The sequence below is a fragment of the Taudactylus pleione genome, unplaced genomic scaffold, assembly GCF_031769625.1.
Source record: "Taudactylus pleione unplaced genomic scaffold, aTauple2 ptg001431l, whole genome shotgun sequence".
NCBI classification, from domain to species: Eukaryota; Metazoa; Chordata; class Amphibia; order Anura; family Myobatrachidae; genus Taudactylus; species Taudactylus pleione.
This window is the reverse complement of record NW_028285830.1, coordinates 1,297,523-1,441,701: the sequence shown is the minus strand read 5'-3', so window position 1 is coordinate 1,441,701 and position 144,179 is coordinate 1,297,523. Positions and strand designations below refer to the sequence as shown.

Below are 144,179 nucleotides of genomic sequence, written 5' to 3'. Positions count from 1 at the left end.
ACACTGTACATGAGCAGTATCTCATCCCCTACACTACTCACTAATAGCACATGAGTCTCCTATACACTGTATACCAGCAGTATCTCATACCCTACACTACTCACTAATAGCACATGAGTCTCCTATACGCTGTATACCAGCCGTATCTCATCCCCTACACTACTCACTAATAGCACATGAGTCTCCTATACACTGTACACCAGCAGTATCTCATCCCCTACACTACTCACTAATAGCACATGAGTCTCCTATACACTGTATACCAGCAGTATCTCATCCCCTACACTACTCACTAATAGCACATGAGTCTCCTATACACTGTATACCAGCAGTATCTCCTGCCCTACACTACTCACTAATAGCACGTGTCTCCTGTACACTGAATACCAGCAGTATCTCATCCCCTACACTACTCACTAATAGCACATGAGTCTCCTATACACTGTATGTGAGCAGTATCTCATCTCCTACACTACTCACTAATAGCACATGAGTCTCCTATACACTGTATACCAGCAGTATCTCATCCCCTACACTACTCACTAATAGCACATGAGTCTCCTATACACTGTATACCAGCAGTATCTCCTGCCCTACACTACTCACTAATAGCACATGAGTCTCCTATACACTGTATACCAGCAGTATCTCATCACCTACACTGCTCACTAATAGCACATGAGTCTCCTATACACTGTAAACCAGCAGTATCTCCTGCCCTACACTACTCACTAATAGCACATGAGTCTCCTATACACTGTATACCAGCAGTATCTCCTGCCCTACACTACTCACTAATAGCATATGAGTCTCCTATACACTGTATACCAGCAGTATCTCATCCCCTACACTACTCACTAATAGCACATGAGTCTCCTATACACTGTATACCAGCAGTATCTCATCACCTACACTACTCACTAATAGCACATGAGTCTCCTATACACTGTATATGAGCAGTATCTCATCTCCTACACTACTCACTAATAGCACATGAGTCTCCTATACACTGTATACCAGCAGTATCTCATCCCCTACACTACTCACTAATAGCACATGAGTCTCCTATACACTGTATACCAGCAGTATCTCCTGCCCTACACTACTCACTAATAGCACGAGTCTCCTATACACTGTATACCAGCAGTATCTCACACCTACACTACTCACTAATAGCACATGAGTCTCCTACACACTGTATACCAGCAGTATCTCATCCCCTACACTACTCACTAATAGCACATGTGTCTCCTGTACACTGTATACCAGCAGTATCTCATCCCCTACACTACTCACTAATAGCACATGAGTCTCCTATACACTGTATATGAGCAGTATCTCATCTCCTACACTACTCACTAATAGCACATGAGTCTCCTATACACTGTATACCAGCAGTATCTCATCCCCTACACTATTCACTAATAGCACATGAGTCTCCTATACACTGTATACCAGCAGTATCTCCTGCCCTACACTACTCACTAATAGCACATGAGTCTCCTATACACTGTATACCAGCAGTATCTCATCCCCTACACTACTCACTAATAGCACATGAGTCTATTATACACTGTATACCAGCAGTATCTCATCCCCTACACTGCTCACTAATAGCACATGAGTCTCCTATACACTGTATACCAGCAGTATCTCATCACCTACACTACTCACTAATAGCACATTAGTCTCCTATACACTGTATACCAGCAGTATCTCATCACCTACACTGCTCACTAATAGCACATGAGTCTCCTATACACTGTATACCAGCAGTATCTCATCACCTACACTGCTAACTAATAGCACATGAGACTCCTATACACTGTATACCAGCAGTATCTCCTGCCCTACACTACTCACTAATAGCACATGAGTCTCCTATACACTGTATACCAGCAGTATCTCATCCCCTACACTACTCACTAATAGCACATTAGTCTCCTATACACTGTATACCAGCAGTATCTCATCACCTACACTGCTCACTAATAGCACATGAGTCTCCTATACACTGTATACCAGCAGTATCTCATCACCTACACTGCTAACTAATAGCACATGAGACTCCTATACACTGTATACCAGCAGTATCTCATCCCCTGCACTACTCACTAATAGCACATGAGTCTCCTATACACTGTATACCAGCAGTATCTCATCACCTACACTACTCACTAATAGCACATGAGTCTCCTATACACTGTATCCCAGCAGTATCTCCTGCCCTACACTACTCACTAATAGCACATGAGTCTCCTATACACTGTATACCAGCAGTATCTCATCACCTACACTGCTCACTAATAGCACATGTGTCTCCTATACACTGTATACCAGCAGTATCTCATCCACTACACTACTCACTAATAGCACATGAGTCTCCTATACACTGTATACCAGCAGTATCTCATCCCCTACACTACTCACTAATAGCACATGAGTCTCATATACACTGTATACCAGCAGTATCTCATCCCCTACACTACTCACTAATAGCACATGAGTCTCCTATACACTGTATACCAGCAGTATCTCATCCCCTACACTACTCACTAATAGCACATGAGTCTCCTATACACTGTATACCAGCAGTATCTCATCCCCTACACTACTCACTAATAGCACATGAGTCTCCTATACACTGTATACCAGCAGTATCTCATCCCCTACACTACTCACTAATAGCACATGAGTCTCCTATACACTGTATACCAGCAGTATCTCCTGCCCTACACTACTCACTAATAGCATATGAGTCTCCAATACACTGTATACCAGCAGTATCTCATCCCCTACACTACTCACTAATAGCACATGAGTCTACTATACACTGTATACCAGCAGTATCTCATACCCTACACTACTCACTAATAGCACATGAGTCTCCTATACACTGTATACCAGCAGTATCTCATACCCTACACTACTCACTAATAGCACATGAGTCTCCTATAAACTGTATACCAGCAGTATCTCATCCCCTACACTGCTCACTAATAGCACATGAGTCTCCTATACACTGTATACCAGCAGTATCTCATCCCCTACACTACTCACTAATAGCACATGAGTCTCCTATACACTGTATACCAGCAGTATCTCATCCCCTACACTACTCACTAATAGCACATGAGTCTCCTATACACTGTAAATCAGCAGTATCTCATCCCTTACACTGCTCACTAATAGCACATGAGTCTCCTATACACTGTATACCAGCAGTATCTCATCCCCTACACTGCTCACTAATAGCACATGAGTCTCCTATACACTGTATACCAGCAGTATCTCATCCCCTACACTACTCACTAATAGCACATGAGTCTCCTATACACTGTATACCAGCAGTATCTCATCCCCTACACTACTCACTAATAGCACATGAGTCTCCTATACACTGTATACCAGCAGTATCTCATCACCTACACTACTCACTAATAGCACATGAGTCTCCTATACACTGTATACCAGCAGTATCTCATCCCCTACACTACTCACTAATAGCACATGAGTCTCCTATACACTGTATACCAGCAGTATCTCATCACCTACACTACTCACTAATAGCACATGAGTCTCCTATACACTGTATACCAGCAGTATCTCATCCCCTACACTACTCACTAATAGCACATGAGTCTATTATACACTGTATACCAGCAGTATCTCATCCCCTACACAACTCACTAATAGCACATGAGTCTCCAATACACTGTATACCAGCAGTATCTCATCCCCTACACTACTCACTAATAGCACATGAGTCTCATATACACTGTATACCAGCAGTATCTCATCACCTACACTACTCACTAATAGCACATGAGTCTCCTATACACTGTATACCAGCAGTATCTCCTGCCCTACACTACTCAGTAATAGCACATGAGTCTCCTATACACTGTATACCAGCAGTATCTAATTCCCTACACTACTCACTAATAGCATATGAGTCTCCTATACACTGTATACCAGCAGTATCTCATCCCCTACACTACTCAATAATAGCACATGAGTCTCCTATACACTGTATACCAGCAGTATCTCATCCCCTACTCTACTCACTAATAGCACATGAGTCTCCTATACACTGTATACCAGCAGTATCTCATCCCCTACACTACTCACTAATAGCACATGAGTCTCCTATACACTGTATACCAGCAGTATCTCATCCCCTACAGTACTCACTTATAGCACATGAGTCTCCTATACACTGTATACCAGCAGTATGTCATTCCCTACACTACTCACTAATAGCACATGAGTCTCCTATACACTGTATACCAGCAGTATCTCATCCCCTACACTACTCACTAATAGCACATGAGTCTCCTATACACTGTATAGCAGCAGTATCTCATCCCCTACACTACTCACTAATAGCACATGAGTCTCCTATACACTGTATACCAGCAGTATCTCATCCCCTACACTACTCACTAATAGCACATGAGTCTCCTATACACTGTATACCAGCAGTATCTCATCCCCTACTCTACTCACTAATAGCACATGATTCTCCTATACACTGTATACCAGCAGTATCTCATTACCTACACTACTCACTAATAGCACATGAGTCTCCTATACACTGTATACCAGCAGTATCTCATCCCCTACACTGCTCACTAATAGCACATGAGTCTCCTATACACTGTATACCAGCAGTATCTTATCCCCTACACTGCTCACTAATAGCACATGAGTCTCCTATACACTGTATACCAGCAGTATCTAATCCCCTACACTACTCACAAATAGCACATGGGTCTCCTATACACTGTGTACCAGCAGTATCTAATTCCCTACACTACTCACTAATAGCACGAGTCTCATATACACTGTATACCAGCAGTATCTCATCCCCTACACTACTCACTAATAGCACATGAGTCTCCTGTACACTGTATACCAGCAGTATCTCATACCCTACACTACTCACTAATAGCACATGAGTCTCCTGTACACTGTATACCAGCAGTATCTCATACCCTACACAACTCACTAATAGCACATGAGTCTCCTATACACTGTATACCAGCAGTATCTCATCCCCTACACTGCTCACTAATAGCACATGAGTCTCCTATACACTGTATACCAGCAGTATCTCATCCCCTACACTACTCACTAATAGCACATTAGTCTCCTATACACTGTATACCAGCAGTATCTCATCCCCTACACTACTCACTAATAGCACATGAGTCTCCTATACACTGTATATCAGCAGTATCTCATCCCCTACACTGCTCACTAATAGCACATGAGTCTCCTATACACTGTATACCAGCAGTATCTCATCCCCTACACTGCTCACTAATAGCACATGAGTCTCCTATACACTGTATACCAGCAGTATCTCATCCCCTACACTACTCACTAATAGCACATTAGTCTCCTATACACTGTATACCAGCAGTATCTCATCCCCTACACTACTCACTAATAGCACATGAGTCTCCTATACACTGTATACCAGCAGTATCTCATCACCTACACTACTCACTAATAGCACATGAGTCTCCTATACACTGTATACCAGCAGTATCTCATCCCCTACACTACTCACTAATAGCACATGAGTCTCCTATACACTGTATACCAGCAGTATCTCATCACCTACTCTACTCACTAATAGCACATGAGTCTCCTATACACTGTATACCAGCAGTATCTCATCCCCTACACTACTCACTAATAGCACATGAGTCTCCTATACACTGTATACCAGCAGTATCTCATCCCCTACACTACTCACTAACAGCACATGAGTCTCCTATACACTGTATACCAGCAGTATCTCATCCCCTACACTACTCACTAATAGCACATGAGTCTCCTATACACTGTATACCAGCAGTATCTCATCCCCTACACTACTCACTAATAGCACATGAGTCTCCTGTACACTGTATACCAGCAGTATCTCATCCCCTACACTACTCACTAATAGCACATGAGTCTCCTATACACTGTATACCAGCAGTATCTCATCCCCTACACTGCTCACTAATAGCACATGAGTCTCCTATACACTGTATACCAGCAGTATGTCATCCCCTACACTACTCACTAATAGCACATGAGTCTCCTATACACTGTATACCAGGAGTATCTCATCCCCTACACTACTCACTAATAGCACATGAGTCTCCCATACACTGTATACCAGCAGTATCTCATCCCCTACACTACTCAATAATAGCACATGAGTCTCCTATACACTGTATACCAGCAGTATCTCATCCCCTACACTACTCACTAATAGCACATGAGTCTCCTATACACTGTATACCAGCAGTATCTCATCCCGTACACTACTCACTAATAGCACATGAGTCTCCTATACACTGTATACCAGCAGTATGTCATCCACTACACTACTCACTAATAGCACATGAGTCTCCTATGCACTGTATACCAGCAGTATCTCATCCCCGAAACTACTCACTAATAGCACATGAGTCTCCTATACACTGTATACCAGCAGTATCTCATCCCCTACACTACTCACTAATAGCACATGAGTCTCCTATACACTGTATACCAGCAGTATCTCATCCCCTACACTACTCACTAATAGCACATGAGTCTCCTATACACTGTATACCAGCAGTATCTCATCACCTACACTACTCACTAATAGCACATGAGTCTCCTATACACTGTATACCAGCAGTATCTCATCCCCTACACTATTCACTAATAGCACATGAGTCTCCTATACACTGTATACCAGCAGTATCTCATCCCCTACACTACTCTCTAATAGCACATGAGTCTATTATACACTGTATACCAGCAGTATCTCATCCCCTACACTACTCACTAATAGCACATGAGTCTCCTATACGCTGTATACCAGCAGTATCTCATCCCCTACACTACTCACTAATAGCACATGAGTCTCCTATACACAGTATACCAGCAGTATCTCATTCCCTACACTACTCACTAATAGCACATGAGTCTCCTATACGCTGTATACCAGCAGTATCTCATCACCTACACTACTCACTAATAGCACATGAGTCTCCTATACACTGTATACCAGCAGTATCTCATTCCCTACACTACTCACTAATAGCACATGAGTCTCCTATACACTGTATACCAGCAGTATCTCATCACCTACACTACTCTCTAATAGCACATGAGTCTCCTATACACTGTATACCAGCAGTATCTCATCCCCTACACTATTCACTAGTAGCACATGAGTCTCCTATACACTGTATACCAGCAGTATCTCATCCCCTACACTACTCACTAATAGCACATGAGTCTATTATACACTGTATACCAGCAGTATCTCATCCCCTACACTACTCACTAATAGCACATGAGTCTCCTATACGCTGTATACCAGCAGTATCTCATTCCCTACACTACTCACTAATAGCACATGAGTCTCCTATACACTGTATACCAGCAGTATCTCATCCCCTACACTACTCACTAATAGCACATGAGTCTCCTATACACTGTACTCCAGCAGTATCTCATCCCCTACACTGCTCACTAATAGCACATGAGTCTCCTATACACTATATACCAGCAGTATCTCATCCCCTACACTACTCACTAATAGCACATGAGTCTCCTATACACTGTATACCAGCAGTATCTCATCCCCTACACTGCTCACTAATAGCACATGAGTCACCTATACACTGTATACCAGCAGTATCTCATCCCCTACACTACTCACTAATAGCACATGAGTCTTCTATACACTGTATACCAGCAGTATCTCATCCTCTACTCTACTCACTAATAGCACATGAGTCTCCTATACACTGTATACCAGCAGTATCTCATCCCCTACTCTACTCACTAATAGCACATGAGTCTCCTATACACTGTATACCAGCAGTATCTCATCCCCTACACTGCTCACTAATAACACATGAGTCTCCTATGCACTGTATACCAGCAGTATCTCATCCCCTACACTACTCACTAATAGCACATGAGTCTCCTATACACTGTATACCAGCAGTATCTCATCCCCAACACTACTCACTAATAGCACATGAGTCTCCTATGCACTGTATACCAGCAGTATCTCATCCCCTACACTACTCACTAACAGCACATAAGTCTCCTATACACTGTATACCTGCAGTATCTCATCCCATGCAATACTCACTAATAGCACATGAGTCTCCTATACACTGTATACCAGCAGTAGGTCATCCCCTACACTGCTCACTAATAGCACATGAGTCTCCTATGCACTGTATACCAGCAGTATCTCATCCCCTACACTACTCACTAATAGCACATGAGTCTCATATACACTGTGTACCAGCAGTATCTCATCCCCTACAGTACTCACTAATAGCACGAGTCTCCTATACACTGTATACAAGCAGTATCTCATCCCCTACACTACTCACTAATAGCACATGAGTCTCCTATACACTGTATACCAGCAGTATCTCATCCCCTACACTACTCACTAATAGCACATGAGTCTCCTATACACTGTATACCAGCAGTATCTCATCCCCTACACTGCTCACTAATAGCACATGAGTCTCCTATACACTGTATACCAGCAGTATCTCATCCCGTACACTGCTCACTAATTGCACATGAGTCTCCTATACACTGTATACCAGCAGTATCTCATCCCGTACACTGCTCACTAATTGCACATGAGTCTCCTATACACTGTATACCAGCAGTATCTCATCCCCTACACTACTCACTAATAGCACATGAGTCTCCTATACACTGTATACCAGCAGTATCTCATCCCCTACACTACTCACTAATAGCACATGAGTCTCCTATACACTGTATACCAGCAGTATCTCATCCCCTACATTACTCACTAATAGCACATGAGTCTCCTATACACTGTATACCAGCAGTATCTCATCCCCAACACTACTCAATAATAGCACATGAGTCTCCTATACACTGTATACCAGCAGTATCTCATCCCCTGCACTACTCACTAATAGCACATGAGTCACCTATACACTGTATACCAGCAGTATGTCATCCCCTACAGTACTCACTAATAGCACATGAGTCTCCTATACACTGTATACCAGCAGTATCTCATCACCTACACTACTCACTAATAGCACATGAGTCTCCTATACACTGTATACCAGCAGTATCTCATCCCCTACACTTCTCACTAATAGCACATGAGTCTCCTATACACTGTATACCAGCAGTATGTCATCCCCTACAGTACTCACTAATAGCACATGAGTCTCCTATACACTGTATACCAGCAGTATCTCATCCCCTACACTACTCACTAATAGCACATGAGTCTCCTATACACTGTATACCAGCAGTATCTCATCACCTACACTACTCACTAATAGCACCTGAGTCTCCTATACACTGTATACCAGCAGTATCTCATCCCCTACACTACTCACTAATAGCACATGAGTCTCCTATACACTGTATACCAGCAGTATGTCATCCCCTACAGTACTCACTAATAGCACATGAGTCTCCTATACACTGTATACCAGCAGTATCTCATCCCCTACACTACTCACTAATAGCACATGAGTCTCCTATACACTGTATACCAGCAGTATCTCATCCCCTACACTACTCACTAATAGCACATGAGTCTCCTATACACTGTATACCAGCAGTATCTAATCCCCTACACTATTCACTAATAGCACATGAGTCTCCTATACACTGTATACCAGCAGTATCTCATCCCCTACACTACTCTCTAATAGCACATGAGTCTATTATACACTGTATACCAGCAGTATCTCATCCCCTACACTACTCACTAATAGCACATGAGTCTCCTATACGCTGTATACCAGCAGTATCTCATCCCCTACACTACTCACTAATAGCACATGAGTCTCCTATACACAGTATACCAGCAGTATCTCATCACCTACTCTACTCACTAATAGCACCTGAGACTCCTATACACTGTATACCAGCAGTATTTCATCCCCTACACTGCTCACTAATAGCACATGAGTCTCCTATACACTATATACCAGCAGTATCTCATCCCCTACACTTCTCACTAATAGCACATGAGTCTCCTATACACTGTATACCAGCAGTATCTCATCCCCTACACTGCTCACTAATAGCACATGAGTCTCCTATACACTGTATACCAGCAGTATCTCATCCCCTACACTACTCACTAATAGCACATGAGTCTCCTATACACTGTATACCAGCAGTATCTCATCCCCAACACTACTCAGTAATAGCACATGAGTCTCCTATACACTGTATACCAGCAGTATCTCATCCCCTACACTACTCACTAATAGCACATGAGTCTCCTATACACTGTATACCAGCAGTATCTCCTGCCCTACACTACTCACTAATAGCACATGAGTCTCCTATACACTGTATACCAGCAGTATCTCATCCCCTACACTACTCACTAATAGCACATGAGTCTCCTATACACTGTATACCAGCAGTATCTCCTGCCCTACACTACTCACTAATAGCACATGAGTCTCCTATACACTGTATACCAGCAGTATCTCATCCCCTACACTACTCACTAATAGCACATGAGTCTCCTATACACTGTATACCAGCAGTATCTCATCCCCAACACTACTCACTAATAGCACATGAGTCTCCTATACACTGTATACCAGCAGTATCTCATCCCCTACACTACTCACTAATAGCACATGAGTCTCCTATACACTGTATACCAGCAGTATCTCATCCCCAACACTACTCACTAATAGCACATGAGTCTCCTATACACTGTATACCAGCAGTATCTCATCCCCTACACTACTCACTAATAGCACATGAGTCTCCTATACACTGTATACCAGCAGTATCTCATCCCCTACACTACTCACTAATAGCACCTGAGTCTCCTATACACTGTATACCAGCAGTATCTCATCCCCTACACTACACACTAATAGCACATGAGTCTCCTATACACTGTATACCAGCAGTATCTTATCCCCTACACTTCTCACTAATAGCACATGAGTCTCCTATACACTGTATACCAGCAGTATCTCATCCCCTACACTACTCACTAATAGCATATGAGTCTCCTATACACTGTATACCAGCAGTATCTCATCCCCTACACTACACACTAATAGCACATGAGTCTCCTATACACTGTATACCAGCAGTATCTCATCCCCTACACTACTCACTAATAGCACATGAGTCTCCTATACACTGTATACCAGCAGTATCTCATCCCCTACACTACTCACTAATAGCACATGAGTCTCCTATACACTGTATACCAGCAGTATCTCATCCCCTACACTACTCACTAATAGCACATGAGTCTCCTATACACTGTATACCAGCAGTATCTCATCCCCTACACTACTCACTAATAGCATATGAGTCTCCTATACACTGTATACCAGCAGTATCTCATCCCCTACACTACTCACTAATAGCACATGAGTCTCCTATACACTGTATACCAGCAGTATCTCATCCCCTACACTACTCACTAATAGCACATGAGTCTCCTATACACTGTATACCAGCAGTATCTCATCCCCTACACTACTCACTAATAGCACATGAGTCTCCTATACACTGTATACCAGCAGTATCTCATCCCCTACACTACTCACTAATAGCACATGAGTCTCCTATACACTGTATACCAGCAGTATCTCATCCCCTACACTACTCACTAATAGCACCTGAGTCTCCTATACACTGTATACCAGCAGTATCTCATCACCTACACTACTCACTAATAGCACATGAGTCTCCTATATACTGTATACGAGCAGTATCTCATCCCCTACACTACTCACTAATAGCACATGAGTCTCCTATACACTGTATACCAGCAGTATCTCATCCCCTACACTGCTCACTAATAGCACATGAGTCTCCTATACACTGTATACCAGCAGTATCTCATCCCCTACACTACTCACTAATAGCACATGAGTCTCCTATACACTGTATACCAGCAGTATCTCATCCCCTACACTACTCACTAATAGCACATGAGTCTCCTATACACTGTATACCAGCAGTATCTCCTGCCCTACACTACTCACTAATAGCATATGAGTCTCCTATACACTGTATACCAGCAGTATCTCATCCCCTACACTTCTCACTAATAGCACATGAGTCTCCTATACACTGTATACCAGCAGTATCTCATCCCCTACACTACTCACTAATAGCACATGAGTCTCCTATACACTGTATACCAGCAGTATCTCATCCCCTACACTACTCACTAATAGCACATGAGTCTCCTATACACTGTATACCAGCAGTATCTCATCCCCTACAGTTCTCACTAATAGCACATGAGTCTCCTATACACTGTATACCAGCAGTATCTCATCCCCTACACTGCTCACTAATAGCACATGAGTCTCCTATACACTGTATACCAGCAGTATCTCATCCCCTACACTACTCACTAATAGCACATGAGTCTCCTATACACTGTATACCAGCAGTATCTCATCCCCTACACTTCTCACTAATAGCACATGAGTCTCCTATACACTGTATACCAGCAGTATCTCATCCCCTACACTACTCACTAATAGCACATGAGTCTCCTATACACTGTATACCAGCAGTATCTCATCCCCTACACTACTCACTTATAGCACATGAGTCTCCTATACATTGTATACCAGCAGTATCTCATCCCCTGCACTACTCACTAATAGCACATGAGTCTCCTATACACTGTATACCAGCAGTATCTCCTGCCCTACACTACTCACTAATAGCACATGAGTCTCCTATACACTGTATACCAGCAGTATCTCATCCCCTACACTACTCACTAATAGCACATGTGTCTCCTGTACACTGTATACCAGCAGTATCTCATCACCTACACTGCTCACTAATAGCACATGAGTCTCCTATACACTGTATACCAGCAGTATCTCATCCCCTACACTGCTCACTAATAGCACATGAGTCTCCTATACACTGTATACCAGCAGTATCTCATCCCCTACACTACTCACTAATAGCACATGAGTCTCCTATACACTGTATACCAGCAGTATCTCATCCCCTACACTACTCACTAATAGCACATGAGTCTCCAATACACTGTATACCAGCAGTATCTCATCCCCTGCAATACTAACTAATAGCACATGAGTCTCCTATACACTGTATACCAGCAGTATCTCATCCCCTACACTGCTCACTAATAGCACGAGTCTCCTATACACTGTATACCAGCAGTATCTCATCCCCTACACTACTCACTAGTAGCACATGAGTCTCCTGTACACTGTATACCAGCAGTATCTCATCCCCTACACTACTCACTAATAGCACATGAGTCTCCTATACACTGTATATCAGCAGTATCTCATCCCCTACACTGCTCACTAATAGCACATGAGTCTCCTATACACTGTATACCAGCAGTATCTCATCCCCTACACTGCTCACTAATAGCACATGAGTCTCCTATACACTGTATACTAGGAGTATCTCATCCCGTACACTGCTCACTAATAGCACATGAGTCTCCTATACACTGTATACCAGCAGTATCTCATCCCCTACACTGCTCACTAATAGCACATGAGTCTCCTATACACTGTATACCAGCAGTATCTCATCCCCTACACTACTCACTAATAGCACATGAGTCTCCTATACACTGTATACCAGCAGTATGTCATCCCCTACAGTACTCACTAATAGCACATGAGTCTCCTATACACTGTATACCAGCAGTATCTCATCCCCTACACTACTCACTAATAGCACATGAGTCTCCTATACACTGTATACCAGCAGTATCTCATCCCCTACACTACTCACTAATAGCACATGAGTCTCCTATACACTGTATACCAGCAGTATCTAATCCCCTACACTATTCACTAATAGCACATGAGTCTCCTATACACTGTATACCAGCAGTATCTCATCCCCTACACTACTCTCTAATAGCACATGAGTCTATTATACACTGTATACCAGCAGTATCTCATCCCCTACACTACTCACTAATAGCACATGAGTCTCCTATACGCTGTATACCAGCAGTATCTCATCCCCTACACTACTCACTAATAGCACATGAGTCTCCTATACACAGTATACCAGCAGTATCTCATCACCTACTCTACTCACTAATAGCACCTGAGACTCCTATACACTGTATACCAGCAGTATTTCATCCCCTACACTGCTCACTAATAGCACATGAGTCTCCTATACACTATATACCAGCAGTATCTCATCCCCTACACTTCTCACTAATAGCACATGAGTCTCCTATACACTGTATACCAGCAGTATCTCATCCCCTACACTGCTCACTAATAGCACATGAGTCTCCTATACACTGTATACCAGCAGTATCTCATCCCCTACACTACTCACTAATAGCACATGAGTCTCCTATACACTGTATACCAGCAGTATCTCATCCCCAACACTACTCACTAATAGCACATGAGTCTCCTATACACTGTATACCAGCAGTATCTCATCCCCTACACTACTCACTAATAGCACATGAGTCTCCTATACACTGTATACCAGCAGTATCTCATCCCCAACACTACTCACTAATAGCACATGAGTCTCCTATACACTGTATACCAGCAGTATCTCATCCCCTACACTACTCACTAATAGCACATGAGTCTCCTATACACTGTATACCAGCAGTATCTCATCCCCTACACTACTCACTAATAGCACCTGAGTCTCCTATACACTGTATACCAGCAGTATCTCATCCCCTACACTACACACTAATAGCACATGAGTCTCCTATACACTGTATACCAGCAGTATCTTATCCCCTACACTTCTCACTAATAGCACATGAGTCTCCTATACACTGTATACCAGCAGTATCTCATCCCCTACACTACTCACTAATAGCATATGAGTCTCCTATACACTGTATACCAGCAGTATCTCATCCCCTACACTACACACTAATAGCACATGAGTCTCCTATACACTGTATACCAGCAGTATCTCATCCCCTACACTACTCACTAATAGCACATGAGTCTCCTATACACTGTATACCAGCAGTATCTCATCCCCTACACTACTCACTAATAGCACATGAGTCTCCTATACACTGTATACCAGCAGTATCTCATCCCCTACACTACTCACTAATAGCACATGAGTCTCCTATACACTGTATACCAGCAGTATCTCATCCCCTACACTACTCACTAATAGCATATGAGTCTCCTATACACTGTATACCAGCAGTATCTCATCCCCTACACTACTCACTAATAGCACATGAGTCTCCTATACACTGTATACCAGGAGTATCTCATCCCCTACACTACTCACTAATAGCACATGAGTCTCCTATACACTGTATACCAGCAGTATCTCATCCCCTACACTACTCACTAATAGCACATGAGTCTCCTATACACTGTATACCAGCAGTATCTCATCCCCTACACTACTCACTAATAGCACATGAGTCTCCTATACACTGTATACCAGCAGTATCTCATCCCCTACACTACTCACTAATAGCACATGAGTCTCCTATACACTGTATACCAGCAGTATCTCATCCCCTACACTACTCACTAATAGCACCTGAGTCTCCTATACACTGTATACCAGCAGTATCTCATCACCTACACTACTCACTAATAGCACATGAGTCTCCTATATACTGTATACGAGCAGTATCTCATCCCCTACACTACTCACTAATAGCACATGAGTCTCCTATACACTGTATACCAGCAGTATCTCATCCCCTACACTGCTCACTAATAGCACATGAGTCTCCTATACACTGTATACCAGCAGTATCTCATCCCCTACACTACTCACTAATAGCACATGAGTCTCCTATACACTGTATACCAGCAGTATCTCATCCCCTACACTACTCACTAATAGCACATGAGTCTCCTATACACTGTATACCAGCAGTATCTCCTGCCCTACACTACTCACTAATAGCATATGAGTCTCCTATACACTGTATACCAGCAGTATCTCATCCCCTACACTTCTCACTAATAGCACATGAGTCTCCTATACACTGTATACCAGCAGTATCTCATCCCCTACACTACTCACTAATAGCACATGAGTCTCCTATACACTGTATACCAGCAGTATCTCATCCCCTACACTACTCACTAATAGCACATGAGTCTCCTATACACTGTATACCAGCAGTATCTCATCCCCTACAGTTCTCACTAATAGCACATGAGTCTCCTATACACTGTATACCAGCAGTATCTCATCCCCTACACTGCTCACTAATAGCACATGAGTCTCCTATACACTGTATACCAGCAGTATCTCATCCCCTACACTACTCACTAATAGCACATGAGTCTCCTATACACTGTATACCAGCAGTATCTCATCCCCTACACTTCTCACTAATAGCACATGAGTCTCCTATACACTGTATACCAGCAGTATCTCATCCCCTACACTACTCACTAATAGCACATGAGTCTCCTATACACTGTATACCAGCAGTATCTCATCCCCTACACTACTCACTTATAGCACATGAGTCTCCTATACATTGTATACCAGCAGTATCTCATCCCCTGCACTACTCACTAATAGCACATGAGTCTCCTATACACTGTATACCAGCAGTATCTCCTGCCCTACACTACTCACTAATAGCACATGAGTCTCCTATACACTGTATACCAGCAGTATCTCATCCCCTACACTACTCACTAATAGCACATGTGTCTCCTGTACACTGTATACCAGCAGTATCTCATCACCTACACTGCTCACTAATAGCACATGAGTCTCCTATACACTGTATACCAGCAGTATCTCATCCCCTACACTGCTCACTAATAGCACATGAGTCTCCTATACACTGTATACCAGCAGTATCTCATCCCCTACACTACTCACTAATAGCACATGAGTCTCCTATACACTGTATACCAGCAGTATCTCATCCCCTACACTACTCACTAATAGCACATGAGTCTCCAATACACTGTATACCAGCAGTATCTCATCCCCTGCAATACTAACTAATAGCACATGAGTCTCCTATACACTGTATACCAGCAGTATCTCATCCCCTACACTGCTCACTAATAGCACGAGTCTCCTATACACTGTATACCAGCAGTATCTCATCCCCTACACTACTCACTAGTAGCACATGAGTCTCCTGTACACTGTATACCAGCAGTATCTCATCCCCTACACTACTCACTAATAGCACATGAGTCTCCTATACACTGTATATCAGCAGTATCTCATCCCCTACACTGCTCACTAATAGCACATGAGTCTCCTATACACTGTATACCAGCAGTATCTCATCCCCTACACTGCTCACTAATAGCACATGAGTCTCCTATACACTGTATACTAGGAGTATCTCATCCCGTACACTGCTCACTAATAGCACATGAGTCTCCTATACACTGTATACCAGCAGTATCTCATCCCCTACACTGCTCACTAATAGCACATGAGTCTCCTATACACTGTATACCAGCAGTATCTCATCCCCTACACTACTCACTAATAGCACATGAGTCTCCTATACACTGTATACCAGCAGTATCTCATCCCCTACACTACTCAGTAATAGCACATGAGTCTCCTATACACTGTATACCAGCAGTATCTCATCCCCTACACTACTCACTAATAGCACATGAGTCTCCTATGCACTGTATACCAGCAGTATCTCATCCCCTACACTGCTCACTAATAGCACATGAGTCTACTATACACTGTATACCAGCAGTATCTCATCCCCTGCAATACTAACTAATAGCACATGAGTCTCCTATACACTGTATACCAGCAGTATCTCATCCCCTACACTACTCAATAATAGCACATGAGTCTCCTATACACTGTATACCAGCAGTATCTCATCCCCTACACTACTCACTAATAGCACATGAGTCTCCTATACACTGTATACCAGCAGTATCTCATCCCCTACACTACTCACTAATAGCACATGAGTCTCCTATACACTGTATACCAGCAGTATCTCATCCCCTACACTACTCACTAATAGCACATGGGTCTCCTATACACTGTGTACCAGCAGTATCTAATTCCCTACACTACTCACTAATAGCACATGAGTCTCCTATACACTGTATACCAGCAGTATCTCCTGCCCTACACTACTCACTAATAGCACATGAGTCTCCTATACACTGTATACCAGCAGTATCTCATCCCCTACACTACTCACTAATAGCTGACGAGTATCCTATACCCTGTATACCAGCAGTATCTCATCCCCAACACTACTCACTAATAGCACATGAGTCTCCTATACACTGTATATCAGCAGTATCTCATCCCCTACACTACTCACTAATAGCACATGTCTCCTATACAGTGTATACCAGCAGTATCTCATCCCCTACACTACTCACTAATAGCACATGAGTCTCCTATACACTGTATACCAGCAGTATCTCATCCCCTACACTGCTCACTAATAGCACATGAGTCTCCTATACACTGTATACCAGCAGTATCTCATCCCCTACACTACTCACTAATAGCACATGAGTCTCCTATACACTGTATACCAGCAGTATCTCATTCCCTACACTACACACTAATAGCACATGAGTCTCCTATACACTGTATACCAGCAGTATCTCATCCCCTACATTACTCACTAATAGCACATGTCTCCTATACACTGTATAACAGCAGTATCTCATCCCCTACACTACTCACTAATAGCACATGAGTCTCCTATACACTGTATACCAGCAGTATCTCATCCCCTACACTGCTCACTAATAGCACATGAGTCTCCTATACACTATATACCAGCAGTATCTCATCCCCTACACTACTCACTAATAGCACATGAGTCTCCTATACACTGTATACCAGCAGTATCTCATCCCCTACACTACTCTCTAATAGCACATGAGTCTCCTATACACTGTATACCAGCAGTATCTCATCCCCTGCAATACTCACTAATAGCACATGAGTCTCCTATACACTGTGCACTACTCAATATTAGAACATGAGTCTCCTATAGACTGTATACCAGCAGTATCTCATCCCATGCAATACTCTCTAATAGCACATGAGTCTCCTATACACTGTATACCAGCAGTATCTCATCCCCTACACTGCTCACTAATAGCACATGAGTCTCCTATACACTGTATACCAGCAGTATCTCATCCCCTACACTACTCACTAATAGCACATGAGTCTCCTATACACTGTATACCAGCAGTATCTCATCCCCTACACTACTCACTAATAGCACATGAGTCTCCTATACACTGTATACCAGCAGTATCTCATCCCCTACGCTACTCACTAATAGCACATGAGTCTCCTATACACTATATACCAGCAGTATCTCATCCCCTACACTACTCACTAATAGCACATGAGTCTCCTATACACTGTGTACCAGCAGTATCTCATCCCCTACACTACTCACTAATAGCACATGAGTCTCCTATACACTGTATACCAGCAGTATCTCATCACCTACACTACTCACTAATAGCACCTGAGTCTCCTATACACTGTATACCAGCAGTATCTCATCCCCTACACTACTCACTAATAGCACATGAGTCTCCTATACACTGTATACCAGCAGTATGTCATCCCCTACAGTACTCACTAATAGCACATGAGTCTCCTATACACTGTATACCAGCAGTATCTCATCCCCTACACTACTCACTAATAGCACATGAGTCTCCTATACACTGTATACCAGCAGTATCTCATCCCCTACACTACTCACTAATAGCACATGAGTCTCCTATACACTGTATACCAGCAGTATCTAATCCCCTACACTATTCACTAATAGCACATGAGTCTCCTATACACTGTATACCAGCAGTATCTCATCCCCTACACTACTCTCTAATAGCACATGAGTCTATTATACACTGTATACCAGCAGTATCTCATCACCTACACTACTCACTAATAGCACATGAGTCTCCTATACGCTGTATACCAGCAGTATCTCATCCCCTACACTACTCACTAATAGCACATGAGTCTCCTATACACAGTATACCAGCAGTATCTCATCACCTACTCTACTCACTAATAGCACCTGAGACTCCTATACACTGTATACCAGCAGTATTTCATCCCCTACACTGCTCACTAATAGCACATGAGTCTCCTATACACTATATACCAGCAGTATCTCATCCCCTACACTTCTCACTAATAGCACATGAGTCTCCTATACACTGTATACCAGCAGTATCTCATCCCCTACACTGCTCACTAATAGCACATGAGTCTCCTATACACTGTATACCAGCAGTATCTCATCCCCTACACTACTCACTAATAGCACATGAGTCTCCTATACACTGTATACCAGCAGTATCTCATCCCCAACACTACTCAGTAATAGCACATGAGTCTCCTATACACTGTATACCAGCAGTATCTCATCCCCTACACTACTCACTAATAGCACATGAGTCTCCTATACACTGTATACCAGCAGTATCTCCTGCCCTACACTACTCACTAATAGCACATGAGTCTCCTATACACTGTATACCAGCAGTATCTCATCCCCTACACTACTCACTAATAGCACATGAGTCTCCTATACACTGTATACCAGCAGTATCTCCTGCCCTACACTACTCACTAATAGCACATGAGTCTCCTATACACTGTATACCAGCAGTATCTCATCCCCTACACTACTCACTAATAGCACATGAGTCTCCTATACACTGTATACCAGCAGTATCTCATCCCCAACACTACTCACTAATAGCACATGAGTCTCCTATACACTGTATACCAGCAGTACCTCATCCCCTACACTACTCACTAATAGCACATGAGTCTCCTATACACTGTATACCAGCAGTATCTCATCCCCAACACTACTCACTAATAGCACATGAGTCTCCTATACACTGTATACCAGCAGTATCTCATCCCCTACACTACTCACTAATAGCACATGAGTCTCCTATACACTGTATACCAGCAGTATCTCATCCCCTACACTACTCACTAATAGCACCTGAGTCTCCTATACACTGTATACCAGCAGTATCTCATCCCCTACACTACACACTAATAGCACATGAGTCTCCTATACACTGTATACCAGCAGTATCTTATCCCCTACACTTCTCACTAATAGCACATGAGTCTCCTATACACTGTATACCAGCAGTATCTCATCCCCTACACTACTCACTAATAGCATATGAGTCTCCTATACACTGTATACCAGCAGTATCTCATCCCCTACACTACACACTAATAGCACATGAGTCTCCTATACACTGTATACCAGCAGTATCTCATCCCCTACACTACTCACTAATAGCACATGAGTCTCCTATACACTGTATACCAGCAGTATCTCATCCCCTACACTACTCACTAATAGCACATGAGTCTCCTATACACTGTATACCAGCAGTATCTCATCCCCTACACTACTCACTAATAGCACATGAGTCTCCTATACACTGTATACCAGCAGTATCTCATCCCCTACACTACTCACTAATAGCATATGAGTCTCCTATACACTGTATACCAGCAGTATCTCATCCCCTACACTACTCACTAATAGCACATGAGTCTCCTATACACTGTATACCAGGAGTATCTCATCCCCTACACTACTCACTAATAGCACATGAGTCTCCTATACACTGTATACCAGCAGTATCTCATCCCCTACACTACTCACTAATAGCACATGAGTCTCCTATACACTGTATACCAGCAGTATCTCATCCCCTACACTACTCACTAATAGCACATGAGTCTCCTATACACTGTATACCAGCAGTATCTCATCCCCTACACTACTCACTAATAGCACATGAGTCTCCTATACACTGTATACCAGCAGTATCTCATCCCCTACACTACTCACTAATAGCACCTGAGTCTCCTATACACTGTATACCAGCAGTATCTCATCACCTACACTACTCACTAATAGCACATGAGTCTCCTATATACTGTATACGAGCAGTATCTCATCCCCTACACTACTCACTAATAGCACATGAGTCTCCTATACACTGTATACCAGCAGTATCTCATCCCCTACACTGCTCACTAATAGCACATGAGTCTCCTATACACTGTATACCAGCAGTATCTCATCCCCTACACTACTCACTAATAGCACATGAGTCTCCTATACACTGTATACCAGCAGTATCTCATCCCCTACACTACTCACTAATAGCACATGAGTCTCCTATACACTGTATACCAGCAGTATCTCCTGCCCTACACTACTCACTAATAGCATATGAGTCTCCTATACACTGTATACCAGCAGTATCTCATCCCCTACACTTCTCACTAATAGCACATGAGTCTCCTATACACTGTATACCAGCAGTATCTCATCCCCTACACTACTCACTAATAGCACATGAGTCTCCTATACACTGTATACCAGCAGTATCTCATCCCCTACACTACTCACTAATAGCACATGAGTCTCCTATACACTGTATACCAGCAGTATCTCATCCCCTACAGTTCTCACTAATAGCACATGAGTCTCCTATACACTGTATACCAGCAGTATCTCATCCCCTACACTGCTCACTAATAGCACATGAGTCTCCTATACACTGTATACCAGCAGTATCTCATCCCCTACACTACTCACTAATAGCACATGAGTCTCCTATACACTGTATACCAGCAGTATCTCATCCCCTACACTTCTCACTAATAGCACATGAGTCTCCTATACACTGTATACCAGCAGTATCTCATCCCCTACACTACTCACTAATAGCACATGAGTCTCCTATACACTGTATACCAGCAGTATCTCATCCCCTACACTACTCACTTATAGCACATGAGTCTCCTATACATTGTATACCAGCAGTATCTCATCCCCTGCACTACTCACTAATAGCACATGAGTCTCCTATACACTGTATACCAGCAGTATCTCCTGCCCTACACTACTCACTAATAGCACATGAGTCTCCTATACACTGTATACCAGCAGTATCTCATCCCCTACACTACTCACTAATAGCACATGTGTCTCCTGTACACTGTATACCAGCAGTATCTCATCACCTACACTGCTCACTAATAGCACATGAGTCTCCTATACACTGTATACCAGCAGTATCTCATCCCCTACACTGCTCACTAATAGCACATGAGTCTCCTATACACTGTATACCAGCAGTATCTCATCCCCTACACTACTCACTAATAGCACATGAGTCTCCTATACACTGTATACCAGCAGTATCTCATCCCCTACACTGCTCACTAATAGCACGAGTCTCCTATACACTGTATACCAGCAGTATCTCATCCCCTACACTACTCACTAGTAGCACATGAGTCTCCTGTACACTGTATACCAGCAGTATCTCATCCCCTACACTACTCACTAATAGCACATGAGTCTCCTATACACTGTATATCAGCAGTATCTCATCCCCTACACTGCTCACTAATAGCACATGAGTCTCCTATACACTGTATACCAGCAGTATCTCATCCCCTACACTGCTCACTAATAGCACATGAGTCTCCTATACACTGTATACTAGGAGTATCTCATCCCGTACACTGCTCACTAATAGCACATGAGTCTCCTATACACTGTATACCAGCAGTATCTCATCCCCTACACTGCTCACTAATAGCACATGAGTCTCCTATACACTGTATACCAGCAGTATCTCATCCCCTACACTACTCACTAATAGCACATGAGTCTCCTATACACTGTATACCAGCAGTATCTCATCCCCTACACTACTCAGTAATAGCACATGAGTCTCCTATACACTGTATACCAGCAGTATCTCATCCCCTACACTACTCACTAATAGCACATGAGTCTCCTATGCACTGTATACCAGCAGTATCTCATCCCCTACACTGCTCACTAATAGCACATGAGTCTACTATACACTGTATACCAGCAGTATCTCATCCCCTGCAATACTAACTAATAGCACATGAGTCTCCTATACACTGTATACCAGCAGTATCTCATCCCCTACACTACTCAATAATAGCACATGAGTCTCCTATACACTGTATACCAGCAGTATCTCATCCCCTACACTACTCACTAATAGCACATGAGTCTCCTATACACTGTATACCAGCAGTATCTCATCCCCTACACTACTCACTAATAGCACATGAGTCTCCTATACACTGTATACCAGCAGTATCTCATCCCCTACACTACTCACTAATAGCACATGGGTCTCCTATACACTGTGTACCAGCAGTATCTAATTCCCTACACTACTCACTAATAGCACATGAGTCTCCTATACACTGTATACCAGCAGTATCTCCTGCCCTACACTACTCACTAATAGCACATGAGTCTCCTATACACTGTATACCAGCAGTATCTCATCCCCTACACTACTCACTAATAGCTGACGAGTATCCTATACCCTGTATACCAGCAGTATCTCATCCCCAACACTACTCACTAATAGCACATGAGTCTCCTATACACTGTATATCAGCAGTATCTCATCCCCTACACTACTCACTAATAGCACATGTCTCCTATACAGTGTATACCAGCAGTATCTCATCCCCTACACTACTCACTAATAGCACATGAGTCTCCTATACACTGTATACCAGCAGTATCTCATCCCCTACACTGCTCACTAATAGCACATGAGTCTCCTATACACTGTATACCAGCAGTATCTCATCCCCTACACTACTCACTAATAGCACATGAGTCTCCTATACACTGTATACCAGCAGTATCTCATTCCCTACACTACACACTAATAGCACATGAGTCTCCTATACACTGTATACCAGCAGTATCTCATCCCCTACATTACTCACTAATAGCACATGTCTCCTATACACTGTATAACAGCAGTATCTCATCCCCTACACTACTCACTAATAGCACATGAGTCTCCTATACACTGTATACCAGCAGTATCTCATCCCCTACACTGCTCACTAATAGCACATGAGTCTCCTATACACTGTATACCAGCAGTATCTCATCCCCTGCAATACTCACTAATAGCACATGAGTCTCCTATACACTGTGCACTACTCAATAATAGAACATGAGTCTCCTATAGACTGTATACCAGCAGTATCTCATCCCATGCAATACTCTCTAATAGCACATGAGTCTCCTATACACTGTATACCAGCAGTATCTCATCCCCTACACTGCTCACTAATAGCACATGAGTCTCCTATACACTGTATACCAGCAGTATCTCATCCCCTACACTACTCACTAATAGCACATGAGTCTCCTATACACTGTATACCAGCAGTATCTCATCCCCTACACTACTCACTAATAGCACATGAGTCTCCTATACACTGTATACCAGCAGTATCTCATCCCCTACGCTACTCACTAATAGCACATGAGTCTCCTATACACTATATACCAGCAGTATCTCATCCCCTACACTACTCACTAATAGCACATGAGTCTCCTATACACTGTGTACCAGCAGTATCTCATCCCCTACACTACTCACTAATAGCACATGAGTCTCCTATACACTGTATACCAGCAGTATCTCATCCCCTACACTACTCACTAATAGCACATGAGTCTCCTATACACTGTATACCAGCAGTATCTCATCCCCTACACTACTCACTAATAGCACATGAGTCTCCTATACACTGTATACCAGCAGTATCTCATCCCCTACACTACTCACTAATAGCACATGGGTCTACTATACATTGTATAGCAGCAGTATCTCATCCCCTACACTACTCACTAATAGCACATTAGTCTCCTATACACTGTATACCAGCAGTATCTCATCCCCTACACTACTCACTAATAGCACATGAGTCTCCTATACACTGTATACCAGCAGTATCTCATCCCCTACACTACTCACTAATAGCACATGAGTCTCCTATACACTGTATACCAGCAGTATCTCATCCCCTACACTACTCACTAATAGCACATGGGTCTACTATACATTGTATAGCAGCAGTATCTCATCCCCTACACTACTCACAAATAGCACATTATTCTCCTATACACTGTATACCAGCAGTATCTCATCCCCTACACTACTCACTAATAGCACATGAGTCTCCTATACACTGTATACCAGCAGTATCTCATCCCCTACACTACTCACTAATAGCACATGAGTCTCCTATACACTATATACCAGCAGTATCTCATCCCCTACACTACTCACTAATAGCACATGAGTCTCCTATACACTGTATACCAGCAGTATCTCATCCCCTACACTACTCACTAATAGCACATGAGTCTCCTATACACTGTATACCAGCAGTATCTCATCCCCTACACTACTCACTAATAGCACATGAGTCTCCTATACACTGTATACCAGCAGTATCTCATCCCCTACACTACTCACTAATAGCACATGAGTCTCCTATACACTGTATACCAGCAGTATCTCATCCCCTACACTACTCACTAATAGCACATGAGTCTCCTATACACTGTATACCAGCAGTATCTCATCCCCTACACTACTCACTAATAGCACATGAGTCTCCTATACACTGTATACCAGCAGTATCTCATCCCCTACACTACTCACTAATAGCACATGAGTCTCCTATACACAGTATACCAGCAGTATCTCATCCCCTACACTGCTCACTAATAGCACATGAGTCACCTATACACTGTATACCAGCAGTATCTCATCCCCTACACTGCTCACTAATAGCACCTGAGTCTCCTATACACTGTATACCAGCAGTATCTCATCCCCTACACTACTCACTAATAGCACATGAGTCTCCTATACACTGTATACCAGCAGTATCTCATCCCCTACACTACTCACTAATAGCACATGAGTCTCCTATACACTATATACCAGCAGTATCTCATACCCTACACTACTCACTAATAGCACATGAGTCTCCTATACACTGTATACCAGCAGTATCTCATCCCCTACACTACTCACTAATAGCACATGAGTCTCCTATACACTGTATACCAGCAGTATCTCATCCCCTACACTACTCACTAATAGCACATGAGTCTCCTATACACTGTATACCAGCAGTATCTCATCCCCTACACTACTCACTAATAGCACATGAGTCTCCTATACACAGTATACCAGCAGTATCTCATCCCCTACACTGCTCACTAATAGCACATGAGTCACCTATACACTGTATACCAGCAGTATCTCATCCCCTACACTGCTCACTAATAGCACCTGAGTCTCCTATACACTGTATACCAGCAGTATCTCATCCCCTACACTACTCACTAATAGCACATGAGTCTCCTATACACTGTATACCAGCAGTATCTCATCCCCTACACTACTCACTAATAGCACATGAGTCTCCTATACACTATATACCAGCAGTATCTCATACCCTACACTACTCACTAATAGCACATGAGTCTCCTATACACTGTATACCAGCAGTATCTCATCCCCTACACTACTCACTAATAGCACATGAGTCTCCTATACACTGTATACCAGCAGTATCTCATCCCCTACACTACTCACTAATAGCACATGAGTCTCCTATACACTGTATACCAGCAGTATCTCATCCCCTACACTACTCACTAATAGCACATGAGTCTCCTATACACTGTATACCAGCAGTATCTCATCCCCTACACTACTCACTAATAGCACATGAGTCTCCTATACACTGTATACCAGCAGTATCTCATCCCCTACACTGCTCACTAATAGCACATGAGTCTCATATACACTGTATACCAGCAGTATCTCATCCCCTACACTACTCACTAATAGCACATGAGTCTCCTATACACTGTATACCAGCAGTATCTCATCCCCTACACTACTCACTAATAGCACATGAGTCTCCTATACACTGTATACCAGCAGTATCTCATCACCTACACTACTCACTAATAGCACATGAGTCTCCTATACACTGTATACCAGCAGTATTTCATCACCTACACTACTCACTAATAGCACATGTGTCTCCTATACACTGTATACCAGCAGTATTTCATCACCTACACTACTCACTAATAGCACATGTGTCTCCTATACACTGTATACCAGCAGTATCTCATCCCCTACACTGCTCACTAATAGCACCTGAGTCTCCTATACACTGTATACCAGCAGTATCTCATCCCCTACACTACTCACTAATAGCACATGAGTCTTCTATACACTGTATACCAGCAGTATCTCATCCCCTGCACTACTCACTAATAGCACATGAGTCTCCTATACGCTGTATACCAGCAGTATCTCCTGCCCTACACTACTCACTAATAGCACATGAGTCTCCTATACACTGTATACCAGCAGTATCTCATCCCCTACACTACTCACTAATAGCACATGAGTCTCCTATACACTGTATACCTGCAGTATCTCATCCCCTACACTACTCACTAATAGCACATGAGTCTCCTATACACTGTATACCAGCAGTATCTCATCCCCTGCACTACTCACTAATAGCACATGAATCTCCTATACACTGTATACCAGCAGTATCTCATCCCATGCAATACTCACTAATAGCACATGAGTCTCCTATACACTGTATACCAGCAGTATCTCATCCCCTACACTGCTCACTAATAGCACATGAGTCTCCTATACACTGTATACCAGCAGTATCTCATCCCCTACACTACTCACTAATAGCACATGAGTCTCCTATACACTGTATACCAGCAGTATCTCATCCCCTACACTACTCACTAATAGCACATGAGTCTCCTATACACTGTATACCAGCAGTATGTCATTCCCTACACTACTCACTAATAGCACATGAGTCTCCTATACACTGTATACCAGCAGTATCTCATCCCCTACACTACTCACTAATAGCACATGAGTCTCCTATACACTGTATACCAGCAGTATCTCATCCCCTACACTACTCACTAATAGCACATGAGTCTCCTATACACTGTATACCAGCAGTATCTCATCCCCTACACTAATCACTAATAGCACATGAGTCTCCTATACACTGTATACCAGCAGTATCTCCTGCCCTACACTACTCACTAATAGCACATGAGTCTCCTATACACTGTATACCAGCAGTATCTCATCACCTACACTACTCACTAATAGCACATGAGTCTCCTGTACACTGTGTACCAGCAGTATCTCATCCCCTACACTACTCACTAATAGCACATGAGTCTCCTATACACTGTATACCAGCAGTATCTCATCCCCTACACTACTCACTAATAGCACATGAGTCTCCTATACACTGTATACCAGCAGTATCTCATCCCCTACACTACTCACTAATAGCACATGAGTCTCCTATACACTGTATACCAGCAGTATGTCATCCCCTACACTGCTCACTAATAGCACATGAGTCTCCTATACACTGTATACCAGCAGTATCTCATCCCCTACACTACACACTAATAGCACATGAGTCTCCTATACACTGTATACCAGCAGTATCTCATCCCCTACACTACTCACTAATAGCACATGAGTCTCCTATACACTGTATACCAGCAGTATCTCATCCCCTACACTACACACTAATAGCACATGAGTCTCCTATACACTGTATACCAGCAGTATCTCATCCCCTACACTACTCACTAATAGCACATGAGTCTCCTATACACTGTATACCAGCAGTATCTCATCCCCTACACTACTCACTAATAGCACATGAGTCTCCTATACACTGTATACCAGCAGTATCTCATCCCTTACACTACTCACTAATAGCACATGAGTCTCCTATACACTGTATACCAGCAGTATCTCATCCCCTACACTACTCACTAATAGCACATGAGTCTCCTATACACTGTATACCAGCAGTATCTCATCCCCTACACTACTCAGTAATAGCACATGAGTCTCCTATACACTGTATACCAGCAGTATCTCATCCCCTACACTACTCACTAATAGCACATGAGTCTCCTATACACTGTATACCAGCAGTATCTCATCCCCTACACTACTCACTAATAGCACATGAGTCTCCTATACACTGTATACCAGCAGTATCTCATCCCCTACACTACTCACTAATAGCACATGAGTCTCCTATGCACTGTATACCAGCAGTATCTCATCACCTACACTGCTCACTAATAGCACATGAGTCTCCTATACACTGTATACCAGCAGTATCTCATCCCCTACACTACTCACTAATAGCACATGAGTCTCCTATACACTGTATACCAGCAGTATCTCATCCCCTACTCTACTCACTAATAGCACATGAGTCTCCTATACACTGTATACCAGCAGTATCTCATCCCCTACACTACACACTAATAGCACATGAGTCTCCTACACACTGTATACCAGCAGTATCTCATCCCCTACACTACTCACTAATAGCACATGAGTCTCCTATACACTGTATACCAGCAGTATCTCATCCCCTACACTACTCACTAATAGCACATGAGTCTCCTATGCACTGTATACCAGCAGTATCTCATCACCTACACTGCTCACTAATAGCACATGAGTCTCCTATACACTGTATACCAGCAGTATCTCATCCCCTACACTACTCACTAATAGCACATGAGTCTCCTACACACTGTATACCAGCAGTATCTCATCCCCTACACTACTCACTAATAGCACATGAGTCTCCTATACACTGTATACCAGCAGTATCTCATCCCCTACTCTACTCACTAATAGCACATGAGTCTCCTATACACTGTATACCAGCAGTATCTCATCCCCTACACTACACACTAATAGCACATGAGTCTCCTACACACTGTATACCAGCAGTATCTCATCCCCTACACTACTCACTAATAGCACATGAGTCTCCTACACACTGTATACCAGCAGTATCTCATCCCCTACACTACTCACTAATAGCACATGAGTCTCCTATACACTGTATACCAGCAGTATCTCATCCCCTACACTGCTCACTAATAGCACCTGAGTCTCCTATACACTGTATACCAGCAGTATCTCATCCCCTACACTACTCACTAATAGCACATGAGTCTCCTATACACTGTATACCAGCAGTATCTCATCCCCTACACTACTCACTAATAGCACATGAGTCTCCTATACACTATATACCAGCAGTATCTCATACCCTACACTACTCACTAATAGCACATGAGTCTCCTATACACTGTATACCAGCAGTATCTCATCCCCTACACTACTCACTAATAGCACATGAGTCTCCTATACACTGTATACCAGCAGTATCTCATCCCCTACACTACTCACTAATAGCACATGAGTCTCCTATACACTGTATACCAGCAGTATCTCATCCCCTACACTACTCACTAATAGCACATGAGTCTCCTATACACTGTATACCAGCAGTATCTCATCCCCTACACTACTCACTAATAGCACATGAGTCTCCTATACACTGTATACCAGCAGTATCTCATCCCCTACACTGCTCACTAATAGCACATGAGTCTCATATACACTGTATACCAGCAGTATCTCATCCCCTACACTACTCACTAATAGCACATGAGTCTCCTATACACTGTATACCAGCAGTATCTCATCCCCTACACTACTCACTAATAGCACATGAGTCTCCTATACACTGTATACCAGCAGTATCTCATCACCTACACTACTCACTAATAGCACATGAGTCTCCTATACACTGTATACCAGCAGTATTTCATCACCTACACTACTCACTAATAGCACATGTGTCTCCTATACACTGTATACCAGCAGTATCTCATCCCCTACACTGCTCACTAATAGCACCTGAGTCTCCTATACACTGTATACCAGCAGTATCTCATCCCCTACACTACTCACTAATAGCACATGAGTCTTCTATACACTGTATACCAGCAGTATCTCATCCCCTGCACTACTCACTAATAGCACATGAGTCTCCTATACGCTGTATACCAGCAGTATCTCCTGCCCTACACTACTCACTAATAGCACATGAGTCTCCTATACACTGTATACCAGCAGTATCTCATCCCCTACACTACTCACTAATAGCACATGAGTCTCCTATACACTGTATACCTGCAGTATCTCATCCCCTACACTACTCACTAATAGCACATGAGTCTCCTATACACTGTATACCAGCAGTATCTCATCCCCTGCACTACTCACTAATAGCACATGAATCTCCTATACACTGTATACCAGCAGTATCTCATCCCATGCAATACTCACTAATAGCACATGAGTCTCCTATACACTGTATACCAGCAGTATCTCATCCCCTACACTGCTCACTAATAGCACATGAGTCTCCTATACACTGTATACCAGCAGTATCTCATCCCCTACACTACTCACTAATAGCACATGAGTCTCCTATACACTGTATACCAGCAGTATCTCATCCCCTACACTACTCACTAATAGCACATGAGTCTCCTATACACTGTATACCAGCAGTATGTCATTCCCTACACTACTCACTAATAGCACATGAGTCTCCTATACACTGTATACCAGCAGTATCTCATCCCCTACACTACTCACTAATAGCACATGAGTCTCCTATACACTGTATACCAGCAGTATCTCATCCCCTACACTACTCACTAATAGCACATGAGTCTCCTATACACTGTATACCAGCAGTATCTCATCCCCTACACTAATCACTAATAGCACATGAGTCTCCTATACACTGTATACCAGCAGTATCTCCTGCCCTACACTACTCACTAATAGCACATGAGTCTCCTATACACTGTATACCAGCAGTATCTCATCACCTACACTACTCACTAATAGCACATGAGTCTCCTGTACACTGTGTACCAGCAGTATCTCATCCCCTACACTACTCACTAATAGCACATGAGTCTCCTATACACTGTATACCAGCAGTATCTCATCCCCTACACTACTCACTAATAGCACATGAGTCTCCTATACACTGTATACCAGCAGTATCTCATCCCCTACACTACTCACTAATAGCACATGAGTCTCCTATACACTGTATACCAGCAGTATGTCATCCCCTACACTGCTCACTAATAGCACATGAGTCTCCTATACACTGTATACCAGCAGTATCTCATCCCCTACACTACACACTAATAGCACATGAGTCTCCTATACACTGTATACCAGCAGTATCTCATCCCCTACACTACTCACTAATAGCACATGAGTCTCCTATACACTGTATACCAGCAGTATCTCATCCCCTACACTACTCACTAATAGCATATGAGTCTCCTATACACTGTATACCAGCAGTATCTCATCCCCTACACTACTCACTAATAGCACATGAGTCTCCTATACACTGTATACCAGCAGTATCTCATCCCCTACACTACTCACTAATAGCACATGAGTCTCCTATACACTGTATACCAGCAGTATCTCATCCCCTACACTACTCAGTAATAGCACATGAGTCTCCTATACACTGTATACCAGCAGTATCTCATCCCCTACACTACTCACTAATAGCACATGAGTCTCCTATACACTGTATACCAGCAGTATCTCATCCCCTACACTACTCACTAATAGCACATGAGTCTCCTATACACTGTATACCAGCAGTATCTCATCCCCTACACTACTCACTAATAGCACATGAGTCTCCTATGCACTGTATACCAGCAGTATCTCATCACCTACACTGCTCACTAATAGCACATGAGTCTCCTATACACTGTATACCAGCAGTATCTCATCCCCTACACTACTCACTAATAGCACATGAGTCTCCTATACACTGTATACCAGCAGTATCTCATCCCCTACTCTACTCACTAATAGCACATGAGTCTCCTATACACTGTATACCAGCAGTATCTCATCCCCTACACTACACACTAATAGCACATGAGTCTCCTACACACTGTATACCAGCAGTATCTCATCCCCTACACTACTCACTAATAGCACATGAGTCTCCTATACACTGTATACCAGCAGTATCTCATCCCCTACACTACTCACTAATAGCACATGAGTCTCCTATGCACTGTATACCAGCAGTATCTCATCACCTACACTGCTCACTAATAGCACATGAGTCTCCTATACACTGTATACCAGCAGTATCTCATCCCCTACACTACTCACTAATAGCACATGAGTCTCCTACACACTGTATACCAGCAGTATCTCATCCCCTACACTACTCACTAATAGCACATGAGTCTCCTATACACTGTATACCAGCAGTATCTCATCCCCTACTCTACTCACTAATAGCACATGAGTCTCCTATACACTGTATACCAGCAGTATCTCATCCCCTACACTACACACTAATAGCACATGAGTCTCCTACACACTGTATACCAGCAGTATCTCATCCCCTACACTACTCACTAATAGCACATGAGTCTCCTACACACTGTATACCAGCAGTATCTCATCCCCTACACTACTCACTAATAGCACATGAGTCTCCAATACACTGTATACCAGCAGTATCTCATCCCCTACACTACTCACTAATAGCACATGAGTCTCCTATACACTGTATACCAGCAGTATCTCATCCCCTACACTACTCACTAATAGCACATGAGTCTCCTATACACTGTATACCAGCAGTATCTCATCCCCTACACTACTCACTAATAGCACATGAGTCTCCAATACACTGTATACCAGCAGTATCTCATCCCCTACACTACTCACTAATAGCACATGAGTCTCCTATACACTGTATACCAGCAGTATCTCATCCCCTACACTACTCACTAATAGCACATGAGTCTCCTATACACTGTATACCAGCAGTATCTCATCCCCTACATTACTCACTAATGAGTCTCCAACGGCTGAACTGTACTCGAACCCTTTTGTTCTGGATTATTGTCCTGTTAGACTAACCCCTTATTCTGTAACCCTCTCTCACTGACAGGTAAATCTAACAGGAGAGATCTCTCTGCACAATGTGCTCCAGGCAACATCTCGCTCCTGGGATGGAAAGAAAACTTGACCTTTTGTTATTGTGCGAGGAATTTGGTGTAATATCAGACATCTAGGTGTGAAAGAATGTGGGAGACACTAGGCGCCCTGGGGTGATCCGCAGTGCCGCAGGTAGGTGCCCATTTGTGTGGTGGGACGGTTCATGGTCAAGACGTTCACATCTAAAGTCTTACAACCAGCTCTGCACGGTGTCTATAGTCGTGGGATACACTAAATACAGCGTGGGCTAAGCGGATGTACATTTTATCGCACACTTGGGTGTTGTGTACTTAGGTTCTCAGCTGAGAATTGAGTTGGAGAGGGGAATCCTATAACCCCCCTCCCTCCCTTTTCCCTGTTGTCCTACAGGGGCTTCCCATGTCAGCCACAAATATATTTAACCTCTTCTCTCCTTACGGTACGCACACTCTCCCTTCAGGGCTGCGCTTGTAGAGATGCTATAAGGAAAATATTCCATATGTTTGTCATTGATCTGTACAGGTTTATGGAAATGAATTGTTACTCCGTCTTTTTATAAATAACGGTGCACTGATGTGCTTCCTTTGGATCAATACGGGTAGAGATCAATAAACGAGTCTTGTGAGAATTATCAGTAGCTACAGGCAGAGATAAATGCCGTATACTGTTTTGTGCTCATTACAATAGTTACAAGTAGAGATCAATATCTTCTGTTTACTATCAATAGTTTAGAGATCAACAAAACGTAATGATGAATCCATAGCTGTAGAGAATAATGATGTCTTGTGTGTTATCCTTAGTGACAGATACTGGACATGTATTCTGCTTATTATTATCAATAGTTTCATGTAGAGATCAATGACTTATATTATTGGCCCTGATTCGGAGAAGTGCACTAATGGTATAGCCGCTGCGCCTGAGATGCACTGAGACGCCCCCATGCGCCTATGCAAATCCCAGCATAAACGCCCTATCGGCAATTGACACTAGCACATTAACGTAATGCATAAATATATAAACTAGGGGTGTGCACCGGCCACTTTTCGTGTTTTGGTTTTGGATCTTTCTTCGTGTTTTGGATCTGGATTGGTTTTGCCAAAACCACCCTTCCGTGTTTTGGGTTCTGGGTTTTGTGTTTTGGATCTGTATTTTTTTTTAAAAAAGCATAAAAACAGCTAAAATCACAGAATTTGTTGGTTTCTCTGCTCCTATGCTATTATTAACCTCAATAACCTTAATTTCCACTCATTTCCAGTCTATTCTGAACACCTCACAATAGTGTTTTTATGTCCAAAAGGTTGCACCGAGGTAGCTGGATGACTATGCTAAGCGACACGAGTGGGCGGCACAAACACGTGACCCATCTAGGAGTGGCACTGCAGTGGCAGACAGGATGGCAGTTAGAAAAACTAGGCCCCAAACTGTACATAATGCAAAGAAAAAAAAGAGGTGCAAGATGGAATTGTCCTTGGGCCCTCCCACCCACCCTTATGTTGTATAAACAGGACATGCACACTTTAACAAACCAATCATTTCAGCGCCAGGGTCTGCCACACGACTGTGGCTGAAATGATTGGTTTGTTTGGGCCCCCACAAAACAAGCTGGCAATTAATCTGTCCCTGCACAAACTGGCTCTACGGAGGCAAGATGTCGTCCTCATCCTCCTCATCCACCGATTCCTCACCCTCTTCAGTGTTGTGTACATCCTCATCCTCACAGAGTATTAACTCGTCCCCACTGGAATCCACCACCACAGGTCCCTCTGTACGTTCTGGAGGCTGGTCTCCCTGGAAGAGTTGATAATTCATTTTTATGAACATCATCTTCTCCACATTTTATGGAAGCAACCTCCTACGCCTTTCGCTGACAAAGTTCTCGGCTGCACTAAACACTCTTTCGGAGTACACACTGGAGGGGGGGCAACTCAGGCAAAATAGAGCCAGTTTGTACAGGGGCCTCCAAATTGCCTCTTTTTCCTGCCAGTACAGGTACGGAATGTCTGACATGCCTACTTGGATGCTGTCACCGATGTAATCCTCCACCATTCTGTCAATGGTGACAGTATCATATGCAGTGACAGTAGACATGTCAGAAATTGTTGCCAGGTCCTTCAGTCCGGACCAGATGTCCAAACTTGGTCCTGCCTGCCCTGTATCACCGCCAGCGGGTTGCTTAGGATACCTAAGTTTTTTCCTGGCAGCCCCAGTTGCGGGAGAAAATGAAGAAGGAGCTGTTGACGTGTCACGTTCCGCTTCAGCTGACAGTGTTTTCACCAGCAGGTCTTTGCACCTCTGCAGGCTTGTGTCGGCCGGAAAGAGAGACACCACATAGGCTTTAAACCTAGGATCGATCAAAATGTAGTGGTCTGATTTCAACAGATTGACCACCCTGGAATCCTGGCAAAGCGAATGAAGGGCTTCATCCACAAGTCCCACATGCCGAGTGGAATCGCTCCATCTTAGCTCCTCCTTCTCTTTCTCCAGCTGCTTCTGCAAAAGCCTGATGAGGGGAATGACCTGACTCAAGCTGGCAGTGTCTGAACTGACTTCACGTGTGGCAAGTTCGAAGGGCTGGAGAACCTTGCACAACACGGAAATCATTCTCCACTGCGCTTGAGTCAGGTGCATACCCCCTCCTTTGCCTATGTCATAGGTGGATGTATAGGCTTGTATGGCGTTTTGCTGCTCCTCCATCCTCTGAAGCATATAGAGGGTTGAGTTCCACCGCGTCACAACCTCTTGCTTCAGGTGATGGCGGGGCAGGTTCAAGAGTGTTTGCTGGCGCTCCAGTCTTCGGCACGCAGTCATTGAATGGCGAAAGTGGCCAGAAATTTTTCGGGCCACCCAAAGCGTCTCCTGCACGCCCCTGTCGCTTTTCAGAAAATTCTGCACCACCAAGTTTATTGTGTGAGCAAAACATGGGACATGCTGGAATTTGCCCAGATGTAATGCCCGCACAGTATTGGTGGCGTTGTCAGATATCACAAATCCCCAGGAGAGTCTAAGTGGGGTAAGCCACTGGGCGATGATTTCCCTCAGTTTCTCTAAGAGGTTGTCGGCGGTGCGCCTCTTACTGAAACCGGTGATACACAGCGTAGCCTGCCTTGGAACGAGCTGGCGTTTCTGAGATGCTGCTACTGGTGACGCTGCTGCTGTTGCTGCGTAAGGTGATACATCTACCCAGTGGGCTGTCACAGTCATATAGTCCTTAGTCTGCCCTGTTCCACTTGTCCACATGTCCGTGGTTAAGTGGACATTGGGTACAATGGCATTTTTCAGGACACTGAGGACACTTTTTCTGACGTTTCTGTACAGTCTCGGTATCGCCTGCCTAGTGAAGTGGAATCTAGACGGGATTTGGAACCGGGGACACACTACCTCCATCAATTGTCTAAATCCCACTGCACTAATGGCGGATACCGGACATTGACGAGGAGGGAGTTGACGGTGTGGTTTGCAGGCGCTTGGATACAACAGAACAACGGGATTTAGGTGTCCCTGGACTGCTTACGGTCTTAGCCAAAGTTTCTGAACTTGACAGTAACTTTTTATGAACGCGCTGCAGGTGCCGTATAAGGGAGGATGTTCCTAGGTGGTTAACGTCCCTACCCCTACTTATTTCACCTTTACATATGGTACATATGGCAAGACAGTTGTTGTCCGGATTTGGATAGAAATATTGCCAGACCAAAGAGGTGAATGTTTGGTCTTCTGCCCAGGCATGACCGTGATGGGTTTTTTCATCCCACGGACAACAACTGTCTCCCCCGGAGCCTGATTTAAACAAGCGACATCACCATCAGAATCCTCCTCGCCAACTTCCTCCTCAGCGCCAGCTACACCAGTATCCTCATCCTGTTGTACTTCAACAGTGACATCTTCAATTTGCATATCAGCAAGGGGACTGTGGGTGCTCCTTTCAGCACTTGCAGGGGGCGTGCACATGGTGGAAAGAGCCACCGCTTCCCGTCCAGTGCTGGGAACGTCAGGCAACGCAACCACCACCACACTTGGACTCTCCTTGGGGATTTGTGATATCTTCTTAGAACGCACAGTTCTTCGCTGTGCTTTTGCCAGCTTAACTCGTTTGATTTCTTTAGCGGGAGGAGGGCTTCCATCGTCATGTGAAGCTGAACCACTAGTCATGAACATAGGGAAAGACCTTAGCCGTTCCTTGCCACTCCGTGTCGTAAATGGCATATTGGCAAGTTTACGTTTCTCTTCAGATGATTTAAATGTTTTTTTCAAGGTCATTTTCCTATGGGACACAGGCGCACGCTTGGCACTGCTCCTTTGTTGATGCACGTGCAGACACAGTGCACACAATTCACAAACACAGAAAATATATATTTTTTTTGTTTGGAGTGTACTTTGGGGGTTACAGCACCCTTTAACGGACAAGCCAGCCGGCCCTTTATTTATGGGACACAGGCGCACGCTTGGCACTACTTTGTTGATGCACGTGCGGCTACTGCGCACACAATTCACAAACACAGAAAATATTTTTTTATTTTGTTTGGAGTGTACTTTGGGGGTTACAGCACCCTTTAACGGTCAAGCCAGCCGGCCCTTTACTTATGACACAGGCGCACGCTTGGCACTACTTTGTTGATGCACGTGCGGCTACTGCGCACACAATTCACAAACACAGAAAATATTTTTTTATTTTGTTTGTAGTGTACTTTGGGGGTTAGAGCACCCTTTAACGGACAAGCCAGCCGGCCCTTTACTAATGGGACACAGGCGCACGCTTGGCGCTGCTCCTTTGTTGATGCACGTGCGGCTACTGCGCACACAATTCACAAACACAGAAAAAATATTATTTTTTTTTGCACTTGGGGGGAGCACCCCTGATGGATAGAGCACCCCCTGGACAACACTAAGGCACCCCTTTAGGACTGGGACACTGCACAGGACTTTGGAGTGGACACAGCCCCTATGGACAACTGACTGCACAACACAGTCCAGCCAGCCCCTATGGACTTTGAAGGAGTGGACACAGCCCCTATGGACAACAGCAGCACAGCGCAGCAAAACACTACACTGCACTACACTACACTACACTACACAGCCCAGCCAGCCCTAACTCCCACCCTCCCTCTTCACTGTCTACAGCCGAGTGAGAAAATGGCGCCGACGCGGGTACCTTATATAGGATCCAAAACCCGCGAGACCCGGAAGGCGGGATGATGACGTTTTGCCTCGATTTCAGATCCGAGTCAGGCGGGAAAAGTCGAGCCTGACTCGGATCGGCCTCGGATTGGGGGGGCTCGGGGGGGTTCGGATTTCAGAAATCCGAACCCCCCCGAGCCCCCCCGATCCGAGGCCGCTCACCCCTAATATAAACATTTCCAAACATGAACTTATTCTAATAATAATGACACGGAGACAGATGTGGCGTTTAAACTGGTCAACCTTTTTATTAATTATCAATCAATAAATAAATAACTTGGTGGCGGCCGAAAGAAACAGCAGCCATCAGAGGTCAGCGACTACCAAATCAGATGACTAGGAAACTTGCAGGTCCAATTGCCCACTCACTGAGTTCACAGGTCACTTGAGACTCCCCCAAACCTTCCAACGCAAGGTTAGACAACCAAGGCTGCTGACCCCAGCAGGGACAATCAGCCTATAGGTGATATACGGGGAGTGACCCATTAGTCAGCTCACTGACCTCCCGGCTGCAGCTCTTTCCCGCCCAACGCCAAAGACAAAAGGCGACATCAAAAATAACCAAAGAACAATTGGGAGGGAGGGGAAAAAGCTGAAAAGAGGCCGTCTCATACCTGCAGCTGCCCTTAGTAACCTGTAGCTCCTTCCACACCACGCCTTAGTAACTCTGTCATTGGCTACACACTGAAACAGATTCTATTTATCAAGCAGTGAAAAGGGTGGAGAAGTTGTCCATAGCAACCTCAGCCTTGAAGTAGTATTTATCAAGTACAGTCTATAAAATAATAGGTAGAAGCTAATTGGATGCTATGGGCAACTTCTCCCCTGCTTCATTTCTCCACACTTTTCACTGCTTGATAAATAGACCCCTAACCCTCTACTATCTATGCAGCTATGATGTACCACATGGGTGGCCTCCTACTTCATCTGTGTAAAAAGTCGCTGCATCTGCGTACACAGGGCGGGATGTACTAACCGTAGGGTGTACATCCCACCAGTCACCACACCAATACTAATCACCTATGTACTAACAACGGCGATTAGTATCGCAAAGGACAGCGCTTGTGATAAGAGCTGCCCTTTGCGGAGCTGGCGCTGGCGGGTGAGGGGATCTCCGCGGGTCTCCTCCCCCTCCTTGCTTTCTGCTGCTGACCTCTGCAGGAAGTCTCCTCCTCTTTCCTGCACCCAAAGGGAGAGGAGAAGGAGGCGGGGGACCCAGGAGGAGCATGGGCCGGCACGCAGGAGGCTGAGGTGTGGGGCATCAGTGAGAGGTGCGAGGCGGCGGGGAGCGTGATGCAGCCAGAAGCGTATAGGCTTCTATAGGGTAATGCCATGCTGATTTGTATAGCGGAAAATACACTATAAATTTGTACTGTGCCCGCCCACAATCTAAGCGCACGCCTACGTCCATATGCTGATTGGGTCGCATCTCACACTGGTACCACTGTGCAAATGGAGAGGGACCCAGTAGTCAGAGAGAGCTCAGGTACGGTACGGGCATCTTCTGATAGTCACAACCACGTAGCCGGCAGCCGTATCACCGGCGGTGCCTGAGGACACGTCCATCCATATATATATATATATATATAATATATATACATACACTGATGATAATGATGGCGGGTGTCAGCACTGGATAGCCCTCTCACAGCACTTTCCCGATAGAAGCCCGTAGGCACTTGGGGCCTCATTCAGAGGCGGTCGGAGGATGCAAGCGGTCGCTCAGAAACTGGGCGGCCACTTGCATCCTGACCGGCCGCCTCTGTTTCGGTCGTTAAGCTGTGGATTTACACCCACAGCTCTAACGACCGCTCCGGTGATGGTCGCGATGGTCAGAGACCATCGCGACCATCGGGGCTTACGACGAGACCCTAGGGTAGGGTCTCCCTTGTTGTAAGCCCCGGAGAGCTTCTGGCTCTGTCTGAGCCGGAAGCTCTCCACTGACATCACTAGTGATGTCAGTGGGGCCTCCCCCAAATGGTAGGCGTTCCCATGGGAACGCCTCTGTTTGGGCTGCCACCCCCCCGGCCCGCCTTCCAAACGGGGAGAACTGTCAATCAACATCGACAGCTCGCCCCCTTTGGATCGAGACCTGCTACGACCGGCGCTGTCGGTCGTAGCGGGTCTCACGCGTGCGCACGACGGCGCTGGCGCCGTCGTGCGCATGCTCTGTGGGGGGCCATCGACCCGGTCCGAGTGCATCGGCGCTAACGACCGTGTCTGAATGACCCCCTTGGTGCATATGACAAATGTGGTTAAACACGGATTTTGGGGGTTTGACGGCATTTCTCCCTTTGCTGCATCCCGCCCTGGGTGTTAGTAGCATACGGCTGACATTAGCCTGGTGCACGCTGTACTGGCGGAGAGGTGGACGCCCCTGGAGATGCCTCAGACTAAAGGGGATATTTACTAAAGTGAGAGTTTTTAGAAGTGGAGGTGTTGCCCATAGCAACCAATCGGATTCAACTTATAATTTATCTAGCATCTTCTAGAAGATAATAACTAGAATCTGATTGGTTGCTATGGGCAACATCACCACTTCTAAAACCCTGCACTTTGGGCTAAATATATGCTGTTTTTATGTCTCTGTAGAGTTGTATATTATTGTTTTGTTGGCTGCATACAGTATGCGTCCCACCCAGTATCACCCTGTGTGACTACTATTGTGCTTATTAGTAATAGCTCCACGTAACGATCAATGATTTCTGTGAGACCTGTCCACGGGCCGTTATTACGCCATTAGCCCGGTGCCCTTCCCCCTGTATCGTCCCCTCCGGCGGTCACTGACCTGGAACACCAGAGCCTGCTGCCTGTTCCATCCCACCACATACTGTACATCTGGATGCACTGGCGCTGACAGGGTTAAGTGAACGGGCATTGCTGTAAGGGGTCAGACCGTGGGCATCCCATCTGTGACATCACCTCTCGCACGGAGTCCAGCACTGATCCATATTTGGTAGGAGCCGCCTGTGCGTCATGTCTGGTCCTCCTGGGGGAGGTCAGTATCTCCCGTAGCATACCTCACCCCTGATGTAGTGGAATCCCTCCAGCCCGATGGCGCTACGCTTTCATTCTCCTGTTTACCTCATTTCAGAACTGTAATGAGATGGAAATAATGACATCATTCTTTTTTCCATTTCAAGTATAAGAAAAAAACACAACAGCCCATTTTTTTCCTTCATTGCAGATGGTTTCAGTATGTCTGAGGCACAGAATGATTACTCATACATTGTGCGTGCCTGTGGACACCTCTCAGCTGGGCCAAATCATCTATATAAACGCCTCTGTACATTATACGTATTGTTTGCTATACCGAAAGGAATGTGTTCATCTAAACGCGGCCCTGGGTCTCTATTCAGATCTTAGCGGCCTATATATCAAACCTTGAAAAGACTGTTTCCGCATGATTTAGGCAAAGTATTGGTGCCATTTAGCGACAGCCGCGCTTAGGAGACGATATTTTCTGCGTTTAGCTGAGTAACACTAATGGCCGCCGTTCCTTTTGTTTAGACATTTATCAAGCGATGTAAAGCGCAGCTTGTCCCCAATAGCCAACGCCATCTGAGGACGTCTTTGTCTAAAGCATCACCGGAGGCGGATCTCTGGGTCCCTCCCTATGCGCATTCACTGGATGATAGTCACAAATGCACAGCTAAGACGCCAGGCCAGTACCTGGAAATTCATTGCGCTGCGGTTAGCAAGTGGCGCAAGATGGCGCATTGTGTAACTGGCTCTGCCAGTGCAGCCGCTTAGTAGATGTGTTTTTCCGAAAATAGTTGGATGATAAATTGCTCATCTAATATCACTACGAATATCGGAGATTACACATAATAATTAACAGGCAGAAAATATTATCGGTCATTAATAGCACCACAACACTGATGTACGGGTAAAATATGCCTGGACACATTGAGTACAGACATTTTGTTATCTGAGCTCATATTCATGAGTATAGTGACAGCACTGAGCCATGAGGCACAAAGTGGCTCAGACCTCGGTGCTGTCATTAGCTCCTCATGAAACGAGAGACTGCTTTCTCATAAATGTCGGCTTAGACCACATAATGGCTGCCTCTGTTTAGGCAAAAGACACACTGTACACGGAAATGATGTGTCCCGTCCTGTGTGTCATACTTACGGTCCCTAATTTCCATTGATGGTCCCAGGCTTGTCCCTGGAAACGATCACACTTTCAATTACAGCTCTGATTATTTTCTGTGCTCAATCCAACCGTATTTAATCCCGGGGGCTTGTAAAGTGATAATTATTGAAGGCGAGTAAAATACAGAGATTCCATTCTACACTCCGGTGAGGATAATGATGGGGATTGTAGTCCGTGAGTCCTCTCCTGGGCAGACATGATGAGCTTACCTTCTCATAGGCAAGGGTTATAAATCAAGCTGCTCAGATGTCGGCTCAGGGCCTGAATACATTGATCCGGTGATTAACCTACATCTCCTGGTCACCATTCCCGGAAATGAGGCCAGGGTCTGCGTCGGTTAATTCAGATTCCTGGCCTCTTAAGTGACAAGCATCTGGTCAGGCAGCGGGAAGCTCTAACGTGCCTGACCAAAGGAGCAGCCATCACGACCATCGGTGGCGACGGTGATCCCATCCTGCGATGTCGGTCGCAGTGCTGGGATCGCAAATGCAGCAAGGAGGTGTCTGACGCCCCCTCCTGCATTTGCATCTGAGATGGACGGAATTGCACAGTCGCTAGTGTGCCGCTCTGCAAATCCGTCCATCTCTGAATCAGGCGCCAGATTTTACCCCATAAGCCTGTTTTGTGATTGGTTGCACCCGTTTATAATTATACGGGTAAGCACAGGACTTCTTAATGGGTCAAGATGGTGTTGACAGTGGGGTAAATGGTTTTGCTTCTTCTGATTGCAGGAGGCAGATCAGGGCTTCTCCTATGAATGCGGGGTATGCCTTTCTTTTCTCTCAGGGGGCCTGATTCAGTCTCTGCGAATCCTGACAGAATGCGTAGAGACGCCCGCTCAGGGGCGTTTTAAGAGAGGAGGGGGCCCGTATGCAGATTCAGTGCAGTCCCCTCCTCTCTTGTGCGGAGCCGTGGAGACGCGGTGCAGTAGATTCTATCTAGCTCAATGTCAGAATCTATTGTACATGCAAGGGTCTCCGGGAAAATGGCCGCCGCCATTTTCCCAGTGATTTTTGCGGCTATGCAGTGCCGGCCTGGTGCTGCAGAGTAGCACTCTAGTGACTACAGATGGGTAAGTATGAAACTATATGGGTGCAGGGAATGCGGTATGGGCCCCTGCTCCCACTGCTGCCTTCTCTTCTGCGAGCGCACACACAGACCAGCGTACACATCGAGAACATCGGACACTTACGGCCAGTCTGACCTCTCTCTAATTCTGTGAGTGTCTGCACATGCACAGAACTCTCCTGCTGCGGAGGTGATTGCACAGGCTAAATTATGGGTGCCCATTAAATGGCATCTAAACGGTAAGACACACATGGGGTTTTTAAGACGTACCCCAAATGCCTGCTAGCTGTCAGTCATTTCTGCGTGTCCCCTGGCTTGCGGGTGCCAACGCAATGCAATCGCATGCAAGCGCTATTAGGCATACGCGCTTGCTCCTCTCTACTAACACAGTATGTGCTTGGTGAGTGGTCTCTGCTCCTGCTCCTCTCTACTAACACAGTGTGTGCTTGGTGAGTGGTCTCTGCTCCTACGCCTCTCTACTAACACAGTGTGTGCTTGGTGAGTGGTCTCTGCTCCTACGCCTCTCTACTAACACAGTGTGTGCTTGGTGAGTGGTCTCTGCTCCTACGCCTCTCTACTAACACAGTGTGTGCTTGGTGAGTGGTCTCTGCTCCTACGCCTCTCTACTAACACAGTGTGTGCTTGGTGAGTGGTCTCTGCTCCTACTCCTCTCTACTAACACAGTGTGTGCTTGGTGAGTGGTCTCTGCTCCTACTCCTCTCTACTAACAGTGTGTGCTTGGTGAGTGGTCTCTGCTCCTACGCCTCTCTACTAACACAGTATGTGCTTGTTGAGTGGTTTCTGCTCCTACTCCTCTCTACTAACACAGTATGTGCTTGTTGAGTGGTCTCTGCTCCTACTCCTCTCTTCTACTAACACAGTATGTGCTTGTTGAGTGGTCTCTACTCCTACTCCTCTCTACTAACAGTGTGTGCTTGGTGAGTGGTCTCTGCTCCTACTCCTCTCTACTAACACAGTGTGTGCTTGGTGAGTGGTCTCTGCTCCTACTCCTCTCTACTAACACAGTGTGTGCTTGGTGAGTGGTCTCTGCTCCTACGCCTCTCTACTAACACAGTATGTGCTTGTTGAGTGGTTTCTGCTCCTACTCCTCTCTACTAACACAGTATGTGCTTGTTGAGTGGTCTCTGCTCCTACTCCTCTCTTCTACTAACACAGTGTGTGCTTGGTGAGTGGTCTCTGCTCCTACTCCTCTCTACTAACACAGTGTGTGCTTGGTGAGTGGTCTCTGCTCCTACTCCTCTCTACTAACACAGTGTGTGCTTGGTGAGTGGTCTCTGCTCCTACTCCTCTCTACTAACACAGTATGTGCTTGTTGAGTGGTTTCTGCTCCTACTCCTCTCTACTAACACAGTATGTGCTTGTTGAGTGGTCTCTGCTCCTACTCCTCTCTACTAACACAGTATGTGCTTGTTGAGTGGTCTCTACTCCTACTCCTCTCTACTAACAGTGTGTGCTTGGTGAGTGGTCTCTGCTCCTACTCCTCTCTACTAACACAGTGTGTGCTTGGTGAGTGGTCTCTGCTCCTACTCCTCTCTACTAACACAGTGTGTGCTTGGTGAGTGGTCTCTGCTCCTACTTGTCTCTACTAACACAGTGTGTGCTTGGTGAGTGGTCTCTGCTCCTAATTGTCTCTACTAACACAGTGTGTGCTTGGTGAGTGGTCTCTGCTCCTACACCTTTCTACTAATACAGTGTGTGCTTGTTGAGTGGTCTCTGCTCCTACTCCTCTCTACTAACACAGTATGTGCTTGTTGAGTGGTCTCTGCTCCTACTCCTCTCTACTAACACAGTGTGTGCTTGGTGAGTGGTCTCTGCTCCTACTCCTCTCTACTAACACAGTGTGTGCTTGGTGAGCGGTCTCTGCTCCTACTCCTCTCTACTAACACAGTGTGTGCTTGGTGAGTGGTCTCTGCTCCTACTCCTCTCTACTAACACAGTGTGTGCTTGGTGAGTGGTCTCTGCTCCTACTCCTCTCCACTAACACAGTGTGTGCTTGGTGAGTGGTCTCTGCTCCTACTCCTCTCCACTAACACAGTGTGTGCTTGGCGAGTGGTCTCTGCTCCTACTCCTCTCTACTAACACAGTGTGTGCTTGGTGAGTGGTCTCTGTTCCACCGACATGGACACACGTGTGATGCAGAATCTGCTGACACAGCGGCAATGAGCACCAGCCTGGACGCAGCACTGTCGGCAGAGTGCTCAGGTGCACCGCATGTCTGTCAGCTATTATGGCGCTTCTGCTGCTTTTATTGTGAATCTGACTTTTCCTATTACCTCCCACCTGTCCTGATGTTTGGTTGTGTTTGTACGCAGCCTGCCCTGACCTATGCACCGCGTGACCTTGTTGTGTCTCACGCTGGGCCTATGACTTATTGGGCCCTCTGGGATATTTCCACTCTACACCTCCACAAGAGCTTTTTCCATTCCAGGTGCTGCAGCGATGTGATCGGGGCAGGTGCGATGCTGCTGGGCTCTCTGCCTCCCAGATGTGCTGTGACAGCCGGCAAAGGGACAGGCGCATTATACAGGAGAACATTTCCCACCTCCACAATAAGTAACTGGAATGAAGCACAAATACATATTATGTACAAATAGTTCATGGATACTCCTAGTATCAGGTGACACTCATAGTTACAGGTGGCACTCATAGTTACAGGTGGTTGCAGTCATAGTTACAGGTGACACACATAGTTACAGGTGGTGGCACTCCTAGTATCTGGTGGCACTCATAGTTACAGGTGGCAGTCCTAGTTACAAGTGGCACTCATAGTTACAGGTGGTGGTAGTCATAATAACAGGTGGTGGTAGTCATAGTTACAGGTGACACTCATAGTTGCAGGTGGTGGCACTCCTAGTATCTGGTGGCACTCACAGTTACAGGTGGTGGCAGTCATAGTTACAGGTGGCACTCATAGTTACAGGTGGTGGTAGTCATAGTTACAGGTGACACTCATAGTTACAGGTGGTGGCACTCATAGTTACAGGTGGTGGCAGTCATAGTTACAGGTGGCACTCATAGTTACAGGTGGCAGTCATAGTTATAGGTGACACTCATATTTACAGGTGGTGGCAGTAATAGTTACAGGTGGAACTCATAGTTACAGGTAGTGGCAGCCATAGTTACAGGTGGTTGCAGTCATAGTTACAGGTGGCACTCATAGCTACAGGTGGTGGCACTCATAGTTACAGGTGGTTGCAGTCATAGTTACAGCTGGTGACACTCATAGTTACAGGTGGCACTCATAGTTACAGGTGGTGGCACTCATAGTTACAGGTGGCGGCATTCATAGTTACAGGTGGTGGCACTCATAGTTACAGGTAGTTCTCATAGTTACAGGTGGTTGCAGTCATAGTTACAGGTGGCACTCATAGTTACAGGTGGTTGCAGTCATAGCTACAGGAGGCACTCATAGTTACAGGTGGTAGCACTCACAGTTACAGGTGACACTCATAGTTACGGGTGGTTGCAGTCATAGTTACAGGTGGTTCTCATAGTACAGGTGAAACTCATAGTTACGGGTGGTGGCAGTCATAGTTACAGGTGACACTCATAGTTACGGGTGGTTGCAGTCATAGTTACAGGTGGTGGCACTCATAGTTACAGGTGGTGGCACTCATAGTTACAGGTAGTGGAAGTCATAGTTACAGGTGGTTGCAGTCATAGTTACAGGTGGCACTCATAGTTACGGGTGGTGGCACTCATAGTTACAGGTGGTTGCAGTCATAGTTACAGGTGGTGGCACTCATAGTTACAGGTGGTTGCAGTCATAGTTACAGCTGGTGACACTCATAGTTCCAGCTGGTGACACTCATAGTTACAGCTGGTGACACTCATAGTTACAGGTAGTTCTCATAGTTACAGGTGGTTGCAGTCATAGTTACAGGGTGCACTCATAGTTACGGGTGGTTGCAGTCATAGTTACAGGTGGTTGCAGTCATAGTTATAGGTGGCACTCATAGTTACAGGTGACACTCATAGTTATGGGTGGTGGCAGTCATAGTTACAGGTGGCAGTCATAGTTACGGGTGGTTGCAGTCATAGTTACGGGTGGTTGCAGTCATAGTTACAGGTGGCACTCATAGTTACAGGTGACACTCATAGTTACGGGTGGTTGCAGTCATAGTTACAGGTGGTGGCACTCATAGTTACAGGTGACACTCATAGTTACAGGTGGCACTCATAGTTACGGGTGGTGCCAGTCATAGTTACAGGTGGCAGTCATAGTTACGGGTGGTTGCAGTCATAGTTACAGGTGGTTGCACTCATGGTTACAGGTGGTGGCACTCATATTTACAGGTGGTGGCAGTCATAGTTACAGGTGACACGCATAGTTACAGGTGGCACTCATAGTTACAGGTGGTGGCACTCATAGTTACAGGTGGTACTCATAGTTACGGGTGGCACGCATAGTTACAGGTGGTGGTACTCATAGTTACAGGTGGTGGCACTCATAGTTACAGGTGGTACTCATAGTTACAGGTGGTGGCACTCATAGTTACAGGTAGTTCTCATAGTTACAGGTGGTTGCAGTCATAGTTACAGGGTGCACTCATAGTTACGGGTGGTTGCAGTCATAGTTACAGGTGGTTGCAGTCATAGTTATAGGTGGCACTCATAGTTACAGGTGACACTCATAGTTATGGGTGGTGGCAGTCATAGTTACAGGTGGCAGTCATAGTTACGGGTGGTTGCAGTCATAGTTACAGGTGGTTGCAGTCATAGTTACAGGTGGCACTCATAGTTACAGGTGACACTCATAGTTACGGGTGGTTGCAGTCATAGTTACAGGTGGTGGCACTCATAGTTACAGGTGACACTCATATTTACAGGTGGCACTCATAGTTACGGGTGGTGCCAGTCATAGTTACAGGTGGCAGTCATAGTTACGGGTGGTTGCAGTCATAGTTACAGGTGGTTGCACTCATGGTTACAGGTGGTGGCACTCATATTTACAGGTGGTGGCAGTCATAGTTACAGGTGACACGCATAGTTACAGGTGGCACTCATAGTTACAGGTGGTGGCACTCATAGTTACAGGTGGTACTCATAGTTACGGGTGGCACGCATAGTTACAGGTGGTGGTACTCATAGTTACAGGTGGTGGCACTCATAGTTACAGGTGGTACTCATAGTTACAGGTGGTGGCACTCATAGTTACAGGTGGTACTCATAGTTATGGGTGGCACGCATAGTTACAGGTGGTACTCATAGTTACAGGTGGTGGCACTCATAGCTACAGGTGGTTGCAGTCATAGTTACAGCTGGTGACACTCATAGTTACAGGTGGCACTCATAGTTACAGGTGGTTGCAGTCATAGTTACAGGTGGCACTCATAGATACAGGTGGTTGCAGTCATAGTTACAGCTGGTGACACTCATAGTTACAGGTGACACTCATAGTTACAGGTGGCACTCATAGTTACAGGTGGCACTCATAGTTACGGGTGGTGGCACTCATAGTTACAGGTGGTTGCAGTCATAGTTACAGGTGGTGGCACTCATAGTTATAGGTGGTTGCAGTCATAGTTACAGCTGGTGACACTCATAGTTACAGCTGGTGACACTCATAGTTACAGGTAGTTCTCATAGTTACAGGTGGTTGCAGTCATAGTTACAGGGTGCACTCATAGTTACGGGTGGTTGCAGTCATAGTTACAGGTGGTTGCAGTCATAGTTGTAGGTGGCACTCATAGTTACAGGAGACACTCATAGTTACGGGTGGTGGCAGTCATAGTTACGGGTGGTTGCAGTCATAGTTACAGGTGGCACTCATAGTTACAGGTGACACTCATAGCTACGGGTGGTGGCAGTCATAGTCACAGGTGGCACTCATAATTACAGGTGACACTCATAGTTACGGGTGGTTGCAGTCATAGTTACAGGTGGTGGCACTCATAGTTACAGGTGACACTCATAGTTACAGGTGGCACTCATAGTTACGGGTGGTGCCAGTCATAGTTACAGGTGGCAGTCATAGTTACGGGTGGTTGCAGTCATAGTTACAGGTGGTTGCACTCATGGTTACAGGTGGTGGCACTCATATTTACAGGTGGTGGCAGTCATAGTTACAGGTGGTGGCACTCATAGTTACAGGTGGTACTCATAGTTACAGGTGGTGACACTCATAGATACGGGTGGTACTCATAGTTATGGGTGGCACGCATAGTTACAGGTGGTACTCATAGTTACAGGTGGTGACACTCATAGTTACAGGTAGTGGCAGTCATAGTTACAGGTGGCACTCATAGTTACTGGTGGTGGCAGTCATAGTTACAGGTGACACTCATATTTACAGGTGGTGGCAGTCATAGTTACAGGTGGCACTTATATTTACAGGTGGTGGCAGTCATATTTACAGGTTGCACTCACAGTTACAGGTGGTGGCACTCATAGTTACAGGTAGTGGCAGTCATAGCTACAGGTGGCACTCATAGTTACAGGTGGCACTCATAGTTACAGGTGGTGGCAGTCATAGTTATGGGTGACACTCATAGTTACAGGTGGTGGCACTCCTAGTATCTGGTGGCACTCATAGTTACAGGTGACACTCATAGTTACAGGTGGTGGCACTCATAGTTACAGGTGGTACTCATAGTTACAGGTGGTACTCATAGTTACAGGTGGTGGCACTCATAGATACGGGTGGTACTCATAGTTATGGGTGGCACGCATAGTTACAGGTGGTACTCATAGTTACAGGTGGTGGCATTCATAGTTACAGGTGGTACTCATAGTTACAGGTGGTGACACTCATAGTTACAGGTAGTGGCAGTCATAGTAACAGGTGGCACTCATAGTTACTGGTGGTGGCAGTCATAGTTACAGGTGACACTCATATTTACAGGTGGTGGCAGTCATAGTTACAGGTGGCACTCATATTTACAGTTGGTGGCAGTCATATTTACAGGTTGCACTCATAGTTACAGGTGGTGGCACTCATAGTTACAGGTAGTGGCAGTCATAGTTACAGGTGGCACTCATAGTTACAGGTGGCACTCATAGTTACAGGTGGTGGCAGTCTTAATTATGGGTGACACTCATAGTTACAGGTGGTGGCACTCCTAGTATCTGGTGGCACTCATAGTTACAGGTGACACTCATATTTACATATGGTGACAGTAATAGTTACAGGTGACACTCATATTTACAGGTGGTGGCAGTCATAGTTACAGGTGGCACTCATAGCTACAGGTGGTGGCACTCATAGTTACAGGTGGTTGGAGTCATAGTTACAGCTGGTGACACTCATAGTTACAGGTGACACTCATAGTTACAGGTGGCACTCATAGTTACTGGTGGTGGCACTCATAGTTACAGGTGGTTGCAGTCATAGTTACAGGTGGTGGCACTCATAATTACAGGTGACACTCATAGTTACAGGTGGCACTCATAGTTACGGGTGGTGGCAGTCATAGTTACAGGTGGCACTCATAGTTACAGGTGACACTCATAGTTACGGGTGGTTGCAGTCATAGTTACAGGTGACACTCATTGTTACGGGTGGTGGCAGTCATAGTTACAGGTGACACTCATAGTTACGGGTGGTTGCAGTCATAGTTACAGGTGGCACTCATAGTTACAGGTGGTGGCACTCATAGTTACAGGTGACACTCATATTTACAGATGGTGACAGTAATAGTTACAGGTGACACTCATATTTACAGGTGGTGGCAGTCATAGTTACAGGTGGCACTCATAGTTACAGGTGGCACTCATAGCTACAGGTGGTGGCACTCATAGTTACAGATGGTTGGAGTCATAGTTACAGCTGGTGACACTCATAGTTACAGGTGACAATCATAGTTACAGGTGGCACTCATAGTTACTGGTGGTGGCACTCATAGTTACAGGTGGTTGCAGTCATAGTTACAGGTGGTGGCACTCATAGTTACAGGTGACACTCATAGTTACGGGTGGTTGCAGTCATAGTTACAGGTGGCACTCATAGTTACAGGTGACACTCATTGTTACGGGTGGGGGCACTCATAGTTACAGGCGGTGGCACTCATAGTTACAGGTGACAATCATAATTACATGTGGCACTCATAGTTACAGGTGGTGGCACTCATAGTTACAGGTGGTACTCATAGTTACAGGTGGTAGCTGTCATAGTTACAGGTGACACTCATAGTTACAGGTGGTGGCACTCATAGTTACAGGTGGTGGCACTCATAGTTACAGGTGGCACTCATAGTTACAGGTGCAACTCATAGTTACGGGTGGTGGCACTCATAGTTACAGGTGGTTGCAGTCATAGTTACAGGTGGTGGGACTCATAGTTACAGTTGGTTGCAGTCATAGTTACAGCTGGTGACACTCATAGTTACAGCTGGTGACTCTCATAGTTTCAGGTGGTGGCACTCATAGTTACAGGTAGTTCTCATAGTTACAGGTGGTTGCAGTCATAGTTACAGGTGGTTGCAGTCATAGTTATAGGTGGTGGCACTCATAGTTACAGGTGGTACTCATAGTTACGGGTGGCACGCATAGTTACAGGTGTTACTCATAGTTACAGGTGGTGGCACTCATAGCTACAGGTAGTGGCAGTCATAGTTAAAGGTGGCACTCATAGTTACTGGTGGTGGCAGTCATAGTTACAGGTGACACTCATATTTACAGGTGGTGGCAGTCATAGTTACAGGTGGCACTCATATTTACAGATGACACTCATAGTTACAGGTGGCACTCATAGTTACGGCTGGTGGCACTCATAGTTACAGGTGGTTGCAGTCATAGTTACAGGTGGTTGCAGTCATAGTTACAGGTGGTGGCACTCATAGTTACAGGTGGTTGCAGTCATAGTTACAGCTGGTGACACTCATAGTTACAGGTGGTGGCAGTCATAGTTACAGGTGACACTCATAGTTACTGGTGGCACTCATAGTTACAGGTAGTGGCAGTCATAGTTACAGGTGGTTGCAGTCATAGTTACAGGTGGCACTCATAATTACAGGTGATACTCATAGTTACAGGTGGCACTCATAGTTACGGCTGGTGGCACTCATAGTTACAGGTGACACTCCTAGTTACTGATGGCACTCATAGTTACAGGTGGCAGTCATAGTTACAGGTGGTTGCAGTCATAGTTACAGGTGACACTCATAGTTACAGGTGGCACTCATAGTTTTGGGTGGTGGCACTCATAGTTACAGATGGATGCAGCCATAGTTACAGGTGGTGGCACTCATAGTTACAGTTGACACTCCTAGTTACTGATGGCACTCATAGTTACAGGTGGCAGTCATAGTTACAGCTGGTGATACTCATAGTTACAGGTGACACTCATAGTTACAGGTGTCACTCATAGTTACGGGTGGTGGCACTCATAGTTACAGGTGGTTGCAGTCATAGTTACTGGTGGTTGCAGTCATAGTTACAGGTGGTGGCACTCATAGTTACAGGTGGTTGCAGTCATAGTTACAGGTGACACTCATAGTTACAGTTGGTGGCCCTCATAGTTACAGGTGGTACTCATAGTTACGGGTGGCACTCATAGTTACAGGTGGCACTCATAGTTACGGGTAGTACTCATAGTTACGGGTGGCACAAATAGTTACAGCAGGTGGCACTCCTAGTTACGGGTGGCATTCATAGTTACAGCAGGTGGCACTCATAGTTACGGGTGGCACTCATAGTTACAGCAGGTGGCACTCATAGTTACGGGTGGCACTCATAGTTACAGGTGGTACTCATATTTACTGGTGGCACTCAGTTACAGTTGACACTCATAGTTACAGGTGGTGGCCCTCATAGTTACAGGTGGTACTCATAGTTACGGGTGGCACTCATAGTTACAGGTGGCACTCATAGTTACAGGTGGTACTCATAGTTGCGGGTGGTACTCATAGTTACGGGTGGTACTCATAGTTACAGGGGTCACTCATAGTTACAGCAGGTGGCACACATAGTTACGGGTGGCACTCATAGTTACAGCAGGTGGCACTCATAGTTACGGGTGGCACTCATAGTTACAGGTGGTACTCATATTTACGGGTGGCACTCAGTTACAGGTGGCACTCATAGTTACTGGTGGTGGCACTCATAGTTACGGGTGGTTGCAGTCATAGTTACAGGTGGTTGCAGTCATAGTTACAGGTGGTGGCACTCATAGTTACAGGTAGTTGCAGTCATAGTTACAGGTGGTGGCACTCATAGTTACAGGTGGCAGTCATAGTTACAGGTGACACTCATAGTTACAGGTGGTTGCAGTCATAGTTACAGGTGGTGGCACTCATAGTTACAGGTGGTGGCACTCATAGTTACAGGTGGCAGTCATAGTTACAGGTGACACTCATAGTTACAGGTGGTTGCAGTCATAGTTACGGGTGGTGGCAGTCATAGTTACAGGTGGTTGCAGTCATAGTTACAGGTGGTGACACTCATAGTTACAGGTGACACTCATAGTTACAGGTGTCACTCAGCTACACGTGGTGGCACTCATAGTTACAGGTGGTTGCAGTCATAGTTACAGCTGGTGACACTCATAGTTACAGGTGACACTCATAGTTACAGGTGGTGGCACTCATAGTTACAGATGGTTGCAGTCATAGTTACAGGTGGTTGCAGTAATAGTTACAGGTGGTGGCACTCATAGTTACAGGTGGTTGCAGTCATAGTTAGCGCTGGTGACACTCATAGTTACAGGTGGTTGCAGTCATAGTTACAGCTGGTGACACTCATAGTTACTGGTGACACTCATAGTTACAGGTGGTTGCAGTCATAGTTACTGGTGGTGGCACTCATAGTTACAGGTGGTTGCAGTCATAGTTACAGGTGGTTGCAGTCATAGTTACAGGTGGTGGCACTCATAGTTACAGGTGGTTGCAGTCATAGTTACGGGTGGTGGCACTCATAGTTACGGGTGGTTGCAGTCATAGTTACGGGTGGTTGCAGTCATAGTTACAGGTGGTGGCAGTCATAGTTACAGCTGGTGACACTCATAGTTACAGGTGACACTCATGGTTACAGGTGGTGGCACTCATAGTTACAGGTGGTTGCAGTCATAGTTACAGGTGGTTGCAGTCATAGTTACAGGTGGTGGCACTCATAGTTACAGGTGGTTGCAGTCATATTTACGGGTGGTGGCACTCAAAGTTACGGGTGGTTGCAGTCATAGTTATGGGTGGTTGCAGTCATAGTTACAGCTGGTGACACTCATAGTTACAGGTGACACTCATAGTTACAGGTGGCACTCATAGTTACGGGTGGTGGCACTCATAGTTACAGGTGGTTGCAGTCATAGTTACAGGTGATTGCAGTCATAGTTACAGGTGGTGGCACTCATAGTTACAGGTGGTTGCAGTCATAGTTACGGGTGGTGGCACTCATAGTTACGGGTGGTGGCAGTCATAGTTACAGGTGGTTGCAGTCATAGTTACAGGTGGTGGCACTCATAGTTACAGGTGGTACTCATAGTTACGGGTGGCACTCACAGTTACGGGTGGCACTCATAGTTACAGCAGGGGTCGCTCATGGTACAGGGGTCACTCATAGTTACAGGTGGTGGCACTCATAGTTACAGGTGGTACTCATAGTTACGGGTGGCACTCATAGTTACAGGTGGTGGTAATCATAGTTACGGGTGGCACTCATAGTTACTGGTGTTACTCATAGTTACGGATGGCACTCATAGTTACAGGGGTCACTCATAGTTACAGGTGGTACTCATAGTTACGGTTGGCACTCATAGTTACAGGTGGTACTCATAGTTACTGGTGGCACTCATAGTTACAGGTGGTACTCATAGTTACGGGTGACACTCATAGTTACAGCAGGGGTCACTCATAGTTACAGGGGTCACTCATAGTTACAGGGGTCACTCATAGTTACAGCAGGGGTCACTCATAGTTACAGGGGTCACTCATAGTTACAGGTGGCACTCATAGTTACAGGTGGCACTCATAGTTACAGTATCATACTGACTTCCGATGGGGCACAGAGGTTTGCAGGGATTCGCTGGATGCACAGGAGCAGAAGTGTGCTTGGGAAGTAGCTGGATGGCATGAAGGTGTTCCTGATGGAGCAGGCAGAATGGCGCATTGTTTTGCGGGTGTAAGGACAATGAGGTTTAGCTCCTCTGACACTGTCAACCGACTAGTGTGCCGGTAGGTCAGCCTTATGTATCGGCCCTAGCCGTCTAGGTACCTCAACGTGGGTTAAAGAGATCACCTAGAGAAAGAGTGGGTGAAAGACGCACCCTTCTATTATTTATAAACACACACCGCGCACACAATCATATAAAGACACACCGCGCACAATCATTTAAAGACACACACAGCGCACACAATCATATCAACACACAGCGCACAACCATATAAACACACACCGCGCACACAATCTTATAAACACACACCGTGCACAATCATATCAACACACGCCGTGCACAATCATATCAACACAAACAGCGCACAATCATATAAACACACCGCGCACAATTATATAAACACACACTGCGCACAATCATATAAACACAAATAGCGCACAATCATATAAACAAACTGCGCACAATCATATAAACACACACAGCGCACAACCAAATAAACACACAGCGCATATCATGTAACACACACCACGCACAATCATATAATATAAACACACACTGAAGGGGCCGGGGAGGTGCTGTGAGGTGGACACTGATGTTTCCTACATTTTATATCAGTTACTAGAAGAATAGTTTCTGTTTGTCAGACAGAGCTAACAGGTGATTATAGTTCATAGACGTAATGGACGGGATGCATATTCGCATGGATGGTGTTAATAACCCCAGGTTTGACCCCTTTTCTCATATGCACCAAACCCCTGAATGTGATGCACTCTGGGACTTTGCTGCGGTGGGTAATGCCATCCCGACTAGGTTAGCATCTGGACAGGTAAAGGTAAGTATACCTAACCTTATCCCTAACCCTACCCTTACCCTAACCCTCCTTCTGCGGTGCCTAAATCTAACCTCCCCCCTTAGTGCCTAAACCTAACCTCCCCCCTTAGTGCATAACCTCTAACCCTCTCCCCAACCCCGCTACTTACGTTCGGGATTCCAGTGGTCAGGATGCTGGCGTCTGTATTCTGATAAGTGTCGGAATTCCGGCGTTCGCATTGTGACCTGAAGAATCCCCACACGGATCTCGCACAGAAGGACGCCAGAGGGGCTTCTGGGTTATAGACCTGATAGTCCCTCCATTGCAAAGGGCCCTAGTGCCAGCCCTGCTGCTAATTGTCACCCAGGGAATTAGGGGACCCTCTGTGGCGTCATTAGCTCGCTCAGAGATAGAGCTGTAGTAAGTGTGGCCTGGATCGCTCTGTATAGCACTGCAGTTCCTATGCGTAAACTTCCCATAATACCCCTTTAATCCGGGACACGTATGAATTACACATGTTCTGTGTCCGGCTAATTTCAAGCACGCATGTCACCTGGCTTTATACAGAACCTGTGTGTGTGGGATTATATTACGGCCTCCCTGTGTTCCTGTCCTACACGGGAGCAATCAGATCACAAAACGAGAAGCTTGGCTCTGGCCCTGTTCATAGCAAATCACATTGTAATTTTATTTTATTATCCTTTTTATGCCTTCTGGAGCTTTTTACCAGCCTGGGGTAACAGTAAGATCAGCTGCTGAACAGTGGCGCAGGGCTTAATATGGAGGATGAATGCAATCTCTTCATGCGAGGCCTGTAGGTGGCCAGTGTTTCCGTGGGAATGTCTCCTGGCCTAGGAAGTAACGGCCTCTGGCTGGGTGGTGCGTCAGCCCCGAGGAATGCTTCAGGCACAGCAGAGAAGGATTCTTTGTACGGCTTCCTGGCTAATGAGAAACAGACTCGGCCGCAGACTGTAATGTGCAGGAGGTGGCCCTATCATACTCACCATCGGGATACATATTCTATTACATACATTATTTGTGTCACGTGGCGGAATTGTGCGGATCTCTCCCTCTCTGTATTCAGCTTGGAAAGTTCTTGAATGACAGAAGCAAACTTCCTTTTCACGTGTATGTTTCACGTTCTCCCCATTCTTCAGACAGGCGTCAGCGTAAACGGCTGCCAAGTAACTGTGTCACTGCATTACTCGCAGCCCAGCGCCTATAATACAGCTCAGTGTATATGAGATTAAATGCAGTCAACATGCAAAAAGTAAGAAAAACATGAATTACGTGCAGATAAAACGGTCGTTTGGAACCGCTGGAGATGTGGTCACATACAGTACACTCACCCTCAAATCGCATCAAGTAGCCCACGTTTGGCGCGTCACAGACTGTACGGTTTAGCCGCGGTATGCGTCCCTCCACACATTTTTGTACAAAATGTTTGTCTTATTGACATCACTAATGCGATAAAAGTACGATACATGGATACATAGGATACTGGTGCTGGGATTGCGTGCTGCTGCTGTGTGCAACGCTAACCTAGGGAAAAAAGAGGAATGACTGAGTGAGCCGCGCCATGCAACGCACCACGTATCGTTATGCGTAATCTGCGACTTTATTCCAATTCCATTGCGACAAAAGTACTTATCCTCAGCGCCCAGGACACCATAAGAGACTTTCCATGCTAAAATATAAACTGTCAGGACCGCATGCTACCATTGTACATGCAGAAAGTATATCTGAGATGTAACAAGCAATGCGTCTATCCTCCCAATGTCACTAAGTCCCAGAACACACGATATAAAGCGTACACACTGTGCAGACTTCCGAACTACAGATCGGGCGCAGACACTATACCATGTGCGCGCGATATATCGCTCCGATCCGCGTCAGAATAATATATTGGACGATAGAGCGTATAGTGTGTACCCAACTTAAGAATTCAGATCCCTGTAAGCTGCCATCTTTTATTGGCCTATAAGACAGGAGCGGGATCCCCCTGGGCAAAGCCCTCAAGCATCCTTTCTGCAACAACCTCCGCCCTGAAGAGCAGGACATGGGCAGCAGGACACCCAGGGACCTTAGCAGACAGATGCCGGAATTACTCTGCACGCCAAGGCAGAGGACAAACCTCTCTTCTCTGCTTTTCTGCCTCAATGTGACTCTTTACGCCATCCTGAAACTACGATGTCACCAAAAACTAAAGTTAGTTAATAGCCGGTAGTCGCTTTCCTCATGCCGGTATGTGTGTGTGTCAGGGGGGGTTGCGATATTATACAGAACTGTGGTGACTGCAAGAAAAACCTACAAACCTATGGTACTCTGTTGTCGCTGTGAAAGCCACTGAGATCGCATCCAACAGATTTATACAGTGTTACAATTAGAGCCATAATGGTGCGTACACACGGTACGATTTTTATGAACGATAACGATATAGTTCAATGATAAATCGTTCATATCGTTCATTTTTATGCAGCGAACGACCAATAATGCGCGTTCCCGCAAGGACGATAATGATATCTATGGTCGTCCGTGCATGCATGCCAATCTGACGATATCACCAAGAATTGCATGTTCAGAGATGTGGCAGGATGACTTCACTGAGCGTTATCTGTCATATATATCTATCAGTGTGTACACCCAATGTCTATCATATAGATCTATCAGTGTGTACACCCAATGTCTATCATATAGATCTATCAGTGTGTACACCCAATGTCTATCATATAGATCTATCAGTGTGTACACCCAATGTCTATCATATATATCTATCAGTGTGTACACCCAATATCTATCAGATATATCTATCAGTGTGTACACCCAATGTCTATCATAGATATCTATCATTGGGTACACCCAATGTCTATCATATACTGTATATATCTATCAGTGTGTACACCCAATGTCTATCCTATATATCTATCAGTGTGTACACCCAATGTCTATCATATATATCTATCAGTGTGTACACCCAATGTATATCATAGATATCTATCAGTGTGTACACCCAATGTCTATCATATAGGTCTATAAGTGTATGCACCAAATGACTACCATATATATATATATATATATATATATATATATATATATCTATCTATCAGTGTGTACACCCAATGTCTTTCATATATATCTATCAGTGTGAACACCCAATATCTATCATAGATATCAGTGTGTACACTTAATGTCTACCATATATATCTATCTATCAGTGTGTATACCCAATATCTGTCATAGATATCTATCAGTGTGTACACCCAATATCTATCATAGATATCTATCAGTGTGTACACCCAATATCTATCATATATATCTATCAGTGTGTACACCCAATGTCTATCATATATATCAGTGTGTACACCCAATGTCTATCATATATATCTATCAGTGTGTACACCCAATGTCTATCATATATATCTGTCAGTGTGTGCACCCAATGTCTATCATATATATCAGTGTGTACACCCAATGTCTATCATATATATCTATCAGTGTGTACACCCAATGTCTATCATATATATCTGTCAATGTGTACACCCAATGTCTGTCATATATATCTATCAGTGTGTACACCCAATGTCTATCATATATATCTATCAGTGTGTGCACCCAATGTCTATCATAGATATCTATCAGTGTGTACACCCAATATCTATCATAGATATCAGTGTGTACACTTAATGTCTACCATATATATATCTATCAGTGTGTACACCCAATATCTATCCTATATATCTATCAGTGTGTACACCCAATATCTATCATATATATCTATCAGTGTGTACACCCAATATCTATCAACCCAATGTCTATCATATATATCTATCAGTGTGTACACCCAATATCTATCAGATATATCTATCAGTGTGTACACCCAATATCTATCAGATATATCTATCAGTGTGTACACCCAATGTCTATCATAGATAGCTATCAGTGTGTACACCAAATGTCTATCATATATATATATCTATCAGTGTGTGCACTCAATGTCTATCATATATATCTATCAGTGTGTACACCCAATGTCTATAATATATATCTATCAGTGTGTACACCCAATGTCTATCATATATATCTATCTATCAGTGTGTACAACCAATATCTATCATAGATATCTATCAGTGTGTACACTCAATGTCTATCATAGATATCTATCAGTGTGTACACCCAATACCTATCATAGATATCGATCAGTGTGTACACCCAATGTCTATCATAGATATCTATCAGTGTGTACACCCAATGTCTATCATATATATCTATCAGTGTGTACACCCAATGTCTATCATATGTATCTATCAGTGTGTACACCCAATATCTATCATAGATATCTATCAGTGTCTATACCCAATGTCTATCATAGATATCTATCAGTGTTTACACCCAATGTCTATCATATATATCTATCAGTGTGTACACCCAATGTCTTTCATATATATCTATCAGTGTGTACATCCAATGTCTATCATATTATATCTATCAGTGTGTACACCCAATATCTATCATAGATATCAGTGTGTACACTTAATGTCTACCATATATATATCTATCAGTGTGTACACCCAATATCTATCCTATATATCTATCAGTGTGTACACCCAATATCTATCATATATATCTATCAGTGTGTACACCCAATATCTATCAACCCAATGTCTATCATATATATCTATCAGTGTGTACACCCAATATCTATCAGATATATCTATCAGTGTGTACACCCAATGTCTATCATAGATATCTATCATTGGGTACACCCAATGTCTATCATATACTGTATATATCTATCAGTGTGTACACCCAATGTCTATCCTATATATCTATCAGTGTGTACACCCAATGTCTATCATATATATCTATCAGTGTGTACACCCAATGTATATCATAGATATCTATCAGTGTGTACACCCAATGTCTATCATAGATATCTATCAGTGTGTACACCCAATGTCTATCATATATATATATCTATTAATGTGTAGTCCCAATGTCTATCATATATATATCTATTAATGTGTAGTCCCAATGTCTATCATAGATATCTATAAGTGTGTACACCCAATATCTATCATATATATATCAGTGTGTACACCCAATGTCTATCATATATATCTATCAGTGTGTACAACCAATATCTATCATAGATATCTATCAGTGTGTACACCCAATGTCTATCATAGATATCTATCAGTGTGTACACCCAATACCTATCATAGATATCGATCAGTGTGTACACCCAATGTCTATCATATAGGTCTATAAGTGTATGCACCAAATGACTACCATATATATATATATATATATATATATATATATATATATATATATCTATCTATCAGTGTGTACACCCAATGTCTTTCATATATATCTATCAGTGTGAACACCCAATATCTATCATAGATATCAGTGTGTACACTTAATGTCTACCATATATATATCTATCAGTGTGTACACCCAATGTCTATTATAGATATCTATCAGTGTGTATACCCAATATCTGTCATAGATATCTATCAGTGTGTACACCCAATGTCTATCATATATATCAGTGTGTACACCCAATGTCTATCATATATATCTATCAGTGTGTACACCCAATGTCTATCATATATATCTGTCAATGTGTACACCCAATGTCTGTCATATATATCTATCAGTGTGTACACCCAATGTCTATCATATATATCTATCAGTGTGTGCACCCAATGTCTATCATAGATATCTATCAGTGTGTACACCCAATATCTATCATAGATATCAGTGTGTACACTTAATGTCTACCATATATATATCTATCAGTGTGTACACCCAATATCTATCCTATATATCTATCAGTGTGTACACCCAATATCTATCATATATATCTATCAGTGTGTACACCCAATATCTATCAACCCAATGTCTATCATATATATCTATCAGTGTGTACACCCAATATCTATCAGATATATCTATCAGTGTGTACACCCAATATCTATCAGATATATCTATCAGTGTGTACACCCAATGTCTATCATAGATAGCTATCAGTGTGTACACCAAATGTCTATCATATATATATATCTATCAGTGTGTGCACTCAATGTCTATCATATATATCTATCAGTGTGTACACCCAATGTCTATAATATATATCTATCAGTGTGTACACCCAATGTCTATCATATATATCTATCTATCAGTGTGTACAACCAATATCTATCATAGATATCTATCAGTGTGTACACCCAATGTCTATCATAGATATCTATCAGTGTGTACACCCAATACCTATCATAGATATCGATCAGTGTGTACACCCAATGTCTATCATAGATATCTATCAGTGTGTACACCCAATGTCTATCATATATATCTATCAGTGTGTACACCCAATGTCTATCATATGTATCTATCAGTGTGTACACCCAATATCTATCATAGATATCTATCAGTGTCTATACCCAATGTCTATCATAGATATCTATCAGTGTTTACACCCAATGTCTATCATATATATCTATCAGTGTGTACACCCAATGTCTTTCATATATATCTATCAGTGTGTACATCCAATGTCTATCATATTATATCTATCAGTGTGTACACCCAATATCTATCATAGATATCAGTGTGTACACTTAATGTCTACCATATATATATCTATCAGTGTGTACACCCAATATCTATCCTATATATCTATCAGTGTGTACACCCAATATCTATCATATATATCTATCAGTGTGTACACCCAATATCTATCAACCCAATGTCTATCATATATATCTATCAGTGTGTACACCCAATATCTATCAGATATATCTATCAGTGTGTACACCCAATGTCTATCATAGATATCTATCATTGGGTACACCCAATGTCTATCATATACTGTATATATCTATCAGTGTGTACACCCAATGTCTATCCTATATATCTATCAGTGTGTACACCCAATGTCTATCATATATATCTATCAGTGTGTACACCCAATGTATATCATAGATATCTATCAGTGTGTACACCCAATGTCTATCATAGATATCTATCAGTGTGTACACCCAATGTCTATCATATATATATATCTATTAATGTGTAGTCCCAATGTCTATCATATATATATCTATTAATGTGTAGTCCCAATGTCTATCATAGATATCTATAAGTGTGTACACCCAATATCTATCATATATATATCAGTGTGTACACCCAATGTCTATCATATATATCTATCAGTGTGTACAACCAATATCTATCATAGATATCTATCAGTGTGTACACCCAATGTCTATCATAGATATCTATCAGTGTGTACACCCAATACCTATCATAGATATCGATCAGTGTGTACACCCAATGTCTATCATAGATATCTATCAGTGTGTACACCCAATGTCTATCATAGATATCTATCAGTGTGTACACCCAATACCTATCATAGATATCGATCAGTGTGTACACCCAATGTCTATCATAGATAGCTATCAGTGTGTACACCAAATGTCTATCATATATATATATCTATCAGTGTGTGCACTCAATGTCTATCATATATATCTATCAGTGTGTACACCCAATGTCTATAATATATATCTATCAGTGTGTACACCCAATGTCTATCATATATATCTATCTATCAGTGTGTACAACCAATATCTATCATAGATATCTATCAGTGTGTACACCCAATGTCTATCATAGATATCTATCAGTGTGTACACCCAATACCTATCATAGATATCGATCAGTGTGTACACCCAATGTCTATCATAGATATCTATCAGTGTGTACACCCAATGTCTATCATAGATATCTATCAGTGTGTGCACCCAATGTCTATCATATAGGTCTATAAGTGTATGCACCAAATGACTACCATATATATATATATATATATATATATATATCTATCAGTGTGTACACCCAATGTCTTTCATATATATCTATCAGTGTGTACATCCAATGTATATCATATTATATCTATCAGTGTGTACACCCAATATCTATCATAGATATCAGTGTGTACACTTAATGTCTACCATATATATATCTATCAGTGTGTACACCCAATATCTATCCTATATATCTATCAGTGTGTACACCCAATATCTATCATATATATCTATCAGTGTGTACACCCAATATCTATCAACCCAATGTCTATCATATATATCTATCAGTGTGTACACCCAATATCTATCAGATATATCTATCAGTGTGTACACCCAATATCTATCAGATATATCTATCAGTGTGTACACCCAATGTCTATCATAGATAGCTATCAGTGTGTACACCAAATGTCTATCATATATATATATCTATCAGTGTGTGCACTCAATGTCTATCATATATATCTATCAGTGTGTACACCCAATGTCTATAATATATATCTATCAGTGTGTACACCCAATGTCTATCATATATATCTATCTATCAGTGTGTACAACCAATATCTATCATAGATATCTATCAGTGTGTACACCCAATGTCTATCATAGATATCTATCAGTGTGTACACCCAATACCTATCATAGATATCGATCAGTGTGTACACCCAATGTCTATCATAGATATCTATCAGTGTGTACACCCAATGTCTATCATAGATATCTATCAGTGTGTACACCCAATGTCTATCATATGTATCTATCAGTGTGTACACCCAATATCTATCATAGATATCTATCAGTGTCTATACCCAATGTCTATCATAGATATCTATCAGTGTTTACACCCAATGTCTATCATATATATCTATCAGTGTGTACACCCAATGTCTTTCATATATATCTATCAGTGTGTACATCCAATGTCTATCATATTATATCTATCAGTGTGTACACCCAATATCTATCATAGATATCAGTGTGTACACTTAATGTCTACCATATATATATCTATCAGTGTGTACACCCAATATCTATCCTATATATCTATCAGTGTGTACACCCAATATCTATCATATATATCTATCAGTGTGTACACCCAATATCTATCAACCCAATGTCTATCATATATATCTATCAGTGTGTACACCCAATATCTATCAGATATATCTATCAGTGTGTACACCCAATGTCTATCATAGATATCTATCATTGGGTACACCCAATGTCTATCATATACTGTATATATCTATCAGTGTGTACACCCAATGTCTATCCTATATATCTATCAGTGTGTACACCCAATGTCTATCATATATATCTATCAGTGTGTACACCCAATGTATATCATAGATATCTATCAGTGTGTACACCCAATGTCTATCATAGATATCTATCAGTGTGTACACCCAATGTCTATCATATATATATATCTATTAATGTGTAGTCCCAATGTCTATCATATATATATCTATTAATGTGTAGTCCCAATGTCTATCATAGATATCTATAAGTGTGTACACCCAATATCTATCATATATATATCAGTGTGTACACCCAATGTCTATCATATATATCTATCAGTGTGTACAACCAATATCTATCATAGATATCTATCAGTGTGTACACCCAATGTCTATCATAGATATCTATCAGTGTGTACACCCAATACCTATCATAGATATCGATCAGTGTGTACACCCAATGTCTATCATAGATATCTATCAGTGTGTACACCCAATGTCTATCATAGATATCTATCAGTGTGTACACCCAATACCTATCATAGATATCGATCAGTGTGTACACCCAATGTCTATCATAGATAGCTATCAGTGTGTACACCAAATGTCTATCATATATATATATCTATCAGTGTGTGCACTCAATGTCTATCATATATATCTATCAGTGTGTACACCCAATGTCTATAATATATATCTATCAGTGTGTACACCCAATGTCTATCATATATATCTATCTATCAGTGTGTACAACCAATATCTATCATAGATATCTATCAGTGTGTACACCCAATGTCTATCATAGATATCTATCAGTGTGTACACCCAATACCTATCATAGATATCGATCAGTGTGTACACCCAATGTCTATCATAGATATCTATCAGTGTGTACACCCAATGTCTATCATATATATCTATCAGTGTGTACACCCAATGTCTATCATATGTATCTATCAGTGTGTACACCCAATATCTATCATAGATATCTATCAGTGTCTATACCCAATGTCTATCATAGATATCTATCAGTGTTTACACCCAATGTCTATCATATATAGCTATCAGTGTGTACACACAATGTCTATCATTGATATCTATCAGTGTGTACACCCAATGTCTATCATAAATATCTATCAGTGTGTTCATCCAATGTCTATCATATATTTATATATCTATCAGTGTGTACACCCAATGTCTAATATAGATATCTATCAGTGTGTATACCCAATATATATCATAGATATCTATCAGTGTGTACACCCAATGTCTATCATATATATCAGTGTGTACACCCTATGTCTGTCATAGATATATATCAGTGTGTACACCCAATGTCTATCATATATAACTATCAGTGTGTACACCCAATGTCTATCATGTATATCTATCAGTGTGTACACCCAATGTCTATCATATATATCTATCAGTGTGTACACCCAATATCTATCATATATATCTATCAGTGTGTACACCCAATGTCTATCATATGTATCTATCAGTGTGTACACCCAGTATCTATCATAGATATCTATCAGTGTCTATACCCAATGTCTATCATAGATATCTATGAGTGTTTACACCCAATGTCTACCATATATAGTTATCAGTATGTACACACAATGTCTATCATAGATATCTATCAGTGTGTACACCCAATGTCTATCATAGATATCTATCAGTGTGTACACCCAATGTCTATCATAGATATCTATCAGTGTGTTCACACAATGTCTATCATATACATCTATCAGTGTGTACACCCAATGTCTATCATATATATATATATATATATATATATATGTGTGTACACCCAATGTCTATCATATATATCTATCAGTGTGTACATCCAATGTCTATCATATATATCTTTCAGTGTGTACACCCAATGTCTATCATAGATATCTATCAGTGTGTACACCCAATGTCTATCATATGTATCTATCAGTGTGTACACCCAGTATCTATCATAGATATCTATCAGTGTCTATACCCAATGTCTATCATAGATATCTATGAGTGTTTACACCCAATGTCTACCATATATAGTTATCAGTATGTACACACAATGTCTATCATAGATATCTATCAGTGTGTACACCCAATGTCTATCATAGATATCTATCAGTGTGTACACCCAATATCTATCATATATATCTATCAGTGTGTACACCCAATGTCTATCATATGTATCTATCAGTGTGTACACCCAGTATCTATCATAGATATCTATCAGTGTCTATACCCAATGTCTATCATAGATATCTATGAGTGTTTACACCCAATGTCTACCATATATAGTTATCAGTATGTACACACAATGTCTATCATAGATATCTATCAGTGTGTACACCCAATGTCTATCATAGATATCTATCAGTGTGTACACCCAATGTCTATCATAGATATCTATCAGTGTGTTCACACAATGTCTATCATATACATCTATCAGTGTGTACACCCAATGTCTATCATATATATCTATCAGTGTGTACACCCAATGTCTATCATAGATATCTATCAGTGTGTACACCCAATGTCTATCATATATAACTATCAGTGTGTACACCAATGTCTATCATATATATCTATCAGTGTGTACACCCAATATATAGCATAGATATCTATCAGTGTGTACACTCAATGTCTATCATATATATCTATCAGTGTGTACACCAATGTCTATCATATATATCTATCAGTGTGTACACCCAATATATAGCATAGATATCTATCAGTGTGTACACTCAATGTCTATCATATATATCTATCAGTGTGTACACCCAATGTCTATCATATACATCTATCAGTGTGTACACCCAATGTCTATCATATACATCTATAAGTTTGTACACCCAATGTCTATCATATATATCTATCAGTGTGTACACCCAATATCTATCACATATATCTATCAGTGTGTACACCCAAGGTCTATCATTTGTATCTATCAGTGTGTACACCCAATGTCTATCATAGATATCTATCAGTGTGTACACCCAAAGTCTATCATAGATATCTATCAGTGTGTACACCCAATATCTATCATATATATCTATCAGTGTGTACACCCAATGTCTATCATATATAACTATCAGTGTGTACACCAATGTCTATCATATATATCTATCAGTGTGTACACCCAATATATAGCATAGATATCTATCAGTGTGTACACTCAATGTCTATCATATATATCTATCAGTGTGTACACCAATGTCTATCATATATATCTATCAGTGTGTACACCCAATATATAGCATAGATATCTATCAGTGTGTACACTCAATGTCTATCATATATATCTATCAGTGTGTACACCCAATGTCTATCATATACATCTATCAGTGTGTACACCCAATGTCTATCATATACATCTATAAGTTTGTACACCCAATGTCTATCATATATATCTATCAGTGTGTACACCCAATATCTATCACATATATCTATCAGTGTGTACACCCAAGGTCTATCATTTGTATCTATCAGTGTGTACACCCAATGTCTATCATAGATATCTATCAGTGTGTACACCCAAAGTCTATCATAGATATCTATCAGTGTGTACACCCAATATCTATCATATATATCTATCAGTGTGTACACCCAATGTCTATCATATAGATCTATCAGTGTGTACACCCAATGACTATCATAGATATCTATCAGTGTGTACACCCAATATCTATCATATATATCTATCAGTGTGTACACCCAATGTCTATCATATAGATCTATCAGTGTGTACACCCAATATCTATCATATATATCTATCAGTGTGTACACCCAATGTCTGTCATATATATATCTCAGTGTGTACACCCAATGTCTATCATATTTATCTATCAGTGTGTACACCCAATGTCTATCATATATATCTATCAGTGTGTACACCCAATGTCTATCATATATATCTATCAGTGTGTACACCCAATGTCTATCATATATATCTATCAGTGTGTACACCCATTGTCTATCATATACATCTATCAGTGTGTACACCCAATGTCTATCATATACATCTATCAGTGTGTACACCCATTGTCTATCATATATATCTATCAGTGTGTACACCCAATGTCTATCATATATATCTATCAGTGTGTACACCCAATGTCTATCATATATATCTATCAGTGTGTACACCCAATATCGTTTGTCCTGCACTACAGAAAAGTTCAAGGGAAATCGTTCAGTGATATCGTTGGTTGCGCAGATCGTACCATGTTTACTAAGCTTAAGTCTACTGCCAGGGCCCAGTTACAGAGAGGTGAAGTTGTCGGTGCCAGTCAGGACAGTCCTCTGAGATGTCTGCTATGGGTCCAGCAGTCTGAGCTATAGCAGGGAATATATAAGTGTATATAACAGACTTGATGAGGATTGTGTGTGTATCATTATTTATACCTCTTATTTTCACGTGTCGGTTTAGCCGTCTTTTAGAAGAAACAAACTGACATGGCCAGCATGAGGAAACGGCACAGGTCAGGGTGGTAATTACGGTTCCCTCTTACAATATCCGGGTACAGTCTCCGTACTCAGTGTCAAACCCATTGATACAGAATGTTCCCGCTGGCCGTGACCTTAAATTTGACAACTGGAACAAATTCCCCTAAATGTGTGCGGATCCCAGTGTCCTCCCCGCAGATGTGTCATGTCATGTTTTTAGTATTTTGTATAAGGAATCCTCTCATTCCTACATATTGTACCGTGTCTGTGTTCTCCCTCTGCCCCTACATTGTACATACTGTATACATCCACACTCGTCCCAGCCACGCAGATGTAATCGTACCGAGGCATTAGCATTTGTGCGCCCAGAGGGCGACATATGAATGTACAGGCGTGATGTCTTAGTAGAAATATGTGAATAAGTTGCTTTTGAATTTTCCTAGCTCCAGAGAATCTGATCCCTACGTGGAGATGCACGGCTCCCTCTGCAGCACCTAATCCCTGCAGGACATGTCTACCTGCTGGCTGGACATTTTTTGTGATGCATGTGACATGGAGCAGCCAGTCAGCATCGCTTCTGCGCGGAGAGAGTCTGCGTTCATCTGCAGCCCCTGGGCCTGACTGATAATATAAAGGTACGGTGTCACCTACATACGCTAAATGTGTATGCCTCCACCAGTATCACCTCCTCCAGTATCACCTCCTCCAGCATGCATAGAACCGGTGTAGTCTGGTTTATGACAGCTGTATACCGTATTGGCCGTCAGAGCGTAAGGCCCATCAGAAACCTCGCTGTAGGAACCAGCTACTGACTCAGAATATGCTAATACAGTGATCACATATTATGTATATTCCCATACACTATAATGTGATCACATATTATTATGTATATTCCCATACACTATAAAGTGATCACATATTATTATGTATATTCCCATACACTATAAAGTGATCACATATTATTATGTATATTCCCATACACTATAAAGTGATCACATATTATGTATATTCCCATACACTATACAGTGATCACATATTATTATATATATCCCATACACTATAATGTGATCACATATTATGTATATTCCCATACACTACAAAGTGATCACATATTATGTATATTCCCATACACTATAAAGTGATCACATATTATTATGTATATTCCCAAACACTATAAAGTGATCACATATTATGTATATTCCCATACACTATAAAGTGATCACATATTATTATGTATATTCCCAAACACTATAAAGTGATCACATATTATGTATATTCCCATACACTATAAAGTGATCACATATTATGTATATTCCCATACACTATAAAGTGATCACATATTATGTATATCCCATACACTATAAAGTGATAACATATTATTATGTATATTCCCATACACTATAAAGTGATCACATATTATTATGTATATTCCCATACACTATAAAGTGATCACATATTATTATGTATATTCCCATACACTATAAAGTGATCACATATTATGTATATTCCCATACACTATAAAGTGATCACATATTATGTATATTCCCATACACTATAAAGTGATCACATATTATGTATATTCCCATACACTATAAAGTGATCACATATTATGTATATTCCCATACACTATAAAGTGATCACATATTATGTATATTCCCATACACTATAAAGTGATCACATATTATGTATATTCCCATACACTATAAAGTGATCACATATTATGTATATTCCCATACACTATAAAGTGATCACATATTATTATGTATATTCCCATACACTATAAAGTGATCACATATTATGTATATTCCCATACACTATACAGTGATCACATGTTATTATGTATATTCCCATACACTATAAAGTGATCACATATTATGTATATTCCCATACACTATAAAGTGATCACATATTATTATGTATATTCCCATACACTATAAAGTGATCACATATTTATGTATATTCCCATACACTATAAAGTGATCACATATTATGTATATTCCGATAGACTATAAAGTGATCACATATTATGTATATTCCCATACACTATAAAGTGATCACATATTATTATGTATATTCCCATACACTATAAAGTGATCACATATTATTATGTATATTCCCATACACTATAAAGTGATCACATATTATGTATATTCCCATACACTATAAAGTGATCACATATTATTATTAGGGGTGAGCGGGTTCGGATTTCTGAAATCCGAACCCCCCCGAGCCCCCCCGATCCGAGTCCGATCCGAGTCAGGCTCGACTTTTCCCGCCTGACTCGGATCTGACATCGAGGCAAAACGTCATCATCCCGCCTTCCGAGTCTCGCGGGTTTTGGATCCTATATAAGGTACCCGCGTCGGCGCCATTTTCTCACTCGGCTGTGGACAGTGAAGAGGGAGGGTGGGAGTTAGTGCTGTGTAGTGTAGTGTAGTGTAGTGCTGCTGTTGTCCACTACTTCAAAGTCCATAGGGGCTGGCTGTGTTGTGCTGTGCTGCTGTTGTTAATAGGGGCTGTGTCCACTACTTCAAAGTCCATAGGGGCTGGCTGGACTGTGTTGTGCAGTCAGTTCCAAAGTCCTGTGCAGTGTCCCAGTCCTAAAGGGGTGCTGTAGTGTTGTCCAGGGGGTGCTCTGTCCATCAGGGGTGCTCCCCCCAAGTGCTAAAAAAATAATATATTTTCTGTGTTTGTGAATTGTGTGCGCAGTAGCCGCACGTGCATCAACAAAGTAGTGCCAAGCGTGCGCCTGTGTCATAAGTAAAGGGCCGGCTGGCTTGACCGTTAAGGGTGCTGTAACCCCCGAAAGTACACTCCAGTCCAAACCAAAAAAAAAATTATTTTCTGTGTTTGTGAATTGTGTGCGCAGTAGCCGCACGTGCATCAACAAAGTAGTGCCAAGCGTGCGCCTGTGTCATAAGTAAAGGGCCGGCTGGCTTGACCGTTAAAGGGTGCTGTAACCCCCGAAAGTACACTCCAGTCCAAACCAAAAAAAAATTATTTTCTGTGTTTGTGAATTGTGTGCGCAGTAGCCGCACGTGCATCAACAAAGTAGTGCCAAGCGTGCGCCTGTGTCATAAGTAAAGGGCCGGCTGGCTTGACCGTTAAGGGTGCTGTAACCCCCGAAAGTACACTCCAGTCCAAACCTAAAAAAAAATTATTTTCTGTGTTTGTGAATTGTGTGCGCAGTAGCCGCACGTGCATCAACAAAGTAGTGCCAAGAGTGCCCCTGTGTCATAAGTAAAGGGCCGGCTGGCTTGACCGTTAAAGGGTGCTGTAACCCCCGAAAGTACACTCCAGTCCAAACCAAAAAAAAATTATTTTCTGTGTTTGTGAATTGTGTGCGCAGTAGCCGCACGTGCATCAACAAAGTAGTGCCAAGCGTGCGCCTGTGTCATAAGTAAAGGGCCGGCTGGCTTGACCGTTAAAGGGTGCTGTAACCCCTGAAAGTACACTCCAGTCCAAACCAAAAAAAAATTATTTTCTGTGTTTGTGAATTGTGTGCGCAGTAGCCGCACGTGCATCAACAAAGTAGTGTCAAGCGTTCGCCTGTGTCATAAGTAAAGGGCCGGCTGGCTTGACCGTTAAGGGTGCTGTAACCCCCGAAAGTACACTCCAGTCCAAACCAAAAAAAAAATTATTTTCTGTGTTTGTGAATTGTGTGCGCAGTAGCCGCACGTGCATCAACAAAGTAGTGCCAAGCGTGCGCCTGTGTCATAAGTAAAGGGCCGGCTGGCTTGACCGTTAAGGGTGCTGTAACCCCCGAAAGTACACTCCAGTCCAAACCAAAAAAAAAATTATTTTCTGTGTTTGTGAATTGTGTGCGCAGTAGCCGCACGTGCATCAACAAAGTAGTGCCAAGCGTGCGCCTGTGTCATAAGTAAAGGGCCGGCTGGCTTGACCGTTAAGGGTGCTGTAACCCCCGAAAGTACACTCCAGTCCAAACCTAAAAAAAAATTATTTTCTGTGTTTGTGAATTGTGTGCGCAGTAGCCGCACGTGCATCAACAAAGTAGTGCCAAGCGTGCGCCTGTGTCATAAGTAAAGGGCCGGCTGGCTTGACCGTTAAAGGGTGCTGTAACCCCCGAAAGTACACTCCAGTCCAAACCAAAAAAAAATTATTTTCTGTGTTTGTGAATTGTGTGCGCAGTAGCCGCACGTGCATCAACAAAGTAGTGCCAAGAGTGCGCCTGTGTCATAAGTAAAGGGCCGGCTGGCTTGACCGTTAAAGGGTGCTGTAACCCACAAAGTACACTCCAGTCCGAACCAAAAAAAAATTTATTTTCTGTGTTTAGCCGCACGTATATATCAAATCGATATAACATAAATGGAGGACCAAACTTTCTCCGATAAAAATAAAATAGAGAAAGATCAAGAACCACTTCCTCCTAGTGCTGAAGCTGCTGCCACTAGTCATGACATAGACGATAACATGCCATCAACGTCGTCTGCCAAGGCCGATGCCCAATGTCATAGTAGAGGGCACATACAATCCCAAATGGCAAAGTTCAGGAAAATGACCTTGAAAAAGACATTTAAATCAGCTGAAGAGAAACGTAAACTTGCCAATATGCCATTTACGACACGGAGTGGCAAGGAACGGCTAAGGTCGATCCCTAGTATGTTCATGACTAGTGGTTCAGCTTCACATGACGATGGAAGCACTCCTCCCACTAAAAAAATCAAAAGAGTTAAGCTGGCAAAAGCACAGCGAAGAACTGTGCTTTCTAAGAAGATATCACAAATCCCCAAAGAGAGTCCAAGTGTGGTGGTGGTTGCGATGCCTGACCTTCCCAGCACTGGACGGGAAGAGGTGGCTCTTTCCACCATTTGCACGCCCCCTGCAAGTGCTGAAAGGAGCACCCACAGTCCACTTGCTGATATGCAAATTGAAGATGTCACTGTTGAAGTACAACAGGATGAGGATACTGGTGTAGCTGGCGCTGAGGAGGAAGTTGGCGAGGAGGATTCTGATGGTGATGTGGTTTGTTTAAATCAGGCTCCGGGGGAGACAGTTGTTGTCCGTGGGATGAAAAAGCCCATCACGGTCATGCCTGGGCAGAAGACCAAACATTCCACCTCTTTGGTCTGGCAATATTTCTATCCAAATCCGGACAACAACTGTCTTGCCATATGTACCATATGTAAAGGTGAAATAAGTAGGGGTAGGGACGTCAACCACCTAGGAACATCCTCCCTTATACGGCACCTGCAGCGCGTTCATAAAAAGTTACTGTCAAGTTCAGAAACTTTGGCTCAGACCGTAAGCAGTCCAGGGACACCTAAATCCCGTTGTCCTGTTGTATCCAAGCGCCTGCAAACCACACCGTCAACTCCCTCCTCGTCAATTTCCTCCTTAGTCAGGATCGGAAGTAGTCCTGCAGGCCATATCACTGGCATGACTGACTCTCCTATCCGGGATTCCTCCGGAGGATCCTGCATTGCTACGCCTACTGCTGCCGCTGCTGCTGCTGGGAGTCGTTCATCATCCCAGAGAGGAAGTAGGAACACCACTACTTTTACTAAACAATTGACCCTCCAACAGTCCTTAGCGAGGAGGATGAAGTACGACAGCAGTCATCCTGAAGCAAAACGTATAACTGAGGCCTTGACTGCTATGTTGGTGTTAGACGTGCGTCCGGTATCCGCCATTAGTGCAGTGGGATTTAGACAATTGATGGAGGTAGTGTGTCCCCGGTTCCAAATCCCGTCTAGATTCCACTTCACTAGGCAGGCGATACCGAGACTGTACAGAAACGTCAGAAAAAGTGTCCTCAGTGTCCTGAAAAATGCCGTTGTACACAATGTCCACTTAACCACGGACATGTGGACAAGTGGAACAGGGCAGACTAAGGACTATATGACTGTGACAGCCCACTGGGTAGATGTATCACCTTACGCAGCAACAGCAGCAGCGTCACCAGTAGCAGCATCTCAGAAACGCCAGCTCGTTACAAGGCAGGCTACGCTGTGTATCACCGGTTTCAGTAAGAGGCACACCGCCGACAACCTCTTAGAGAAACTGAGGGAAATCATCGCCCAGTGGCTTACCCCACTTAGACTCTCCTGGGGATTTGTGATATCTGACAACGCCACCAATATTGTGCGGGCATTACATCTGGGCAAATTCCAGCACGTCCCATGTTTTGCTCACACAATAAACTTGGTGGTGCAGAATTTTCTGAAAAGCGACAGGGGCGTGCAGGAGACGCTTTGGGTGGCCCGAAAAATTTCTGGCCACTTTCGCCATTCAGCGACTGCGTGCCGAAGACTGGAGCGCCAGCAAACACTCTTGAACCTGCCCCGCCATCACCTGAAGCAAGAGGTTGTGACGCGGTGGAACTCAACCCTCTATATGCTTCAGAGGATGGAGGAGCAGCAAAAGGCCATACAAGCCTATACATCCACCTATGACATAGGCAAAGGAGGGGGTATGCACCTGACTCAAGCGCAGTGGAGAATGATTTCCGTGTTGTGCAAGGTTCTTCAGCCCTTCGAACTTGCCACACGTGAAGTCAGTTCAGACACTGCCAGCTTGAGTCAGGTCATTCCCCTCATCAGGCTTTTGCAGAAGCAGCTGGAGAAAGTGAAGGAGGAGCTAAGACGGAGCGATTCCGCTCGGCATGTGGGACTTGTGGATGAAGCCCTTCATTCGCTTTGCCAGGATTCCAGGGTGGTCAATCTGTTGAAATCAGACCACTACATTTTGGCCACCGTGCTCGATCCTAGGTTTAAAGCCTATGTGGTGTCTCTCTTTCCGGCCGACACAAGCCTGCAGAGGTGCAAAGACCTGCTGGTGAACACACTGTCAGCTGAAGCGGAACGTGACACGTCAACGGCTCCTTCTTCATTTTCTCCCGCAACTGGGGCTGCCAGGAAAAAACTTAGGTATCCTAAGCAACCCGCTGGCGGTGATGCAGGGCAGGCAGGACCAAGTTTGGACATCTGGTCCGGACTGAAGGACCTGGCAACAATTTCTGACATGTCTACTGTCACTGCATATGATACTGTCACCATTGACAGAATGGTGGAGGATTACATCGGTGACAGCATCCAAGTAGGCATGTCAGACAGTCCATACCTGTACTGGCAGGAAAAAGAGGCAATTTGGAGGCCCCTGTACAAACTGGCTCTATTTTACCTGAGTTGCCCCCCCTCCAGTGTGTACTCCGAAAGAGTGTTTAGTGCAGCCGGGAACCTTGTCAGCGAAAGGCGTAGGAGGTTGCTTCCACAGAATGTGGAGAAGATGATGTTCATCAAAATGAATTATCAGCTCTTCCAGGGAGACCAGCCTCCAGAAGGTACAGAGGGACCTGTGGTGGTGGATTCAAGTGGGGACGAGTTAATACTTTGTGAGGATGAGGATGTACACACTGAAGAGGGTGAGGAATCGGTGGATGAGGAGGATGAGGATGACATCTTGCCTCCGTAGAGCCAGTTTGTGCAGGGACACATTAATTGCCAGCTTGTTTTGTGGGGGCCCAAACGAACCAATCATTTCAGCCACAGTTGTGTGGCAGACCCTGGCGCTGAAATGATTGATTTGTTAAAGTGTGCATGTCCTGTTTATACAACATAAGGGTGGGTGGGAGGGCCCAAGGACAATTCCATCTTGCACCTCTTTTTTTCTTTGCATTATGTACAGTTTGGGGCCTAGTTTTTCTAACTGCCATCCTGCCTGCCACTGCAGTGTCACTCCTAGATGGGTCACGTGTTTGTGCCGCCCACTCGTGTCGCTTAGCATAGTCATCCAGCTACCTCGGTGCAACCTTTTGGACATAAAAACACTATTGTGAGGTGTGAGGTGTTCAGAATAGACTGGAAATGAGTGGAAATTAAGGTTATTGAGGTTAATAATAGCATAGGAGCAGAAAAACCTACAAATTCTGTGATTTTAGCTGTTTTTATGCTTTTTTTCAAAAAAATACAGATCCAAAACACAAAACCCAGAACCCAAAACACGGAAGGGTGGTTTTGGCAAAACCAATCCAGATCCAAAACACGAAGAAAGATCCAGATCCAAAACCAAAACACAAAACACGAAAAGTGGCCGGTGCACACCCCTAATTATTATGTATATTCCCATACACTATAAAGTGATCACATATTATTATGTATATTCCCATACACTATAAAGTGATCACATATTATGTATATTCCCATACACTATAAAGTGATCACATATTATTATGTATATTCCCATACACTATAAAGTGATCACATATTATTATGTATATTCCCATACACTATAAAGTGATCACATATTATGTATATTCCCATACACTATAAAGTGATCACATATTATTATGTAAATTCCCATACACTATAAAGTGATCACATATTATGTATATTCCCATACACTTTACAGTGATCACATATTATTATGTATATTCCCATACACTATAAAGTGATAACATATTATATATATTCCCATACACTATAAAGTGATCACATATTATGTATATTCCCATACACTATAAAGTGATCACGTTATTATGTATATTCCCATACACTATACAGTGATCAAATATTATGTATATTCCCATACACTATAAAGTGATCACATATTATGTATATTCCCATACACTATACAGTGATCACATATTATTATGTATATTCCCATACACTATACAGTGATCACATATTAGGTATATTCCCATACACTATACAGTGATCACATATTATTATGTATATTCCCATACACTATAAAGTGATCACATATTATGTATATTCCCATACACTATACAGTGATCACATATTATTATGTATATTCCCATACACTATACAGTGATCACATATTATGTATATTCCCATACACTATAAAGTGATCACATGTTATTATGTATATTCCCATACACTATAAAGTGATCACATATTATTATGTATATTCCCATACACTATAAAGTGATCACATATTATTATGTATATTCCCATACACTATACAGTGATTATATAGTGTCACAAGCGTGGAATTTAGGAGCTGTGTTCCCGGACTGGGCCTTGGATCTGTATTACTTGGCGCAGACGCTCGCTGGAGGAGACTTGGCTTAATGAAGTTTCTCCGCATGAGAGGGTGCAGTGAACTGACAGGAGTTTGAGGAATGCGGCAGTAACGAGGTAGCTAGGAAGCTACGTGGAGCGGCTGGATAGCCGAGGGTAGACGTTGGTAGCTGAGTGGCTTCGTGGAGCGGCTGGATAGCCGTGGGTAGACGTTGGTAGCTGAGTGGCTACTTGGAGCGGCTGGATAGCCGTGGGTAGACGTTGGTAGCTGAGTGGCTACGTGGAGCGGCTGGATAGCCGTGGGTAGACGTTGGTAGCTGAGTGGCTACGTGGAGCGGCTGGATAGCCGTGGGTAGACGTTGGTAGCTGAGTGGCTACGTGGAGCGGCTGGATAGCCGTGGGTAGATGTTGGTAGCTGAGTGGCTACGTGGAGCGGCTTGGTTAGCCGTGGGTAGACGGTAGCTGAGCGGCTACGTGGAGCGGCTGGTTAGCCGTGGGTACACGTTGGTAGCTGAGTGGCTACGTGGAGCGGCTGGATAGCCGTGGGTAGACGTTGGTAGCTGAGTGGCTACGTGGAGCGGCTGGATAGCCGTGGGTAGACGTTGGTAGCTGAGCGGCTACGTGGAGCGGCTGGTTAGCCGTGGGTAGACGTTGGTAGCTGAGCGGCTACGTGGAGCGGCTGGTTAGCCGTGGGTAGACGTTGGTAGCTGAGCGGCTACGTGGAGCGGCTGGTTAGCCGTGGGTAGACGTTGGTAGCTGAGTGGCTACGTGGAGCGGCTGGATAGCCGTGGGTAGACGTTGGTAGCTGAGCGGCTACGTGGAGCGGCTGGAGCGCAGTGGGAAGGCTTGCTTAGCTAAACTAAGAAACTAGTTGCACTGGCAACTTGTGTGAGCATTGGGTATCCTTTTATAGTGGACACTGGGAGCTGACAGGCTGAGAGAGAAGGAGAAGGCTCCTCATTGGTGGTAGTGGGGTCACATGGGCAATCCAAGATGGCCGCACCCTTGGACCGGAGGACAGCGCTTCCTGGAGGTAGTCAGCGGGGACCAGCGGTCAGCAGGAGCCGGCGTGGGAGCAGCACAGCAGCGGGACCCTCCAGAGGACAACAGCGGAGACTGCCTTGGGAGAAGAGGAAGGAGCATACAGCGCGGGAGCCGGAAGACAGCGCGGTTCAGCGCCCGCACAGGTAAGCGACGGGGTCTGATTCTGGGGTCTCCAGGCCGGCGTGTGACAGTACCCCCTTCTTCAAGAGTGGCCACCGGACACTTTCTTGGTTTATGAGGAAATTGCACATGGAACGCTTTGACCAGACGGGGTGCATGGACATCGGAGGCATTTATCCAGATTCGTTCCTCCGGACCATAATTCTTCCAGTCGATGAGGTATTGAAGACGGTTGTATCGACAACGGGAATCTAAGATTCTGTCAACTTCGAACTCCTCTCCCTGGTGTGTTTGAAGAACACTAGAAGCTTTAGGCAGGACCTTCTGAAATCGGTTTAAGACTAGTGGTTTTAAAAGAGAAATATGGAAAGAACTTGGAATGCGAAGAAATGGAGGAAGCTTTAACTTGTAAGCCACAGGATTCAAGACTTTGATGATTGGGAATGGACCAATGAATCGCGGAGCAAATTTCATCGAGGGTACTCGGAGTCTTAGGTTTCGGGTAGAGAGCCAGACCATATCCCCAGGTCAGAAATTTGGAACCGCTCGTCTTTGGCGGTCAGCAAATCTCTTGTACCGGGCTGACGTTTTAGTCAGAGAGGAACGAACCTTTTCCCAGATGTTGGAGAACCGTTGAAGGGACATTTTGGCCGCAGGCACATCTAATGTGGGAAGAAGAGGGAAATCTGGCACTCGAGGATGTTGACCAAAAACTGTAAAAAAAGGAGTTGAGCTGGTGGACGTGTGATAATGATTATTGTGGGCAAATTCGGCCCAAGGAAGAAGTTCAATCCAGTCATCTTGGGAGGAGGAGACAAAAGTGCGCAGGAACTGTTCCAGGTCTTGATTGACCCTTTCGGTCTGACCGTTGGTCTGGGGATGATAAGCGGTAGAAAATTTGAGTTTTACCTGAAGGGCTGAGCAGAGTGACCTCCAGAACTTCGCTACGAACTGTACTCCCCTGTCGGAGATGATCTCTTGAGGAAGGCCGTGGAGCTTGAAGATCTCTTTTATAAAGCTCTGGGCGAGTAGAGGTGCAGACGGAAGCCCAGTAAGTGGTACGAAATTAGCCATTTTAGAAAAACGATCCACGATAACCCAAATTGTGTTGTGGCCCCGAGATGGAGGAAGATCAGAGATGAAATCCATAGATAGGTGAGTCCATGGCTTAGATGGAATTGTAAGAGGTTGGAGTTGACCGTGTGGAACCCGCCGAGGTATCTTGTGTTGGGCACATTTGATGCATGAAGACACATAAGACCTGACGTCCTTTTTCATCGAAGACCACCAATAGGACCGCTGGATAAATTCTAGGGTTTTATCCATACCCAGGTGACCAGAGAACCGGGAATGCAGTAACCTCTTGCGGAGTTCCGGAGCGACGAAAGTCTTCCCAACCGGGGGTATAGAAGATAATTGGGTAGAGGCGAAGAAAGCTGAATTCAAGATTGGTTGGGGCTGTTCCATGGGTAGATCAGGGTTGCTCGTCATGGAACGGGAGAGTGCGTCGGCTTTGAGGTTTTGTGAACCGGGGCGATAGGAGACTTTGAAGTTAAATCTGGAGAAAAACATTGCCCACCGGGCTTGACGAGGGTTCAAGCAATTTGCAGATTTAAGATAAAGGAGGTTCTTATGGTCAGTAAAAATGGTAATGGGGTAATGAGCTCCTTCTAGAAGATATCGCCATTCTTCGAGGGCTAGTTTCATGGTGAGTAACTCTTGATCTCCAATGGTGTAGTTCTTCTCTTCAGGCAAAAACTTCCGGGAAAAGAAACCACAGGGATGAAGTTTTTCATCTTTAAATCGCTGGGAGAGCACTGCACCGACACCTTCAGAGGATGCGTCCACCTCCAGGATAAAGGGCCGGGTGGAGTCTGGTTGCTTTAAGATGGGAGCGGAGATGAAGGCTTGCTTAAGAAGTTAAAATGCAGAGGTAGCTTCGACGGGCCATATAGTTGGATCTGCTCCCTTGCGGGTGAGGGCTGTAATCGGAGCTACCAGAGTCGAGAAACCTTTTATAAACTTGCGATAGTAATTGGCAAATCCTAGGAATCTTTGTATGGATTTTAAGGAAGAAGGAAGAGACCAATCAAGAATGGCTTGTAGTTTTGACAAATCCATTTGAAAGCCTGTTCCGGAGATAATGTATCCCAGGAATGGTACACTTGAGACCTCAAACAGACACTTCTCTAATTTGCAAAACAGTTGATTGGACCGCAACCTCAGAAGGACTTGTTTGACCTGGTCTCAATGAGTTTGGAGGTCTTGAGAAAAAATCAAAATGTCGTCTAAGTAAACGACCACACACTTGTACAAGAGGTCCCGGAAGATTTCATTGACGAAAAACTGGAAGACGGCCGGAGCATTACAGAGGCCGAAGGGCATAACGAGATACTCGTAGTGCCCATCCCTGGTGTTGAAGGCCGTTTTCCATTCATCGCCTGGACGGATACAAATTAAATTATAGGCTCCTCTTAGGTCGAGTTTGGAAAAAACTGTGGCTCCCTTGACTCTATCAAATAACTCTGTAATGAGAGGAAGAGGGTAGCGATTCTTAATAGTTATTTCATTAAGACCCCGGTAGTCAATACACGGGCGCAAGCCACCATCTTTCTTTTTTACGAAGAAAAATCCAGCCCCTGCTGGAGACGTGGAAGGTCGAATGAAGCCTTTATTTAAGTTTTCCGTAATGTACTCCGACATGGCCTGAGTCTCAGGGAGAGATAGAGGATAGGTTCGGCCTCTAGGAGGATTCTTCCCGGGAATCAGATCTATGGGACAGTCCCAATCACGATGGGGAGGTAACAGGTCTGCGCTCTGTTTGCTAAAGACGTCCTGAAACCCATCGTAGGCTTTGGGCAGGTCTGTAGAATGCCGTACAACGGAAGATCTTCTAGGTATTACCCGCTGAAGGCAACCTTTGAAGCAATTGGAACCCCAGGAGATTATTTGCATGGTGGTCCAATCGATTTGAGGTGAATGTCTCTGTAGCCAGGGTAATCCGAGGACTAAAGAATGAGAGGCTTTGGGGATCACTAGGAAGGATAGTTGTTCGGAATGGAGCACCCCAATGGTAAGTTTAAGTGGTGTTGTACGATGGGTGATGGTTCCACTAGAAATGCGACTACCATCGATGGCGGTTAAAGTGATGACTCGAGGCAACGCTTCCATGGGGATTTGATGCTTCTGGACAAATTCAGTAGTGACAAAGTTCTCTGCTGCTCCGGAATCCAGGAGAGCTAATACAGCTTTGGAACCTCGAGGACACTTTAAATGAGCCTGGATGGTGGAATCAGACTTCCTTTGTGATTCAATGGCAACTCCTAACTTAACCTCTCTTTCATAAGTTAGGAGGAGGCGTTTCCCGGACGAATGGGACAAGTTTTAACTAAATGTTGAGGAGATCCGCAGTACATACAGAGGTTCTGCCTCTGCCTTTTCTGCCGCTCCTCAGCCGATAAATGAGAGCGGTTGACCTGCATGGGTTCTTCGCCCAGAGGAGAGGGTAAGCGGGAAACTGGACGTGGCCTTCCACGATCAAATCTGCCTCTTTCCAAGGCACGCTCCCTGTGACGGAGATCCACCTTGTTGCAGAGAGAGATTAACCCATCCAAACTGGTTGGAAGGTCACGGGAAGCTAGGTCGTCTTTGAGCCTTTCAGAAAGGCCACTCCAGAAGGCAGCGATGAGGGCATCCTCATTCCAATTGAGTTCTGAAGCCAGAGTCTGGAACTGGACTACGTATTGGCCGACGGTCCTGCTGCCCTGACGGAGGCGTAGAATATCAGCTGATGTGGAAGTGGTTCTTCCGGGTTCATCAAAGATTTTGCGAAATGTAGCAACAAATTCGGGGTAGTTGGAGAGCAGGGGATCCGACTTCTCCCAAAGGGGCGAGACCCAATCGAGTGCTTGGCCAGAGAGTAGAGAGATGATATATGCCACCCTGGTTCTGGCCGTCGGAAAGTTGGCGGATTGTAGCTCGAATTGGATTTCGCATTGGTTTAAAAAACCCCTGCATAATTTGGGGTTGCCATCGAACTTGCTCGGAGGGGAGAGCTGAAGACGAGCAGGAGGTAGAACCGGAGGAGCAGGTGACACCACAGGAGGAGAGGCGGCTTGGGAGCCAGCGGGAGCGGGATGAGCCAGTAAGGACTGAATGTTGTCCAGGCGTGACGACATATCTTGGATAAATTGGATCAGCTGAGCCTGAGAGGTCTCCTGTCTTTCCAGACGGGATAGTACATCCTGCAAGGCTTCTATCCCAGATCCTTGACCACTTGCCGAGTCCATCTGGCCAGTGCAAACTGTCACAAGCGTGGAATTTAGGAGCTGTGTTCCCGGACTGGGCCTTGGATCTGTATTACTTGGCGCAGACGCTCGCTGGAGGAGACTTGGCTTAATGAAGTTTCTCCGCATGAGAGGGTGCAACGAACTGACAGGAGTTTGAGGAATGCGGCAGTAACGAGGTAGCTAGGAAGCTACGTGGAGCAGCTGGATAGCCGAGGGTAGACGTTGGTAGCTGAGTGGCTATGTGGAGCGGCTGGATAGCCGTGGGTAGACGTTGGTAGCTGAGTGGCTACGTGGAGCGGCTGGATAGCCGTGGGTAGACGTTGGTAGCTGAGTGGCTACGTGGAGCGGCTGGATAGCCGTGGGTAGATGTTGGTAGCTGAGTGGCTACGTGGAGCGGCTTGGTTAGCCGTGGGTAGACGTTGGTAGCTGAGCGGCTACGTGGAGCGGCTGGTTAGCCGTGGGTACACGTTGGTAGCTGAGTGGCTACGTGGAGCGGCTGGATAGCCGTGGGTAGACGTTGGTAGCTGAGAGGCTACGTGGTGCGGCTGGATAGCCGTGGGTAGACGTTGGTAGCTGAGCGGCTACGTGGAGCAGCTGATTAGCCGTGGGTAGACGTTGGTAGCTGAGCGGCTACGTGGAGCGGCTGGTTAGCCGTGGGTAGACGTTGGTAGCTGAGCGGCTACGTGGAGCGGCTGGTTAGCCGTGGGTAGACGTTGGTAGCTGAGTGGCTACGTGGAGCGGCTGGATAGCCGTGGGTAGACGTTGGTAGTTGAGCGGCTACGTGGAGCGGATGGAGCGCAGTGGGAAGGCTTGCTTAGCTAAACTAAGAAACTAGTTGCACTGGCAACTTGTGTGAGCATTGGGGATCCTTTTATAGTGGACACTGGGAGCTGACAGGCTGAGAGAGAAGGAGAAGGCTCCTCATTGGTGGTAGTGGGGTCACATGGGCAATCCAAGATGGCCGCGCCCATGGACCGGAGGACAGCGCTTCCTGGAGGTAGTCAGCGGGGACCAGCGGTCAGCAGGAGCCGGCGTGGGAGCAGCACAGCAGCGGGACCCTCCAGAGGACAACAGCGGAGACTGCCTTGGGAGAAGAGGAAGGAGCGTACAGCGCGGGAGCCGGAAGACAGCGCGGGTCAGCGCCCGCACAGGTAAGCGACGGGGTCTGATTCTGGGGTCTCCAGGCCGGCGTGTGACAGTTAGTATGTATATTCCCATACACTATAAAGTGATCACATATTATGTATATTCCCATACACTATAAAGTGATCACATATTATTATGTATATCCCATACACTATACAGTGATCACATATTATTATGTATATTCCCATACACTATAAAGTGATCACATATTATTATGTATATCCCATACACTATAAAGTGATCACATATTATATTATGTATATTCCCATACACTATAAAGTGATCACATATTATGTATATCCCACACACTATAAAGTGATCACATATTATTATGTATATTCCCATACACTATAAAGAGATCACATAGCTGAGTGGCTACGTGGAGCGGCTGGATAGCCGTGGGTAGACGTTGGTAGCTGAGAGGCTACGTGGAGCGGCTGGATAGCCGTGGGTAGACGTTGGTAGCTGAGCGGCTACGTGGAGCGGCTGATTAGCCGTGGGTAGACGTTGGTAGCTGAGCGGCTACGTGGAGCGGCTGGTTAGCCGTGGGTAGACGTTGGTAGCTGAGCGGCTACGTGGAGCGGCTGGTTAGCCGTGGGTAGACGTTGGTAGCTGAGTGGCTACGTGGAGCGGCTGGATAGCCGTGGGTAGACGTTGGTAGCTGAGCGGCTACGTGGAGCGGCTGGAGCGCAGTGGGAAGGCTTGCTTAGCTAAACTAAGAAACTAGTTGCTCTGGCAACTTGTGTGAGCATTGGGGATCCTTTTATAGTGGACACTGGGAGCTGACAGGCTGAGAGAGAAGGAGAAGGCTCCTCATTGGTGGTAGTGGGGTCACATGGGCAATCCAAGATGGCCGCGCCCATGGACCGGAGGACAGCGCTTCCTGGAGGTAGTCAGCGGGGACCAGCGGTCAGCAGGAGCCGGCGTGGGAGCAGCACAGCAGCGGGACCCTCCAGAGGACAACAGCGGAGACTGCCTTTGGAGAAGAGGAAGGAGCGTACAGCGCGGGAGCCGGAAGACAGCGCGGGTCAGCGCCCGCACAGGTAAGCGACGGGGTCTGATTCTGGGGTCTCCAGGCCGGCGTGTGACAGTTAGTATGTATATTCCCATACACTATAAAGTGATCACATATTATGTATATTCCCATACACTATAAAGTGATCACATATTATTATGTATATTCCCATACACTATACAGTGATCACATATTATTATGTATATTCCCATACACTATAAAGTGATCACATATTATGTATATCCCATACACTATAAAGTGATCACATATTATTATGTATATTCCCATACACTATAAAGTGATCACATATTATTATGTATATCCCATACACTATAAAGTGATCACATATTATATTATGTATATTCCCATACACTATAAAGTGATCACATATTATTATGTATATCCCACACACTATAAAGTGATCACATATTATTATGTATATTCCCATACACTATAAAGTGATCACATATTATTATGTATATTCCCATACACTATAAAGTGATCACATATTATTATGTATATTCCCATACACTATAAAGTGATCGCATACTATGTATATCCCATACACTATAAAGTGATCACATATTATTGTGTATATTCCCATACACTATAAAGTGATCACATATTATTATGTATATTCCCATACACTATAAAGTGATCACATATTATGTATATTCCCATACACTATAAAGTGATCACATATTATTATGTATATTCCCATACACTATAAATTGATCACATATTATTATGTATATTCCCATACACTATAAAGTGATCACATATTATGTATATTCCCATACACTATAAAGTGATCACATATTATTATGTATATTCCCATACACTATAAAGTGATCACATATTAAGTATATTCCCATACACTATAAAGTGATCACATATTATGTATATTCCCATACACTATAAAGTGATCACATATTTATGTATATTCCCATACACTATAAAGTGATCACATATTATGTATATTCCCATACACTATAAAGTGATCACATATTTATGTATATTCCCATACACTATAAAGTGATCATATATTATGTATATTCCCATACACTATAAAGTGATCACATATTATTGTGTATATTCCCATACACTATAAATTGATCACATATTATGTATATTCCCATACACTATAAAGTGATCACATATTATGTATATTCCCATACACTATAAAGTGATCACATATTATGTATATTCCCTTACACTATAAAGTGATCACATATTTATGTATATTCCCATACACTATAAAGTGATCACATATTATGTATAGTCCCATACACTATACAGTGATCACATATTATTATGTATATTCCCATACACTATAAAGTGATCACATATTATTATGTGTATTCCCATACACTATAAAGTGATCACATATTATTATGTATATTCCCATACACTATAAAGTGATCACATATTATGTATATTCCCATACACTATAAAGTGATCACATATTATTATGTATATTCCCATACACTATACAGTGATCACATATTATTATGTATATTCCCATACACTATAAAGTGATCACATATTATTATGTATATTCCCATACACTATAAAGTGATCACATATTATTATGTATATTCCCATACACTATACAGTGATCACATATTATTATGTATATTCCCATACACTATAAAGTGATCACATATTATGTATATTCCCATACACTATAAAGTGATCACATATTATTATGTATATTCCCATACACTATAAAGTGATCACATATTATGTATATTCCCATACACTATAAAGTGATCACATATTATGTATATTCCCATACACTATAAAGTGATCACATATTATTATGTATATTCCCATACACTATAAAGTGATCACATATTATTATGTATATTCCCATACACTATAAAGTGATCACATATTATGTATATTCCCATACAATATAAAGTGATCACATATTATTATGTATATTCCCATACACTATAAAGTGATCACATATTATGTATATTCCCATACACTATAAAGTGATCACATATTATGTATATTCCCATACACTATAAAGTGATCACATATTATGTATATTCCCATACACTATAAAGTGATCACATATTATTATGTATATTCCCATACACTATAAAGTGATCACATATTATGTATATTCCCATACACTATAAAGTGATCACATATTATGTATATTCCCATACACTATAAAGTGATCACATATTATTATGTATATTCCCATACACTATACAGTGATCACATATTACTATGTATATTCCCATACACTATAAAGTGATCACATATTATTATGTATATTCCCATACACTATACAGTGATCACATATTATTATGTATATTCCCATACACTATAAAGTGATCACATATTATTATGTGTATTCCCATACACTATAAAGTGATCACATATTATGTATATTCCCATACACTATAAAGTGATCACATATTATTATGTGTATTCCCATACACTATAAACGGCGGAGCTGTCGTCGCAGTACGGGTCTTGCGCATGTGCACGCCGGAGGAGGCGCATGCGCAGTCTGGGACCATCGACCCGCTTGCGAGCGCTGTGCGCTCGGATGCGGGTTTGAATCAAGCCCTAAGTGTCATCATCTTTGCAGTATAAAGCTGAAAACACAGACATACATCTACCCTCCTTGAGTAAAACATATACTGTAGCGACGTTTCCCTCTCTGGTACTTCCTAGTATTATATAAATGTTGGTACGGGCTATCCCGTGTACCCGTCATTTTTTAGAACTATATTCATTCAAAACCTGGAGTCTTCCTATAGTTTAATGATGATTCAGGGTGTTTTATGTTCGGAGCACAGGAAGTGCGGTCCTGTGATGTCACCCTTTTCTTTTACACATGAACATTTGCCCCCGCTGCCTTAAAGATGGCGAATTTGTGGCATGTACGGTGTGACCGTAGCACAGTGATATGTCTGCTTATATGTTGTCCATACTTGTCTACTCTCCCAAACTACCCGGGCGTTCTCCCGCACTCCTGTGAGAGTAAGCCAGTCTTCCAGATCATGACCACCTTGGAGGCTTGATGGCTCATTTAGCTACAATGGCATTATCATGGCCTCATTCCCTGCTCTCTGATGGCACAAATTGCAGCCTTTAGCAGCGAGGTGGGGGCTGGGCATGGGCAGTGGCTTCCTGGCAGGAAAGTAGGACGTGTTTTCGCTGCAGCTTTAGACTTGACAGTGAGAATAGGGCTTCCCCGGGACAGCTTCCTTACGAACGCGCTGTCTTGGCTAGCAGACTTTGATAAATAGCTCAGACAAATCTTAGCTAACCATTGCAAATTGATTTATTATTCATTGGGAGAAAACCCCATTAAATAATTAACAGGCTGCCTTAACCTTTGTAGAAACTCTCGTCTGCACAAATGCTGGATGCACTTATTATTTATGGCACAAAAATGCAGAAGAGAAAGTGTTCTTGGATGTCAGCTGACCGCGATCACTTAAGCTGCACACACACAACGATTTTTTTATGAACGATTTTATGAACGATTTTCTGTCAGATTATCTGTCAGATTTTTTAAAGTGTAATGAACGATTTTTTTAACTACAAATGATTTTTGTAACTTCCCTTAATGAAAATCGTTCAGTTGGTCAGTCAGAATGAACTACAAACGGGAACGAGCATGAACGATAATCGTTCATCGTTACAACTCAGAAACTGAACGATTTTTTTCAACAATTGAATGATAACGACGTCGTTATAGTTAAATCGTTCAAAAAATCGTTACATGTGTACGCACCTTTAGAATTGACCTCAAGATGATTATGCGACCACTTAGAATTGATAGTGCCCAGCACAGCCCCCACCTATATAATCTCTGCGGTGATTGTAGTGATTTTATGGAAAAAATGATTTCCTCTTCACCAGCTAATGCCATCCTGTACCTGGCACCATCTGCCAGACATTTGTGGAATAACGCAGTAAATGTGGTTTCATTAGATATAGATGCAGCCAGCACATGATATAACAGCAATTTGCGCTCTCTTTTTATAGAAACGTTCATATTAATAAGGCAGAGTGATAATACAGCACGTGTCAGATAGAGAGCAGGGTACCTCATCGCTCAAACAGATATTGCCATTTTATACAAGCATAACAAAACAAAATAGAGCACAAGATGGAAGACACAATATGACACAATACAGGGGAAGGAAGAGGTCCATGGAGCACCACTCCTATAAAGGGAAGAAATCACAATGGGCTCCGGTGAGAGGGGTAATGAGTTCCAGGGGAGCATCAGACTCCTTGAACTGTTACCAAGTAAACCAGGTGGCAATAAAGTCTGCGTTCCTGTCCGCTGAGGCCGAGGGGATATCCTCCATTGGCACAGAGGTGATGGAGATTTCCATTAGATGGGGATAACCTCCTTGGCCCCGTTATTGAAGTGTTTTGAGAGACTTCTTATACTTGGAGACTGAGTAGGGAGCAATGTTCAACATCCAAAAATCTGGTTGGGATGTGACCATCTCCCAAATTGGTCTGAGAAACAGTAGTAACCTGATGTCAAAACCATCAAAGTTTAGGGCAATCCCACCACATGCGCCAAGGAGACCCGTGGGCTTGACCACAGCGCCAACAGACATCTGGCCAGCCAGGGAACCTGTCAGAGAGGACACTGGAGCTTGCAATCTTCGAATGTTCTCTAAACTGAATAATTCCTCTGACGCTTTAATTGGGGTTACTTACAGGTAAAAAAAAATATATAGAAGCAGTGCCCTCTGATAGGGGCTGGCCAGACACCATGAGACCTGGGTCGCAGCAATATTCATCAATCTATTCATTTATTTAAGCATTTTTTAAAGCATTCCTAATGTAGCAGGTGTTTGCAGTCGCCGTAATGGCCTCAGAGGTGGTAATTAGCAGACCACACAAAAATCATTGTCATCAAAAGTAAAACACTCTTTTTAGGACATGAACGACTCTCGAACTAACAATGGGCCTGATTCAGAGCCGATCGCTATTTGCGGTCGTTCGTTCCAAAAAAAGGGGTGGCTATTCAAATGAACCGTTCACTCTTTGCGGTCTGTTCACGCCTCTATGTCTGAACGAGCGAACAAAACTTGCGGTCGTTTTTTGGATAACTACGCCCCCTGGCCGCTCGGATCCTACGTCATGTCCGCTATTTATTAGATTAATCGAGTACATCATACAGCGTATGAACTGCTCGCTATTCTTGTGGTTGATTTTTGCTACCACAAATTTGCGAGCAGTTCTGACTATAAAATAACCCAGTGACGTGGTCAATGATGCTGCTGTATTAATTATGCACACCCATAAAACACCCGTTTTGACCTTTAAGCACGCCTGCGTTCTGATCTCCACTCCCCGTTTTCAAGCACCTTCCCCTGTTACCACCCACATACGCCTCCTCCTGTCACTCATATTAGCAGGCATTCGCTATTTAGCGAGCAAACGATTTTTGGCCGCACTGTGGTTCGCGCATGCGTATTCCGATCCGTACGCATGCGCAGTTGGGCAAACATCGCTCGGAACGAACGAGCGGACGCTTACGAGCGGCTCTGAATCAGGCCCAATATTTTAAAGGGAAAAGTTGTAATTAATGGGATGTTCAAAGCATCTTCAGGCAGACATGAAATAGCGGGATGAGGGCGTTCTCCATATGTGGCTGCCCCACAAATTGCTGAATTTTGCATATAAATATCTGTGACCACATTTGTATCAGGTACATAAATGACCCAGGGAATGGAGCTGCAGGTGGACTGTGGCCTTCTGGTGTGTTCTCTTCTGTGCTTGTACAGGAGAAAACCGGCCCCATAGGTTATACTGTGGAGCAGGTCGCAGTTAGGGCCTGATTCAGACCCGGCCGCTATTTGTGGCTGCTCGATGTCAAAAAGGGGCCCTCTATGCAAATCATGCGCTCGCTATTTGCGGTGTAAGGATGCCTCTATGTCTAAACGTGTGATGGCATATTGCTCTCGCAAGTGTTTAAAGACGCCCCCTTGCCACTCGCTACACACGTCATCTCCGGGAAATGTAGGGTTAATCGGGACCATCGGGAGTGATCGGAAGTGCTCCCTGCGCTTGAGGTAGACCCTACCCTCCCACAAGCACTGCGAGCAGTTCAGGGAAAAAACAACCAAGTCACGTGTGCGATGACGCTACTTTGCTAATGATGCACTCCCATTAAACTCCGTTTAGACGCTCAGACACGCCTGCGTTCCCACATCCACTTGCCCGTTCACAAGCACCTTCCGCTGTTACCACCCACAAACAGCACTATCTGTTACTCAAAGTAGCGGCCAGGCTGTGTTCTACTAGCGCACGATTTCACATCGCAGATGCTTGTTTGTGCACGCCCCCTGTGACGCATGCGCAGTTGTGCGACCATCGCTCAGAGCGAGCACAGCTTAGCGCCCGGGTCTGAATCAGGCCCTTATCCCGCAGTCTGACATACTCAGGGACAGCTCCAGCAGTTACACTGACTGGGAATTGGGCAATAACGCTTTATTCAATGATGAATTTTCAGTTTATGATAAAGGGTCCACTGTGTACAACCAGATATTTCTCATTTTTACCCCATTATTCCTGTCATAGTCATCAGATCCAAGGAAATAATATAAAGGCCTTGTGTGCAGAATTAGCAAAATGAATGTGAAACAAGAGGGGTTATTGGGAGCTGTGATGTTACGTAATGCCTCCGGACCATATAAATATTTAGTCTGATTCCTGATGAGTTCCTGGCGAGAACGCCTGTGACAGCGACGCTAGTTACACATAAGCTCAGCACATATTCATGTGGAAAATTTCCACATCCTCTTTTCTAAGGAAAACCTTTAAGGCCTCGGAAAACAAAATACATCTGTATATTTTCAGTCATCCTGTTGAGACTTTCAGATGTAGCCAAACAGAAAGATCCACTGTGAGAACAAGAAGGAGCCGGGAGCAGATCTTCAGAGCGCTCCGCGGGTCCACAGACTGCAGCCATTTAGTGGTCTGACCCAGCGCTATCTGTCATTCATAGAGATACGTAAGTCACCAACGTCTAGGTTAGGGGTCATGTCCTCAGTGCAACGTTCTCTATGTAATCTCCCGTTATACAAGGGGAATATATATATATATATATATATATGATAGATATACATAGGTGCTTAGTAAGGTTTAGAGAGGACACAGTTATACATTTCATAAATTCTAATTATGTTATTATGTTTATCCAGAGGAACAATACCTAAAATTTGACAGTTGCCAAATTAGCCTCACAGGGGAGGAAACATTCCTTCTTGTAACCAAAAATGTCAATTTCCTCCCCGCCATAATATCCTGTAGTAATTATAGCCAGAGACAGGAGCCTAACCACCACCAGCAGCGAGGGGGGGCCCACTCCCGAGTACACGCTCTATCATGGGTAGTAGTCAGGGGGTCACACTCACACAGCAGAGCAGAGTTTGGGATTTTAGTTCCACTGTAGTAACTTAAAGCACAAAGGGTTGTTACCAGCTCATCTGCATTCACAAAACATCACACACAAAGGGAAGGGGGTGCAAAGTCCCAAACCTGTGCCGACCTGGGTCAGCCAGGGAGCTGCAGCCTCATCCCAACATGATGCGACCATACACCCTCCAGCAGCACGTGTTCAGAATGCCCCTGTGTTATTGCTATTATTTATTTATATGGTGCCACCAGGTGTCAGCAGCGCCGCACGGGGATTAACAATACCATTGTACATCAGTACATAGGATAACTATAACAAAATGATACAACAACAACAACAACAACAAAAGCAAAAAACAACATTCACTGATCCTGTACCCAACAACTTGGCGGACGTCACTGGTGGGGATGGTTGACAGGGAAACAGGCGCACTGGTACCAGGGATAGCGCTATAGAACAGGGGAGGAGCAGCCTGTCCCTAGGGGCTTACAGTCTGGGATGGAGGGGTGTAACCAGAAGGATGAACTGGGAAGGAGAGTAGGAGGAAGGGCAGAGTGGCTGAGTAATAGGGGGGGGGGGCTGATAGGCTTTTATGAAGAGGTGAGCGTTAAGGGTCTGTTTGAATGTGTGAATACCGTCTGTAGGAGAGAGTCTGATAGGGAGAGGAAGTGAGTTATAGAGTAGAGGAGAAGCAGAGGAGAAACCTTGGATGCAGGAGAGAGTGGAGGTGACCAGAGGTGAGGTGAGGTGGTGGACACTGGAGGAGCACAGAGGGCAGGAGGTTGAGTGAGCAGAAATGAGGTTTCAGTAAGAAGGAGTGAAATAATTGAGGGTTTTATATGTGAAGTGTACTCTGAGGAGGACGGGGAGCTAGTTGGCCAAGGGGTGAGGCCAACACAGAGCAGTGGGAGGAGATGAATGAGATGGGCAGCAGCATTAAGAATATACTGAAGTGATGAGAGGAAGGAGGAAGTTGCAGTAGTCCAGGCGGGAAATGACAAGTGCATTGGATGAAAGTTTTAGTGACATCCATAGTGGAAAACGGTCTGATTCTACAGATATTGAATGTGAGATAGACTAGATGTGTGTTCATTTTCACATGCTTTTGTGTAAAATAAGTGTTGATGAATAGACCCCTGAAGAAGCTGATGAGATCTCCAAGTGAGTAGGTGTAGAGGGAGGAGGAAAGGAGTCATTAGAAGGGACAATGAGTAGTTAGAGAAGTAGCAGGCCACCATGAGAAGACAAAGGGTAGTCCACAATATCAACAGTAGCAGACATGTCTAGGAGGATGAGTATAGACAAATAACCTTTGTATTCAGAGGTAAGATCATTAGTGAGGGCACTTTCAGTGGAGCGGAGACCAGATGGGTCCAGGGGAGACTGAGAGGAGAGGGAAGTGGTGAGGCAGCGATAGACAAGTTGCTCTAGGAACTGGCAGGCAGAGTGGTGAGGCAGTGATAGACAAGTCGCTCTAGGAACTGGCAGGCAGAGTGGTGAGGTAGAGATAGACAAGTCGCTCTAGGAACTGGGAGGCAGAGTGGTGAGGCAGTGATAGACAAGTCGCTCTAGGAACTGGGAGGCAGAGTGGTGAGGCAGCGATAGACAAGTCGCTCTAGGAACTGGCAGGCAGAGTGGTGAGGCAGTGATAGACAAGTTGCTCTAGGATCCGGGAGGCAGAGTGGTGAGGCAGAGATAGACAAGTCGCTCTAGGATCTGGGAGGCAGAGTGGTGAGGCAGAGATAGACAAGTTGCACCCTAAAGAGCGATTGTGCATTCCCGCCATGCAGGTCATCCCCCTTCGGTCCATGGTCACGCCGTCTCCTTAACCTGTGTTCTGAGTGCTCTCTGATGTGATGCTTGTTTCTGGCGATGTTGTGCGTTGATAAAATGACCCTACGATACAAAATCCCTCGGACCGTCAGGTGCTGTTCCTTTACTGAATGCGCAGAAAGTGAGACCTGCCATAATGTATCGTCAACTAAAGCGGCTGTATGGTGATGTGAGAGATTGGTGTCACATGTTCAATAATGGATGGCGGAACAAACCTGCATGACGAAGCTCTGCCGGGGCGCCTATCACTTGCCGCAGCTTTGGGTAGGAGGTTTGCAATCATCCTCCCTATAGTCCAGACTTTGCTAAAAGTGGTTTTCACTTTTTCACTAAACTCAGAGGGCCTGATTCAGATCCGGACACTATTTGCGTCCGCTCACTGGCTAAAAGGGGCCTGCTATATAAATCATGTACTCGCACTGCATCGCATAAAGCCGCCCACTAAGTAATAGCGAGCAGCCGCACTATGCGCTAGCACCTGTATAAAGACGCCCCTTTGGCACTCGCAACACACGTCATCCCCGGCAGTTGTAGGATTAATCGTGAACATCGAGAGCCATCGGAGCTGCTCGCAGCGCTTGTGGTAGCCTTTTCCCACCACAACATTGCGAGCAGTTCAGGCTAAATTATAACTCAGTCACGTGTGTAATGACGCTAATTTGCTAATTATGCACACCCATTAAACGTCGTTCTGACGGTCGGGCATGCCTGCGTTCGCACATCCACACCTCCGTTTACAAGCACTTTTCCCTGTTACCACCCACAAATCTGTCACTCAAAATAGCGGCCCGACTGCGGGCTACGGGCGAGCACTTTCCCATCGCAATGACTGGCTCGCAACTCATACGCATGCGCAGATTGTGAAAAATCGCTCATTGCGGAGAACTTTTTGGAAGTGATGAGTTGAAGCATCAACTGGCTCAAGGACTGGGGGCTGTAAAGCTCTTGGGGTGAGATCCATGACGACCCTGCAAAGGACCGCTCTGTCGGTAAGAGCCAGAAGCATCATGCACAGAAGGACGCATACGCCGCGGGGGGTGCTGGGAGGGATCCTCTATCAGCACTCGGCGGAGAGAAGCCCATAGGCTTCTATAGGTAGCGCCATCGGGAAGGTGGTGTTACCCGCCGCAACCAGGTCCCGGGGTACATATGAGAAATGCTGTCACACCTGCATTTTCGGGGTTTGACTGCATTTTTACTCTTGTGCATCGCGCCCCTGAGCAGATATAATAAATGCTGAAATGAAGGAGGCGATTATATGGAGATATAGATATACTGTATGTACTTTACGTTTACAAAAGCAGCAAAAAAATGGTTGTGTTCATGTTTGTAGTTTTTGTTACAGCCACACGGCCATTACGTTTGGGATTACGTTTGGGATTACGTGTGGGATTACGTTTGGGATTACGTGTGGGATTACGTTTGGGATTACGTTTGGGATTACGTGTGGGATTACGTTTGGGATTACGTTTGGGATTACGTGTGGGATTACGTTTGGGATTACGTTTGGGATTACGTTTGGGAATACTCTTGTATATAACACCCAGCTACAGTCACCTATTTCTGTTACTACTTTACATTGACATTCAGTTGAAAACCTGCGTTTCACGCTTCTGGTTTCTGGTCATTGGCCACTTACCCTGCTCAGTCTGCTGGAGGTGGCGATTGTCTTATGCCCATTATCCGGGTTCTGTTTCTCTGATTAGTATATTTGGCAGCTGGGGTGGATTTGTGATATAAAACCTGACTTTGAATATCAATGATATCAGATATGAAACCTGAGTGGTGATTATAATCAGATGGGATGTATGAGGGCCGTATCGCACTTATGACACATACAGCATATCCGCTTATTTGCACCTTACATGGTTATTGTAACACAGCAATGAAACGATGGGGGTACTGCGCTCAACCCTTCTCTGTGGTGAACGTTCATCTTAATGTTCATACTTCTATGTGGATCTGAATGGATCCAGTGGAAACAGAGCCCTTGTTGTATGGTCCTGATTGGGGACTGGGGATGTATGTGATCCGATGTACCAGGATGGGATATGGAGATGTCTAACACCTGCCTAGATACCTGGAGATCAAAAAAGCTCAAACCTTGGATCATACAATCAATTTTACTATAGGGTTATGGTAGAGGATAAATGTTTGACGTAATAATTATACATACAAAAAGTCAATTGAGCTGATATAAATCAGACGCGATAGTTAAAAAAAATAATAAAAAAATATATATATATACAGAGTGTTACCTGTCACCCCATATACCTCTGTTATATACCTGCGTAATCCTTACCCCATATACCTCTGTTACCCATCACCCCATATACTTGTTACCCATCACCCCATATACCTGTGTTACCCATCACCCCATATACCTGTGTTACCCATCACCCCATATACTTGTTACCCATCACCCCATATACCTGTTACCCATCACCCCATATACCTGTGTTACCCATCACCCCATATACCTGTGTTACTCATCACCCCATATACCGGTTACCCATCACCCCATATATCTGTGTTACCCATCACCCCATATATCTGTGTTACTCATCACCCCATATATCTGCGTTACCCGTCACCCCATATACCTGCGTTACCTGTCACCCCATATACCTGCGTTACCCGTCACCCCATGTACCTGCGTTACCTGTCACCCCATGTACCTGCGTTACCTGTCAGCCCATATACCTGCGTTACCTGTCACCCCATGTACCTGCGTTACCCGTCACCCCATGTACCTGCGTTACCCGTCACCCCATGTACCTGCGTTACCTGTCAGTCCATATACCTGCGTTACCTGTCACCCCATATACCTGTGTTACCCGTCACCCCATATACCTGTGTTACCCGTCACCCCATATACCTCTGTTACCCATCACCCCATATACCTCTGTTACCCATCACCCCATATACCTGTTACCCGTCACCCCATATACCTATTACCCATCACCCCATATACATCTGTTACCCGTCACCCTCTATACCTTTGTTATCTGTCACCCCATATACATCTGTTACCCGTCACCCTCTATACCTTTGTTATCCGTCACCCAATATACTTGTGTCATATACCTGCGTTACCCATCACCCCATGTACCTGCGTTACCTGTCACCCCATGTACCTGCGTTACCTGTCACCCCATATACCTGCGTTACCTGTCACCCCATGTACCTGCGTTACCTGTCACCCCATATACCCCATATACCTGCGTTACCTGTCACCCCATGTACTTGCACCCATCAGCCCAAATACCTGCATTACCCGTCACCCCATGTACCTGCGTTACCCGTCAGCCCATGTACCTGTGTTACCCGTCAGCCCATGTACCTGTGTTACCCATCACCCCATGTTCCTGCATTACCCATCAGCCCATATACCTGTGTTACCTGTCAGCCCATGTACCTGTGTTACCTGTCAGCCCATGTACCTGTGTTACCTGTCAGGCCATGTACCTGTGTTACCTGTCAGCCCATGTACCTGTGTTACCTGTCACCACATGTACCTGCATTACCTGTCAGCCCATGTACCTGCGTTACCTGTCAGCCCATGTACCTGTCAGCCCATGTACCTGCGTTACCTGTCAGCCCATGTACCTGCGTTACCTGTCAGCCCATGTACCTGTCAGCCCATGTACCTGCATTACCTGTCAGCCCATGTACCTGCGTTACCTGTCAGCCCATGTACCTGTGTTACCTGTCAGCCCATGTACCTGTGTTACCTGTCAGCCCATGTACCTGTGTTACCTGTCAGCCCATGTAACTGTGTTACCTGTCAGCCCATGTACCTGTGTTACCTGTCAGCCCATGTACCTGTGTTACCTGTCAGCCCATGTACCTGTGTTACCTGTCAGCCCATGTAACTGTGTTACCCGTCACCCCACTTACATGTGTTGCCCATCACCCCATATGCCTGTGTTACCCATCACCCCATATATCTGTGTTACCCATCACCCCATATGCCAGTGTTACCCATACCTGCGTTAGATATGTGTTGCCCATCATCCCACATACCCATGTTGCCCATCAGCCCACATACCCATGTTACCCATCACCCCATATACCCATGTTACCCATCAGCTCACAGGGGTTGGCAGTAATAAATGTAAATACCAGCGCTGGCTGTAAGAAAGTATATAATTAAATAAATATATAAATAAAAATATATATATGCAGGATGGTTGGTAAAAAAGAGAATATATATCACATTTATTTGTACATATAAAAACAAATACTAGTAATCGTAAAATATAAACATCTACGTGCACAAATCACTAAAAATGATGATTATATTATGGGACACTCGTTTTTCGTTCCTAAATCTCTTGGTAAGTTAGGACCTTTTCTAGATGGTATTAGCAGCAAAATGTACCAGGCATTGTAGAAATTCCCAATTGTCTGTAAGCACTCAGGGACTGATTCAGACCCGCTCGCGAGTGCTATGCATTCACAAGCAGGTCGATGTTGGCCCAGTGCGCATGCGCACGACAGAGCCGGCTCCGTCGTGCATATGCACGAGACCCGGATAGCGACGGCAAGCCGTCGCATGGGGTCTCGTACCAAAGGGGGCGTGCTGTCGATGGTGAGTGACAGCACGCCCCCTTTGGTGGGCGTGCCGGGGGCGTGGCTGCCCAGACGGAGGCATTCCCATGGGAACGCCTACCATCTGGGGCCGGCCCCACTGACATCACAAGTGATGTCAGTGGGAGTGCTTTCGAGAGCTGTGAGAGCCGAAAGCACTCTGGGACTTACGGCAACGAGACCCTACCGCAAGAGTCTCGTCGCAAGCCCGATGGTCGCGATGGTCTTGACCATCGCGACCATCATTTTGGCCGCTCGCTATAGCTGTGCCCTGATTCAGAGCGAGCCCTCTGTCAGAGCGTCCGGCTCTGAATCAGGGCCTCAGGGCCTAATTCAGACCCGCTCGCGAGCGTAGGACGCTCGCAAGCGGGTCGATGGTGCCCTAATGCGAATGCGCATGACAGACGGAGCTCCGTCGTGCGCATGCGCGAGACCCGGCGAGCGACAGCCAAGCTGCTTCTCCGGGTCTCGCACCAAAGGGGGCGTGCTGTCGATGGTGAGTGACAGCACGCCCCCTTTGGTGGGCGTGCCGGGGGAGTGGCTGCCAGACGGAGGCGTTCCCATGGGAACGCCCACCATCTGGGTCCGGCCCCACTGACATCAGTAGTGATGTCAGTGGGAGTGATTTTGGCTCTGATAGAGCCAAAATCACTCCTGGGCTTGCGGCAGCGAGACCCTACCGCAGGATCTCGTCGCAAGCCCGATGGTCGCGATGGTCTTGACCATCGCGACCATCATCATGGACGCTCGCTATAGCTGTGGGTGGTAACCCACAGCTATGCGAGCGTCCAAGAGGCCGCTCCATTTTTAGGTAGGAGGGTCCTGATTCAGAGCAAGCGCTCTGGTCAGAGCGTTCGGCTCTGAATCAGGCCCTCAGTCCAAATGTAAGAGAGCTGTAGGGGTAGTCCACTGGTGATCAGCCGCATTTGGAAAGTCTCTCTGGATATCATTTGGACCATTGCTCTACTAAGTGATTTTGTTTTCAAGATTTTCTGGAAAAACCTGGACTTTGGGTTTCTTAACCCCTCGTCAAGGATCTGCAGCTTCCAGGTTAAAGCACTGCATTAATTACTGCCTGTCTGTGTGCAGTGTCAGGTGCATGCTAATTAATTCTCCTGTCTGTGCACAGCTGCACACTGGTCTATCATTAAGGGAGACTTGCTTTGTTAAATTCCAGCCAGTCCAGCACTCCATGCCGGTGATAGAAGTTTTTTCGTACTTTCGGTTCCTGTCTCCTGCATGTCAGTCGAGCTCCTGAGTCAGTCTAGCTATGTTTCGTGTGTGCCATTTACTCCATCCAGGTGGCTCCACCTGCATCCTATCCCAGAAGCGTCTGTCACCATCCAGTAGCCGGTCTCATCCCGGCGGCACTGGTAGCAGCTCTGCGTTCCAGGTGTGCAATCATAACATTATCACCGGCCATAAAAATTTGTAGAGCCACGGATTATGATCATGGAGCCAGGTCAGAACCTAGCTCAAATTCTGGCTGCCCAAATACAGGGCCTAACACAAAAGGTCCAGGAACTTTCTCTCCAGGTAGAAGAGACACGGGCAGCTCCCAACTCAGTTCTGTTTCTGCCTCAGCTCGGCCCCTCGAACCTAAACTCAATCTGCAGGATCGTTTTTTGGGCAACCGTAAGGACTTTCTTAACTTCCGAGAAAGCTGCAAACTTCGTCCCACTTCTTCTGGATCAGAGACTCAACAGGTCAGAATTATTATTTCCTGGCTGGCTCATAGTGCTCTGCAGAAGGTGGATGCTTTCTTTGCCGCTCTAGGCCTCCTCTAGGCCTCCTCTACGATGACCCAGACAAGGCGGCTTTAGCAGACTCGAAACTCCGGTCCCTGTTACAAAATCAAAGAGCTGCAGAGGATTACTGCACAGAGTTTCGTAAGTGGGCGAATGACTCCGGTTGGAATGACCCTGCGCTACTAAGTCAATTCCGCCTTGGTCTGTCCTGAGACATTGGATGACCATGCATCTAGTCATTCGTATTGACCGCTGCATCCAAGAACGTAGACTGGAGAAGGAGCTTCCTACACCTGCTCCTCGGTCTCCAGTTTTGGTAACTCAGCCGGATGATGGAGAGCCTATGCAGTTGGGTGCCTATCCCAGGGCCTCTGCCTATACTGTGGAGGAAAAGGGCATACAGCCTTGAATTGTCCTGTTAAGTCGGGAATAGGCAGGGTCTAGGTGTCGTGGGAGAGCTTCACCTCTCCCGCAAATTCAGTCCTAATCCCCACCATTATTCAATGAAAAGGCGGCCAAGTTTCCGTTCCAGCATTCTTAGATAGCGGTGCAGCAGGGAATTTTATGGACATCTCCTTCTTCGAATCATTGGGACTAGCATCTGAACCTTTAATACAACTTCTCTCTGTATTTGGGCTCAATGGAGAAGAACGTTCCAGAGTTGTCCTGGTCTCTCAATCACCTCCCATCCAGCTGTCCATCGGGGCCCTACATTCTGAGGAGATCACGTTCTTATTACTCCAGTGTCCACTGGCTCCGTTAGTGTTAGTTCTTCCTTGGCACAGAAGACACAACCCTGTCATCAACTGGCCGACTGGAGAAATTCTCCAGTGGAGTAATTCCTGTGCCTTTACCTGCTTTACTCTCCCTTTCCGCCTAGCTGCTGCTGTCCAATCTGAATCAGCTTCCAGGATTCCGATTACTTATCAGGACTTGGCAGAAGTATTTTCTAAGAAAAAGGTAGACACCCTTCCACCTCACCGCTCCTACGATTGTGCGATTGATCTCCTTCCCGGTGCTAAGCTTCCCAAAGGCAGACTCTATGCTCTTTCCCTTCCTGAAAGCAAGGCTATGGAAGAATATATCCAGGATGATTTGGAGAAGGGATTCATTCAGCCTTCCAAATCGCTGTCGGAGCAGGTGTCTTTTTTGTGCAAAAGAAGGATGGCTCTCTTCGACCGTGCATTGACTTTCGAGGTTTGAATAATATCGCTGTGAAGAACTCCTAGCTATTGCCCTTGATATCTGTGTTATTCGATCAGCTCCGGGGGGCCTCCATCTTCTCCAAGATAGATCTCAGAGGCGCATATAATCTGGTCCGCATTAGGGAAGGTGACGAGTGGAAAACAGCCTTTAACACCCATTCCGGCCATTATGAATATCTGGTGATGCCATTCGGCCTGTCAAACGCCCCAGCTGTATTCCAGGACTTCATTAATGACGTGTTGAGGGAGTATCTCGGGGTATTCGCAGTGGTCTACCTCGATAATATCCTAATTTATTCCAGCTCCCTTGAGGAACACACCAAGCACGTCAGACTGGTGCTGCGTAAACTCCTGGAGAACCAGTTATATGCGAAACCTGAGAAGTGTGACTTTGAAGTTCAAGAAGTGTTGTTCCTGGGGTACATTATCTCCTCTCAAGGATTTTCAATGGATCCGAGCAAAGTCAAGGCCATCTTAGATTGGGTTCAGCCCACCAATCTAAAAGCAGTGCAATGCTTCCTTGGCTTTATCAATTATTATAGGAGATTTATTGAATCCTTCTCGTCCATAGTCGCACCTATTGTGGAGCTTACCAGGAAAGGAGCGGATGTAGCAAACTGGACAGCCACAGCTCTTCAAGCTTTTGACTCCTTAAAGATTGCCTTTACCTCCGCTCCAGTTCTTTGGCATCCTAATACTGACCTCCCATTTGTTGTCGAAGTAGATGCCTCAGAGATCGGCGTGGGGGCTGTACTGTCTCAGAAAGATCCTAAAGTTGGCAAACTTCATCCCTGCGCTTATTTTTGTCAGAAAATTGCCTCGGCAGAGAGGAATTACGATGTAGGGAATCGTGAGTTGTTGGCTATCAAGTGGACGTTTAAGTATTGGAGACACTGGCTGGAAGAAGCAAATCATGTAGTCACAGTGCTCACTGATCATAAAAATCTTTCTTATATTGAGATTGCCAAAAGGTTGAATACCAGACAGGCTCGGTGGGCAATATTTATTACTTCTAATTATGTCATCTCGTTTCGGCCTGGCTGCAAGGATGTTAAGGCAGATGCGCTGTATCGCAGTTTTCAACCAGTTCAATCACTCAGAAACCATCATCCCTCTAATATCCATTTTGCTGTGACCAGGGATCTTGCGGATCTTATTTGTACCTGTCAGTTGGAAGCTCCAGCTGAAACGCCATTGAGGGTCTTGTTCGTTCCGGAAAGATTTCGGCAAGCGGTGCTGTTGGACTTCCATTCTTCTAAGTCGTCAGGGCACCCAGGAATTGCAAAAACTACTGAGTTGTTGTCCTGTTCAGTCTGGTGGCAATCTATGGGTCAAGACACTCGGGAATTTGTTTTGGCTTGTGATGTCTGTGCTCGCAACTTGTCTCCTCGCACAGCTCCGTCCGGGCTCCTGGTTCCTCTTCCTACTCCTTCCAGGCCATGGACCCATATTGCCATGGACTTCATTGTGGACCTACCATCTTCCTCCCGCTGCTCTGTCATCTGGACAATTGTCGATCGTTTTAGCAAAATGGTTCACTTTGTTCCATTCACCAAACTGCCTTCTGCTAAAGAATTGCGGGCCTGATTCAGAGCCGGACGCTCTGACCAGAGCGCTTGCTCTGAATCAGGGCCGTCCTAGTTAAATTTGGAGCGGCCTTTTGGACGCTCGTATAGCTGTGGGTTACCACCCACAGCCTATGCGAGCATCCATGATGATGGTTGCGATGGTCAAGGGTCTCGTTGCCGCAAGCCCTGGAGTGATTTTGGCTCCTATCAGAGCCAAAATCATTCCCACTGACATCACTAGTGATGACAGTGGGGCCGGACCCAGACGGTAGGTGTTCCCATGGGAACGCCTCCGTCTGGCAGCCACGCCCCCGGCACACCCACCAAAGGGTGCGAGACCCAGAGCGACGGCTTCCCAGTCGCTGGCCGGGTCTTGCACATGCGCACCATGGAGCTCCCTCCGTCGTGCGCATGCGCACTTGGGCACCACCGACCCACTTGCGAACGCTCAGCGCTCGCGAGCGGGTCAGAATCAGGCCCTGTCTTCACTATTTGTACTCCACATATTCAGACTTCATACTTTACCGATGGTTATCGTTTACGACCAAGGGACTCAGTTTGTGGCGCGGTTTTGGAAAAATTCTGCTCAGCCCTGGGTATCAACATCAGCCTATCTTCCGGGTGTGGTTGTCTTCCAAGAATATTAATATCCGTCGACGATCACAGAAATTAGGTCTCAGATTCATTGGACCATTTAGGATTATCTCTCGTATCAATCCTGTGGCCTTCGGTCTCAAGCTGCCTGCTAACCTGAGGATTAACAATACGTTTCACTGCTCCTTACTCAAGCCGGTGTCCTCCTCTCAGGTACAGTTCTAGGTGGCCAGCAAGACCTCCACTCATCCTTGTCCAAGGACGTCAAGAGTTTGTGGTGGAGAAAATTATGGACTCCAGACTCTCATGAGGGGCCCTTCAATTCCTGGTCCATTGGAAGGGGTATGGGCCAGAAGAACGCTCCTGGGTGCCTATGAGATCATTGAATACTCCTGTCTTTGTAAGAAAATGTTTTCAAGATTTTCCGGAAAAACCTGGAGCTAGGGGTTTCTTAACCACTCGTCAAGGATCTGCAGCTTCCAGGTTAGAGCACTACATTAATTACTGCCTGTCTGTGCACAGCTGCACACTGGTCTATCATTAAGGGAGACTTGCTCTGTTTGGGCCTTGTTCCTGTTAAATTCCAGCCAGTCCATCACTCCATGCCGGTGATAGAAGTTATTTTCGTACTTCCGGTTCCTGTCTCCTGCATGTCAGTCGAGTTCCTGAGTCAGTCTAGCTGTGTTTCGTGTGTGCCGTTTACTCCATCCAGGCGGCTCCACCTGCATCCCATCCACACGTGCTGCTTGTACCATCTGGGCAGCACGGAGCGCTTCCTATCCCAGAAGCGTCTGCACCATCCGGTGGCCGGTGTCATCCTGGCGGCACTGGTAGCAGCTCTGTGTTCCAGGTGCGCAACCTCGAACTCCGTCACCAGTGTCATCCCAGCGGCACTGGTAGCAGCTCTGCGTTCCAGGTGCGCAACTTAGCACACCGTCGCCAGTATCATCCCGACGGCATTGGTAGCAACTCTGCGTTCCAGGTGCGTAAACTAGCACACCGTCGCAAGTGTCATCCCGGCGACACTGGTAGCAGCCCCACGTTCTTGCTGCATACCTCACCTGAGTGTCATCAGCCCAAAGGCTGAGTCACACCATCAGTCCCTTGGCCGCGACTATAAAAGCCACAATCAGCCCCCAAGGCTGCTCCAACAGCCCAAAGGCTGCGTCACACCATCAGTCCCTTGGCCACGACTATAAAGGCCACAATCAGCCCCCAAGGCTGCTCCAACAGCCCAATGGCTGCAACCACATACTTAACCCTTGGCCACGACTAATACAATACATTCCAGCCCTTAAGGCTGTCATCAGTTGGCTCTACATTAATACCATTGATTCCCTCCAGGAATCATAACAGCAGCCCTGGTCCGACTCACCAGAAATCCATTGTGAACGTGCCAATTATTGCAAAGCATGGCATATAGAACTCTGACGACTTACGTGTTCTGTGTGCTGCTTAATTGCTAATGATAATTACAGGTATTTGGCACTGGCATTTCATGGCATGTTGTGTGTTTGGCCATTGTTGTGTCCTCTCTGGTTACAATGAGCTCATTCCCTATGAATGTTTTTGCCATAGGGGATGTAGAGTTTGGTTTGGCTGGAAGTCACTGTTTTCGAGGACAGCGTGTGGTACATGTACTAAGGCCTCTTCCTCTGGTAAATCAATAAAGAGATAAATTCATCTTAAAATAAAATAACTATAATGTGCTGTATCCTAGGATGGGTGTGTTATGGCTAAATGACCCCCCGTTTTCCCATGTGTGTCTGTCTGTCTGCAGTCATTCCCTCTTACATACTAATACTGCAATATACTGTAACCAGCACATTATACAGCCGCCAGTTATACAGTTCCACATATTCCACATGTGTAAGGACCAATATAGGAAATGATTATCTTATAATTCTCAGAAATTCATTTTATGGACCGGCTGAAGTTAATACTACAATGTAAGAAGCCTTCAAGTCCCTCCGGCACCTACACACAGCGGAACCGGCCATATTGTGGGCTCTGTCAATATTCAAGAGGATATTAGTGACTCCCAATGTCTGTGCCAGGACACATGTTTGTGCAGTAGCAGCACTGTGGTACAGTGGTTAGCATTGCTACATCACAGCACTGGGGTTGTGTCCATCGCTCTATCTGTGCGGAGCATACTTGCCAACCCTCCATGATTGTCAGGGCGACTCCATGAAATAGCAGCAATCTCCCTGACTCCCTGAAGAGTCTAATAATCTCCCTGATTGCACCTTACCCCTATTATGAAGCTGTTATATAAAAACAAGGGGGATCAATAGTATTATTTCCCTGCATTGGTTATTATAAGGCACAATGATCCTTTGGCTACATGTATTTTCTGAAAAGTATCAGTGTGTTTTCTTTAACAAATAGATCTTACTAACTGCTTTGGGGCTCATTTACATTTTGCTGTAAGTCAGTTTATGACACGCCCCTCAGATGTAGCAGTACACGCCCACATTACCGTCGCGCTCATAGGTATTGGTTTCACAATCTTCCTGACATGCTTTTTCAAAAGTAGGCAAGTATGGGGTTTGTATGTTCTCCCCACCCCGTGTTTGTGTAACTATCATCCCACACTCCAAAGACAGACTGATAGATGAATCCTGGTATGTACAGTATGTCAGTATGTCAGTATCTGATGGATGGGTGTAATATGATAGTGCTTGACCGCATCCCATACATAACTGTTAATAAATACATTTGTGTCATAATACCATAGCTACTTATGTTTTGTAATAAGTATATATAACTATTTTATTAGTAAATTGAATTTACTTTAATGGATTTGTACTTTGTAATTAAAAAATGTGTTAATTATTCATTATTGTGTTTTTATTTCATGTCCCAACATTAAAATATGTATTAGTTCCCCTATGTGGTGAGAGATGGGTCACAGCAACAAAGGTTTTGGGCTCCACCCGATCATCAGTTCATTAGGAATCAGTGATTTCTCTCATGCCCCTAATTCTTAAGGTGCGTACATACAGGCGATATTACTGAGTGATTGCACGCAGGGCCGGCTCCAGGGTTCTGAGAACCCGGTGCCTGCCCGCCTCGTGCGACCGAAAATGGGGGCGTGGCCTCATTTCCATAGGCCACGCCCCCTGTGTGACGTTATTTGGAGGCGTGCCCACATGACATGCCTCCAAATAATGTCAGGCTGGGGGTAAAGCCCAGCGCTCTGTCACTGTCTGGGTTTCCCCCAGTCCTCTGCCGTCAGTGACACTCCGTGGGCCCAGCAAATCGGGATGTTGGGGAGGGGTGCGCCCTCTATGGGTGGCCCCCCTGTGCGACTGCACTGGTCGAACACCCCTAGAGCCGGCCCTGATTGCACGATTACGACATCGTGCCGGCTTCTGGGGATCAGGCCTGCTCTAACCACACAGGACTAATAACAAAAAGAACCAAGCGCTAATAAACATGTATGTAAACAATATAATAAAGATATTACACTCTTAAATAATATACAAAATTAAAAATAAATATTTAACAAAGCAGCAGAAAAAGATGTGATTGTGGAAGCACAACAAACGTACCTGAGAAACAGGCAAGACACAGATTTTTAATATTATTTCCTGCGCTAATTAGAAAAATTTGAGAAACCTGATTAAGAAAAATCACATACTCAAAGTAAATCACAAAAATAATATATTTAATATCTTTAAAACAGCAATAAGACCGATCATGAAGTTAAACATCCCACATATAACAATATTGCATGAAAAAATATCCTATTGATAAATATATCATTATGTCGCACTAAAATATTTCTGTTGAACATAAAGGAGATGGATCCTAAAAAACCTGGCAATACCAGTAACAGATAAATGTGGGATACTGGAAGATTATAGTTTGCACCTGTAATGTGATGCAGTTTAATAAGAGTCCCGGAGCTCACTCACATAGAGCTCAATCGTAGATTTTGTATAGTCCTGCGGATTTCCGCATAAGAAATGATGGTTCCAGCACATAGATCATGCAGTATGTATAACATAGAGACAAGGAGACACAAAGGGAGTGTCACGCTTGGCGCTGGGGAAGTGGAAACTCTGGGTCCGGGTTGCGGGAGGAAACGAAGGCGAGGGGCCTGGATATATGTTCTCCTCATCCACAGCTCTCGAGTGTTGACGAGACCTGGGCAATGGTGCGGAGTCTAACCCACAGGATGGTGTTCGCCAGTGACCCCTCCAATCGGGATTTGGGCTTAGCTGCACCCTGTGAGCAGGTCGCGGTCCTTTGACCAGGTACCCGAGCTCAGTGGGAATTGGAGACACAAATAACCGTGGCCCTAATAAGAGATGCCTAAGATTTAAGGCACTGTGGAGTGATCCACAAACAACGTAAAGAAGTCTGGCAATACTGTAGCACAAAGTTCACTAGTGACACGTTTAACACACAGGCAGATGGTAATTCACTGTTGTATGAAGTTCACTAGAGACACGTTTAGCACACAGGCAGATGGTAATTAACTGTTGCACCTGGATCACTAGAGACACGTTTAGCACACAGGCAGATGGTAATACACTGTTGCACCTGGATCACTAGAGACACGTTTAGCACACAGGCAGATGGTAATACACTGTTGTATGAAGTTCACTAGAGACACGTTTAGCACACAGGCAGATGGTAACTCACTGTTGTATGAAGTTCACTAGAGACACGTTTAGCACACAGGCAGATGGTAATACACTGTTGCACCTGGATCACTAGAGACACGTTTAGCACACAGGCAGATGGTAATACACTGTTGTATGAAGTTCACTAGAGACACGTTTAGCACACAGGCAGATGGTAACTCACTGTTGTATGAAGTTCACTAGAGACACGTTTAGCACACAGGCAGATGGTAATTAACTGTTGCACCTGGATCACTAGAGACACGTTTAGCACACAGGCAGATGGTAATACACTGTTGCACCTGGATCACTAGAGACACGTTTAGCACACAGGCAGATGGTAATACACTGTTGTATGAAGTTCACTAGAGACACGTTTAGCACACAGGCAGATGGTAACTCACTGTTGTATGAAGTTCACTAGAGACACGTTTAGCACACAGGCAGATGGTAATACACTGTTGCACCTGGATCACTAGAGACACGTTTAGCACACAGGCAGATGGTAATACACTGTTGTATGAAGTTCACTAGAGACACGTTTAGCACACAGGCAGATGGTAACTCACTGTTGTATGAAGTTCACTAGAGACTTGTTTAGCACACAGGCAGCTGGTAATTAACTGTTGCACCTGGTTCACTAGAGACTTGTTTAGCACACAGGCAGATGGTAATACACTGTTGCACCTGGTTCACTAGAGACACGTTTAGTACACAGGCAGATGGTAATACACTGTTGTATGAAGTTCACTAGAGACATGTTTAGCACACAGGCAGATGGTAACTCACTGTTGTATGAAGTTCACTAGAGACTTGTTTAGCACACAGGCAGATGGTAATACACTGTTGCACCTGGTTCACTAGAGACTTGTTTAGCACACAGGCAGATGGTAATACACTGTTGCACAAGGTTCACTAGAGACACGTTTAGCACACAGGCAGATGGTAATACACTGTTGCACCTGGTTCACTAGAGACACGTTTAGCACACAGGCAGATGGTAATACACTGTTGTATGAAGTTCACTAGAGACATGTTTAGCACACAGGCAGATGGTAACTCACTGTTGTATGAAGTTCACTAGAGACTTGTTTAGCACACAGGCAGATGGTAATACACTGTTGCACCTGGTTCACTAGAGACTTGTTTAGCACACAGGCAGATGGTAATACACTGTTGCATGAAGTTCACTAGAGACACGTTTAGCACACAGGCAGATGGTAATTCACTGTTGCACAAGGTTCACTAGAGACACGTTTAGCACATAGGCAGATGGTAATTAACTGTTGTATGAAGTTCACTAGAGACACGTTTTAGCACACAGGCAGATGGTAATACACTGTTGCACCTGTTCACTAGAGACTTGTTTAGCACACAGGCAGATGGTAATACACTGTTGCACAAGGTTCACTAGAGACACGTTTAGCACACAGGCAGATGGTAATACACTGTTGTATGAAGTTCACTAGAGACACGTTTTAGCACACAGGCAGATGGTAATACACTGTTGCACAAGGTTCACTTGAGACACGTTTAGCACACAGGCAGATGGTAATACACTGTTGTATGAAGTTCACTAGAGACACGTTTTAGCACACAGGCAGATGGTAATTCACTGTTGCACCTGGTTCACTAGAGACTTGTTTAGCACACAGGCAGATGGTAATTAACTGTTGCACCTGGTTCACTAGAGACTTGTTTAGCACACAGGCAGATGGTAATTAACTGTTGCACCTGGTTCACTAGAGACTTGTTTAGCACACAGGCAGATGGTAATTCACTGTTGCACCTGGTTCACTAGAGACTTGTTTAGCACACAGGCAGATGGTAATACACTGTTGCATGAAGTTCACTAGAGACACGTTTAGCACACAGGCAGATGGTAACTCACTGTTGCACCTGGTTCACTAGAGACTTATTTAGCACACAGGCAGATGGTAATTCACTGTTGCACCTGGTTCACTAGAGACTTATTTAGCACACAGGCAGATGGTAATTCACTGTTGCACCTGGTTCACTAGAGACACGTTTAGCACACAGGCAGAAGGTAATACACTGTTGCATGAAGTTCACTAGAGACACGTTTAGCACACAGGCAGATGGTAATACACTGTTGCACCTGGTTCACTAGAGACTTATTTAGCACACAGGCAGATGGTAATTCACTGTTGCACCTGGTTCACTAGAGACACGTTTAGCACACAGGCAGAAGGTAATACACTGTTGCATGAAGTTCACTAGAGACTCGTTTAGCACACAGGCAGATGGTAATTAACTGTTGTATGAAGTTCACTAGAGACACGTTTAGCACACAGGCAGATGGTAATACACTGTTGCACCTGGTTCACTAGAGACTTGTTTTGCAGACAGGCAGATGGTAATACACTGTTGCATGAAGTTCACTAGAGACACGTTTAGCACACAGGCAGATGGTAATACACTGTTGCATGAAGTTCACTAGAGACACGTTTAGCACACAGGCAGATGGTAATTCACTGTTGCACAATGTTCACTAGAGACACGTTTAGCACACAGGCAGATGGTAATACACTGTTGCATGAAGTTCACTAGAGACACGTTTAGCACACAGGCAGGTGGTAATACACTGTTGCACCTGGTTCACTAGAGACACGTTTAGCACACAGGCAGATGGTAATACACTGTTGCATGAAGTTCACTAGAGACACGTTTAGCACACAGGCAGATGGTAATACACTGTTGCACCTGGTTCACTAGAGACTTGTTTAGCACACAGGCAGATGGTAATACACTGTTGCATGAAGTTCACTAGAGACACGTTTAGCACACAGGCAGATGGTAATACACTGTTGCACCTGGTTCACTAGAGACTTGTTTAGCACACAGGCAGATGGTAATACACTGTTGCACAAGGTTCACTAGAGACACGTTTAGCACACAGGCAGATGGTAATACACTGTTGCATGAAGTTCACTAGAGACACGTTTGGCACACAGGCAGATGGTAATACACTGTTGCACCTGGTTCACTAGAGACACGTTTAGCACACAGGCAGATGGTAATACACTGTTGCATGAAGTTCACTAGAGACACGTTTAGCACACAGGCAGATGGTAATACACTGTTGCACAATGTTCACTAGAGACACGTTTAGCACACAGGCAGATGGTAATACACTGTTGCACAAGGTTCACTAGAGACACGTTTAGCACACAGGCAGATGGTAATACACTGTTGTATGAAGTTCACTAGAGACACGTTTTAGCACACAGGCAGATGGTAATACACTGTTGCACAAGGTTCACTAGAGACACGTTTAGCACACAGGCAGATGGTAATACACTGTTGTATGAAGTTCACTAGAGACACGTTTTAGCACACAGGCAGATGGTAATTCACTGTTGCACCTGGTTCACTAGAGACTTGTTTAGCACACAGGCAGATGGTAATTAACTGTTGCACCTGGTTCACTAGAGACTTGTTTAGCACACAGGCAGATGGTAATTCACTGTTGCACCTGGTTCACTAGAGACTTGTTTAGCAGACAGGCAGATGGTAATACACTGTTGCATGAAGTTCACTAGAGACACGTTTAGCACACAGGCAGATGGTAATACACTGTTGCACCTGGTTCACTAGAGACTTATTTAGCACACAGGCAGATGGTAATTCACTGTTGCACCTGGTTCACTAGAGACACGTTTAGCACACAGGCAGAAGGTAATACACTGTTGCATGAAGTTCACTAGAGACACGTTTAGCACACAGGCAGATGGTAATACACTGTTGCACCTGGTTCACTAGAGACTTGTTTAGCACACAGGCAGATGGTAATACACTGTTGCATGAAGTTCACTAGAGACACGTTTAGCACACAGGCAGATGGTAATACACTGTTGCATGAAGTTCACTAGAGAGACGTTTAGCACACAGGCAGATGGTAATTCACTGTTGCACAATGTTCACTAGAGACACGTTTAGCACACAGGCAGATGGTAATACACTGTTGCATGAAGTTCACTAGAGACACGTTTAGCACACAGGCAGATGGTAATACACTGTTGCACCTGGTTCACTAGAGACACGTTTAGCACACAGGCAGATGGTAATTCACTGTTGCATGAAGTTCACTAGAGACTTGTTTAGCACACAGGCAGATGGTAATTCACTGTTGCACCTGGTTCACTAGAGACTTGTTTAGCACGCAGGCAGATGGTAATACACTGTTGCATGAAGTTCACTAGAGACACGTTTAGCACACAGGCAGATGGTAATACACTGTTGCATGAAGTTCACTAGAGACACGTTTGGCACACAGGCAGATGGTAATACACTGTTGCACCTGGTTCACTAGAGACACGTTTAGCACACAGGCAGATGGTAATACACTGTTGCATGAAGTTCACTAGAGACACGTTTAGCACACAGGCAGATGGTAATACACTGTTGCACCTGGTTCACTAGAGACTTGTTTAGCACACAGGCAGATGGTAATACACTGTTGCATGAAGTTCACTAGAGACACGTTTAGCACACAGGCAGATGGTAATACACTGTTGCAAGAAGTTCACTAGAGACACGTTTAGCACACAGGCAGATGGTAATTCACTGTTGCACAATGTTCACTAGAGACACGTTTAGCACACAGGCAGATGGTAATACACTGTTGCACCTGGTTCACTAGAGACACGTTTAGCACACAGGCAGATGGTAATACACTGTTGCATGAAGTTCACTAGAGACACGTTTAGCACACAGGCAGATGGTAATACACTGTTGCACCTGGTTCACTAAAGACTTGTTTAGCACACAGGCAGATGGTAATACACTGTTGCACCTGGTTCACTAGAGACTTGTTTAGCACACAGACAGATGGTAATACACTGTTGCATGAAGTTCACTAGAGACACGTTTAGCACACAGGCAGATGGTAATTCACTGTTGCACAAGGTTCACTAGAGACTTGTTTAGCACACAGGCAGATGGTAATACACTGTTGCATGAAGTTCACTAGAGACACGTTTAGCACACAGGCAGATGGTAATTCACTGTTGCACAAGGTTCACTAGAGACACGTTTAGCACACAGGCAGATGGTAATACACTGTTGCACCTGGTTCACTAGAGACACGTTTAGCACACAGGCAGATGGTAATACACTGTTGCATGAAGTTCACTAGAGACACGTTTAGCACACAGGCAGATGGTAACTCACTGTTGCACAGGGATCACAGTAACGTCTTGGCACACAAGCAGATGGTAACTCACTGTTGCACAAGGTTCACTAGAGACACGTTTAGCACACAGGCAGATGGTAATTCACTGTTGTACAAGGTTCACTAGAGACACGTTTAGCACACAGGCAGATGGTAATTAACTGTTGCACCTGGTTCACTAGAGACACGTTTAGCACACAGGCAGATGGTAATTCACTGTTGCACAATGTTCACTAGAGACACGTTTAGCACACAGGCAGATGGTAATACACTGTTGCAAGAAGTTCACTAGAGACACGTTTAGCACACAGGCAGATGGTAATTCACTGTTGCACAATGTTCACTAGAGACACGTTTAGCACACAGGCAGATGGTAATTCACTGTTGCACAAGGTTCACTAGAGACACGTTTAGCACACAGGCAGATGGTAATTCACTGTTGCACAAGGTTCACTAGAGACACGTTTAGCACACAGGCAGATGGTAATTCACTGTTGCACAATGTTCACTAGAGACACGTTTAGCACACAGGCAGATGGTAATACACTGTTGCAAGAAGTTCACTAGAGACACGTTTAGCACACAGGCAGATGGTAACTCACTGTTGCACAAGGGCCCTCATTCAGAGCCGCTCGTTAGCGGCAGTACGCTCGTTCCGAGCGATGTTTGCACATCTGCGCATGCGTACGGTTTTTAGTACGCATGCGCGAACCAGTCAGTGCGGCCGAAAATCGTTTGTACGCTATATAGCGAGTGCCTGATATTTTGAGTGACAGAATGAGGCGTATGTGGGTGGTAACAGGGGAAGGTGCTTGAAAATGGGGAGTGGAGATCCGAACGCAGGCGTGCTTAAAGGTCAAAACGGGCGTTTTATGGGTGTGTATATTTAAAACAGCAGCGTCAGTGACCACGTCACAGGGTTATTTTAGAGCCAGAACTGCTCGCAAATTTGTGGTAGCAAACACCAACCACAAGAATAGCGAGCAGTTCATACACTGGTCGATGTACTCGATTAATCTAATAAATAGCGGACATGACGTATGGTGCGAGCGGCCAGGGGGCGTTTTTAACAAATAAACGAGCGTATGTTTTGCTCGCTCGTTCAGACTTAGAGGTGTGAACAGACTGCAATGTGCGTACGGTTCATTTGAATAGCCACCCCTTGTTTTTAAACGAACGACCGCAAATAGCGAACGGCTCTGAATCAGGCCCAAGGTTCACTAGGGACACGTTTAGCACACAGGCAGATGGTAATTCACTGTTGTACAAGGTTCACTAGAGACACGTTTAGCACACAGGCAGATGGTAATTAACTGTTGCACCTGGTTCACTAGAGACACGTTTAGCACACAGGCAGATGGTAATTCACTGTTGCACAATGTTCACTAGAGACACGTTTAGCACACAGGCAGATGGTAATACACTGTTGCAAGAAGTTCACTAGAGACACGTTTAGCACACAGGCAGATGGTAATACACTGTTGCACAATGTTCACTAGAGACACGTTTAGCACACAGGCAGATGGTAATTCACTGTTGCACAAGGTTCACTAGAGACACGTTTAGCACACAGGCAGATGGTAATACACTGTTGCAAGAAGTTCACTAGAGACACGTTTAGCACACAGGCAGATGGTAATTCACTGTTGCACAAGGTTCACTAGAGACACGTTTAGCACACAGGCAGATGGTAACTCACTGTTGCACAGGGATCACAGTAACGTCTTGGCACACAGGCAGTAACAGATAAATGTGGGATACTGGAAGATTATAGTTTGCACCTGTAAAGTGATGCAGTTTAATAAGAGTCCCGGAGCTCACTCACATAGAGCTCAATCGTAGATTTTGTATAGTCCTGCGGATTTCCGCATAAGAAATGATGGTTCCAGCACATAGATCATGCAGTATGTATAACATAGAGACAAGGAGACACAAAGGGAGTGTCACGCTTGGCGCTGGGGAAGTGGAAACTCTGGGTCCGGGTTGCGGGAGGAAACGAAGGCGAGGGGCCTGGATATATGTTCTCCTCATCCACAGCTCTCGAGTGTTGACGAGACCTGGGCAATGGTGCGGAGTCTAACCCACAGGATGGTGTTCGCCAGTGACCCCTCCAATCGGGATTTGGGCTTAGCTGCACCCTGTGAGCAGGTCGCGGTCCTTTGACCAGGTACCCGAGCTCAGTGGGAATTGGAGACACAAATAACCGTGGCCCTAATAAGAGATGCCTAAGATTTAAGGCACTGTGGAGTGATCCACAAACAACGTAAAGAAGTCTGGAGAAGAAGCAAGATAGGATAGTGGTAGAGCTATCATATATTTTTTATTTATTTAATTATTATTATTTCCTTTAAACCTTCTATCGGATGAGGTGTTGTCATGTGTGCAAACCACTTATCATACTAACATAAAATAAAGACACTGAGACGTGGATTTGGCAGATAACTTGATGGCGATTTATTGGAGCAATAATAATTATTATTTATTTAAGGATGTATGGTGGCAAAGAAAGGACGGCCAGAAATCAGCCAGATCTGCTATGCCCACACACACACAACAAAAGGCATAGCAGGCGTAGATCGCCCAGAGTGCATACACATAACCATGTAACTCATATCATCAACAAAAGGTAACGCTCACCCCCATCTTGACTTCCCACCCGTTTAGGTGGTGATACTGCCCCCCGTTAGGTTGGTACAGCCAACTACCAGTCAACGAAGGGAGCGCCCTTAAATCATAATTGCACCCGGACTGGCGACCTGCCGTTCTTTCCCGCCACCCAAAACCAAACCCACAACATACCAAAATTTATAGGGGAGGGAGGGTGGGGAATCTGGAACAAAGAGGCTTTGGCCCACACTTTTATCCCACTATATAATGTTCCTGTTACAAACCCGCCCCTGCTTGCCATAGGCTAACTCCCACAAGTAATTTGCATACATGCCTGCCCCCATCCTAGAGGTTTAAAACACCTCTTTTCTTATGCAATCTTTCGGTTTCTCTAAACCTTCTATCGGATGAGGTGTTGTCATGTGTGCAAACCACTTATCATACTAACATAAAATAAAGACACTGAGACGTGGATTTGGCAGATAACTTGATGGCGATTTATTGGAGCAATAATAATTATTATTTATTTAAGGATGTATGGTGGCAAAGAAAGGACGGCCAGAAATCAGCCAGATCTGCTATGCCCACACACAAACAACAAAAGGCATAGCAGGCGTAGATCGCCCAGAGTGCATACACATAACCATGTAACTCATATCATCAACAAAAGGTAACGCTCACCCCCATCTTGACTTCCCACCCGTTTAGGTGGTGATACTGCCCCCCGTTAGGTTGGTACAGCCAACTACCAGTCAACGAAGGGAGCGCCCTTAAATCATAATTGCACCCGGACTGGCGACCTGCCGTTCTTTCCCGCCACAGCAAGGTTCTGCTTATAGAACCGCTGCACCGCCACCATACCAAGTACTACCCCAATAACGCCAACTCCTCAAAAAGATCCCCAATAAACAATGACCAACCCTCCTCTGTTAAATGAACTCCATCAGGTCTATACATATAACTAAATCGAAATTGAATGTTCTTATGGTAAATGAAATGGCCATAATTGGCCATCACAAATTTGGCAACTGCGAAATTAAGTTTCTTCCTAGCTTCGTCATTAGCAGGAAAACTCCTAACCCCACGCCAGACCTGTCGAGGTACAATGCAAGACCAAATTAATTTACACAAGGGCCAGGCCGATAGCACCCTCGCCAAATCGTTGACAATATCAACTCGTAATTCTACAGTGGACCTCTGCCCTAAGTCGTTGCCTCCTAAATAAGCCACCAAAATACGTGGCCTACCAAAAAGCCTTGCATACTCTAACAGTTTAGGACAAAAGGAATGCCATCTCATACCTCTGGAACCTATCCAACGGACCCTAGCTGAATATTCAAAAATTGGAGCTTGATCTGAACTCAAACCTAGCAGCCCAGAAAATATATGAGTGGCCTATAACCCAAATGTCCTGCGTGTCAAAGAGCAATCCTAAAGGTGGAGGAAAGCAGTAAATAAAAAATTAGTAATTGTCATAAAACAATAACATTTTATGGTGTATTAGTGGGATCTGATAGAACATAAGTGAGTATCTGCCAAAAAGAAAAATTTTCTATTGGTCGCCGACTTTACTATTTGAAGTGGCTGAGACAAACAGAAGACACAAAGGGGAAGAATGGGTGGGGGGTAATTGGGAAAAAACAGGTGAACTCGGCAAGAGGTAAAATAAAAACCTGCTGAGGGATGGACTATGGCCTAATTAAATGATTGAGAATAGCCGAATTGAATCCGTCAGTTCAGGTAAAAATTGTAAAATCCCTCAAGACTCCCATTGCCAGCAATGGCGAGTAGCTAATCCCGAGTAGGACGGACAGGGGTAACAGACAAGACAGGACAGTACATGAGACAAGACAAAAACCAGGCAAGCATAAAATATAAACGTAACCGGAACAGACTGTGAAATGACTTTAAAACAAAGGGCCTTCACGCCTAGGTCGAATGTAACCTTTATAACTATCCGATTTCCAACGTCCTAGGGCCTTAATTTCTGATGCCGAGAAACCCGCAGCTGCCGCCGAAGTTGCGGCTCCGATCAGAAACGAGTGTGTACCAAAATCTTGAGGCGGGAGGCCTAAAACTGATACACACCTCTTCAAAAACCAACCAAACTGGTATTTGGTAAGCGGAGTCCTGTCCATATGCATGAGTCATGAACCAGGAACATCCGGCCGCAATAACTCATACCGCATAGCTAGTGCCACGGGGCAGATCTGTTCGTACCTAGATGGACCCAACGAGATCCACCCACCCCTACCAGTCTGGTCGGTCTTTGACCGCCGAATCCTACAGAGAACATACCTCTCACTGACCAGGATATCCGAGAGGAGCATGGCGGCATCAACCCATTTGGATGATGCCACCAGCTCCGATACCCTCAAGGTGCCGTGAAAAGCCTCTGAAAACACCACTTGAATCAGGACCGCCTCATACGCAGTAAGAGCCACTGCGAGAACCGCCCCTAATACTGCCGGAAGCAGATGAGCGTCCACAGGTCTCCTAAGGTCAGCTACTGGCCGGGAGACCCGTGCCCAACCCTTTAAAGCCTTCACAATCAGAAAACTTTTAGTAAAGTCAGGTTGGCCCTTCAATTTACAATAAAATGCAATGCCCCCCAAAGAGCGCGCAACAGAAGCCCTGGATCTGCCAGCCAAATGGAGACTCCAAATAAAAGAAAGCATCGAACGATGCTGACTCTTACCTGCCTGTTTGCTGCTACGGGAATAATCTTCCCATTCATTCCATGCCTGCCGATATGCTCGCAACGTGGAGGGGGCTAAAGACTGTTCTGCTAAGCCCTCCATGCCGGCTCGATCACCTGCCAAACATAAGAGGGGCAAAGCACAACGTCAGCACCAGGGGCCACAGATCGGGACCTAGCCCACTGGAAACGTGATAACGCATCATCTATCTCATTCTCCACCCCAGGAACGTGTCTTGCCTTAAACATGATGTTACAGCGCAAACATGTGAGCACAGCTGCGCTAGCAAGCGCAAAACCAGCAGGGAAGCCGCATGTTGCTGATTGTATCGCATGGACCACGCCCAGGTTGTCACACCTGATAATGATGCTGCGATTGCATAACCATTCCCCCCAGATTTCCAAGGAAACCATTATGGGAAAGAGTTTGAGAAGGAGTAAGTCCTTAGTCAAACCCTTTCCCACCCATTCTTCCAGCCAACGGCCAACGCACCAGGAGCCATCAAGGTAACATCCGAACCCTGTGGTGCCTGCTGCGTCGGTGAACAGCTGCAGCTCTAAATTGTCAGCGGCTGGAGACATCCACAACCGAACGCCATTAAAATCCCGAAGAAACGAGACCCAGACAGAGAGGTCCTGCTTAATCTCTGAGGATAAACGTAGCAAATGTCTCGGTTAGTGACACCAGCCGTGGCCCTTTCCAATTTACGTGAAAAAGCTCTGCCCATTGGAATTACTTTACAGGCCCAGGAGGGATTGCGCCTGCCGCAGGGTAATTCTACTGGAAGCCGTGCATTCCGCTATGGCATTACGCAACTTGACAGGCTTATCGAGAGGAATGCGACAAGAACCCGCTGAGGTACAGATCTCGATACCCAGGAATGACAAGGGGAAGGGCCCTCCGTTTTGTCCGCAGCAACGGGAACTCCAAATGAAAAAACAGCGCTCGTAAAGAAAACAAAAGATAACTGCATCTGCCTGAACCGGAAGGGCCGACACACAGAAAGTCATCGAGATAGTGGGCTATTCCATGACTACCGCAAAAATTAAATAAATAAATTCCGCGCACCAGTGTAGGAAGGTGCTAAAATGCTCGAAAAACGCACAGGACACAGAACACCCCATAGGCAAGCATTTGTCTATGCAATATCCGTTGTCCAAGCTAAAAACCCATAAACTGGAATGACTCTGGGTGCAAAGGAAGTAGACGAAAAGCTGACTCAACATCTATCTTAGCCATCAGTGCGCCCGGACCATAACACCTAATGACATCCAAAGCATCGTCAAAAGACTGGTACACCACCGAGGAAACCTCAACTGGTATGGCATAATTTACTGACGAGCCTGGCGGATAAGACAGATGTTGCATGAGCCTGTATTTTCCTGGAATTTTCTTGGGAACCACTCCCACCGGGGAATTCACAAGATCCCTAATGGGGGTTCTGCAAAAGGCCCTGCAATGCGCCTGACGCTAACCTCGCCAGCCACTTTTTCCCTAAGAATGTGAGGCAATTCAAAGGCAGACTTCAAATTTCTAGGCGAATATGTGTCGACATCCCTGCAAATAGGTAAACGAAAACCAAAACTGAAGCCTTTTAACGAAAATTCTGCGTCCTGCAGAACCGGGTACCAACTCAACCATTTTGCTATCGCTGTGACACGGACAGGGGATGGAACTTTACTTAGCACTTGTGCCTTTTGCTGGCTGTGCAGGCTGCTGCTGGGCACCCCCCTTGAAACACTTGGCAACTGGGTGATTGCCACCACATCGCAAGCAGAGGTGACGAAAATGACATTTTCGTCCCTGCGTACAGGTGGAATTATTAAAGGCGAAGCATTTTCCCCAGACGCCTGCTGTTAGCCCTGACGAACTGAACTAGCTGCTTTGCTCGTGTTGTACCCCTCATAGGCAGGACGCGAAGGCTGCGTGACCTCCAGCAATGTATATTTGTCGAAGTAGGAGCATAGCTGAGAATGGAGCTTCCCGGTGATAGCTGCTTGGGGCAGTGATTGCAATAATAAGCTGTGCACCCTGTAGAAATTCACTGTAGCACATGTATTCTGTCTATTTTGTAAGTTAAATGCTCAGAATACAGTATATAATACAATCTCCTCTATTGACTGATAATATGATTCAAAGGAGATAAAAGCTAGATCTAAGGTGCCATACATAAATAAAGCAGTGTCAAAGCCATTACCCCTTACTGTCAGATAACGCATCACTAAAGCATTCTATTCCCCCAATGATACCTCAATGCCCAGCATAATACTGACACTGTTTGCTGCAACTGTTTTCTACCATTACGAGCCATAATCAGCACTTAGACCATCTATAAAATACATCATACGAATGTACTGAATGATATAATTCTGGCATATACAGGACCAGCAGACACAGTAAGTAATTATATGTAGAAGTAGAGCCATCCTGTCTGAGCTGAATCTTTTTATTTCATGTGCCGGCTCCTTTACAGATCATATGAGCAAGTTGGGGAATCTGGGAGAGGGCAGAAAAAGAAACCATGCTCTGTCCTGGACATAGATGCACAGATTGGTCCTGTTATGTACTGGATGGTGTATTATCCAGTATTAATAATTGATCCAATAGGTGATCCATATCAGTGCACCCCGTACAGTGCATGTTTTCCAGATCTAGTTGGTGCACAACAATATTCATTACTGGCTTTTAACTTTTTCTACTGGCTGACACATTTAAAAGATCAACAGGGACTGTAGTGCTAGTTATTTCATTTGTGACACTGAGGGGATCCTAAAAAACATGCAACTTTAGTATTATATGCTATTTCTATTGTAGTCATCATGGTGTGGGCTGAGGGGGGGTTCAGGTAAGGCACTCATAAACCCCTCCTGCATTTGCCTATGGTGCTGGCCACTGCAGCCACAAAGATGATATTGACCAGGGGCATTAAGGACTGAAGGGAAGCACCCCTCCCCCGCACTGGCACACCTTCCACAAAGCTGCTGCAGCAGCCTGAGGGGGGATAGAACTATCAATAGGGGAACCACACCTGCAGCTCCTAATAACATGGGGCACTGTGGAGCCAGGGACCAGGGTCTGGGGAGGCTCATTACTAGGCAGGACATAGCTACACCCACCCCCAGCAGAACAAGAAATCAGAAAAGACAGTGATTGAGGACAGAAAGGAAAAGTAAAAGCAATGATATGAAGTAAATGAAAAGAGACTAAATACAATAAGGAAAAGGAGGAGAGAAGAAGAGAAGAAGGAGAAGCACTAAGAGAGTTTTATTAAGGAAAATGACAACTGACAAAATGCACTTCCCTGTCCTGGAGGAATCTGGAACAAAGAGGCTTTGGCCCACACTTTTATCCCACTATATAATGTTCCTGTTACAAACCCGCCCCTACTTGCCATAGGCTAACTCCCACAAGTAATTTGCATACATGCCGGCCCCCATCCTAGAGGTTTAAAACACCTCTTTTCTTATGCAATCTTTCGGTTTCTCATTTATTGATCTATATAATTGTTTTTTTAATATTATCTTATGTATAGTGCTATTTTAGTAACTTTGAAGAGGACTATATTGCTCTAATGATGTGTTCTATGGAGAAAGCCGCTATTATGCATGTAAGAATCTGTTACACAAAGTAGTATATTTTTTCTAACTAAAGAGGAGGTGGATCTGGAGGTTTTATCCTTACAGGTGCGATTGATAAAAATCAATTCAATGACCAATGAGAAGATTTTTGTCCTGGTTTAAGGAAGGGTCCTGTGGAGTAACAATCACTCTTTGTAAAAGCCCCCATACTGCGATGCGAAACGCGTCAGGTCCTTTATACTGGACCCGCTGTGGATACTCGTTGTCACCTGTTATTTATCTGCGGTGCCCCAGAGAGTCAGACGCTGCAGTGTACAGCTGGGTGCGCTGCTGTTAAGAAGGTTGAGGCTGGGCTTAATACGCGATCTACGGGACTATGCTCATCTAATGGAGCATACACACGGTCAGATTTGTCAGATGAACGGTTTGAACGATTTTACCAAAGTTTTGAATGATTTGAACGATTGAACGATTTTTGACTGCATTAAAATGAATGGAATCGTCCAAGTCTGACTGCAAACCCATCAGATGTCAGATATCGTTATCTGACAAACAGGAACGCGCATTGTAAATCGTCTATCGTTCAGGCATGTCAGATATGTCAGATTTTCCTTCAGATATGAACGACTGAACGATTTTTAAATCGTTATCGTTCATATCTGAAGGAAAAATCTTACCGTGTGTATGCACCATAAGCGGTAGTCGCTGCCTGATATCTCCGGCTGGATTATTGCCTTCCTTTGTGTCTCCTTGTCTCTATGTTATACATACTGCATGATCTATGCGCTGGAACCATCATTTCTTATGCAGAAATCCGCAGGACTATACAAAATCTACGATTGAGCTCTATGTGAGTGAGCTCCGGGACTCTAATTAAACTGCATCACATTACAGGTGCAAACTATAATCTTCGAGTATCACTCACATTTATCTGTTACTGGTATTACCAGGTTTTTTAGGATCCATCTCCTTTAGGTTTAACAGAAATATTTTAGTGCGACATAATTGATATATTTATCAATAGGATATTTTTCCATGCAATATTGTTATATGTGGGATGTTTAACTTCATGACTGGTCTTATTGCTGTTTTTTGTGATTTACTTTGAGTATGTGATTTACTTTGAGTATGTGAGTTTTCTTAATCAGGTTTCTCAAATTTTTCTAATTAGCGCAGGAAATAATATTAAAAATGTAATCATGCAGGAGCTGAGTTAGGAGCACACTGGGGGCTGATGTACAGGCAGGACAGGTTTGCGGATGGAACTTGTATGTTCTCGCACTGTGCATGTTCTGTAGCCGAGCGCTTAAGAAGCCAAACTGCTAACTTAAGAAGGTCTGTGAGGGCTCCAACCGAAAGGGAGGGAGGAGAAGGTGGATCAGCCTTGGGGTGCGCATTTAGGAGAAGGTGACCTCATAGACTTGCAGAGAAAAGAAGAAGGTGCATGTATCAGTTTGAGGTAAGAGCCTTATACAGGATGAAGAGTTGGACTGGCCCACAGGGATACAGGGGAAAACCCCGGTGGGCCCCACTGCCTGAGGGCCCCACCACTTGCTCTAATGTCAGGTTCCAGACTGTGCACTTTAATGATATATTGTTACTCTATTAGAGGGTTAGTTACATGGTTTCTAATGTCTGTTCAAATCTATGTGGGGGCTGGCCTCATCCCCTGTAGGAACTGACCACACCCCAAAGCATGGGCCCCTAGCATTGCATTCCCTTGGTGGGCCCTTCGTGCTCCAGTCCGACACTGACAGGATGTCACCCTCAGCCGGGGAGAAAAGGCTTATGGTGCGCTGAGTGATTCCTGTATGTCCTGCTATAACGGCCGTGTGCTCACCCTGATGTGACAGCGCTTTGTACTCTCCGGGAAGGATGTGGAAGATGTCTTCATAACCACAAAAATGTATTCCCAGGGTAAGGTTACACTCTATTTGTGTCACCCCCTCCCACAAGAATAATAACGCTAGTTGTGCATTTTACGGGTGATCAAAATTACTTTGAGGTTGAAGTGAATTTCCAAATCTTTAATGGTATAAAATAAACTAGCGTCAGACAATAAAGGATTTTCCCTTCACACTTCTGATAGGCCAGGGGACATAGATATAAATATATACAGTATATTCCCAAAACTTCCCAGAATCAGATTAATAATGAGATTAGTAAGGCCACCACAGTGTACAGTCACATTGTGCGGGACAGATTCTGTCCACACCCGGGATCAGGGGTAAATGTAATGCGCTGCGTACTGCAGGCACCTGCGAGTTTTGTGCAATATTTTAAAGTATCAAAGCCAGGTTAAATTATGCTTTTAAAAGATTGCTATTATACTGTGACTAAAACATCGGGCAGAACTTTCCGGGGCCTGCAGTCTGCAGGCTATTACACTTACCCCAATAAGTGAGAAACAATCTATTAAAATTCTTGCTTCACCCAATGCAGCATTTAAAGGGATAGGGGAATATGTATCAAAGCTTGGAGAGAGATAAGGTACCAACCAATCAGCTCCTGCCATGGAATGCTCCTCTAACATTGGTCCTTATACTTCTACCTGCTGCCACCTATAGGAAACACAGACTCCAATTAAGCTGTAGGAACATCTCAAGGATGATCAATGGAAAAAGGATGCACCTGAGCTCAATTTTGAGCTTCATGGCAAAGGCCGTGAATACTTATGTACATGTGATTTTTTTGTGTTTTTTTTTATTAAATTTGCACACATCTCAAAAAAACCTTTTACACGTTGTCATTATGGGGTATTGTGTGTAGAATTTTGAGGACAAAAATGAATTTATTCCATTTTAGAATAAGGCTGTAACATAACAAAATGTGGAAAAAGTGAAGCGTTGTGAATACTTTCCGGATGCACTGTACATTCCTCTAACGAGAACATTCTGCATTCCCAGACCTGTAGCGGCAGCAATTACACCTACAATGAAGTTCTCATTTCTCTCTGTTTTGCAAATAAATTCCAGGGTAGAATGTGTCCTAGGTTTTTCAAAATTTTTTTTTACACAGTTCTCATTCGTTTCACCCTGTGGGGTTACTAAAATAACCTTTTGCAGTTCAACAACAATGGAAAATATTCCTCCTGTACCATGGACGTTTGTGTCAGACATGAGATTAATGACTTTCCTCTGCTGCGGAATGGAATGTCTACGGAAAACCATTTGGAATTGAATGGAAGGAAAAATAAAGATTACCCAGAGAATATTCCAAATTTCCGAAATAAATGTGGCTGTTATTAGAAGGAGCTAATGGGTACATAATTCACCCATTACCTAGAAACTGCAAGTAAAAAGGTAAATTCACCCTTTAATAAGGAATATTTTTCCACCTGGACAGTTTTTCCTTTCCAGAATAAAGTGTTGTGTATCTTAGTGGAATGTCGCGTTTCACTCGCTCGTCTGGGCAGACCTTTATATTTTATTTTTAGCTTAGTAAAATATGATGGAGGAACGAGGTGGAGAGAGCTGGCGCGGACGATGTCTGTCTAAGAGAAGTTGTTAACTAGTCTGTACGGGTGGGAAGAAAGGAATTATTAGGCCAAAACAGGACAAAATAAAACTGCAGGGATTCAACAAGCGAGTGACTGGCAGTACGTTACGTTTTAGTGTAATGCTGGAAGCATTACATACTCAGTGCAATCATTATGTGTGGGTAGCACGGTTGGCTGTGTGGGTAATGGTTAGCATTACTGCCTCACATCACTGAGGTTTCCGGTTCGACTCTTACCATGGCCCATAACTGTGTGGAGTTTGTATGTTCTCTGTGTGCTTGCGTGGGTTTCTCTGGGCACTCCGTTAGATAATGGTATCGATCTCAAAAAGTCTCTGTGTGTCGGATTCTGAGGCGCACGCAATCCGCAGGCAATCTGCATGCAATCTGCAGGCAATCCACATGCAATCCGCACGCAATCTGCATGCAATCCGCAGGCAATCCACACGCAATCCGCACGCAATCCGCAGGCAGTGCCAATAGTAAGATAGTTCAGTGATTGTTTGCAACTGCGCATGAGAAAAAAATTTAAAAAATCCTACGGCGCGTGTGTTACACAGCGTGTACGCACAAAGGCTCTGGAGTGACTGGGACAGACGGTATCAGAGATGTTGTGGAAATGTAATGGGCGGCATCTGGGCTTGTTACGGTGGGCGTGTTACGGGAGTGTCGCGCATGTGTCAGTGAAAGCAGCTACGTACACAGACTCACAGCCGCAGACAAAGGCGGCTGTGCCCAGACGGAGAAACTGCACCTGCACATGCGCAGATCTCCAGGAAAATGGCACCTGTATAATTTTACCCGTGATATCAGCGGTGCTGTAAGTGTCTATGTGTGCAGGGTGTGCGGTGTGTGACCCAGGGGTCCGTGTGCACCAAACTACCGACATCCATTCCGGGAGCTGCCGGAGAGGAGCCGCTTCTCTCTAGTTCGGGGGCGGGGCCAAGCTGTCGGCGTCATTAGCCCCGCCCCTTTACACGAAGCCCCCACAATTCACAGGTCCATGCGTAGGGGGCGGGGCTAAATGAAGCGATTTGCGTAATTTAGCCCCTCCCTACAGACCCGCAAATTTCTCAGAAAATCTCCCCATCCAGCCACCTCACTAGGAAGTAGGCGGGATGCGGGAGATCTGCCTGCTCTCTCGGGGGTGCGGGGGGTGACCCGAAAAATCGTGAGCCTCCCGCGACTCCCAGGAGAGTAGGCAAGTACGCGGCACACGCAGCACCCATTTTAGATGCCCATGCAAGAACGGCCCAGGCCCCGAGGTGACCTTACTCCGCCACTGCCCCTGTGTTCTGTATAATGACAGAGGGGAGTTTTGTTTTTACAATCTTAATTTTTAATGCAAATGTGATAAATATTTTTCGACCAAATCCCCAAAGTGAAGATGAGCACCTCCTGGTGCATGTAGTACAATTCCCCTGTCACGTTGGGATCACAGCCCGTCCTGGCGAATAGTTGGAAGCCGTGTGATAATAATGTAACGCTCTCGCTCTCCTTCCTGGAGCAGGTCCTGGAGAACATTGCGCATACGTCACAGGGGGCCGATGGAGAGGGTAGCCGGCATTAGCAGCCTATAGACTACTATAGGATAAAGCCAAGCGGAGAGCGCGTTATACTATCGCTTTCCCGGAGCTTGGTGGATCTGACTACTTCGCAGACACGGAAGGCAACTGCTGTCAGAAATGGACATTTCATACATTTGGGTGATACTTAATATTTTGGGGAGTTTCCCCCCAAAATGAGGCATTTCGGGGAATATTATTATTTGATAAATAGCTGATGCTTTAAGAAATCTGCAATTTTAAGAAGCCTCGTTCTACTCCATCAGAAGTATTGTAAAATTGGTCAGGAACAGGAAAAACTGGCCTGGTCATGGGTTACCAATGTGTCCCCTGAACAAACGAATTTGTCAAACTGAAGCCATTATTCTGGGTACTAAAATCTGCTGGAATAACTCCTAATACTCGAAATGGGACTTTGGCCTGAAAATACCCGTTGAGATTTGGGAAACACACTGTGGCTGTCATTTCCCTGCAACAATAGTATCCGTGGACTTACTCAGTGCAGGACGCCGTTGGCTTTCTTGCTTGTAAAAATAGATTAGTGGAGTAGTATCGCCGCACAGCTAGGAAATAGAATACAATTGTTAGTTTGATATTGATTTAGGATTTGTTTGTAATATAACTGTTATTATTACAGGTTGTAACAGGTAACAATCATTTAATTAATTAAAAAATGGTGGCAATGTGGCATTAATCATTATATATATGATCATTATATACTCTGGTGATTGGCGCCTTTCCCTCTCACGGCCCTAGGCGACTGCCTCACGTGCCCAACCCCGTAACTGTCCTACAGTGTAACTGCATATTTCAGCAAACTGTTGAGTCAGCGACTTTGTTTTGCTAAAAGGGAAACAGCCTTCAAAAAAGAAATTCCTTAAATTGTGCGAATGTTATTTTTAAGTCTTTTTTGTTGTCATCGGGGACGTGCCAGAGCCGTGTCTTACTCACCCTGCCTAAACCTCCGCATCTGCCTCCAGCTTCTGTTACCCCGGTTTACGTCTCTCTTTCCTCCCCTCTCCTACAGGCTGGCGCCATGGGGAGTTGTGGGTACGCCATGAAGAAGTCGGCCATCGTTGCCCCACGTTGAGGCTGTCAGTGTGTCACATGAACCTGCCACAATGGAGAACACGGGTAAGATGATTCGGTATTTATCATTCTCCACATGAATAAAACATATTTGCACTTCACAAGGGATAGTAGCCGACATTTACAGATGTGTCGCTTTTTTTAGTTAAGAAATTCTTATTTTCTTTCTATCATAATATCATACAGTATATATATTATATAGTTTAGGAGTTTTGTTATTGGGTTGAAAATTATGTGCTACATGTAACATTTCAGGTCCTGGGTTCAATCCCTGTTCATGGACAATATGTGTGCAGTTTGTATGTTCTCCTCACATCTGCGTGGTTGCCTTCCGAGTGCCCCAGTTTCCTCACACAATCCAATAGCTTGCCTACCCTCCCGATTTTGCCGGGAGCCTCACGAAAATTGGGTGCAGCTCCTGGCCCCTCGGAAAAGCAGGCAAGCCTCCCGGTAGCCGCCGATCCCCCCGACACCCCGCAATTAATAGTTAAACCCCTGCAGTGGAGGGAGCCATTGACGTGATTCACACTGAACCGCGTAATTTTGGCTCCGCCCCATGTTCCATAAAGCCTGCATTAGGTAGCGGGGCGGGGCCAAAATTATCACGTCCCGCACACACCACGCCCACAATGCCCGTCACCCGCCTGGCCACTCCCCCTTGTCCCGGCCACACCCCCTCATGCCGATCTGGCTGTTGCCTCCAGGAACGAGAAGCCAGAAAATCGGCAAGTGTGCCCTAGTGTATATGTGTGTGTCCATGTGGTAGGGAATATAGAGTGTAAGCTCCGCTGCGGCAGGGACTGACGTGAGTGGCTGACATACTCTCTGTAATGCACTCCGGCATATGTGTGCGCTATATAAATAATTGGCTGGTACCTTATCACAGACTTATCACTTCTCACTCTGTCTCCTAACACTGCTTAGTAAATAGACCCATCCCAGCTGGTTAATGTACATTCGCTGAGGCACTTGCTGTGAACGGCTGATGACCGCCGACAGGTTATCATCATCGTCTGATCACATTTCCCGCCTGTCCCAATAGAATCTGATTTATTTCCAGCAGTGGTAGTTGAAGACTGGCATTAATTTTGGAAGCACATATACAGCGCTAAGTAAGATGGTGTAACCTCCTGGGTGCTCGGCTGATGGTGTAACATCCTGGGTGCTCGGCTGATGGTGTAACATCCTGGGTGCTTGGCTGATGGTGTAACATCCTGGGTGCTCGGCTGATGGTGTAACATCCTGGGTGCTCGGCTGGGACATGCCCCCACAAAGGTAGCTACACGCCTGCGTTCTCTGCTGCACTCCCGTTACCTTCCACAAATGCTCCCTGATTGTCAATCACCCAGCAAATGACTCGGCGGCTGAACAGTGTGACTTAGTCGCACGCGCAGTTTACAATCGCTCAGTGCCACAATATCAGCATTACGTACATCTCAGAATCAGGAGAAAATTACGGAATTGCTAGGACGTCCCTACGCCGCCAACCAGTCACAATCAGCCAATATCAGAGTCCCCGCAGTAATCATTTCATAGCATTCGCTGCTAGAGCGCATTTCATAGCATTCGCTGCTAAGGCTCATTTCATAGCATTCGCTGCTGGGGCTCATTTCATAGCATTCGGTGCTGGGGCGCATTTCATAGCACTTGGTGCTGGGGCGCATTTCATAGCGTTCGCAGCTGGGGCTCATTTCATAGCATTCGCTGCTGGGGCGCACTTCATAGCATTTGGTGCTGAGGCGCATATCATAGCATTCGCTGCTAGGGCTCATTTCATAGCATTCGCTGCTAGGGCGCATTTCATAGCATTCGGTGCTAGGGCGCATTTCATAGCATTCGGTGCTAGGGCTCATTTCATAGCATTCAGTGCTGGGGCGCATTTCATAGCATTCAGTGCTGGGACTCATTTCATAGCATTCGCTACTGGGGCGCATTTCATAGCATTTGCTGCTGGGGCGCATTTCATAGCATTCGCTGATGGGGCGCATTTCATAGCATTTGCTGCTGGGGCGCATTTCATAGCATTCGCTGATGGGGCGCATTTCATAGCATTCGGTGCTGGGGCGCATTTCATAGCATTTGCTGCTGGGGCGCATTTCATAGCATTCACTGCTGGGGCGCATTTCATAGCATTCGCGGCAGGGACGCATTTCATAACATTCGCTGCAGGGCGCATTTCATAGCATTAGCTGCTGGGGCGCATTTCATAGCATTCGGTGCTGGGGCGCATTTCATAGCATTCGGTACTAGGGCGCATTTCATAGCATTCGCTGCAGGGCGCATTTCATAGCATTCGCTGCAGGGGCGCATTTCATAGCATTCGCTGCTGGGGCTCATTTCATAGCACTCGCTGCAGGGGCGCATTTCATATCATTCGGTGCTAGGGCGCATTTCATAGCATTAGCTGCTGGGGCGCATTTCTTAGCTTTCGGTGCTAGGGCGCATTTCTTAGCATTCGGTGCTGGGGCGCATTTCATAGCATTCGGTGCTGGGGCGCATTTCATAGCATTTGGTGCTGGGGCGCATTTCATAGCATTCGGTGCTGGGGCGCATTTCATAGCATTCGCTGCAGGGGCGCATATCATAGCATTCGCTGCTGGGGCGCATTTCATAGCATTCGGTGCATATCATAGCATTCGCTGCTGGGGCGCATTTCATAGCATTCGGTGCATATCATAGCATTTGCTGCAGGGGCGCATTTCATAGCGTTCGGTGCTGGGGCGCATTTCATAGCGTTCGGTGCTGGGGCGCATTTCATAGCGTTCGGTGCTGGGGCCCATTTCATAGCGTTCGGTGCTGGGGCATATTTCATAGCGTTCGGTGCTGGGGCGCATTTCATAGCGTTCGATGCTGGGGCGCATTTCATAGCGTTCGGTGCTAGGGCGCATTTCATAGCGTTCGGTGCTGGGGCGCATTTCATAGCGTTCAGTGCTGGGGCACATTTCATAGCGTTCGGTGCTGGGGCGCATTTCATAGTGTTCGGTGCTGGGGCGCATTTCATAGCGTTCGCTGCTGGGGCGCATTTCATAGCATACGCTGCAGGGGCGCATTTCATAGCGTTTGGTGCTGGGTGCATTTCATAGCGTTCGGTGCTGGGGCGCATTTCATAGCGTTCGGTGCTGGGGCGCATTTCATAGCATTCGGTGTTGGGGCGCATTTCATAGCATTCGGTGCTGGTGTGCATTTCATAGCATTCGCTGCTAGGGCGCATTTCATAGCGTTCGCTGCTAGGGCGCATTTCATAGCGTTCGCTGCTAGGGCGCATTTCATAGCATTCACTGCTAGGGCGCATTTGATAGCATTCGGTGCTGGGGCGCATTTCATAGCGTACGCTGCAGGGGCGCATTTCATAGCGTTTGCAGCTGGGGTGCATTTCATAGCGTTCGGTGCTGGGGCTCATTTCATAGCATTCGGTGCTGGGGCGCATTTCATAGCATTCGGTGCTGGGGCGCATTTCACAGCGTTTGGTGCTGGGGCTCATTTCATAGCATTTGGTGCTGGGGCGCATTTCATAGCACTCGGTGCTGGGGTGCATTTCATAGCGTTCGCTGCTGGGGCTCATTTCATAGCATTCGATGCTGGGGCGCACTTCATAGCATTTGGTGCTGAGGCGCATATCATAGCATTCGCTGCTAGGGCTCATTTCATAGCATTCGCTGCTAGGGCGCATTTCATAGCATTCGGTGCTAGGGCGCATTTCATAGCATTCGGTGCTAGGGCTCATTTCATAGCATTCAGTGCTGGGACTCATTTCATAGCATTCGCTACTGGGGCGCATTTCATAGCATTTGCTGCTGGGGCGCATTTCATAGCATTCGCTGATGGGGCGCATTTCATAGCATTTGCTGCTGGGGCGCATTTCATAGCATTCGCTGATGGGGCGCATTTCATAGCATTCGGTGCTGGGGCGCATTTCATAGCATTCGCTGCTGGGGCGCATTTCATAGCATTCGCTGCTGGGGGTCATTTCATAGCATTCGCTGCTGGGACGCATTTCATAACATTCGCTGCAGGGCGCATTTCATAGCATTAGCTGCTGGGGCGCATTTCATAGCATTCGGTGCTGGGGCGCATTTCATAGCATTCGGTACTAGGGCGCATTTCATAGCATTCACTGCAGGGTGCATTTCATAGCATTCAGTGCTGGGGCGCATTTCATAGCATTCGCTGCTGGGGCTCATTTCATAGCACTCGCTGCAGGGGCGCATTTCATATCATTCGGTGCTAGGGTGCATTTCATAGCATTAGCTGCTGGGGCGCATTTCATAGCGTTCGCTGCTAGGGCGCATTTCATAGCATTCGCTGCTAGGGCGCATTTCATAGCATTCACTGCTAGGGCACATTTGATAGCATTCGGTGCTGGGGCGCATTTCATAGCGTTCGCTGCTGGGGCGCATTTCATAGCGTTTGCAGCTGGGGTGCATTTAATAGCGTTCGGTGCTGGGGCTCATTTCATAGCTTTCGGTGCTGGGGCGCATTTCATAGCATTCGCTGCAGGGGCGCATTTCATAGCATTCGCTGCTGGGGCATATTTCATAGCGTTCGGTGCTGGGGCGCATTTCACAGCGTTCGGTGCTGGGGCTCATTTCATAGCATTCGGTGCTGGGGCGCATTTCATAGCACTCGGTGCTGGGGCGCATTTCATAGCGTTCGCAGCTGGGGCTCATTTCATAGCATTCGCTGCTGGGGCGCACTTCATAGCATTTGGTGCTGAGGTGCATATCATAGCATTCGCTGCTAGGGCTCATTTCATAGCATTCGCTGCTAGGGCGCATTTCATAGCATTCGGTGCTAGGGCGCATTTCATAGCATTCGGTGCTAGGGCTAATTTCATAGCATTCAGTGCTGGGACTCATTTCATAGCATTCGCTACTGGGGCGCATTTCATAGCATTTGCTGCTGGGGCGCATTTCATAGCATTCGCTGATGGGGCGCATTTCATAGCATTTGCTGCAGGGGCGCATTTCATAGCATTCGCTGATGGGGCGCATTTCATAGCATTCGGTGCTGGGGTGCATTTCATAGCATTCGCTGCTGGGGCTCATTTCATAGCATTCGCTGCTGGGGCTCATTTCATAGCATTCGCTGCTGGGACGAATTTCATAACATTCGCTGCAGGGCGCATTTCATAGCATTAGCTGCTGGGGCGCATTTCATAGCATTCGGTGCTGGGGCGCATTTCATAGCATTCGGTACTAGGGCGCATTTCATAGCATTCGCTGCAGGGTGCATTTCATAGCATTCAGTGCTGGGGCGCATTTCATAGCATTCGCTGCTGGGGCTCATTTCATAGCACTCGCTGCAGGGGCGCATTTCATATCATTCGGTGCTAGGGCGCATTTCATAGCATTAGCTGTTGGGGCGCATTTCTTAGCTTTCGGTGCTAGGGCGCATTTCTTAGCATTCGGTGCTGGGGCGCATTTCATAGCATTCGGTGCTGGGGCGCATTTCATAGCGTTCGCAGCTGGGGCTCATTTCATAGCATTCGCTGCTGGGGCGCACTTCATAGCATTTGGTGCTGAGGCGCATATCATAGCATTCGGTGCTGGGGCGCATTTCATAGCATTCGCTGCAGGGTGCATTTCATAGCATTCAGTGCTGGGGCGCATTTCATAGCATTCGCTGCTGGGGCTCATTTCATAGCACTCACTGCAGGGGCGCATTTCATATCATTCGGTGCTAAGGCGCATTTCATAGCATTAGCTGCTGGGGCGCATTTCTTAGCTTTCGGTGCTAGGGCGCATTTCTTAGCATTCGGTGCTGGGGCGCATTTCATAGCATTCGGTGCTGGGGCGCATTTCATAGCATTCGGTGCTGGGGCGCATTTCATAGCATTCGGTGCTGGGGCGCATTTCATAGCATTCGCTGCAGGGGCGCATATCATAGCATTCGCTGCTGGGGCGCATTTCATAGCATTCGGTGCATATCATAGCATTCGCTGCTGGGGCGCATTTCATAGCATTCGGTGCATATCATAGCATTTGCTGCAGGGGCGCATTTCATAGCGTTCGGTGCTGGGGCGCATTTCATAGCGTTCGGTGCTGGGGCGCATTTCATAGCGTTCGGTGCTGGGGCCCATTTCATAGCGTTCGGTGCTGGGGCACATTTCATAGCGTTCGGTGCTGGGGCGCATTTCATAGCGTTCGATGCTGGGGCGAATTTCATAGCGTTCGGTGCTAGGGCGCATTTCATAGCGTTCGGTGCTGGGGCGCATTTCATAGCGTTCGGTGCTGGGGCACATTTCATAGCGTTCGGTGCTGGGGCGCATTTCATAGCGTTCGGTGCTGGGGCGCATTTCATAGCGTTCGCTGCTGGGCCGCATTTCATAGCATACGCTGCAGGGGCGCATTTCATAGCGTTTGGTGCTGGGTGCATTTCATAGCGTTCGGTGCTGGGGCGCATTTCATAGCGTTCGGTGCTGGGGCGCATTTCATAGCATTCGGTGTTGGGGCGCATTTCATAGCATTCGGTGCTGGTGTGCATTTCATAGCATTCGCTGCTAGGGCTCATTTCATAGCATTCGGTGCTGGGGCGCATTTCATAGCATTCGGTGCTGGGGCGCATTTCACAGCGTTCGGTGCTGGGGCTCATTTCATAGCATTTGGTTCTGGGGCGCATTTCATAGCACTCGGTGCTGGGGCGCATTTCATAGCGTTCGCTGCTGGGGCTCATTTCATAGCATTCGATGCTGGGGCGCACTTCATAGCATTTGGTGCTGAGGCGCATATCATAGCATTCGCTGCTAGGGCTCATTTCATAGCATTCGCTGCTAGGGCGCATTTCATAGCATTCGGTGCTAGGGCGCATTTCATAGCATTCGGTGCTAGGGCTCATTTCATAGCATTCAGTGCTGGGACTCAATTCATAGCATTCGCTACTGGGGCGCATTTCATAGCATTTGCTGCTGGGGCGCATTTCATAGCATTCGCTGATGGGGCGCATTTCATAGCATTTGCTGCTGGGGCGCATTTCATAGCATTCGCTGATGGGGCGCATTTCATAGCATTCGGTGCTGGGGCGCATTTCATAGCATTCGCTGCTGGGGCGCATTTCATAGCATTCGCTGCTGGGGCTCATTTCATAGCATTCGCTGCTGGGACGCATTTCATAACATTCGCTGCAGGGCGCATTTCATAGCATTAGCTGCTGGGGCGCATTTCATAGCATTTGGTGCTGGGGCGCATTTCATAGCATTCGGTACTAGGGCGCATTTCATAGCATTCGCTGCAGGGTGCATTTCATAGCATTCAGTGCTGGGGCGCATTTCATAGCATTCGCTGCTGGGGCTCATTTCATAGCACTCACTGCAGGGGCGCATTTCATATAATTCGGTGCTAGGGTGCATTTCATAGCATTAGCTGCTGGGGCGCATTTCATAGCGTTCGCTGCTAGGGCGCATTTCATAGCATTCGCTGCTAGGGCGCATTTCATAGCATTCACTGCTTGGGCGCATTTGATAGCATTCGGTGCTGGGGCGCATTTCATAGCGTTCGCTGCTGGTGTGCATTTCATAGCGTTTGCAGCTGGGGTGCATTTAATAGCGTTCGGTGCTGGGGCTCATTTCATAGCATTCGGTGCTGGGGCTCATTTCATAGCACTCGCTGCAGGGGCGCATTTCATATCATTCGGTGCTAGGGTGCATTTCATAGCATTAGCTGCTGGGGCGCATTTCATAGCGTTTGCTGCTAGGGCGCATTTCATAGCATTCGCTGCTAGGGCGCATTTCATAGCATTCACTGCTAGGGCGCATTTGATAGCATTCGGTGCTGGGGCGCATTTCATAGCGTTCGCTGCTGGGGCGCATTTCATAGCGTTTGCAGCTGGGGTGCATTTAATAGCGTTCGGTGCTGGGGCTCATTTCATAGCTTTCGGTGCTGGGGCGCATTTCATAGCATTCGCTGCAGGGGCGCATTTCATAGCATTCGCTGCTGGGGCATATTTCATAGCGTTCGGTGCTGGGGCGCATTTCACAGCGTTCGGTGCTGGGGCTCATTTCATAGCATTCGGTGCTGGGGCGCATTTCATAGCACTCGGTGCTGGGGCGCATTTCATAGCGTTCGCAGCTGGGGCTCATTTCATAGCATTCGCTGCTGGGGCGCACTTCATAGCATTTGGTGCTGAGGTGCATATCATAGCATTCGCTGCTAGGGCTCATTTCATAGCATTCGCTGCTAGGGCGCATTTCATAGCATTCGGTGCTAGGGCGCATTTCATAGCATTCGGTGCTAGGGCTAATTTCATAGCATTCAGTGCTGGGACTCATTTCATAGCATTCGCTACTGGGGCGCATTTCATAGCATTTGCTGCTGGGGCGCATTTCATAGCATTCGCTGATGGGGCGCATTTCATAGCATTTGCTGCAGGGGCGCATTTCATAGCATTCGCTGATGGGGCGCATTTCATAGCATTCGGTGCTGGGGTGCATTTCATAGCATTCGCTGCTGGGGCGCATTTCATAGCATTCGCTGCTGGGGCTCATTTCATAGCATTCGCTGCTGTGACGAATTTCATAACATTCGCTGCAGGGCGCATTTCATAGCATTAGCTGCTGGGGCGCATTTCATAGCATTCGGTGCTGGGGCGCATTTCATAGCATTCGGTACTAGGGCGCATTTCATAGCATTCGCTGCAGGGTGCATTTCATAGCATTCAGTGCTGGGGCGCATTTCATAGCATTCGCTGCTGGGGCTCATTTCATAGCACTCGCTGCAGGGGCGCATTTCATATCATTCGGTGCTAGGGCGCATTTCATAGCATTAGCTGTTGGGGCGCATTTCTTAGCTTTCGGTGCTAGGGCGCATTTCTTAGCATTCGGTGCTGGGGCGCATTTCATAGCATTCGGTGCTGGGGCACATTTCATAGCGTTCGCAGCTGGGGCTCATTTCATAGCATTCGCTGCTGGGGCGCACTTCATAGCATTTGGTGCTGAGGCGCATATCATAGCATTCGGTGCTGGGGCGCATTTCATAGCACTCGGTGCTGGGGCGCATTTCATAGCGTTCGCAGCTGGGGCTCATTTCATAGCATTCGCTACTGGGGCGCATTTCATAGCATTTGCTGCTGGGGCGCATTTCATAGCATTCGCTGATGGGGCGCATTTCATAGCATTTGCTGCTGGGGCGCATTTCATAGCATTCGGTACTAGGGCGCATTTCATAGCATTCGCTGCAGGGCGCATTTCATAGCATTCGCTGCAGGGGCGCATTTCATAGCATTCGCTGCTTGGGCTCATTTCATAGCACTCGCTGCAGGGGCGCATTTCATATCATTCGGTGCTAGGGCGCATTTCATAGCATTAGCTGCTGGGGCGCATTTCTTAGCTTTCGGTGCTAGGGCGCATTTCTTAGCATTCGGTGCTGGGGCGCATTTCATAGCATTCGGTGCTGGGGCGCATTTCATAGCATTCGGTGCTGGGGCGCATTTCATAGCATTCGGTGCTGGGGCGCATTTCATAGCATTCGCTGCAGGGGCGCATATCATAGCATTCGCTGCTGGGGCGCATTTCATAGCATTCGGTGCATATCATAGCATTCGCTGCTGGGGCGCATTTCATAGCATTCGGTGCATATCATAGCATTTGCTGCAGGGGCGCATTTCATAGCGTTCGGTGCTGGGGCGCATTTCATAGCGTACGGTGCTGGGGCGCATTTCATAGCGTTCGGTGCTGGGGCCCATTTCATAGCGTTTGGTGCTGGGGCACATTTCATAGCGTTCGGTGCTGGGGCGCATTTCATAGCGTTCGATGCTGGGGCGAATTTCATAGCGTTCGGTGCTAGGGCGCATTTCATAGCGTTCGGTGCTGGGGCGCATTTCATAGCGTTCGGTGCTGGGGCACATTTCATAGCGTTCGGTGCTGGGGCGCATTTCATAGCGTTCGGTGCTGGGGCGCATTTCATAGCGTTCGCTGCTGGGGCGCATTTCATAGCATACGCTGCAGGGGCGCATTTCATAGCGTTTGGTGCTGGGTGCATTTCATAGCGTTCGGTGCTGGGGCGCATTTCATAGCGTTCGGTGCTGGGGCGCATTTCATAGCATTCGGTGTTGGGGCGCATTTCATAGCATTCGGTGCTGGTGTGCATTTCATAGCATTCGCTGCTAGGGCGCATTTCATAGCGTTCGCTGCTAGGGCGCATTTCATAGCGTTCGCTGCTAGGGCGCATTTCATAGCATTCACTGCTAGGGTGCATTTGATAGCATTCGGTGCTGGGGCGCATTTCATAGCGTTCGCTGCAGGGGCGCATTTCATAGCGTTTGCAGCTGGGGTGCATTTCATAGCGTTCGGTGCTGGGGCTCATTTCATAGCATTCGGTGCTGGGGCGCATTTCATAGCATTCGGTGCTGGGGCGCATTTCACAGCGTTCGGTGCTGGGGCTCATTTCATAGCATTTGGTGCTGGGGCGCATTTCATAGCACTCGGTGCTGGGGCGCATTTCATAGCGTTTGCTGCTGGGGCTCATTTCATAGCATTCGATGCTGGGGCGCACTTCATAGCATTTGGTGCTGAGGCGCATATCATAGCATTCGCTGCTAGGGCTCATTTCATAGCATTCGCTGCTAGGGCGCATTTCATAGCATTCGGTGCTAGGGCGCATTTCATAGCATTCGGTGCTAGGGCTCATTTCATAGCATTCAGTGCTGGGACTCATTTCATAGCATTCGCTACTGGGGCGCATTTCATAGCATTTGCTGCTGGGGCGCATTTCATAGCATTCGCTGATGGGGCGCATTTCATAGCATTTGCTGCTGGGGCGCATTTCATAGCATTCGCTGATGGGGCGCATTTCATAGCATTCGGTGCTGGGGCGCATTTCATAGCATTCGCTGCTGGGGCGCATTTCATAGCATTCGCTGCTGGGGCTCATTTCATAGCATTCGCTGCTGGGACGTATTTCATAACATTCGCTGCAGGGCGCATTTCATAGCATTAGCTGCTGGGGCGCATTTCATAGCATTCGGTGCTGGGGCGCATTTCATAGCATTCGGTACTAGGGCGCATTTCATAGCATTCGCTGCAGGGTGCATTTCATAGCATTCAGTGCTGGGGCGCATTTCATAGCATTCGCTGCTGGGGCTCATTTCATAGCACTCACTGCAGGGGCGCATTTCATATAATTCGGTGCTAGGGTGCATTTCATAGCATTAGCTGCTGGGGCGCATTTCATAGCGTTCGCTGCTAGGGCGCATTTCATAGCATTCGCTGCTAGGGCGCATTTCATAGCATTCACTGCTAGGGCGCATTTGATAGCATTCGGTGCTGGGGCGCATTTCATAGCGTTCGCTGCTGGGGTGCATTTCATAGCGTTTGCAGCTGGGGTGCATTTAATAGCGTTCGGTGCTGGGGCTCATTTCATAGCATTCGGTGCTGGGGCGCATTTCATAGCATTCGCTGCAGGGGCGCATTTCATAGCATTCGCTGCTGGGGCATATTTCATAGCGTTCGGTGCTGGGGCGCATTTCACAGCGTTCGGTGCTGGGGCTCATTTCATAGCATTCGGTGCTGGGGCGCATTTCATAGCACTCGGTGCTGGGGCGCATTTCATAGCGTTCGCAGCTGGGGCTCATTTCATAGCATTCGCTGCTGGGGCGCACTTCATAGCATTTGGTGCTGAGGTGCATATCATAGCATTCGCTGCTAGGGCTCATTTCATAGCATTTGCTGCTAGGGCGCATTTCATAGCATTCGGTGCTAGGGCACATTTCATAGCATTCGGTGCTAGGGCTCATTTCATAGCATTCAGTGCTGGGACTCATTTCATAGCATTCGCTACTGGGGCGCATTTCATAGCATTTGCTGCTGGGGCGCATTTCATAGCATTCGCTGATGGGGCGCATTTCATAGCATTTGCTGCTGGGGCGCATTTCATAGCATTCGCTGATGGGGCGCATTTCATAGCATTCGGTGCTGGGGTGCATTTCATAGCATTCGCTGCTGGGGCGCATTTCATAGCATTCGCTGCT

The 144,179-nt window shown here is 45.2% G+C and overlaps 1 long non-coding RNA gene across 1 annotated transcript; it reads left to right on the top strand.

Moving 5' to 3' along the window:
- Positions 1-35,007: 35,007 nt before the first annotated feature.
- LOC148442628 (uncharacterized) lies at positions 35,008-132,253 on the top strand. The gene is made up of 3 exons (XR_015875782.1): positions 35,008-35,090; positions 72,224-72,415; positions 132,160-132,253. It is a non-coding gene; the product is annotated as an uncharacterized LOC148442628 (long non-coding RNA).
- Positions 132,254-144,179: the final 11,926 nt, after the last annotated feature.